Source organism: Aegilops tauschii, chromosome 6, assembly GCF_002575655.3.
Source record: "Aegilops tauschii subsp. strangulata cultivar AL8/78 chromosome 6, Aet v6.0, whole genome shotgun sequence".
In the NCBI taxonomy this organism is placed as follows: Eukaryota; Viridiplantae; Streptophyta; class Magnoliopsida; order Poales; family Poaceae; genus Aegilops; species Aegilops tauschii.
Window position 1 is genome coordinate 435,453,877 of NC_053040.3, and position 144,179 is coordinate 435,598,055.

The following is a 144,179-nucleotide window of genomic DNA, read 5'->3' on the forward strand; positions in this document are numbered from 1 at the left end:
ATGGCCATATCATGTCACATATTTTGATTGCATATGATGTTTATCTTTTATGCATCTTATTTTGCTCAGTACGACGGTAGCTTTATAAGATGATCCCTTACTAAAATTTCAAGGTAGAAGTGTTCTCCCTGAGTATGCACCGTTGCGACAGTTCTTCGTGGTGAGACACCACGTGATGATCGGGTGTGATAAGCTCTATGTTCACATACAACGGGTGCAAGCCAATTTTGCACACGCGGAATACTGATAACCCACAAGTATAGGGGATCGCAACAATTTTCGAGGGTAGAGTATTCAACCCAAATTTATTGATTCGACACAAGGGGAGCCAAAGAATATTCTCAAGTATTAGCAGTTGAGTTGTCAATTCAACCACACCTGGATAACTTAATATCTGCAGCAAAGTATTTAGTAGCAAAGTAATATGGAAGTAACGGTAACGATAGCAAAAGTAATATTTTTGGGTTTTGTAGTGGTTGTAACAGTAGCAACGGAAAAGTAAATAAGCGAAGAACAATATGTGAAAAGCTTGTAGGCATTGGATCGGTGATGGAGATTATGCCGGATGCGGTTCATCATGTAACAGTCATAACATAGGGTGACACAGAACTAGCTCCAATTCATCAATGTAATGTAGGCATGTATTCCGAATATAGTCATACGTGCTTATGGAAAAGAACATGCATGACATCTTTTGTCCTACCCTCCCGTGGCAGCGGGGTCCTAGCGGAAACTAAGGGATATTAAAGCCTCCTTTTAATAGAGTACCAGACCAAAGCATTAACACATAGTGAATACATGAACTCCTCAAACTATGGTCATCACCGGGAGTGGTCCCGATTATTGTCACTTCGGGGTTTCCGGATCATAACACATAGTAGGTGACTATAGACTTGCAAGATAGGATCAAGAACTCACATATATTCATGAAAACATAATAGGTTTAGATCTGAAATCATGGCATTCGGGCCCTAGTGACAAGCATTAAGCATAGCAAAGTCATAGCAACATCAATCTCAGAACATAGTGGATACTAGGGATCAAACCCTAACAAAACTAACTCGATTACATGATAAATCTCATCCAACCCATCACCGTCCAGCAAGCCTACGATGGAATTACTCACGCACGGCGGTGAGCATCATGAAATTGGTGATGGAGGATGGTTGATGATGACGACGGCGACGGATTCCCCTCTTCGGAGCCCCGAACGGACTCCAGATCAGCCCTCCCGAGAGAGTTTAGGGCTTGGCGGCGGCTTTGTATCGTAAAACATGATGAATCTTTCTCTCTGATTTTTTTCTCCCCGAACACGAATATATGGAGTTGGAGTTGAGGTCGGTAGAGCTCCAGGGGGTCCACGAGGCAGGGGGGCGCGCCCCCACCCTCGTGGACAGGTGGTGGGGCCCCCTGGCCTTGATTCTTTCGCCAATATTTTTATTATTTTCCAAAAATAAGTTCCGTGGAGTTTCAGGTCATTCCGAGAACTTTTGTTTCTGCACATAAATAACACCATGGCAATTCTGCTGAAAACAGCGTCAGTCCGGGTTAGTTCCATTCAAATCATGCAAGTTAGAGTCCAAAACAAGGGCAAAAGTGTTTGGAAAAGTAGATACGACGGAGACGTATCAACTCCCCCAAGCTTAAACCTTTGCTTGTCCTCAAGCAATTCAGTTGATAAACTGAAAGTGATAAAGAAAAACTTTTACAAACTCTGTTTGCTCTTGTTGTTGTAAATATGTAAAGCCACAATTCAAGTTTTCAGCAAAGATTATGACTAACCACATTCACAATAACACTTAGGTCTCATGTTCACTCATATCAATGGCATAATCAACTAGCGAGCAATAATAATAAATCTCGGATGACAACACTTTCTCAAAACAATTATAATATGATATAACAAGATGGTATCTCGCTAGCACTTTCTGAGACCGCAAAACATAAATGCAGAGCACCTTTAAAGACCAAGGACTGACTAAACATTGTAATTCATGGTAAAAGAGATCCAGTCATAGTCATACCCAATATAAACTAATAGTAATGAATGCAAATGACAGCGGTGCTCTCCAGCTGGTGCTTTTAATAAGAGGGTGATGACTCAACATAAAAGTAAATAGATAGGCCCTTCGCAGAGGGAAGCAGGGATTTGTAGAGGTGCCAGAGCTCGATTTTGAAATAGAGATAAATAATATTTTGAGCGGCATAGTTTCATTGTCAACATAACAACCAAGAGATGGCGATATCTTCCATGCTACACACATTATAGGCGGTTCCCAAACAGAATGGTAAAGTTTATACTCCCCCTCCACCAACAAGCATCAATCCATGGCTTGCTCGAAACAACGAGTGCCTCCAACTAACAACAGTCCCAGGGGAGTTTTGTTTGCAATTATTTTGATTTGATTTGCATAAAGCATGGGACTGGGCATCCCGGTGACCAGCCATTTTCTCGTGAGTGAGGAGCGGAGTCCACTCCTCTTGAGAATAACCCGCCTAACATGGAAGATAAGGACAACCCTAGTTGATACATGAGCTATTCGAGCATACAAAACAGAATTTCATTTGAAGGTTTAGAGTTTGGCACATACAAATTTACTTGGAACGGCAAGTAGATACCGCATATAGGAAGGTATAGTGGACTCATGTGGAATAACTTTGGGGTTTATGGAAGTGGATGCACAAGTAGTATTCCCGCTTAGTACAAGTGAAGGCTAGAAAAAGACTGGGGAGCGACCAATTAGAGAGCGATAACAGTCATGAACATGCATTAAAATTAATGAACATTGAGTGTAAGCATGAGTAGGATATAATCCACCATGAACATAAATATCGTGAAGGCTATGTTGATTTGTTTCAACTACATGTGTGAACATGTGCCAAGTCAAGTCACTTGAATCATTCAAAGGAGGATACCACTCTATCATACCACATCACAACCATTTTAATAGCATGTTGGCACGCAAGGTAAACCATTATAATTCATAGCTAATTAAGCATGGCACAAGCAACTATAATCTCTAATTGTCATTGCAAACATGTTTATTCATAATAGGCTGAATCAAGAACGAGGAACTAATCATATTTACAAAAACAAGAGATGTCGAGTTCATACCAGCTTCTCCCATCTCAATCAGTCCATCATATATCGTCATGATTGCCTTTCACTTACACGACCAAACGATGTGAATAATAATAATAGTGCACGTGCATTGGACTAAGCTGGAATCTGCGCGCATTCAATAAACAGGAGAAGACAAGGCAATATGGGCTCTTGGTTAAATCAACAATAATGCATATAAGAGCCACTTCAACAATTTCATTATGGTCTTCTCCTATCGACCCCCAAAGAAAAGAAAAGAAATAAAACTATTTACACGGGAAAGCTCCCAACAAGCAAAAGAAGAACGAGAAATATTTTTGGGTTTTCTTTTAATTATTACTACTACAGCGAGAATGTAAACTAGCTAAAAGCTATTACTAATTTTTTGGTTTTTATTAAGGTTTATCAAACACACAAGAAGAAAGCAAGAAAAAGAAAATAAACTAGCATGGATATTACAATGAAAGAGTATGAGCACCGACATCTAGCAATGTGTGTGTGGACATAAATGTAATGTCGGTGAGAAATACGTACTCCCCCAAGCTTAGGCTTTTGGCCTAAGTTGGTTTATTGCCACGGATGGCCTGGCGGATATCCAAAGTTGTAACCGGGGTCGTACTGAGATGCAGCTTCTATTGCTTCCTGAGTTGCAGCGTGGCGGCGAGCTGTCTCCGCCCTCCTCTCGTACTCATCTGCCTCCTCTCTGGTAATAATATATCTTCCTTTTGCCTGATAATCAAAGAAGGCAGGAGCAGGGAGAGTAATATGGACAGCGCGACGTCTGTCAAAGATTAAGCGATACTGGAGGGACTGCTCGTTCCTCTCAAGAAAACGATGATGAACCATGGCATTATAATCTAAATAAACATTAGGCAGCTCAACATCATACTCACGTATAGGTACCTCAAGAAAATTAGCTAGACGGGTTGCATAAATTCCTCCAAAGAAATCTCCATTAAATCTATTATGATGCAACCTACGTGCAACAATGGCTCCCAAATTATAAGTTTTATCTCCTAACACAGCACTCCTAAGAATACTGAGGTCAGGGACACACATGTGACATGCTTCATCCTTACCATTTATGTACCTACCTATGAAGAGAGCAAAATAGTGTATAGCAGGAAAATGAATGCTGCCTATGGTAGTTTGTTCTAAGTCTCTAGATTCCCCCACAATTATACTAGCAAGAAAATCTCTAAATTCAGATTTGCGAGGTTCACTAGTACTACCCCATTGTGGAAGTTTGCAAGCAGTGGTAAAATCCTCTAAGTCCATAGTATAAGAATTTTCATAAAGATCAAACAGGACAGTTTGAGAATTGCGTGAAGATGAAAATTCAAACCTCCTCACAAAGGAACTAGTGAGATAGTGGTACTGACGGAACTTTTCCGCCTCGAAGCTCACAAGATCAGCGTTACGCAAATATGCGTTAAATTCTTCCTTGATTCCTGCTCGATCCATAAAGTCTTCTGAAGGCCATTCACAAGGCCGCACTGGAGCGTCCCTTGGTGGTTCATCGTCAGCATCACGCATTGCAAGCCTGGGTCCTTGCTTCCTTGAAGAACCACCTTGGTACATTTTCCTAAACATATTTCTTCGTCTGAAAAATTTCTGAAATTTTTAGTAACTTCAAACAAAAGTGAACCGAGCTCAACAAAATTGATAGCAACTACTCCTACAAGTGCCTAGAGCCTATATCATGCATTAGAACTACTCGGAACCATATAAATTTGACATGCAAGCTCAAGAACATGGTCACCTAGGCAGCAAAAATTTACAATGAATAAAGCACTAGAACAAAAACTAATTGAACCAATGGAGGAGTCACATACCAAGGAACAATCCCCCAAAGCAATTTTGTGAGAGGTGCTTTGAGCAAGGAGATCGAAAATCGCAGCAAAATGAGCTAGAACTCGTGCTTGAGCTGGATGGTGCTTTTTTTGGGAGGAAGAAGAAGTGTGTGGGTGCATGAATAAGTGGAGGGGAGCCATCGTGGTCCTACGAGGCAGGGGGCGCGCCCTGGCCCCTCGTGGCCAGGTGCTTGCTCCCCCTGTCGTGTTCTCAGTGCCAGATATTCTCAAATATTCCAGAAAAATCATATTGAATTGGCAGGGCATTTGGAGAACTTTTATTTTTGGGGTATTTTTATATTGCACGGATAATTCAGAAAACAGACAGAAAAATACTATTTTTACTTTATTTCAACTAAATAACAGAAAGTAAAAGGAGGGTACAGAAAGTTGTGCTTTCTAATTCCATCCATCTCATGCTCATCAAAAGGAATCCACTAACAAGGTTGATCAGGTCTTGTTAACAAACCCATTCTGAATCGCATGAAACTGGAGAAATTTCAAATAACACTATGTTACCTCAACGGGGATATGCACATCCCCAATAATAAGAATATCATATTTCTTCTTGACAGTAGGAAGAGGAAATTCAAAACCTCCAAAAATAATCGATGGAATTTTTCCAATAGAATTGATACTGTGGACTTGAGGTTGTTTCCTCGGAAAGTGTACCGTATGCTCATTACCATTAACATGAAAAGTGACATTGCCTTTGTTGCAATCAATAACAGCCCCTGCAGTATTCAAAAAAGGTCTTCCAAGAATAATAGACATACTATCGTCCTCGGGAATATCAAGAATAACAAAGTCCGTTAAAATAGTAACGTTTGCAACCACAACAGGCACATCCTCACAAATACCGACAGGTATAGCAGTTGATTTATCAGCCATTTGCAAAGATATTTCAGTAGGTGTCAACTTATTCAGATCAAGTCTACGATATAAAGAGAGAGGCATAACACTAGCACCGGCTCCAAGATCGCATAAAGCAGTTCTAACATAATTTCTTTTAATGGAGCATGGTATAGTGGGTACTCCTGGATCTCCAAGTTTCTTAGGTATTCCACCCTTGAAAGTGTAATTAGCTAGCATGGTGGAAATTTCAGCTTCCGGTATCTTTCTTTTATTAGTAAAAATTTCTTTCATGTACTTAGCATAAGGATTCATTTTGAGCATATCAGTTAATCGCATACGCAAGAAGATAGGTCTAATCATTTCATCAAAGCGCTCAAAATCCTCATCATCCTTTTTCTTGGATGGTTTGGGAGGAAAAGGCATGGGTTTCTGAACCCATGGTTCTCTTTCTTTACCGTGCTTCCTAGCAACAAAGTCTCTCTTATCATAACGTTGATTCTTTGATTGTGGGTTATCAAGATCAACAGCAGGTTCAATTTCTACATCATTATCATTGCTAGGTTGAGCATCAACATGAACATCATCATTAGTATTATCACTAGGTTCATGTTCATTACCAGATTGTGTTTCAGCATCAGAAATAGAAATATCATTTGGATTCTCAGGTGGTTCAGCAATAGGTTCACTAGAAGTATGCAAAGTCCTATCATTTTTCTTTTTCTTCTTTTTAGAAGGACTAGGTGCATCAACATTATTTCTTTGAGAATCCTGCTCAATTCTCTTAGGATGGCCTTCAGGATACAGAGGTTCCTGAGTCATTTTACCAGTTCTAGTAGCCACTCTAACAGCATAATCATTATTCTTACTATTTAATTCATTGAGAAAATCATTCTGAGATTTAAGTACTTGTTCTACTTGAGTGGTAACCATAGAAGCATGTTTACTAATGAGTTTAAGTTCACCTTTAACTCTAGACATGTAATCACCCAAGTGTTCAATCATATAAGCATTTTGTTTTAATTGTCTACCAAAATAAGCATTAAAATCTTCTTGCTTAACCATAAAGTTATCAAACTCATCCAAACATTGGCTAGCAAACTTAGTAGGAGGGATTTCAGCTTTATCATATCTATAGAGAGAATTTACCTTTACTACCTGTGTCGGGTTATCAAGACCATGTGTTTCTTCAATAGGTGATGAATTAAAACCATGTATTTCTTCATCAGGCGGTAAATTAAGACCATGTATTTCTTCAATAGGAGGTAAATTCTTAACATCTTCAGCTTTAATACCCTTTTCTTTCATATATTTCTTTGCCTCTTGCATATCTTTAGGACTGAGAAATAGAACACCCCTCTTCTTCGGAGTTGGTTTAGGAATAGGCTCAGGAGCTGGCTCAGGAAGTGTCCAATTATTTTCATTTGTCAACATATTATTCAATAGAATTTCAGCTTCATCTGGTGTTCTTTCCCTGAAAACAGAACCAGCACAACTATCCAGGTGGTCTCTGGAAGCATCGGTTAGTCCATTATAAAAGATATCAAGTATTTCATTTTTCTTAAGAGGATGATCAGGCAAAGCATTAAGTAATTGGAGAAGCCTCCCCCAAGCTTGTGGGAGACTCTCTTCTTCAAGTTGCACAAAATTATATATTTCCCTTAAAGCAGCTTGTTTCTTATGAGCAGGGAAATATTTAGCAAAGAAGTAATAAATCATATCCTGGGGACTACGCACACAACCAGGATCAAGAGAATTAAACCATATCTTAGCATCACCCTTTAATGCGAACGGAAATATATTAAGGATATAAAAGTAGCGAGTTCTCTCATCATTAGTGAATAGGGTGGCTATGTCATTTAATTTAGAAAGATGTGCCACAACAGTTTCAGATTCATAGCCATAAAAAGGATCAGATTCAACCAAAGTAATTATATCAGGATCAACAGAGAATTCATAATCCTTATCAGTAACAAAGATAGGTGAGGTAGCATAAGCAGGATCATACTTCATTCTAGCATTCAGAGTTTTTTGTTTAAGCTTAGCTAATAATTTCTTAAGATCACTTCTATCATTGCAAGCAAGAAAGTCTCTTTTAGTTTCTTCATCCATAACATAGCCCTCAGGCACAACAGGTAATTCATATTTATTGGGAGAGCCTTCATCATCACTATCATATATATTATCAGTTTCAATAATTTCATTCTCTCTACCCTAGCAAGTTGTTCATCAAGAAATTCACCAAGTGGCACAGTAGTATCAAGCATAGAAGTGGTTTCATCATAAGTATCATGCATAGCAGAAGTGGCATCATCAATAACATGCGACATATCAGAATTAATAGCAGAAGCAGGTTTAGGTGTCGCAAGCTTACTCAAAACAGAAGGTGAATCAAGTGCAGAGCTAGATGGCAGTTCCTTACCTCCCCTCGTAGTTGAGGGATAAATTTTTGTTTTCTCGTCTTTCAAGTTCTTCATAGTGACCAGCAGATATAAATCCCAAGTGACTCAAAGAATAGAGCTATGCTCCCCGACAACGGCGCCAGAAAATAGTCTTGATAACCCACAAGTATAGGGGATAGCAACAGTTTTCGAGGGTAGAGTATTCAACCCAAATTTATTGATTCGACACAAGGGGAGCCAAAGAATATTCTCAAGTATTAGCAGTTGAGTTGTCAATTCAACCACACCTGGATAACTTAATATCTGCAGCAAAATATTTAGTAGCAAAGTAATATGGAAGTAACGGTAACGATAGTAAAAGTAATATTTTTGGGTTTTGTAGTGGTTGTAACAGTAGCAACGGAAAAGTAAATAAGCGAAGAACAATATGTGAAAAGCTCGTAGGCATTGGATCGGTGATGGAGAATTATGCCGGATGCGGTTCATCATGTAACAGTCATAACATAGGGTGACACAGAACTAGCTCCAATTCATCAATGTAATGTAGGCATGTATTCCGAATATAGTCATACATGCTTATGGAAAAGAACTTGCATGACATCTTTTGTCCTACCCTCCCGTGGCAGCGGGGTCCTAGCAGAAACTAAGGGATATTAAGGCCTCCTTTTAATAGAGTACCGGACCAAAGCATTAACACATAGTGAATACATGAACTCCTCAAACTATGGTCATCACCGGGAGTGGTCCCGATTATTGTCACTTCGGGGTTGCCGGATCATAACACATAGTAGGTGACTGTAGACTTGCAAGATAGGATCAAGAACTCACATATATTCATGAAAACATAATAGGTTCAGATCTGAAATCATGGCACTCGGGCCCTAGTGACAAGCATTAAGCATAGCAAAGTCATAGCAACATCAATCTCAGAACATAGTGGATACTAGGGATCAAACCCTAACAAAACTAACTCGATTACATGATAAATCTCATCCAACCCATCACCGTCCAGCAAGCCTACGATGGAATTACTCACGCACGGCGGTGAGCATCATGAAATTGGTAATGGAGGATGGTTGATGATGACGACAGCGACGGATTCCCCTCTCCGGAGCCCCGAACGGACTCCAGATCAGCCCTCCCGAGAGAGTTTAGGGCTTGGCGGTGGCTCCGTATCGTAAAATGCGATGAATCTTTCTCTCTGATTTTTTTCTCCCCGAACACGAATATATGGAGTTGGAGTTGAGGTCGGTAGAGCTCCAGGGAGCCCACGAGGCAGGGGGCGCGCCCAGGGGGGCAGGCGCGCCCCCACCCTCGTGGACAGGTGGTGGGCCCCCTGGCCTTGATTCTTTCGCCAATATTTTTAATATTTTCCAAAAATAAGTTCCGTGGAGTTTCAGGTCATTCCGAGAACTTTTGTTTCTGCACATAAATAACACCATGGCAATTCTGCTGAAAACAACGTCAGTCCGGGTTAGTTCCATTCAAATCATGCAAGTTAGAGTCCAAAACAATGACAAAAGTGTTTGGAAAAGTAGATACGACGGAGACGTATCAAATACTCGGGTTAAACTTGACGAGCCTAGCATATGCAGATATGGCCTCGGAACACTGAGACCGAAAGGTCGAACATGAATCATATAGTAGATATGATCAACATGGTGATGTTCACCATTGAAAGCTACTCCATCTCACGTGATGATCGGACATGGTTTAGTTGATATGGATCACGTGATCATTTAGATGACTAGAGGGATGTCTATCTAAGTGGGAGTTCTTAAGTAATATGATTAATTAAACTTAAATTTATCATGAACTTAGTCCTGATAGTATTTGCATATCTATGTTGTAGATCAATTGCTCGCGTAGCTTCCCCATTTTTATTTATGATATGTTCCTAGAGAAAAATAAGTTGAAAGATGATAGTAGCAATGATGCGGACTTGGTCCGTGATCTGAGGATTATCCTCATTGCTGCAGAGAAGAATTATGTCCTTGATGCACCGCTAGGTGACAAACCGATTGCAGGAGCAGATGCAGATGTTATGAATGTTTGATAAATCTCGGTATGATGACTACTTGATAGTTTAGTGCACCATGTTTTACGGCTTAGAACTAAGACTTCAAAAATGTTTTGAAATGCCACGGAGCATATGAGATGTTCCAAGAGTTGAAATTGGTATTTCAGACTCATGGCCATGTTAAGAGGTATGAGACCTCTGACAAAGTACTTTGCCTACAAGATGGAGAAGAATAGCTCAGCTAGTGAGCATGTGCTCAGAATGTCTGAGTACTACAATCGCTTGAATCAAGTGGGAGTTAATCTTCCAGATAAGATAGTGATTGACAAAGTTGTCTAGTCACTATCACCAAGTTACTAGAACTTTGTGATGAACTATAATATGCAAGGGATAACGAAAACGATTCCCAAGCTCTTCGCGATGCTGAAATCAGCGAAGGTAGAAATCAAGAAATAGCATCAAGTGTTAATGGTTAACAAGACCACTAGTTTCAAGTAAAAGGTCAAGGGAAAGAAAGGGAACTCAAGAAGAATGGCAAGCAAGTTGCCACTCCCGTGAAGAAGCCCAAAGCTAGACCCAAGCCTAAAACTGAGTGCTTCTACTGCAAAGAAAATGGTCACTGGAAGTGGAACTGCCCTAGATACTTAGCGGATAAGAAGGATGGCAAAGTGAACAAAGGTATATTTGATATACATGTTATTGATGTGTACTTTACTAGTGTTTATAGCAACCCCTCGGTATTTGATACTGGTTCAGTTGCTAAGAGTAGTAACTCGAAACGGGAGTTGTAAAATAAACAGGGACTAGTTAAGGGCGAGGTGATGATGTGTGTTGGAAGTGATTCCAAGGTTGATAAGATCACCCTCGCACACTCCCTTTACCTTCGGGATTAGTGTTGAACCTAAAGTAAATGTTATTTGGTGTTTGCGTTGAGCATGAATATGATTAGATCATGTTTATTGCAATACGGTTATTCATTTTTAAGTCAAAGAATAATTGTTGTTCTATTTACATGAATAAAACCTTCTATGGTCATACACTTAATATAAATTGTTTATTGAATCTCGATCGTAGTGATACACATATTCATAATATTGATGCCAAAAGATGCAAAGTTGATAATGATAGTGCAACATACTTGTGGCACTGTCATTTAGGTCATATTGGTGTAAGACGCATGAAGAAACTCCATGCGGATGGACTTTTGGAATCACTTGATTATGAATCATTTGATGCTTGCGAACCATGCCTCATGGGCAAGATGACTAATACTCCGTTCTCCGGAACAATGGAGCGAGCCACTGACTTATTGGAAATAATACATACCGATGTATGCGGTCCGATGAGTATTGAGGCTCGCGGTGGGTATCGTTATTTTCTGACCTTCACAGATGATTTGAGTAGATATGGGTATATCTACTTGATGAAACACAAGTCTGAAACATTTGAAAAGTTCAAAGAATTTCAGAGTGAAGTAGAGAATCATCGTAACAAGAAAATAAAGTTTCTACGATCTGATCGCAGAGACGAATATTTGAGTTACGAGTTTGGTCTTCATTTGAAACAATGTGGAATAGTTTCGCAACTCATGCCACCTGGAACACCACAGCATAATGGTGTGTCCAAACGTTGTAGCCGTACTTTATTAGATATGGTGCGATCTATGATGTCTCTTACCGATTTACCACTATCGTTTTGGGGTTATGCATTAGAGACAGTTGCATTCACGTTAAATAGGGCACCGTCTAAAATCCGTTGAGACGACACCGTATGAACTGTGGTTTAGAAAGAAACCTAAGCTGTCATTTCTTAAAGTTTGGGGTTGCGATGCTTATGTGAAAAAGTTTCAGCCTGATAAGCTCAAACCCAAATCGGAGAAGTGTGTCTTCATAGGATACCCAAAAGAAACTGTTGGGTACACCTTCTATCACAGATCCGAAGGCAAGATCTTTGTTGCTAAGAGTGGATCCTTTCTAGAGAAGGAGTTTCTCTCGAAAGAAGTGAGTGGGAGGAAAGTAGAACTTGATGAGGTAATTGTACCTTCTCCCGAATTGGAAAGTGGTTCATCACAGAAATCAGTTCCAGTGATGCCTACACCAATTAGTGAGGAAGCTAATGATAATGATCATGAAACTTCAGATCAAGTTACTACCAAACCTCGTAGGTCAACCAGAGTACGTTCCGCACCAGAGTGGTACGGTAAGTAGTTCTGGAAGTCATGTTACTAGACCATGATGAACCTACAAACTATGACGAGGCGATGATGAGCCTAGATTCCGCGAAATGGCTTGAGGCTATGAAATCTGAGATGGGATCCATCTATAAGAACAAAGTGTGGACTTTGGTGGACTTGCCCGATGATCGGCGAGCCATAAAGAATAAATGGATCTTCAAGAAGAAGACGGACACTGATAGTAGTGTTACTATCTACAAAGCTGAATTATCGAAAAAGGTTTTCGACCAGTTCAAGGTGTTGAATACGATGAGATTTTCTCACTTGTATCGATGCTTAAGTCTGTCCGAATCATGTTAGCAATTGTCACATTTTATGAAATCTGGCAGATGGATGTCAAAACTGCATTCCTTAATGGATTTCTTAAAGAAGAGTTGTATATGATGCAACAAGAAGGTTTTGTCAATCCTAAAGGTGCTAACAAAATGTGCAAACTCCAGCGATCCATCTATGGACTGGTGCAAGCATCTCGGAGTTGGAATATACGCTTTGATGAGTTGATCAAAGCATATAGTTTTATACAGACTTGCGGTGAACCTATATTTACAAGAAAGTGAGTGGGAGCACTACAACCTTTCTGATAAGTATATGTAAATGACATATTGTCGATCGGAAATGATGTAGAATTTTCTAGAAAGCATAAATGAGTGTTTGAAAGGATTTTTTCAAAGTAAGGCCTCGGTGAAGCTGCTTTCAAATTGAGCATCAAGATCTATAGAGATAGATCAAGACGCTTGATAAGATTTTTTCAATGAGTATATACCTTGACAAGATTTTGAAGTAGTTCAAAATCGAACAGTCAAAGAAGGAGTTCTTGCCTATGTTGCAAGGTGTGAAGTTGAGTAAGACTCAAAACCCGACCACGGGAGAAAATAGAAAGAGAATGAAAGTCATTCCCTATGCCTAAGTCATAGGTTCTATAAAGTATGCTATGCTGTGTACCAGACCTATTGTGTACGTCACCATGAGTTTGGCAAGAGGGTACTATAAAAATGTCGGAACCACTCGAAACCATTCCGATGTCCAAATGCAACCTTCCAATATATGAATATTTATGTCTCGATCATTTCGAGACTCCTCGTCATGTCCGTGATCACATCCGGGACTCCGAACAACCTTTGGTACATCAAAACACATAAACTCATAATACCGATCGTCACAAAACGTTAAGCGTGCAGAGCCTACGGGTTCGAGAACTATGTAGACATGTCCGAGACTCATCTCCGGTCAATAACCAATAGCGGAACCTGGATGCTCATATTGGTTCCTACATATTCTACGAAGATCTTTATCGGTCAAACCGCACAACAACATACGTTGTTCCCTCTGTCATCGGTATGCTACTTGCCCGAGATTCGATCATTGGTATCTCAATACCTAGTTCAATCTCGTTACCGGCAAGTCTCTTTACTCGTTCCGTAATGCATCATCCTGTAACTAACTCATTAGTCACATTGCTTGCAAGGCTTATAGTGATGTGCATTACCGAGAGGGTCCAGGGATACCTCTCCGACAATTGGAGTGACAAATCCTAATCTCGATCTATGCCAACTCAACAAATACCATCGGAGACACCTGTAGAGCATCTTTATAATCACCCAGTTACGTTGTGACGTTTGATAGCACACAAAGTGTTCCTCCGGTATTCGGGAGTTGCATAATCTCATAGTCATAGGAACATGTATAAGTCATGAAGAAAGCAATAGCAATGTACTAAACGATCAAATGCTAAGCTAACGGAATGGGTCAAGTCAATCACATCATTCTCTAATGATGTGATCCCGTTCATCAAATGACAACTCATGTCTATGGCTAGGAAGCTTAACCATCTTTGATTAACGAGCTAGTCAAGTAGATGCATACTACTGACACTCTGTTTGTCTATGTATTCACACATGTACTAAGTTTCCGGTTAATACAATTCTAGCATGAATAATAAACATTTATCATGATATAAGGAAATATAAATAACAACTTTATTATTGCCTCTAGGGCATATTTCCTTCAGTCTCCTACTTGCACTAGAGTCAATAATCTAGATTACATAGTAATGATTCTAACACCCATGGAGCCTTGGTGCTGATCATGTTTTGCTCGTGAGAGAGGCTTAGTCAGCGGGTCTGCAACATTCAGATCCGTATGTATCTTGCAAATCTCTATGTCTCCCTTCTTGACTTGATCGCGGATGGAATTGAAGCGTCTCTTGATGTGCTTGGTTCTCTTGTGAAATCTGGATTCCTTTGCCAAGGCAATTGCACCAGTATTGTCACAAAAGATTTTCATTGGACCCAATGCACTAGGTACGACACCTAGATCGGTTATGAACTCCTTCATCCAGATTCCTTCATTTGCTACTTCCGAAGCAGCTATGTACCCCGCTTCACACGTAGATCCCGCCACGACACTTTGCTTAGAACTGCACCAACTGACAGCTCCACCGTTCAATATAAATACGTATCCAGTTTGTGACCTAGAGTCATCCGGATCAGTGTCAAAGCTTGCATCGACGTAACCATTTACGACGAGCTCTTTGTCACCTCCATAAACGAGAAACATATCCTTAGTCCTTTTCAAGTATTTCAGGATGTTCTTGACCGCTATCCAGTGATCCACTCCTGGATTACTTTGGTACCTCCCTGCTAAACTAATAGCAAGGCACACATCAGGTCTGGTACACAGCATTGCATACATGATAGAGCCTATGGCTGAAGCATAAGGAACAACTTTCATTTTCTCTCTATCTTTTGCAGTGGTCGGGCATTGAGTCTAACTCAACTTCACACCTTGTAACACAGGCAAGAACCCTTTTTTTGCTTGATCCATTTTGAACTTCTTCAAAACTTTATCAAGGTATGTGCTTTGTGAAAGTCCAATTAAGCGTCTTGATCTATCTCTATAGATCTTGATGCCCAATATATAAGCAGCTTCACCGAGGTCTTTCATTGAAAAACTCTTGTTCAAGTATCCTTTTATGCTATCCAGAAATTCTATATCATTTCCAATCAGCAATATGTCATCCACATATAATATTAGAACTGCTACAGAGCTCCCACTCACTTTCTTGTAAATACAGGCTTCTCCAAAAGTCTGTATAAAACCATATACTTTGATCACACTATCAAAGCATTTATTCCAACTCCGAGATGCTTGCACCAGTCAATAAATGGATCGCTGGAGCTTGCACACTTTGTTAGCATCCTTTGGATTGATAAAACCTTCATGTTGCATCATATACAACTCTTCTTCCAAAAATCCATTCAGGAATGCAGTCTTTACATCCATTTGCCAAATTTCATAATCATAAAATGCGGCAATTGCTAACATGATTCAAACGGACTTAAGCATCGCTACGGGTGAGAAGGTCTCATCGTAGTCAACTCCTTGAACTTGTCAAAAACCTTTCGCAACAAGTCGAGCTTTGTAGACAGTAACATTACCATCAGCGTCAGTCTTCCTCTTAAAGATCCATTTATTCTCTATGGCTTGCCGATCATCGGGCAAGTCCACCAAAGTCCACACTTTGTTCTCATACATGGACCCCATCTCAGATTTCATGGCCTCAAGCCATTTTGCGGAATCTGGGCTCATCATCGCTTCCTCATAGTTCGTAGGTTCGTCATGGTCAAGTAATATGACCTCCAGAACAGGATTACCGTACCACCCTGGTGCGGATCTTACTCTGGTTGACCTACGAGGTTCGGTAGTAACTTGATCTGAAGTTACATGATCATCATCATTAGCTTCCTCACTAATTGGTGTAGGAACCACAGGAACTGATTTCTGTGATGAACTACTTTCCAATAAGGGAGCAGGAACAGTTACCTCATCAAGTTCTACTTTCCTCCCACTCACTTCTTTCGAGAGAAACTCCTTCTCTAGAAAGGATCCATTCTTAGCAACAAATTTCTTGCCTTCGGATCTGTGATAGAAGGTGTACCCAACAGTCTCCTTTGGGTATCCTATGAAGACACATTCTTCCGATTTGGGTTCGAGCTTATCAGGTTGAAGCTTTTGCACATAAGCAACGCAGCCCCAAACTTTAAGAAACAACAACTTTGGTTTCTTGCCAAACCACAGTTCATAAGGTGTTGTCTCAACGGATTTAGACGGTGCCCTATTTAACGTGAATGAGGCCGTCTCTAAAGCATAACCCCAAAACGATAGGGGTAAATCAGTAAGAGACATCATACGTCGCACCATATCTAATAAAGTGCGGTTACAACGTACGGATACACCATTACGCTGTGGTGTTCCAGGTGGCGTGAGTTGCGAAACTATTCCGCATTGTTTCAAACGAAGACCAAACTCGCAACTCAAATATTCTCCTCCACGATCAGATCGTAGAAACTTTATTTTCTTGTTACGATGATTTTCTACTTCACTATGAAATTCTTTGAACTTTTCAAATGTTTCAGACTTATGTTCATCAAGTAGATATACCCATATCTGCTTAAATCATCTGTGAAGGTGAGAAAATAATGATACCCGCCGCGAGCCTCAATATTCATCGGACCACATACATCAGTATGTATGATTTCCAACAAATCTGTTGCTCGCTCCATTGTTCTGGAGAACGGAGTTTTAGTCATCTTGCCCATGAGCATGGTTCACAAGTACCAAGTGATTCCAAAAGTCCATCAGAATGGAGCTTCTTCATGAGCTTTACACCAATATGACCCAAACGGCAGTGCCACAAATAAGTTGCACTATCATTATCAACTCTGCATCTCTTGGCTTCAATATTATGAATATGTGTGTCACTACTATCGAGATTCAACAAAAATAGACCACTCTTTAAGGGTGCATGGCCATAAAAGATATTACTCATATAAATAGAACAGCCATTATTCTCTGATTTAAATGAATAACCATCTCGCATCAAACAAGATCCAGATATAATGTCCATGCTTAACGCTGGCACCAAATAACAATTATTCAGGTCTAAAACTAATCCCGAAGGTATATGTAGAGGTAGTGTGCCGACGGCGATCACATCGACTTTGGAACCATTTCCCACGCGCATCGTCACCTCGTCCTTAGCCAATCTTCGCTTAATCCGTAGTCCCTGTTTTGAGTTGCAAATATTAGCAACAGAACCAATATCAAATACCCAGGTACTACTACGAGCATTAGTAAGGTACACATCAATAACATGTATATCACATATACCTTTGTTCACCTTGCCATCCTTCTTATCCGCCAAATACTTGGGGCAGTTCCGCTTCCAGTGACCAGTCCCTTTGAAGTAGAAGCACTCAGTCTCAGGCTTAGGTCCAGACTTGGGCTTCTTCACTTGAGCAACAACTTGCTTGCCGTTCTTCTTGAAGTTCCCCCTCTTCCCTTTATCTTTTTTCTTGAAACGGGTGGTCTTGTTGATCATCAACACTTGATGCTCTTTCTTGATTTCTACCTCCGCAGCCTTTAGCATTGCGAAGAGCTCGGGAATTGTCTTATCCATCCCTTGCATATTATAGTTCATCACAAAGCTCTTGTAGCTTGGTGGCAGTGATTGAAGAATTCTGTTAATGACACTTTCATCAGGAAGATTAACTCCCAGTTGAATCAAGTGATTGTTATACCCAGACATTTTGAGTATATGCTCACTGACAGAACTATTCTCCTCCATTTTGCAGCTGTAGAACTTATTGGAGACTTCATTTCTCTTAATCCGGGCATTTGCTTGAAATATTAACTTCAACTCTTGGAACATCTCATATGCTCCATGACGTTCAAAACGTCGTTGAAGTCCCGGTTCTAAGCCGTAAAGCATGACACACTGAACTATCGAGTAGTCATCAGCTTTGCTCTACCAGACGTTCATAACATCTGGCGTTGCTCCTGCAGTGGGTTTGGCACCTAGCAGTGCTTCCAGGACGTAATTCTTCTGTGCAGCAATGAGGATAATCCTCAAGTTACGGACCCAGTCCGTGTAATTGCTACCATCATCTTTCAACTTAGCTTTCTCTAGGAACGCATTAAAATTCAATGGAACAACAACACGGGCCATTTATCTACAACAACATAGCCATGCAAAATACTATCAGGTACTAAGTTCATGATAAATTAAAGTTCAATTAATCATATTACTTAAGAACTTCCACTTAGATAGACATCCCTCTAATCATCTAAGTGATCACGTGATCCAAATCAACTAAACCATGTCCGATCATCACGTGAGATGGAGTAGTTTTCAATGGTGAACATCACTATGTTGATCATATCTACTATATGATTCACGTTTGACATTTCGGTCTCAGTGTTCCGAGGCCATATCTGCATATGCTAGGCTCGTCAAGTTTAACCCGAGTATTCCGCGTGTGCAAAACTGGCTTGCACCCGTTGTATGTGAACGTAGAGCTTATCACACCCGATCATCACGTGGTGTCTCGGCACGACGAACTTTCGCAACGGTGCATACTCAGGAAGAACACTTGTACCTTGAAATTTAGTGAGAGATCATCTTATAATGCTACTGCCGAACTAAGCAAAATAAGATGCATAAAGGATAAACATCACATGCAATCAATATAAGTGATATGATATGGCCATCATCATCTTGTGCCTTTGATCTCCATCTCCAAAGCACCGTCATGATCACCATCGTCACCGGCTTGACACCTTGATCTCCATCGAAGCATCGTTGTCGTCTTGCCAACTATTGCTTCTACGACTATCGCTACCGCTTAGTGATAAGGTAAAGCAATTGCATGGCGATTGCATTTCATACAATAAAGCGACAACCATATGGCTCCTGCCAGTTGCCGATAACTCTGTTACAAAACATGATCATCTCATACAATAAAATTTAGCATCATGTCTTGACCATATCACATCACAACATGCCCTGCAAAAACAAGTTAGACGTCCTCTACTTTGTTGTTGCAAGTTTTACGTGGCTGCTACGGGCTGAGCAAGAACCGTTCTTACCTACGCATCAAAACCACAACGATTTTTTGTCAAGTGTGCTGTTTTAACCTTCAACAAGGACCGGGCGTAGCCACACTCGATTCAACTAAAGTTGGAGAAACTGACACCTGCCAGCCACCTCTGTGCGAAGCACGTTGTCGGTGTCAAAACCGGCGTATCTCGGGTAGGGGGTCCCGAACTATGCGTCTAAGGTCGATAGTAACAGGAGGCGGGGGACACGATGTTTACCCAGGTTCGGGCCCTCTCTATGGAGGTAATACCCTACCTCCTGCTTGATGAATATGAGTGTTACAAGAGTTGATCTACCACGAGATCGTAATGGCTAAACCCTAGAAGCCTAGCCTGTATGACTATGGTAATGAGTATATCCTTTTCGGACTACATCCTCTGGTTTATATAGACACCGGGGGGATCTAGGGTTACATGGAGTCGGTTACATAAGAAGGAATCTTCATAGTTGGTCGCCAAGCTTGCCTTCCACGCCAAGGAGAGTCCAATCCGGACACGGGTACATTCTTCGGCCTTCATGTCTTCACAACCCATCAGTCCGACCCATGGATAACAGGCCGGACGCCCGAGGACCCCTTAATCCAGGACTCCCTCAGTAGCCCCAAACCTGGCTTCAATGACGAGGAGTCCGGCGCGCAGATTGTCTTCGACATTGCAAGGCGGGTTCTCCCTTTTCCGAACTCCAAGATAGTCTTCGGTCGCAACGATAGTATCCGGACCTATAACGCGTTCCACACACAACCGCGGAGAGAATATAATACTTGCACGAGTCCAATATGCTGACAGCTTTTTATGACATCACGTCTATCCGGTCATAATTTCGAACCATTTTTCGTCTGCCGCTCCATGTTTCGAGACGCGGTTGCCACTGGCACGTCTTGTCGAAGCAGAGATCGTGTCCCCTTATTACGGGATTCTCATCAATGCGGGCGCGGATAACCCAACCGTGCCGCTTGCACAACCCTTGGGAATAGGCGAGTTTAAGGCGAGTGGGGAGGCGCTTGATATTCGCGGCCTTTATAAGGGGATAAGGATTCCCTTTTCTCACCCACGCCCTTTCTCTCCCTCGGCCCTTCCGTCCTTGAGCTCCAGCGCCCAAGCTTTAGCTTTTCCTCGTTCAAGAAAGCACTCCAAACATGTCCGGATCTGGAGCTGGAGGCAAGTGGATGGCCTCCTCTGTCAAGAAGAAGGACATCAAGGAGCTCCGGGAGGCCGGATACCTAGCTAAGGAGATTGCTCACTGCTACCTCTTGAGCACTGCGTTGGTTTTCCCTTGAAGAGGAAAGGGTGATGCAGCAAAGTAGCGTAAGTATTTCCCTCGGTTTTTGAGAACCAAGGTATCAATCCAGTAGGAGGCTACACGCAAGTCCCTCGCACCTACACAAACAAATAAATCCTCGCAACCAACGCGATAAGGGGTTGTCAATCCCTACACGGTCACTTACGAGAGTGAGATCTGATAGATATGATAGGATAATATTTTTGGTATTTTTGTGATAGAGATGCAAAGTAAAATAAACAAAATAAAAACGGCGCCAGAAATAGCTTGTTGTCGGGAGCTTAATATGATGGAAAATAGACCCGGGGGCCATAGGTTTCACTAGTGGCTTCTCTCATGAGCATAAGTATTTTACGGTGGGTAAACAAATTACTGTTGAGCAATTGACAGAATTGAGCATAGTTATGAGAATATCTAGGTATGATCATGTATATAGGCATCACGTCCGAGACAAGTAGACCGACTCCTGCCTGCATCTACTACTATTACTCCACACATCGACCGCTATCCAGCATGCATCTAGAGTATTAAGTTCATAAGAACAGAGTAACGCTTTAAGCAAGATGACATCATGTAGAGGGATAAATTCATGCAATATGATAAAAAAACCATCTTGCTATCCTCGATGGCAACAATACAATACGTGCCTTGCTGCCCCTACTGTCACTGAGAAAGGACACCGCAAGATTGAACCCAAAGCTAAGCACTTCTCCCATTGCAAGAAAGATCAATCTAGTAGGCCAAACCAAACTGATAATTCGAAGAGACTTGCAAAGATAACCAATCATACATAAAAGAATTCAGAAGATTCAAATATTGTTCATAGATAAACTTGATCATAAACCCACAATTCATCGGTCTCAACCAACACACCGCAAAAGAAGATTACATCGAATAGATCTCCACAAGAGAGGGGGAGAACATTGTATTGAGATCCAAAAAGAGAGAAGAAGCCATCTAGCTAATAACTCTGGACCCGAAGGTCTGAGCTAAACTACTCACACTTCATCGGAGAGGCTATGGTGTTGATGTAGAAGCCCTCCGTGATCGATGCCTCCTCCGGCGGAGCTCCGGAACAGGCCCCAAGATGGGATCTCGTGGGTACAGAAGGTTGCGGTGGTGGAATTAGGTTTTTGGCTCCGTATCTGATCGTTTGGGGGTACGTAGGTATATATAGGAGGAAGGAGTACGTCGGTGGAGCAACGTGGGGCCCATGAGGGTGGAGGGCGCGCCTAGGGGGGTAGGCGCGCCCCCTACCTCGTGGCTTCCTGCTTGATTTCTTGACGTAGGGTCCAAGTCCTCTGGATCATGTTCGTTCCAAAAATCACGTTCCCGAAGGTTTCATTCCGTTTGGACTCCGTTTGATATTCTTTTTCTGCGAAACTCTGAAATAGGCAAAAAAACAGCAATTCAGGGCAGGGCCTCCGGTTAATAGGTTAGTCCCAAAAATAATATAAAAGTGAATAATAAAGCCCAATAATGTCCAAAACAGAAGATAATATAGCATGGAGCAATCAAAAATAATAGATACGTTGGAGACGTATCAAGCATCCCCAAGCTTAATTCCTGCTCGTCCTCGAGTAGGTAAATGATAAAAACAGAATTTTTGATGTGGAATGCTACTTGGCATAATTTCAATGTAATTCTTCTTAATTGTGGTATGAATATTCAGATCCGAAAGATTCAAGATAAAAGTTCATATTGACATAAAAATAATAATACTTCAAGCATACTAACTAAGCAATTATGTCCTCTCAAAATAACATGGCCAAAGAAAGTTCATCCCTACAAAATCATATAGTTTAGTCATGCTCCATTTTTGTCACACAGGAATGCTCTCATCATGCACAACCCCGATGACAAGCCAAGCAATTGTTTCATACTTTAGTAATCTCAAACTTTTTCAACCTTCACGCAATACATGAGCGTGAGCCATGGATATAGCACTATGGGTGGAATAGAATATGATGATGGGGGTTATGTGGAGAAGACAAAAAAGGAGAAAGTATCACATTAACGAGGCTAATCAATGAGCTATGGATATGCCCATCGATTGATGTTAATGCAAGGAGTAGGGATTGCCATGCAACGGATGCACTAGAGCTATAAATATATGAAAGCTCAACAAAAGAAACTAAGTGGGTGTGCATCCAACTTGCTTGCTCACGAAGACCTAGGGCACTTGAGGAGGCCCATTGTTGGAATATACAAGCCAAGTTCTATAATGAAAAATTCCCACTAGTATATGATAGTGACAAAACAAGAGACTCTCTATCATGAAGATTATGGTGCTACTTTGAAGCACAAGTGTGGTAAAGGATAGTAACATTGTCCCTTCTCTCTTTTTCTCTCATTTTTTGGGCCTTCGTTTTTATGGCCTTTCTATTTTTTTTATTCCTCACTTGGGACAATGCTCTAGAAAATGACGATCATCACACTTCTATTTATTTACAACTCAATGATTACAACTCGATACTAGAACAAAATATGACTCTATATGAATGCCTCTGGCGGTGTACCGGGATATGCAATGAACCAAGAGTGACATGTATGAAAGAATTATGAATGGTGGCTTTGCCACAAATACTATGTCAACTACATGATCATGCAAAGCAATATGACAATGATGAACGTGTCATGATAAACGGAATGGTGGAAAGTTGCATGGCAATATATCTCGGAATGGCTATGGAAATGCCATAATAGGTAGGTATGGTGGCTGTTTTGAGGAAGATATAAGGAGGTTTATATGTGAAAGAGTGTATCATATCACGGGGTTTGGATGCACCGGCGAAGTTTGCACCAACTCTCAATGTGAGAAAGGGCAATGCACGGCACCGAAGAGGCTAGCAATGATGGAAAGGTGAGAGTGCGTATAATCCATGGACTCAACATTAGTCATAAAGAACTCACATAATTATTGCAAAAATCTACAGGTCATCAAAAACCAAGCACTACGCTCATGCTCCTAGGGGGATAGATTGGTAGGAAAAGACCATCGCTCGTCCCCGACCGCCACTCATAAGGAGGACAATCAAAGAACACCTCATGTTTCAAATTTGTTACATAACGTTTACCATACGTGCATGCTACGGGACTTGCAAACTTCAAGACAAGTATTTCTCAAATTCACAACTACTCAACTAGCAGAACTTTGATATCACTACCTCCATGTCTCAAAACAATCATCAAGCATCAAACTTCTCTTAGTATTCAACACACTCATAAGAAAGTTTTTACTAATCTTGAATACCTAGCATATTAGGATTTTTTAAGCAAATTACCATGCTATTTAAGACTCTCAAAATAATCTAAGTGAAGCATGAGAGATCAATATTTTCTATAAAACAAATCCACCACCGTGCTCTAAAAGATATAAGTGAAGTACTAGAGCAAAAACTATATAACTCAAAAGATATAAGTGAAGCACATAGAGTATTCTAATAATTTCCGAATCATGTCTCTCTCTCTCAAAAGGTGTGTAAAGCAAGGATGATTGTGGTAAACTAAAAAGCAAAGACTCAAATCATACAAGACGCTCCAAGCAAAACACATATCATGTGGTGAATAAAAATATAGCTCCAAGTAAAGTTACCGATGGAAGTAGACGAAAGAGGGGATGCCTTCCGGGGCATCCCCAAGCTTTGGATTTTTAGTGTCCTTAGATTATCTTGTGGGTGCCATGGGCATCCCCAAGCTTAGGCTCTTGCCACTCCTTGTTCCATAATCCATCAAATCTTTCACCCAAAACTTGAAAACTTCACAACACAAAACTCAGCAGAAAATCTCGTGAGCTCTATTAGCGAAAGAAAACAAAAGACCACTTCAAGGTACTGTAATGAACTCATTATTTATTTATATTGGTGTTAAACCTACTGTATTCCAACTTCTCTATGGTTTATAAACTATTTTACTAGCCATAGATTCATCAAAATAAGCAAACAACACACAAAAAACAGAATCTGTCAAAAGCAGAACAGTCTGTAGTAATCTGTAACTAACGCAAACTTCTGGAACTCCAAAAACTCAACCAAAATAGGAAGACCTAGACAATTTGTTTATTTATCAGCAGCAATTGAAATCAATATTTTATCACGTTCTGGTGATTTTAACAATTATTTTCGTGAACAGAAAGTTTCTGGAATTTTCTGCAAGATGAAATAACTATCATCCAAGAAGATCCTATAGGTTTAACTTGGCACGAACACTAATTAAAACATAAAAACACATCTAACCAGAGGCTAGAACAAGTATTTATTCCTAAACAGAAGCAAAAAGCAAAAAACTAAAAATAAAATTGGGTTGCCTCCCAACAAGCGCTATCATTTAACGCCCCTAGCTAGGCATAAAGGCAAGGATAGATCTAGGTATTGCCATCTTTGGCTTTCAACTTTTTAGCGGAATCAAGCTCGAATCCGGGAGGTTCTTTACGTTTCCCTTCATATTCTGAAATTTTTAGATCTAAAGAATCCAACCGCTTATTGCAAAGAGTAATCAACATATTCATGCAGTGAATATTTCCGCTAACGTTCTTAAGAGGTTCAAGAGACTTCTGTAAAATCTTAGTTACTTCGCAAATTTTTCAAAAACTTGAGTCTCTTCCTGGGTATGATGAGGCCCCTTTTGTTGAGGTAGTGTTCCCACTATACCTTCTATAACTTCATGCGCAATATGGGGATCAATTTCAATAAAATTGCCTTTGGCAACGCAATCCAAGAGTTGTCTATGAGACATATTTAATCCAACACAAAAATTGCGAAGCAAAATTCTCAGGTTCACTTCAAAGGTACAATTACGGTAAGAATCCATTATTCTCACCCAAGCATCTTTTAAGTTTTCTCCTTCTCTTTGTTTGAAGTGAAAGACTTCAAACTCAGGGGACAAAGGAGTCGATAATGTTGGAAATATGCCCTAGAGGCAATAATAAATGGTTATTATTATATTTCTTTGTTCATGGTAATTGTCTATTATTCATGCTATAATTGTATTGTCCGGAAATCGTAATACATGTGTGAATACATAGACCACAAAGTGTCCCTAGTAAGCCTCTAGTTGACTAGCTCGTTGATCAACAGATAGTCATGGTTTCCTGGCTATGGACATTGGATGTCATTGATAACGGGATCACATCATTAGGAGAATGGTGTGATGGACAAGACCCAATCCTAAGCATAGCATAAAAGATCGTGTAGTTTCGTTTGCTAGAGCTTTTCCAATGTCAAGTATCTTTTCCTTAGACCATGAGATCGTGCAACTCCCGGATACCGTAGGAGTGCTTTGGGTGTGCCAAATGTCACAACGTAACTGGGTGACTATAAAGGTGCACTACGGGTATCTCCGAAAGTGTCTGTTGGGTTGGCACGGATCGAGACTGGGATTTGTCACTCCGTGTGACGGAGAGGTATCTCTGGGCCCACTCGGTAATGCATCATCATAATGAGCTCAATGTGACTAAGGCGTTAGTCACGGGATCATGCATTGCGGTACGAGTAAAGAGACTTGCCGGTAACGAGATTGAACAAGGTATTGGGATACCGACGATCGAATCTCGGGCAAGTAACATACCGTTTGACAAAGGGAATTGCATACGGATTGATTGAATCCTCGACACCGTGGTTCATCCGATGAGATCATCATGGAACATGTGGGAGCCAACATGGGTATCCAGATCCCGCTGTTGGTTATTGACCGGAGAGGCGTCTCGGTCATGTCTGCATGTCTCCCGAACCCGTAGGGTCTACACACTTAAGGTTCGGTGACGCTAGGGTTGTAGAGATATATGTGTGCGGAAACCCGAAAGTTTTTCGGAGTCCCGGATGAGATCCTGGACGTCACGAGAGGTTCCGGAATGGTCCGGAGGTGAAGAATTATATATAGGAAGTCCAGTTTCGGCCACCGGGAAAGTTTCGGGGGTTACCGGTATTGTACCGGGACCACCGGAAGGGTCGCGGGGGTCCACCGGGTGGGGCCACCTATCCCGGAGGGCCCCGTGGGCTGAAAGTGGAAGGGAACCAGCCCTTAGTGGGCTGGGGCGCCCCCCTTGGGCCTCCCCCCATGCGCCTAGGGTTGGGAACCCTAGGGGGGAGTTCCCCCTTGCCTTGGGGGGCTAGGCACCCCTTCCCCCCCTTGTGGCCGCCGCCCCCCTTGAGATCCCATCTCTTGGGGCCAGCGCCCCCCCAGGGGGCCTATATAAAGGGGGGGAGGGAGGGCAGCAACACACAGCCTTGGGCGCCTCCCTCCTCCCCTGCAACACCTCTCTCTCTCTCTCGCAGAAGCTTGGCAAAGCCCTGCCGAGACCCGCTACATCCACCACCACGCCGTCGTGTTGTTGGATCTCCATCAACCTCTCCTTCCCCCTTGCTGGATCAAGAAGGAGGAGACGTCGCTGCACCGTACGTGTGTTGAACGCGGAGGTGCCGTCCGTTCGGCACTCGGTCATCGGTGATTTGGATCACGGCGAGTACGACTCCGTCATCCACGTTCATTGGAACGCTTCCGCTCGCGATCTACAAGGGTATGTAGATGCACTCCCTTCCCCTCGTTGCTAGTATACTCCATAGATGCATCTTGGTGAGCGTAGGAAAATTTTAAAATTATGCTACGATTCCCAATAGTGGCATCATGAGCCAGGCCTATGCGTAGTTACTATGCACGAGTAGAACACAAAGCAGTTGTGGGCGTTGAGTTTGCCAATTCTTCTTGCCGCTACTAGTCGTTTCTTGTTTCGGGGGCATTGTAGGATGAAGCGGCCCGGACCGACCTTACACGTACGCTTACGTGAGACAGGTTCCACCGATTGACATGCACTAGTTGCATAAGGTGGCTAGCGGGTGTCTGTCTCTCCTACTTTAGTCGGAACGGATTTGATGAAAAGGGTCCTTATGAAGGGTAAATAGAAATTGGCAAATCACGTTGTGGTCATACGTAGGTAAGAAACGTTCTTGCTAGAAACCTACAAACCACGTAAAAACTTGCAACAACAATTAGAGGACGTCTAACTTGTTTTTGCAGCAAGTGCTATGTGATGTGATATGGCCAGAAGATGTGATGAATGATATATGTGATGTATGAGATTGATCATATTCTTGTAATAGGAATCACGACTTGCATGTCGATGAGTATGACAACCGGCAGGAGCCATAGGAGTTGTCTTTATTATTTTGCATGACCTGCGTGTCATTGAATAACGCCATGTAAATTACTTTACTTTGTTGCTAAACGCGTTAGCCATACAAGTAGAAGTAATCGTTGGCGTGACGACTTCATGAAGACACAATGATGGAGATCATGGTGTCATGCCGGTGACGAAGATGATCATGGTGCCCCGAAGATGGAGATCAAAGGAGCATAGTGATATTGGCCATATCATGTCACTATTTGATTGCATGTGATGTTTATCATGTTTTTGCATCTTATTTGCTTAGAACGACGGTAGCAAGTAGGATGATCCCTTATAATAATTTCAAGAAAGTGTTCACCCTAACTGTGCACCGTTGCGAAGGTTCGTTGTTTCGAAGCACCACGTGATGATCGGGTGTGATAGATTCTAACGTTCGAATACAACGGGTGTTGACGAGCCTAGCATGTACAGACATGGCCTCGGAACACACGCAATACACTTAGGTTGACTTGACGAGCCTAGCATGTACAGACATGGCCTCGGAACACGGAGGACCGAAAGGTTGAGCATGAGTCGTATAGAAGATACGATCAACATGGAGATGTTCACCGATCTTGACTAGTCCGTCTCACGTGATGATCGGACACGGCCTAGTTGAATTCGGATCATGTTTCACTTAGATGACTAGAGGGATGTCTATCTGAGTGGGAGTTCATTAAATAATTTAATTATATGAACTTAATTATCATGAACTTAGTCTAAAATCTTTACACTATGTATTGTAGATCAAATGGCCAACGTTGTCCTCAATTTGAACGCGTTCCAAAGAAAACCAAGCTGAAAGATGATGGCAGCAACTATACGGACTGGGTCCGGAACCTGAGGCTCATCCTCATAGTAGCCAAGAAAGATTATGTCTTAGAAGCACCGCTAGGTGAAGCACCAATCCCAGAGAACCAAGACGTTATGAACGCTTGGCAGCAGCGTGCTGATGATTACTCCCTCGTTCAGTGCGGCATGCTTTACAGCTTAGAACCGGGTCTCCAAAAGCGTTTTGAGAAACATGGAGCATATGAGATGTTCGAGGAGCTGAAACTGGTTTTTCAAGCTCATGCCTGGGTCGAGAGATATGAAGTCTCCGACAAGTTCTTCAGCTGTAAAATGGAGGAGAACAGTTCTGTTAGTGAGCACATACTCAAAATGTCTGGGTTGCACAACCGCTTGTCTCAGCTGGGAGTTAATCTCCCGGATGACGCGGTCATTGACAGAATCCTTCAGTCGCTTCCACCAAGCTTCAAGAGCTTTGTGATGAACTACAATATGCAGGGGATGGAAAAGACCATTCCTGAGGTATATTCGATGCTGAAATCAGCGGAGGTGGAAATCAGAAAAGAACATCAAGTGTTGATGGTGAATAAAACCACTAAGTTCAAGAAGGGCAAGGGTAAGAAGAACTTCAAGAAGGACGGCAAGGGAGTTGCCGCGCCCGGTAAACCAGTTACTGGGAAGAAGTCAAAGAATGGACCCAAGCCCGAGACTGAGTGCTTTTATTGCAAGGGAAGTGGTCACTGGAAGCGGAACTGCCCCAAATACTTAGCGGACAAGAAGAAGGCCGGCAACACCCAAGGTATATGTGATATACAAGTAATTGATGTGTACCTTACCAGTACTCGTAGTAGCTCCTGGGTATTTGATACCGGTGCGGTTGCTCATATTTGTAACTCAAAACAGGAACTACGGAATAAACGGAGACTGGCGAAGGACGAGGTGACGATGCGCGTCGGGAATGGTTCCAAGGTCGATGTGATCGCCGTCGGCACGCTACCTCTGCATCTCCCTACGGGATTAGTTTTAAACCTCAATAATTGTTATTTAGTGCCAGCTTTGAGCATGAACACTGTATCTGGATCTTGTTTAATTCGAGATGGCTACTCATTTAAATCCGAGAATAATGGTTGTTCTATTTGTTTGAGAGATATGTTCTATGGTCATGCCCCGCTGGTCAATGATTTATTTTTGATGAATCTCGAACGTGATGTTACACATGTTCATAGTGTGAATACCAAAAGATGCAAAGTTGATAACGATAGTCCCACATACTTGTGGCACTGTCGCCTTGGTCACATTGGTGTCAAGCGCATGAAGAAGCTCCATGCAGATGGACTTTTGGAGTCTCTTGATTATGAATCATTTGACAGGTGCGAACCATGCCTCATGGGTAAGATGACCAAGACTCCGTTCTCCGGAACAATGGAGCGAGCAACCAACTTATTGGAAATCATACATACCGATGTGTGCGGTCCAATGAGTGTTGAGGCTCGCGGAGGATATCGTTATGTTCTCACTCTCACTGATGATTTAAGTAGATATGGGTATGTCTACCTAATGAAACACAAGTCTAAAACCTTTGAAAAGTTCAAGGAATTTCAGAGTGAAGTCGAGAATCAACGTGACAGGAAAATAAAATTCTTACGATCAGATCGTGGTGGAGAATATTTAAGTCACGAATTTGGTACACACTTAAGGAAATGTGGAGTAGTTTCACAACTCACGCCGCCTGGAACACCTCAGAGAAATGGTGTGTCCGAACGTCGTAATCGCACTCTATTGGATATGGTGCGATCTATGATGTCTCTTACCGATTTACCGCTCTCATTTTGGGGTTATGCTTTAGAGACTGCCGCATTCACTTTAAATATGGCTCCGTCGAAATCCGTTGAGACGACACCGTATGAATTATGGTTTGGGAAGAAACCTAAGCTGTCGTTTCTAAAAGTTTGGGGATGCGATGCTTATGTCAAGAAACTTCAACCTGAAAAGCTCGAACCCAAGTCGGAAAAATGCGTCTTCATAGGATACCCTAAGGAAACTATTGGGTATACCTTCTACCTCAGATCCGAGGGCAAGATCTTCGTTGCCAAGAACGGGTCCTTTCTAGAGAAGGAGTTTCTCTCGAAAGAATTGAGTGGGAGGAAAGTGGAACTTGATGAGGTGATAGTCACCCCTTCCGAACCGGAAAGTAGTGCAGCACGGAAAAATGTTCCTGTGGTGCCTACACCGACTAGGGAGGAAGTTAATGATGATGATCATGAAGCTTCAGATCAAGTTACTAAACTTCATAGGTCCACAAGGACACGTTCCGCACCAGAGTGGTACGGCAACCCTGTCCTGGAAATCATGTTGTTAGACAACGGTGAACCTTCGAACTATGAAGAAGCGATGGCGGGCCCGGATTCCGACAAATGGCTAGAAGCCATGAAATCCGAGATAGGATCCATGTATGAAAACGATGTATGGACTTTGACTGACTTGCCCGATGATCGGCGAGCCATAGAAAACAAATGGATCTTTAAGAAGAAGACGGACGTGGATGGTAATGTTACCATCTACAAAGCTCGACTTGTCACTAAGGGTTATCGACAAGTTCAAGGGGTTGACTACGATGAGACTTTCTCACCCGTAGCGAAGCTGAAGTCCGGCCGAATCATGTTAGCAATTGCCGCATACTATGATTATGAGATATGGCAGATGGACGTCAAAACGGCATTCCTTAACGGCTTCCTTAAGGAAGAGTTGTATATGATGCAGCCGGAAGGTTTTGTCGATCCTAAGAATGCTAACAAAGTATGCAAGCTCCAACGCTCAATCTATGGGCTGGTGCAAGCATCTCGGAGTTGGAACATTCGCTTTGATGAGATGATCAAAGCGTTTGGGTTTACACAGACTTATGGAGAAGCCTGTGTTTACAAGAAAGTGAGTGGGAGCTCTGTAGCATTTCTCATATTATATGTGGATGACATACTATTGATGGGAAATGATATAGAATTCTTGGAAAGTATAAAGGCCTATTTGAATAAGTGTTTTTCAATGAAGGACCTTGGAGAAGCTGCTTATATATTAGGCATCAAGATCTATAGAGATAGATCAAGACGCCTCATTGGTCTTTCACAGAGTACATACCTTGACAAGATATTGAAGAAGTTTAATATGGATCAGTCCAAGAAGGGGTTCTTGCCTGTATTGCAAGGTGTGCAGTTGAGCACGGCTCAATGCCCGACCATGGCAGAAGATATAGAAGAGATGAGTGTCATCCCCTATGCCTCGGCCATAGGGTCTATTATGTATGCCATGCTGTGTACCAGACCTGATGTAAACCTTGCCGTAAGTTTGGTAGGAAGGTACCAAAGTAATCCCGGCAAGGAACACTGGACAGCGGTCAAGAATATCCTGAAGTACCTGAAAAGGACTAAGGATATGTTTCTCGTTTATGGAGGTGACGAAGAGCTCGTCGTAAAGGGTTACGTCGACGCTAGCTTCGACACAGATCTGGATGACTCAAAGTCACAGACCGGATACGTGTATATTTTGAATGGAGGAGCAGTAAGCTGGTGCAGTTGCAAGCAAAGCATCGTGGCGGGATCTACATGTGAAGCGGAGTACATGGCAGCCTTGGAGGCAGCACAGGAAGCAGTCTGGATGAAGGAGTTCATTACCGACCTACGGGTGATTCCCAATGCGTCGGGCCCAATGACTCTCTTCTGTGACAACACTAGAGCTATTGCCCTTGCGAAGGAGCCCAGGTTTCACAGGAAGACCAGGCATATCAAGCGTCGCTTCAACTCCATTCGTGAAAGTGTTCAAAATGGAGACATAGATATTTGTAAAGTACACACGGACCTGAATGTAGCAGATCCGTTGACTAAACCTCTCCCTAGGGCAAAACATGATCAACACCAGGACGCAATGGGTGTTCGATTCATCACAATGTAACTAGATTATTGACTCTAGTGCAAGTGGGAGACTGTTGGAAATATGCCCTAGAGGCAATAATAAATGGTTATTATTATATTTCTTTGTTCATGGTAATTGTCTATTATTCATGCTATAATTGTATTGTCCGGAAATCGTAATACATGTGTGAATACATAGACCACAAAGTGTCCCTAGTAAGCCTCTAGTTGACTAGCTCGTTGATCAACAGATAGTCATGGTTTCCTGGCTATGGACATTGGATGTCATTGATAACGGGATCACATCATTAGGAGAATGATGTGATGGACAAGACCCAATCCTAAGCATAGCATAAAAGATCGTGTAGTTTCGTTTGCTAGAGCTTTTCCAATGTCAAGTATCTTTTCCTTAGACCATGAGATCGTGCAACTCCCGGATACCGTAGGAGTGCTTTGGGTGTGCCAAACGTCACAACGTAACTGGGTGACTATAAAGGTGCACTACGGGTATCTCCGAAAGTGTCTGTTGGGTTGGCACGGATCGAGACTGGGATTTGTCACTCCGTGTGACGGAGAGGTATCTCTGGGACCACTCGGTAATGCATCATCATAATGAGCTCAATGTGACTAAGGCGTTAGTCACGGGATCATGCATTGCGGTATGAGTAAAGAGACTTGCCGGTAACGAGATTGAACAAGGTATTGGGATACCGACGATCGAATCTCGGGCAAGTAACATACCGTTTGACAAAGGGAATTGCATACGGATTGATTGAATCCTCGACACTGTGGTTCATCCGATGAGATCATCGTGGAACATGTGGGAGCCAACATGGGTATCCAGATCCCGCTGTTGGTTATTGACCGGAGAGGCGTCTCGGTCATGTCTGCATGTCTCCCGAACCCGTAGGGTCTACACACTTAAGGTTCGGTGACGCTAGGGTTGTAGAGATATATGTGTGCGGAAACCCGAAAGTTGTTTGGAGTCCCGGATGAGATCCCGGACGTCATGAGAGGTTCCGGAATGGTCCGGAGGTGAAGAATTATATATAGGAAGTCCAGTTTCGGCCACCGGGAAAGTTTCGGGGGTTACCGGTATTGTACCGGGACCACCGGAAGGGTCGCGGGGGTCCACCGGGTGGGGCCACCTATCCCGGAGGGCCCCGTGGGCTGAAAGTGGAAGGGAACCAGCCCTTAGTGGGCTGGGGCGCCCCCCCTTGGGCCTCCCCCCATGCGCCTAGGGTTGGGAACCCTAGGGGGGGAGTTCCCCCTTGCCTTGGGGGGCAAGGCACCCCTTCCCCCCCTTGTGGCCGCCGCCCCCCCTTGAGATCCCATCTCTTGGGGCCGGCGCCCCCCCAGGGGGCCTATATAAAGGGGGGAAGGGAGGGCAGCAACACACAGCCTTGGGCGCCTCCCTCCTCCCCTGCAACACCTCTCTCTCTCTCTCGCAGAAGCTTGGCAAAGCCCTGCCGAGACCCGCTACATCCACCACCACGCCGTCGTGCTGTTGGATCTCCATCAACCTCTCCTTCCCCCTTGCTGGATCAAGAAGGAGGAGACGTCGCTGCACCGTACGTGTGTTGAACGCGGAGGTGCCGTCCGTTCGGCACTCGGTCATCGGTGATTTGGATCACGGCGAGTACGACTCCGTCATCCACGTTCATTGGAACGCTTCCGCTCGCGATCTACAAGGGTATGTAGATGCACTCCCTTCCCCTCGTTGCTAGTATACTCCATAGATGCATCTTGGTGAGCGTAGGAAAATTTTAAAATTATGCTACGATTCCCAACAGATAAGGGACTAGCCATAACGACGAGCAAACGGAAAAGAGGCGAACGGAAAAGAGAGGGCGAATAAAACGGCAAGGGTGAAGTGGGGGAGAGGAAAACGAGAGGCAAATGGAAAATAATGTAATGCGGGAGATAAGGGTTTGTGATGGGTACTTGGTATGTTGACTTTTGCATAGACCTCCCCGGCAACGGCGCCAGAAATCCTTCTTGCTACCTCTTGAGCACTGCGTTGGTTTTCCCTTGAAGAGGAAAGGGTGATGCAGCAAAGTAGCGTAAGTATTTCCCTCGGTTTTTGAGAACCAAGGTATCAATCCAGTAGGAGGCTACATGCAAGTCCCTCGCACCTACACAAACAAATAAATTCTCGCAACCAATGCGATAAGGGGTTGTCAATCCCTACACGGTCACTTACGAGAGTGAGATCTGATAGATATGATAGGATAATATTTTTGGTAATTTTGTGATAGAGATGCAAAGTAAAATAAACAAAATAAAAATGGCGCCAGAAATAGCTTGTTGTCGGGAGATTAATATGATGGAAAATAGACCCGGGGCCATAGGTTTCACTAGTGGCTTCTCTCATGAGCATAAGTAGTTTACGGTGGGTGAACAAATTATTGTTGAGCAATTGACAGAATTGAGCATAGTTATGAGAATAACTAGGTATGATCATGTATATAGGCATCACGTCCGAGACTAGTAGACCGACTCCTGCCTGCATCTACTACTATTACTCCACACATCGACCGCTATCCATCATGCATCTAGAGTATTAAGTTCATAAGAACAGAGTAACGCTTTAAGCAAGATGACATGATGTAGAGGGATAAATTCATGCAATATGATAAAAAAAACCATCTTGCTATCCTCGATGGCAACAATACAATACGTGCCTTGCTGCCCCTACTGTCACTGGGAAAGGACACCGCAAGATTGAACCCAAAACTAAGCACTTCTCCCATTGCAAGAAAGATCAATCTAGTAGGCCAAACCAAACTGATAATTCGAAGAGACTTGCAAAGATAACCAATCATACATAAAAGAATTCAGAAGATTCAAATATTGTTCATAGATAAACTTGATCATAAACCCACAATTCATCGGTCTCAACAAACACACCGCAAAAGAAGATTACATCGAATAGATCTCCACAAGAGAGGGGGAGAACATTGTATTGAGATCCAAAAAGAGAGAAGAAGTCATCTAGCTAATAACTATGGACCCGAAGGTCTGAGGTAAACTACTCACACTTCATCGGAGAGGCTATGGTGTTGATGTAGAAGCCCTCCATGATCGATGCCTCCTCCGGCGGAGCTCCGGAACAGGCCCCAAGATGGGATCTCGTGGGTACAGAAGGTTGCGGCGGTGGAATTAGGTTTTTGGCCCCGTGTCTGATCGTTTGGGGGTACGTAGGTATATATAGGAGGAAGGAGTATGTCGGTGGAGCAACATGGGGCCCACGAGGGTGGAGGGCCCGCCCAGGGGGGTAGGCGCGCCCCCTACCTCGTGGCTTCCTGCTTGATTTCTTGACGTAGGGTCCAAGTCCTCTGGATCATGTTCGTTCCGAAAATCACGTTCCCGAATGTTTCATTCCGTTTGGACTCCGTTTGATATTCTTTTTCCGCGAAACTCTGAAATAGGCAAAAAAAAGCAATTCTGGGCTGGGCCTCCGGTTAATAGGTTAGTCCCAAAAATAATATAAAAGTGAATAATAAAGCCCAATAATGTCCAAAACAGAAGATAATATAGCATGGAGCAATCAAAAATTATAGATACGTTGGAGACGTATCACTCACCGACTCCCCGCCAAAGGGCAGATTGTCCCTACTCAAGAGCCTCACGAGAGGGTTGTGTTTCTCACACATTTCGTCGGCGGGCTGGGATTCCCTCTCCACCCATTTGTCCGTGGACTGATGTTTTACTATGGGCTGGATTTCCATGACCTAGCTCCCAACTTTATCCTCAATATTTCGGCATTTATCGTCGTTTGCGAGGCCTTTCTCCGTATCCCACCTCACTTTGGCCTATGGCTGAAGACCTTCAATGTGAAGCCGAAGGTGGTGAGCGGCCAACAAGCAGAGTGCGGAGGTGCCATGGTGGGCAAGATGCCCAATGTCACCTGGCCCGAAGGCTCATTCGCGGAGACGGTGAAGGGTGGCAGTCGGGGTGGTTCTACATCACCGAGCCGCGCGACTCTAACCGGGCGACGGCCCCCGAATTCCGATCCGGAATCCTGATGCGGCTCACCTCCTGGCAAGAGAGGGGCCTAACCTGGGGTCCCTCGGACGAGCTGGCCGGGCTCCAGACGTGCGTCCAGAACATGATAGACAGGAAAATCAAGCATGTCAACGTGATCCAGGTCATGCTCGTTCGTCGGGTCCATCCTTGCCAACGCCGGACTTGCCATTTGTGGGAGTATGATCCGGCCAAGCACCAGACGCTACTAGAGCTCTTCGGCACGACGCATGAAGAAATCTGGAAAGTGCTCTTCAAGGCCGGCGAAACGCCACCGCCCACGACCGAAGATCGCGGGCTTAGCTCAAAACGCCAGGCTAATTCGGTAAGTTCTTTAATGTTTTCAAGGTGTACCCTTTACTAGCATATTTTGAGGAAAAGCCTAAGCTTTCCTATCCATGTTTTCAGGCCTGGATCGAGGTAGCAGAGGGGATTAACTGTCCGGCTTCGCTGCCCGAAGACCAAGAATTCCCACTACTGACAAAAATGCTATTTCCAGCACCTTATGAGGTGACAGAGAAGACGGCCAAGAAAGCGGCCAAAGGGGCCAAGAAGGGCCCTCGCCGAAAAGGTGTTTTGGACGTGACGTCTGAAGACGAAGCTCCTTCTTTGTCCGCTGACGACGACGATGAAGAGGAGGAAGAAAACAACTCCCCACCTGAAGTGGGGAGGAAGAGGAGAGCGGCCCCCACGAATCCGGAGGCGAAAGCGCCCAAGAGGGAAAAAAGCTCCTTCACGGATAACTCTGCGTGGGATGTCGATAGCAGTCCGGAGCGACCTCGCCGGACCAAGCCTCGGGCCGCATCGTAAGTATTCGAGTCCAAAAACATCTGGCCTTCCCGGTTTGTAATATTGATATACTTTAAATCTTGTCATTGCAGTCCGGCACGCGATGGCTCCCCGCGATCCTCGACAGAGGATTCGCTAGACTCGAAGGAGATGGCTAGCATGTCTCCGCCACCTGCTCATTCTGTCTCGCCCAAGGGTGATGACGAGGTGGTGTCCCAAAAGACCTTCCCAGACCGGGGGGAGGTTCCGGAGATCGTCGGGGTGGAGCCCCAGGATGACTCCTCGGCTGCCGGACACATGGGGGAAAAGCCCCCATGGGGACTGGTGACGGGGCCCGAGTTCCCTTCGGCTCTCGGCCGGATACCATTCCGGAGACCTACATGGCTCCGGAGTCCAGCGAACGGCCTTCCCCGAAAGGAGGAGATGTGCCTGTTCTGCCGGTGACCTCTGTCCAACCAGAGGCACCGGATAATCTGCTGGAGGCGCTATGAGGCGCCTCCATTGTGCATGAACACCGTGCCCTCATGGGCACGGTGATCGAGAAGGTTCAGTTCGTCAAGAGCGGACTGGACGAAGCCTACACTAGCCTTCTAACGGGATTTGAGGTAAGTAGTGTGATTATAGGAAGAATATCACAGTGTAGACAGTAGCCCTTGATGCGCTGTTCGGTGTTTGGAAAGAAAAAGCCGAACAGAGGATCAAAAATAATTTTCGTAGGAGTCTAACATACGGTGTCTATGTGAATAAGCAGGTATCGCTGCAGGCTGCTACCACTCATGCTGCGGAGGTCTCCGGACTGAAGCAGAAACTGGAGTGGGCCGAGGAGGAGCTCGGCCTCGTGAGGAAGCGGCTGGAGGATAGCCAAGGTATGCAGTAACCTGCGGGTACATTTAAGAAAAATGAATAGTCCGTCTGGACTAAAGTGTCATCAACTTTATTAGGGGCCACGACCGAGGTGGCAGCCCTCAAGAAGGCGTTAGCCAAGGCCAAGGACAAAGCGGCCAAGGAACGCGCCGCGCGCAAGAAGCACGAGGCCCGGGTTAGCAAGGCGCAGCAGGAGCTCCAGGACGCGGTCAAGAGGTTTGAGTCCTTGGAGCGTGATTGTAAGGCGCAAGAGTCCGAACTTGCGAAGGCCTGCCAGAGCGCACAAGATGCATGAGCCGAAGCCCAGAGCACCCTCCAGGAAATTCAGGCGGCCAAGAAGATTGCGGCGGGTAAGTTTTTCGCCATGCAAAGCGAGTATGTGGAGGAAGCATTCCTTGTACTTACCCAAATTTGGGTTTTCCAGGGGCGTTTACGGATCTGCCGCGCAGCATATCAGATGCTGCCGAGTTTTATCAAGCCGAAGAGGGGATGTCTACGGAGAAGCTATTCTAGTCTCAACATCTTGGACCCGAACATCCGGTGCCCTTTAGCGACCAGCTGAAACGGCTGGTCGAGCTGCATAGGTCCACAGAGCTAGCCATGAGGGACCTAATAGTCCGGCTGTGGCCTGCCGAGCCCATACCTAGCAGCTACTTCGGACTTGTGAAGCGGCTTATGAGTGCCTGTCCGCATCTCGAAGCCGTGAAGCGGTCGGTCTGCATTGAGGGTGCACGGATGGCATTTGCCCGCGTCAAGACGCATTGGGCGAAGCTGGATGCCAAGAAGCTGATGACCGAGGGGCCGCCGGAGGGCAAGGAGCATCGTCGACCTGAGCTTTATTTTGATAGTGTCCTGGAGGGATCCCGCCTTGTGGCGGAGCAATGTTCGAAGAATGTTATATTCCCATGAAAACATTCGTATTATCTTGTGCTGTAATATGGAGCAATGATGTTGTGTAATATAATGCTTGCGATTTAAATTTTACCTCCTGTACGGCCGTTTATGAAATCTGAGGGTTGACCAGTCGTCGGCTTCCGCCCCCACGTAGGTAGTACGGGGGTGTTCAGGATAAATCTAAACACTCTTTACTCCACATTCTGGTCCTTAAAGGAGGTGTTTAGCGCAACGAACAAGGCAATTAGACTATGCGGCCTTTACCGCCCTCACTTAGCCATAGGAGTTTGACAATAAGGAATTCGGCGAAGCCCCTGGTATTCGGAAGGCCGAACTAGGGGCGTAATGTTGGGGAACGTAGTAATTTCAAAAAATTTCCTACGAACACGCAAGATCATGGTGATGCATAGCAACGAGAAGGGAGAGTGTTGTCCACGTACCCTCGTAGACCGATAGCGGAAGCGTTAACACAACGCGGTTGATGTAGTCGTACGTCTTCACGACCCGACCGATCAAGTACCGAACGTACGGCACCTCCGAGTTCAGCACACGTTCAGCTCGATGACGTCCCTCGAACTCCGATCCAGCCGAGTGTTGAGGGAGAGTTTCGTCAGCACGACGGCGTGGTGACGATGATGATGTTCTACCGACGCAGGGCTTCGCCTAAGCACCGCTACGATATTATCGAGGTGTAATATGGTGGAGGGGGGCACCGCACACGGCTAAGAGATCAATAGATCAATTGTTGTGTCTATGGGGTGCCCCCCTGCCCCCGTATATAAAGGAGCAAGGGGGAGGCCGCCGGCCAAGGAGGAGGGCGCGCCAAGGGGGGAGTCCTACTCCCACCGGGAGTAGGACTCCTCCTTTCCTTGTTGGAATAGGAGAAGGGAAGGGAGAAAGAGAAAGAAGGAAGGGGGCGCCCCCCCTCCCTAGTCCAATTCGGACTAGTCCATGGGGAGGGGTGCGGCCACCCTTTGGGGCCTTTCTCTCCTTTCCCGTATGGCCCACTAAGGCCCAATACGAATTCCCGTAACTCTCCGGTACTCCGAAAAATACCCGAATCACTCGGAACCTTTCCGAAGTCCGAATATAGTCGTCCAATATATCGATCTTTACGTCTCGGCCATTTCGAGACTCCTCGTCATGTCCACGATCTCATCCGGGACTCCGAACTCCTTCGGTACATCAAAACACATAAAATCATAATATAACCGTCATCGTAACGCATGCGGACCCTACGGGTTCGAGAACTATGTAGACATGACCGAGACACCTCTCCGGTCAATAACCAATAGCGGAACCTGGATGCTCATATTGGCTCCCACATATTCTACGAAGATCTTTATCGGTCAGTCCGCATAACAACATACGTTGTTCCCTTTGTCATCGGTATGTTACTTGCCCGAGATTTGATCGTCGGTATCTCAATACCTAGTTCAATCTCGTTACCGACAAGTCTCTTTACTCGTTCTGTAATACAACATCCCGCAACTAACTCATTAGTTGCAATGCTTGCAAGGCTTATAGTGATGTGCATTACCGAGTGGGCCCAGAGATACCTCTCCGACAATCGGAGTGACAAATCCTAATCTCGAAATACGCCAACCCAACAAGTACTTTCGGAGACACCTGTAGAGCACCTTTATAATCACCCAGTTATGTTGTGACGTTTGGTAGCACACAAAGTATTCCTCCGGTAAACGGGAGTTGCATAATCTCATAGTCATAGGAACATGTATAAGTCATGAAGAAAGCAATAGCAACATACTAAACGATCGAGTGCTAAGCTAACGGAATGGGTCAAGTCAATCACATCATTCTCCTAATGATGTGATCCCGTTAATCAAATGACAACTCATGTCTATGGCTAGGAAACATAACCATCTTTGATCAACGAGATAGTCAAGTAGAGGCATACTAGTGACACTCTGTTTGTCTATGTATTCACACATGTATCAAGTTTCCGGTTAATACAATTTTAGCATGAATAATAAACATTTATCATGATATAAGGAAATAAATAATAACTTTATTATTGTCTCTAGGGCATATTTCCTTCACGTAACACATGCCTAATCGGGGAAACCGATTCCTCGCATGAAGCGGAGAAAATCTCTAACGATTTGGGACCTCTCGAACAGCTGACCAGCTCTCGCCGCATCATGACAGTCAGTTTTCGGCTTTCTCTACTGAGGTGCTCGTCCGGAAGAACCGGGACACAATCGCAGTAGTTCTCCCTTTACTACCCTAGCCGATATAGCGGAACGTAAGGTAGTAAGCACAGGAGCCGGGCAACCCAACTATTGACCAAAGACATGATTCGGAGCCGATGCATATAATGCTATAAGTTCGGGGTGCCGAACTGTACTGTAAAAGTGTTTGAACTTTTATTGCCGTAATGTGGGGCGTGATGAAGCCCCTGGCGCAATAATACGTACCAGAGTGTACGTGTGCAATGAGTAATTAATACAAAGAAAAAAAGGAGGAAAATTAAGTGATAAGCTGACGCTACCCTTTATTTGTGATGTGATTAACACGTCGAGGCGTACTTGTACAAGTAATGCGATAAGCGAGTAAGGCTATTTAACATGCCATGACCAAGGGCGAGCTGCGTACGGGTATGTAAAACAGGTATGGCAATCGTTAGCAGAGACCACTTGGCGATTTCCTTGTACGCCAGAGCTCCTTGCCTCCTTGGTGTGTTCTGCAAGCGGGTCGTCCGAATAGACCTCGAAAAGAGAAAAGCCTGAAATGAAAAGGGAAAGTAAAGGCGTGCGGATCCCAGGGTCGGTCGAGCCGCACTGCAGATCGCGAGCTAGGTATGCCTCCGTCAGTACCCATGGGGTTTTGAGTGCGTAGTTATGTACGCGCGGTACGAATGCCAGTCCCTCGTCGGGGCTGGGACGGAGGCTGAATTGCTAATTGAGCTCTTGACAAGCCGAGCTGTCCTATTGCAGTGTAGTCCGGACCCTCTTAATTGATGTCCAGGGGCTCGGCAGACGGATTATAGTGCTGCTTGAGAAGGCCGCTCTGTACTTCTGCTGCTAGGGCGGCTGTGTGCTCCTCTGTATGGAGGGAGTGTTCCGTGTTTCCATTTACTGTGATGACGCCGCGTGGACCGGGCATCTTGAGCTTGAGATAAGCGTAATGTGGCACCGCGTTGAATCTAGCAAACGCGGTTCGTCCGAGCAGTGCGTGGTAGCCGCTGTGGAAGGGGACGATATCGAAGATTAGCTCTTCGCTTCAGAAGCTGTCCGGGGAACCGAAGACCACCTCCACAATGATTGAGCCCGTACAACGGGCCTCTACGCCTGGTATGACTCCTTTAAAGGTAGTCTTTGTGGGCTTGATTCGTGAGGGATTAATGCCCATTTTGCGCACTGTATCCTGATAGAGCAGGTTGAGGCTGCTGCCATCGTCCGTGAGGACTCGTGTTAGGTGAAATCCGTCAATGATTGGGTCGAGGACGAGTGCGGCCGAACCGCCATGACGGATACTGGTTGGGTGATCTCGACGATCAAAGGTGATCGGGAATGACGACCACGGATTGAATTTTGGGACGACTGGCTCTACCGCGTAGACGTCCCTGAGTGCGCGCTTGCGCTCCCTTTTGGGGATGTGTGTAGCATATATCATATTCACCGCTTTGACTCGAGGGGGAACTTTTTCTGTCCTCCAGTGTTCAGCTGCCGGGGCTCTTCGTCGTCGTCCTCGCATTGCGATCCCGTTTCCTTGCTCTCGGCATTTGACTTGCTGGCTTGCTGGAAAACACAGCAATCTCTATTGGTATGATTAGCTTGTTTGTCTAGGGTGCCATGTATCTGGCATGGACGATCAAGTATGCGGTCCAGGCTGGATGGTCCCTCGTTGTTCCTTTTATAAGGCTTCTTTCGCTGGCCGGACTTGGAGCCACTGAATCCGGCGTGAACCGTAGTGTCATCGGTGTTATCGCCATTGCTTCGGCGTTTGTGTCTATTGCGTCGGAGCTTGCTGGTGCTGTTTTTGGCCTTGGAGGGGCCTGTCTCGATGGCTGTGTTTTTGCTACGAGCCAGCCAGCTGTCCTCTCTCGCACGCAAAAGCGGGTCATAAGCGCCGTGAGGGCTGCCATGGATTTCGGCTTTTCTTGGCCGAGGCGGCGGGCAAGCCATTCGTCGCGGATGCTGTGTTTGAAGGCCGCTAGGGCTTCGGCATCCGGACAGTCAACGATCTGGTTCTTTTTGGTTAGGAACCGAGTCCAGAATTTTCTGGCTGATTCTCCAGGTTGTTGAACTATATGACTTAAGTCATCCGCGTCTGGTGGCCGGACATAAGTACCTTGGAAGTTTTCAAGAAAAGCTTCTTCCAAGTCCTCCCAACTGCCGATGGAATTATCGGGCAGGCTATTTAACTAGTGTCTAGCTGGCCCTTTTAGTTTTAGTGGGAGGTATTTGATGGCGTGGAGGTCTTCTCCTCGGGCCATATGAATGTGTAGAATAAAATCCTCGATCCATACTGCAGGATCGGTTGTTCCGTCGTATGATTCGATATTGACGGGCTTGAACCCCTCGGGGAATTCATGATCCAGTACTTCATCTGTGAAGCAGAGGGGGTGTGCGGCGCCTCTATATCGGGCCGCATCACGGCGCACCTCCGATGAAGTCCGTCTGCGGTTATAGGCCCGGGCGTGACTAGGTTTGTCACGTCCGAATAGGTAGCCGTCATCCCGAGTCGGGAAGCGCCCTCGCGATCCGTAGATTGATCTGGTGTGTCCTGCTCTACTGTCCAGGTCCTGCCGAAGGTCGTATGTATGGTCCCGAGCTGTTCTATCTCTGTTTTTACGAGGCGGTGGGGTGGGCTGTCGTTCGGCCTGAGTTGCCGTTTTATCCCGACCGCAGGGTGGTCGGTCCGCCGCGCTATCCCGACCACGTGGTGGTCATTCCACATTGCACGAGGGAGGTATAGGATCTGGTGCCTCCTCATCGAACTGAGGTAGCAGTCTGCGCTTCGGGTAACTCTTGGCTGGGCGCTTGAGGCCGTATTCTTCGGCTGCCAGGACATCGGTCCATCTGTCAATGAGTAGGTCTTGATCGGCTTGGAGCTACTGCTGCTTTTTCTTCAGGCTTCTAGCAGTAGCTATTAGCTGGCGCTTGAAGCGCTCCTGCTCGAGGGGTGCCTCAGGCACGATGAAATCCTCGCTGTCGAGGCTCTCCTCATCCTCGGAGACTGGACGATAACTATCGTCATCCGGGTCATTGGGCATAGCCTGTTTATCAGGGTTAACTTGCCCGTTGTCTTGTTCCTCCTGTTCGGATGCTACTCCAACAGGGTCTTCATTGTTTTCGGCGTCGCCCGGAGTACTATTTTCTCCGGTGCCAGTGTTGCCATCTTTCGAGCGACGAGGCTTACAACGGCGTTTAGGGCGCCGGCGCTTGGACTGTGTCTCAGAAGGTTTGTTCGCAACTGGATCTTCTTTGTTATCGCCGCTAGCTTTTTTAGGCGTGTCAACCATGTACATATCGTACGAAGAGGTGGCCGTCCAACGTCCAGTGAATGGCGGGTCTTGGCCTTGCTCCTTGTCGGCATCGTCGTCCATACCGTCGATGTCTTCGGAGCCATAATCAAGCATGTTGGTTAAGTCATCGACAGTGGCTATGGAGTGGGTGGTGGGTGGGAAGCAAAATTCCCCATCGTCAGCCTCTAGCTCGAACCGAACATAGTTCGGCTGTGAGTCCTTCTCCAAGGACAAATTCTTTAAAGAGTTTAGCACGTCACCCAAAGGTGAGTGCTGGAAGATGTCTGCGGCACTGAATTCGAAAATCGATAACCGATCCAGCTCGGTTTCCGCAGGCGTATATGGTCCGGAACTTATAGCCGGAGACAAGTCTGGAGTTCTGTTGACGCAAATATTGCAGGGTGTCGAGTTTGTGTGCGGCTCCAACGCCGTGGACTCTGTGGCCTCGGATGGCACGATCTGCTCCGGTTTCAAGGCCGTTGCAGCAACAGGAACCATCTCCTGGATGTGTTCCGATGACAGATTTAGGTCATGTTCATCGGAGCGACGGGGAGCGATCGTCGCGGTATCGAATCCGTCGAAGATCAGGTCTCCGCGGACGTCCGCGACGTAGTTCAAGCTTCCGAATCTGACCTGATGGCTAGGGGCGTAGCTATCGATCTGCTCCAGATGGCCAAGCGAGTTGGCCCGCGGTACAAAGCCGCCGAATACAAAAATCTGTCCGGGGAGGAAGGTTTCTCCTTGGACAGCGTCACTATAGACGATCGAAGGGGTCATCGAACCTTTTTTCGACGGCACAGTGGAACTCTCAATGAAAGCACCAATGTCGGTGTCAAAACCGGTGGATCTCGGGTAGGGGGTCCCGAACTGTGTGTTTAAGGTCGATAGTAACATGAGGCGGGGGTACACGATGTTTACCCCCTACTTCCTGCTTGATTGATCTTGATGAATATGAGTGTTACAAGAGTTGATCTACCACGAGATCGTAATGGCTAAACCCTAGAAGCCTAGCCTATATGACTATGGTAATGAGTATATCCTTTCCGGACTACATCCTCCGATTTATATAGACACCGGGGGGATCTAGGGTTACATGGAGTCGGTTACATAAGAAGGAATCTTCATAGTTGGTCGCCAAGCTTGCCTTCCACGCCAAGGAGAGTCCAATCCGGACACGGGTACAGTCTTCGGCCTTCATGTCTTCACAGCCCATCAGTCCGGCCCATGGATAACAGGCCGGACGCCCGAGGACCCCTTAATCCAGGACTCCCTCACACGTCGGTAGAACCAGTCTCGCGTAAGCATACGCGTAATGTCGGTCCGGGCCGTTTCATCCAACAATACCGCCGAATCAAAGTATGACTATTATCGCCCACAACTCATTTGTGTTCTACTCGTGCATATAACATCTACACATAAATCTGGCTCTGATACCACTATTGGGGAACGCAGTAATTTCAAAAAAAAATCCTATGATCACGCAAGATCTATGTGATGCATAGCAACGAGCGGGGGAGTGTTGTCCACGTACCGCGTTACTAAACGCTTCCGCTTTCGGTCTACGAGGGTACGTGGACACACTCTCCCCGCTCGTTGCTATGCTTCTCCTAGATAGATCTTGCGTGATCGTAGGAATTTTTTTGAAATACTACGTTCCCCAACAGGTCAACCTTATCCCGAGGGGGTAAGGAGCTATTTATACCCTCAGTAGATTAGAGCCATTTGGAGCGGAAGTTTACCTACCCGGATGATCCAGATTACCATCCGGATGATCTGGACAAGGTCCGGATGATCTGGAAACGATCCCGGATGACAATGGTAAGAAAGAGCTGTGAGGTAGCCGGTTGATCCGAGAGAATGTCCGGATGATCTGGGGAAAGCCCAGATGATCCGGCTCCACCCAATAGGTTGCTGTTGTCAAGGGCCAATTACTCGGATGATCCGGGACAGGGTCCGGACGATCCGGGACTAGCCGGATGATCCAGACCAAGGTCCGGACGATCCGGGACTCAGTACGGATGATCCGGGTTCAGCCACAGGGTTCTGGTGTCAGGTGAGCCCCTAGCCGGATGATCTGGGACTAGGTCCGGATGATCTGGGCTAAGCCCGGACAATCCGAGACCTGGTCCGGATGATCCGGCTAGGAACCCCTACGTGGAGAGCATGAGGTGTAGGTTTTGGCTAAGTGGTTTTCCTAGGGGTATTTGGTCTTTATAAAACAACTCGTGAAATAACATGTGTGACAGGAGAGAGTGACCAAATGATGATACTTGAGCAAAACTTGAACATACCCCTCGGATCCCCTCTTAATATATATAGTGCGGGATCCCTATTACTCAAGAAATGTATAAAAGAAATAAACACTTCTTTTCTTGTTTGTCATCTGCTTGAGCACTACCTCATTTGATATGTCCATGATCCACATAGTTATGCCAAAGGAAACTAGTGACCTGTGTATATACTCAACAAACATGATTAGTCCCCTATATGTATTTTGTCATCAACATCAAAATATACCTTAGGGCAAGATTGCACTTTCAACCATATTCCATCTTCAGGGAGCCGCCGCCGTCTCGCCTTTCTGAGCAGGACACAAACCCTAACAGAACTCGAAAACACGTCTAAAAAATGGAGTCCTCCCACCGGCAAAGGCCGGGATCCACCGCGCCGCCATGGCCCTAAGGCCACCGGAGACGAGGCAGATCGGCAGCGGCGCCGGCGGAAGGCGGAGGAGCCCTATTTTTTTTATGGAGGAGACGACTGCGTGCAAAGCTACACGGTTCAACACAAATATTTCTTGCTATTTTGATCTGAATTGAAGATCTTGTTTATCCCAAGAAAGTGGTTTGTACAGTCCTGTTCATTCCATCTATATGAGTTTTCATCCAAACCAGCCCTATTAACGAGAAGAGTTCCTTTTAGAATGATACATGACTAACTCGATGAACATTACAAACACAATGCTTCGAATCGCAAATACAAGAAACTACAAAGTAACTCATATAACTAAGAATTACAATGAAATCTCTCAGAAAAACATTCTCCATGGCCTCAGTCTTTACAACACAAAATGCTGACGATGTTTCAGTGAAAGAAAGTTGCAATCATACTAGAACACCGATACTGCCACTCGTACACCTACACGAATTTGACTACCTTCCGATGTTTTAGAAACCATCTTGAGTCGCCCATCGAAAAGAATGAAAAGTCATGGGAGTGGAAAGTACTTGGGGCGAAGGTGATTTTCTAGAGGTATAGGTCGTCGAACCACAACATCTTCTCTAGAACGCCAAAGAATAACACCCCAAAGTCACAATAGATCACACCAACAAAGGCAACAAAAAGTACTAACACAACTCATCTGATCCATATGAATGAATCTACAAGGGTATAAACCTAAAATTCACAAGATTGGGGGACACCAAACATGCAAAGACACACCCCGGTGGTCTGAGATGTCGATGAAAACCATATAAATAAAGCTAATTTAGCTTCTGAATATGCCTATGAAAGTCTTAGATATGTGGCATATTATATTCTCCCACTCAAAAGCCTTACAGGGCCGCCTTGGCCTAGTTTGATGCGCAGCACACCCCAGTGGTCTGAGATTTTAAATTCAAATGGTCCGGCATGGTGGTTCAGTCGTTGTATTTGTGCTCGATGTAGCTTCTAGATGGACTGAGTGGGTGATGAGTTTCTTCTTCACTGCTCCTTGTGTCATTTTCGTGTTTTCAAAATTCGATCCTTCGGTCCTAAGGAATGGAAAAAATAGTGTTCTAACATATTTACTATCACGCTTCTTCGGATGTTACGCTATAGCGGACGTGGAGTATTTGAGCTCGAACTCAAATGAGCCCGCATGAACAGTACAATAAAAAACTCAAAAAAATAAAAAATAAAAACTGAATTTTTTGTGGTGAACTTTGACAAATATTCGAAGTGCTTGCAAATTTTCATCATGAGATCACATTCGAGGAAGGCGTGACAAAAGAAATATAAAAAGGATGCTCTGAAAATGCTACTTTCGAAAGCATTTTGGAGCACTAATTTGTTTTTTTGCCACACCTTCCACGAATGTGGTCTCATTATGAAAATTTGCAAACACTTAGAACATTTGTCAAAGTATATCACAGAAAAATTCAGATTTTTTTGAATTTACTGTTCTACCAAACTCAAAAGGGTACTTTCCCACTATAGCGTGTTATATTGAGATATCGTTTTTCGTAAAAAAAAGAATTGTCAAATATATCCCAACTAGTAAGAGACACATGCTTTGCACGTCATGAACTTTGTTCCATCATATTCACTTTGAAAAAATTATTTAATTTTGACATCCTCCGAACTGAAACACACCCTCTGTTTCTAAATATAAGACGTCTTGGCAGTTCAATATAAACTACAAAAATGTCTTATATTTAGAAACAGAAGTAGTTGTATACACGATCCAAGCTGCACTTAATACTACTGCTAGTAAGAGACACCCGCTTTTCACTCATAAACTTCTTCTCTCCTATTCACTTTGAAAAAATAATTTAATTACAATAGCCTCCCAAGTGAAAGAGTATACACCATGCACGCAAATACTTGGAAAATATGTACCTTCTGTCCTCGTAGTGATATGAGTTGTTGTGGTCTGGCTAATATTGGGTTGCGTAATATCACTTATTTCTACCGTGATTTTGTCTCCCTCATCTTTTTTTAGTGAAAGCCCCCCCCCCCAGCCCCATTTTTATAGAATGAAGCAAACAGCACTAAAAACCAGAGCAAGTCAACTACTTAAAAGATGACCAAGGGCTTCACTTTTAAACATTTTACAACCCAAACTGAGAACAGAAACACAAGCCAACATCAGCCAGTCGTTGCGTCGATCTCCTCCTCGCCGGGTCCTCCGATCATCTCCATGCAATCCGAAGCACTTCTCCACGCCGCTTGTCCAGAGAAGGATGCAGCGTTGCAGCAAGGTTGCATGAGCATCGTTACAGAGAACTTTCCATTGGTGCAGAAAATGACTTAGCATTGCAAGAATGCAGTTGACATTTCGCCAGGTACGCCCCTGAAAACAGAATTCCTTTCTCAATTTCCACAAGCTCCACAAGGAGGCGACAATCACCATATTCAACACCGAATTCTTTTTAACTGAATGCCAAAAAGCACAAATATCATCAAATCCAGAAAATAGGCTAATATCAAAGAATTCAGAGACGGAGTTCCAAATATGTCGAGCTACAACGCAATCAAACAACAGATGATGAACATATTCATTCTCATTGCAGAAAAGACAAGAGGGGTCATCCACCTGCCTTCGTTTAGCCAGATTATCCCTAGTAAGCACCTTGTTATGTATGCACAACCAGAGGAAAACATGAATCTTTAATGGGCAAAGTACTTTCCAGAGTTTATCATTGACAACAGAAAGTACACCTCCAAAGTTAATTTTTGCATAAAAAGATTTCGCCGAGTAGACACCATTAGGTTCCAACGACAGATTGGAGTATCTATCTCCTCTCGAAGAGGGAAATTGTGGACTAGAGTCACTAATTGTTCCCAGAGCACCATCCCAGCCCGGTCCACACACCTTCTAAATGATAATTTCAGATTAGTTCCATCCCAGACCTGGGCAACTGTGCAATCGGTCTGGTTGCAAATACTACACAAATCCCAGAACTGCACCTTAAGGGAACAATCCCCAACCCAAATATCATGCCAGAAACTAATGAGCTTTCCATTTCCTAATTTTCACACATAATATGTTTTGGGTGCAGATAAAGCCCATGTAACACTCTTCCAGAAAAACAGAGCCCACACCCCTTGTTTTGCCCAAAGCATATTAGGTGAATCCACCTTGTACTCATATGAGATAATATTTTTCCAGTCCTTATCAACATTATCAAAAAAATCTTTTCCCCACGAAGTCAGCAAGGCCATATTCAACTCTCTAAGGTTGGAAATACCCAACCTCCAAATTATTTCTTTCTGGAGATCAAACCCCAATTAGCTAAATGATACTTGTGCAGTTCACCAAGATTACCCCAAAAGAAATGGGCCATCTGGGAATTAATAGCATTAATAGCCCATTTAGGGAATTTGATCATAGCCATGAGATAGGTGTTAGGAATAAGCAACTTGTATTCCCATGAGGCCATAGGCCGATATATATACATGTACAGGTGTGGTACATATGCAGGAAACCCCTTATACTACGGGATAAATACGAAGGGGTATACATGACTTATACTATAACTCTAACACCCCCCCCTCAAACTCATGGTGGAGGGACAACACTGAGTTTGGAGAGATAAAAGCCATGTTGTGCTCTAGTCTGGGCCTTCGTCAGGAAATCCGCCAACTGTAACTCGGAAGGCACATACTGAAGAGCAACGACCTGATCTTGCACAGCAGCGCGCACATAGAAAGCATCAACACCAATATGCTTGGTGAGCTCATGCTTCACAGGATCACGCGCAATGCTAATAGCACCTGTACTGTCAGATAGGAGCATAGTCGGTGTAGTGACAGAAACACCAAAGTCCTGAAGTAACCACCGTAACCAAGTCACCTCTGCCGTCAAAAGAGCCATAGCTCGCAACTCAGCCTCAGCACTCGAACGGGAAACTGCAATCTGTTTCTTCGTCTTCCAGGCAATGAGAGAACCGCCAAGAAAAACACAGTAGGCAGAAAGCGAACGGCGATCAGAAGGATCACTAGCCCACGTAGCATCCGCATAGGCCTGAAGCTGTAAAGAACTGGAGCTAGGAAAGAAGAGACGGTGAGAGATCGTGCCCCGAAGATATCGGAGAACACGAAGGAGATGACCATAATGAACCGATGTGGGAGCAGAAACAAACTGACTCAGAATATGAACCGGATAAGAGATGTCCGGACGAGTGACAGCTAGATAGACAAGACTGCCAACAAGATGACGATAACGCGTCGGGTCAGGGAGAGGATCACCATGAGTAGCACGAAGGTGAACATTGAGCTCCATAGGAGTCTCAACAGTGCGCTCGTCGGAAAGAGCAGCACGAGCAAGAAGATCCCGGATATACTTTTCCTGGGATATGAAAAAGCCATCAGAGGTAGAAGAGACTTCAATCCCAAGAAAATAGCGAAGAGGCCCAAGATCAGACATAAGAAACTGCTCACTAAGACGGGCCTTTACAAAGGCAATATACTCGGGATCATCCCCAGTGATGACCATATCATCAACATAGAGAAGAAGAAGAGTCCGGCCACGAGGAGAAAGGTGAATGAACAATGCAGGATCGTGAACACTTGCTGAAAAACCAGCAGTAGTGACCACAGAAGCAAAACGCTCAAACCAAGCGCGAGGGGCTTGCTTAAGGCCATAGAGAGAGCGACGAAGACGACACACCATGCCATCAGGAACAGAATACCCAGGTGGTGGCTGCATGTACACCTCCTCACGCAGCTCACCATTAAGAAAGGCATTCTTAACATCAAGCTGAGATATAGACCAGTGGCGTGCAGAGGCAACGGCAAGAAGTGTACGAATAGTGGTCATATGGGCCACAGGAGCAAAAGTCTCATCATAATCACGACCATGCTCCTGCTGAAAACCACGAGCCACGAGACGAGCTTTGTGACGCTCAAGAGAACCATCGGAGCGAGTCTTAACCTTGTAGACCCACTTACAAGTGATGGGACGAACCCCGGGAGGAAGAGAAACAAGATCCCAGGTACCAGTGCGTTCAAGAGCAGCAATCTCCTCTGCCATCGCAAACTGCCATTCAGGATGAACAACAGCCTGACGGTAAGAAGTCGGCTCAAGAACAGCAGCACCAGCGGTGGGAAATCCAAAGCGATCAACAGGCGGACGAGGACGAGAACGCAAGCCATAAGTAGGCTGAGAGGAAGAGGACGACTCATCCAAGGAAGCATCCACAGGTCGTGAACGACGAGTGTAATGCTGAGGAAGAGATGGAACAAGAGAAGGAGGAATCGCCAAGGTAGAATCAGGGGGTGGCGACGAAGAAGTCACCGGAGATGAAGGTGTAGAATCCGGTGACATGCTAGGTGAGGAGACCGGGGAAGATGGTGGCGGTGAATCGACAAGGGGTGAAGAAGCAGAGGGAGTGGGACGAATAGGCACAGGCGCGACGGGAGTGATAGGGGAGTCAGGAAAAGTGAGAAAAGAGATCCTCCACGGAAAAGACCGAGGAAGATGGGCGTGGGTAAAAAGGACGAGACTCATCAAAAGTCACATCTCGAGAGATACGCATCCGACGACCGACAGGATCCCAACAACGATAGCCCTTATGCTCATCACTGTAGCCTAAGAAGACACACTCAACAGACTGAGCGGTCAGTTTGGTGCGTTCGCGAGGGGCAAGAAGAACATAGCAAACACAACCAAACAAGCGAAGCATCGAATAGTCGGGAGAGCGATCAAACAGACGCTCAAAAGGAACACCACCCTGCAAAGCAGCAGATGGCTGAAGGTTGATGAGATAGACAGAAGTGGAGATAGCCTCGGCCCAAAAATGAGGCGGAAGAGAGGCGGCGATCATCATAGCACGAGCCGTCTCAAGAAGGTGACGATGCTTGCGCTCAGACACACCATTCTGAGCATGAGCACCAGGACAAGAGAACTGGGCAAGAGTACCCTGCTCAGCAAGGACACCACGCAACATCTTAGAGATATACTCACCAGCGGAGTCAGCACGAAAAACACGAATAGGTGAAGAGAACTGAGTATGAACCATGGCAGCAAAACGCTTATAAATAGACAACACCTCACTACGTGAAGTCATGAAATAAAGCCATGTGTAACGTGAAAAATCATCGATGAAAATAATATAGTATTTATGACCACCTTTCGAAGTGAAAGGAGCCGGACCCCATACATCAGAATGGACTAAATCGAAAGGACGCTGAGACACTGACTCACTATGAGAATATGGTAGCTGAATCTGCTTGCCAAGACAACAACCCTGACACTCTAAAGAGACATCTCCTGAGACAGACCCCAGAAGGCCTCGACGAACTAAAGACGATAATCGAGAACCACACAGATGACCAAGTCGATGATGCCACTGCTTGAAGGAACCAGTAACAGAAGCGACATCAGCGGAGGAACTAGCGATGGTGGTGGCAGCGGAAGGAACATGAAGCCAGTCCAACTCCCAAAGACCCTGAGAATCACGGCGGCGAGGGCCAGCCCCAACCAGAGTGTGCGTGCGACGATCCTGGACAGAACAAGAGTCAACATCAAGGATGACACGACAACCAGAATCAGTAAGTTGACCGGCAGAAAACAGATTCATGGTAAGTCGAGGAACATGAGCAACATCAGGAACAGAATAAGAAGGAGTAGAAAGATGGCCTCTACTGGCAACAGAAAGTGGAGTACCATCAGCAGTAAAGACATGAACAGGAGAATCCAGCGAGCGAAGAGAAGACAAAGCGGAAGAATGAGAAGACATATGAAAAGAAGCTCCAGAATCCAGAACCCATGGGGATGTACCTGACTGTGTAGAGGGCGAGTGCTCAGTGCGGGAAGCATCAGTCACAGAACCAGCAGTACCCGTCGAGGAAGAACCTGAAGCCGCGAGCAGACGCTTAAGTCTCAGAATATCCTGCTCGGTCAAAGCAATGGCTGAAGCTGGCGAGGGAGATGACGCAGTCCCTGATGATCGCGCCTTGCGCAGGTGTTTCCGCTTGGTGTAGCACTGTGACTCAATATGACCATCATTCTTGCAGTAGTCACAATGTGAACGGGGGCGACCTAAGCCTCCAAAAGGAGTGGGCAAGAGCGGTGGAGCACTCGAGCGAGAATGAAGCGATGCAGCAGGTGGAGTGGAAGAAACCCGAGTAGCGAGCACAGAGGGAACCTCCAGCAAACCAGCACCACGTAGGCGAGTCTCCTCAGCACGAATCTCTGAAAGTGCCTCCATGAGAGAAATACGGCCACGAGCAAGCAACTGAGCACGCCGGGGCTCAAACTCCTTACGGAGCCGAGACAAGAACTCGTAGACGCGATGAAACTCCAAATCAGCCTGGACAGCCTGGCAGCAGGGGCAAGTACGACAACCAGCACTGCGGAGAGAATCAAGCTGGCGCCAGATAGCAGAACTCTGTGCATAAAAGTCATCAACAGTAGAGTCACCCTGCTGAAGAGCATGCTCCTGACGAACCACAGAAAGGTATAAGGCATCACCAGAGGGCTCATAGCGCTGACGAAAACAGGTCCACATCTGGAAGACAGTAGGAAGACCCAGAAACTCAGAAGCAAACTGAGGCAGAACACTAGCAGTGAGAACAGCTGCAGCACGAGCATCATCATCAAGCCACTGGGTGTAAATAGACAAAGCACCATGATACGTCTGAAGAGCCTCCTCATAAGCCAAAGCCCTCTCATCATAGGCATGATCAGCAGCCTCATCAGCAACCTTAGCCGCATCCTTGGCGGCCTGATTAGCATCCGGAGGAAGAACCAGTGGAGTCGGCGGAGTAGGGGCCACCGGAGGAACCGGACGGGGCGGACAGCAGACCTCGCCAGAAAGAACACCCCAGAGACAGATGCCACGCATGTGAATGCGCATGAAGCCAGCGAACTCGGTGTAGTTGGTACCATCGAAGATCACCGGACAGCGAGGGACAGCAACGTAGCCTGATGCAGGAGACATTTTTTTTGCAAAGATCCAAAACTAGCAGAGGCCGGACGAGGACGGCGGCTGGGAACGAAAGCCGGCGCAGCAGACCTCAGCGCCTGGGCAGGAGCAGCGGCCTGGCGGGAGAGGCGCTGGCGGGAGCCGCGTTCTGGCGAGAGCGGCGGGCGGGAGCCGCGTTCTGGCGGGAGCGGCGGGCGGGAGATGGCGGGAGCGGCGGGCGGGAGATGCGGCCGGGAGCAGCAGACGGGAGCTGGCGGACGAGCCCGGGCGGGATCTGGCGGCCGGGCGACGGGAGTTGGCGGGCGGGAGCAGGAGGGAGCCGGCGACTTCGATCGGGAGCAGGGAGGACGGAGCAGCCCAGCGTGGAGGCCGATCGAGAGGAGAGAGAGCCGGCGGCTCCCTCCTGCTCCCGACCTAGCTCTGATACCATGTTAGGAATAAGCAACTTGTATTCCCATGAGGCCATAGGCCGATATATATACATGTACAGGTGTGGTACATATGCAGGAAACCCCTTATACTACGAGATAAATACGAAGGGGTATACATGACTTATACTATAACTCTAACAATAGGCAGGGATACTGATAACACAAGCACATATGAGAATAATCTTGCCCTTATAAGTAAGGAATCTCCCTAACCACCCAGTAATATTTTTAAGAAAAAAGTCCATTTACTACCCTGAATAAAGTCGGTGGTTCACTTTACCCCCTGATCTATTTTTCGGCTTCTTTTACCCCCCAAACAAACCCAAATCGGACAAAACACCTCCCTGGCTGGTTTTTTCTGCACTCTCTGCTGATGTGGCACTAGTCAACGACGGTTTTGACCTGGGTGGGGCCCCCTTGTCAGGTTTCTCTTTCTCTCTCTCTCTCTAGGTCAGAACCGCCGCCGACGAAGGAGCTCGCCCCGAGCCCGAGCCACCCGTGCCCCACCTCCCTCACCACGTCGCCCAGGAGCGGCCGCCCTCTCCTCGCCATCGCGCCGGCGTCCTGCCAGAGGAGCCTCGTCCCGCGCCGCCGCAGATTGCCCCGCCCCCGCGCCGCCGTTGCCTCGCCGACCCCGCCGACCATGCCATCCCGCCGCCGCCCGAGCCCGCCCCGAGTACCCACCGCTGGTGGTTGCCACCACCGCCTCCACCCCGTGCGCCACCATCTCCTGCCAACCCCGCCTGGCCCTGCTCCGCTCGCCGGCGCGCCACCGCCTCCTGTCGACCCCACCGGCCACGCCATCCCGCCGCCGCACGAGCCCGCCCCAAGTACCCACCGCCTATGGTTGCCACCACCGCCTCGGCCCCGTGCGCCACCGCCTCCTGCCGACCCCGCCTGACCCTACTCTGCTCGCCGGCGGGAGAGAGAGAGAGAGAGAAACCTGACAAGAGGGCCCCACCCAGGTCAAAACCGCCGTTGACTAGTGCCACATCAGTAGAGGGTGGAGAAAAACCAGCCAGGGGGTGTTTTGTCCGGTTTGGGTTTGTTTGGGGGGTAAAAGAAGCCAAAAAATAGATCAGGGGGTAAAGTGAACCACCCACTTTATTCAGGGTAGTAAAATGGACTTTTTTCTATTTTTAATGATTCTATCAATAATAGGTTGTATCAATAATAGTGCACAGGCACTCCCAGGTATTTGGTAGGGAAGGAATCAAGCTTACAACAAAACATTTGTGCAATTTCCTTGGCCACATCCTCCTCAACATTGATGGTCATTAGGTCACTCTTATGAAAGTTGATTCTCATCCCTGCAAGATTTTCAAAGCACGACAAAAGCCATTTAAAGTTGTCCCCCTCATCTATACTCACGAGTTATCTGAATATATGTATTTCCCTATTCTGGAGCCACCCTCCAATATCTTACCCGATAACAATAATGTTTTATCTACGATGCATTTGTTGGTACAATGCCTCTATGTTGTCTGGGTTGTTGAGTTCTGATAATAGATGTCTTCCTTGATGAAAGTACTCCAGTCCAGTTGGGTCGGATCAGTGGTTTTTGAGTGGAAGTGCTTGTTTCTAAGCAATTCATGCCAAAACCATCCGCAGTAAGTACTTTGTACAATGATTTATCGAACAAACACCTATGTTTGATATCAATGTCTTTTACCACAAAGGCCAAGGTCACCATGGTCTTTTTGGTTGCAAATCAGACCCCACCTTGTCAAAGAGAAAATCTAGTAAACGCAACGTGCATGCAGCCCAAACTTCAGCTAGTGTACTCCCTCCGGTCCTTTTTAGTTCGCATATACTAAGATTTGTCTGAAGTCAAACCTCGTAAACTTTGACCAAGTTTATAGAAAAAATACCAACATTCAAAAAGTGAAATCAACAACATTAGATACGTCATGACTTTACTTTTCATATTCTATAAATCTAGCATTGTAAATGTTAATATTTTTTCATATAAATATGGCCAAACTTTACGAAGTTTTTTTTTTTGAATTTTCACCAGGGGAGGGGGGGATTTCTCCACCTGAATTGTATTCATTTGCCTATAAGGCTTTTGCAGCCTATCCGCAAGATAGGTTCAAGTGAACCAGAGGTACATGGGGCACAAGGGAGAAGAGATAAACAGAAAACAACGCACGCCAACAACACACATAACAGAGGGAACAACGAGGGAAAACACAACAAAGAGCACCAAAGGAGAAATCTAACGGCATTGGCCAGTCGGACCAAACCACGACACTGCATCGTCGACGCAATCGAAAGGCTCCACGCATCCGAGACTGCACAACGCCGCGACACCACCTGTGTCACGGGGCACCTTCGAAGGGACACGCGAGGCCGAGACGACGCCACGACACCTGTGTGCCACCGGCATAGTTGAAGGGCATCGCCTAGCAAACCAAACCGCGACACTGCACCATCGACGCAATCCAAAGGCACCTCACAACCGAGACTGCACGATGCCATGACACCACCTGTGTCAGGGGTACATTCGAAAGGTTATGCAAGGCTGAGACGACCCCACACCACCTGTGTGCCGACGGCGTAGCCGCAGGGCACCGCCAAGCAGAGACGCACCAAGGAGCACTCGAGCACGACACACACCACCGTCGACCCCAGACTGGCCGCACCACCACTACCGGCCACCCACTTCAAACCAGCCAAACCACCCTCCCCCCAAACTTCAGGCAAGCAGCATGGAGCAGCGTCTCCGAAGACAGGCGCCACCAAGGTGGTAAAACGACGTCAAGGACGCCGCCGCCGTCCGATCCAGTAGCTGGATCTAAGGCTTTCACCCCAGAGAAAGAACATAGTATGCGGGGAGCAGTGCATCACACAACGACACCTCCAAGGAGGGATCCGACCGAAGCCGACACATGGCTTTCACCCGAAGCATCACCCGCGCCATCCGTTTGCTGAGCCACGCCGCTGCTGAGACCGGAGTCACCACCGCCCGGAGGCACCAACCTCCAGCAACGACGGCTACCGAGCACCCGCAGAACCAACACCAGGCTGTCGAAGCAGCCAAAGGGGGTGGAACAGAGCACGGGGGTGCCAGATCGGCAGGAGGACACGAGCAGAGGAGGCACCTCGCGCGCCTGATCTGGATCTGGCCGGAAGAGAAGGAATGGCTGGCCACCGGCCTGGCCCCGCCCCCACGCCGCCCGAGCAGCCGCAGGAGATGGCATCACCACCACGCCGAGGCTAGGGACCGCACCCCGACGCCCAAAGCCAGCCGCTGGCCCGGATCCGGCGCGCCGGCCAGATCCGCCGCCGAGGGGAGCGCCTGTGAGCGCCACGACCAGGCGCCGGCGAGCAGGCTGCGCGCCACCCCTGCTCCCGCGAGCGCTCACCGCGCCCTCGGCACCGAGCTCGAGTGAAGACGCCACCGAGATGACCCTAGCCACCCAGCCACCACGCGTCCGCCGCGGATCTCCCCGAGCCACCTTCGGAGGCAAGGGGCCGCCGCCACTGCGGCGAGGCCTGCGGCAGCGGCGGAGGAGAGGATGCGCAGGGGAGGGGGCCGCCGGCGACGCGCGAAGTTCCCCCGAGTCGCCTGAGCGGAGCGACGCGGGGGTCGGTCTCCACCCCAAGCCTCTACTTTAACCATCCACTTTACGAAGTTTGACTTCAAACAATTCTTATATGCAGAGTAAAAAGTATCGGACGGGATACAATCAAGTGAGCTAGTGTACAAATCTCTATGAAGGGCACCAAGAGAAAGTATAAAATAAGATATAAAAAATATGTTTGCAAAGGTCAGCACTAAGACTTCGAGCACTGCTCAAGAGAAAGTTACTTCATTCGATCACAAAGAGATAGGCCTTTCATTCGATCACAAAGAAAAAGAAAAGACAGATATAGGCCTTCGTCCCCAGTCACTAGAGGGGCTAGAGATTTGTTACGTACGTCGGGATCGATGGACTGACTTGGTCAACCATGACGGACCTTACAAACCTGCTCGATTGCATGAAAACTCACACGGCACATACCTCTTCAGTTATATTCTGCAACTCCTTCGGACCTCACATGAACGGGCTCATGGATTACAGTGCAAATCCACTCATGACAGCAAAAGAAAGTTCAGTAATGCCAAGTTGGCCAACGAAATTGATGCACACACGACATGGTGTGGCCGATCCGCAGCCGACACATCGTGAGACTGATGTGCGTCTAATTTACAAATGGTCTGATGGGCATAGTCGTTCATGCAGATCAGCTCGTCCATGCACAACACTGAAGTGAAGCACACGGCTGGATTTGGCTGTCGTTCCCTTGTCGTGCAGGGACTGTCGTCTGTATAGTAGTTTCGATTTACAAATGGTCTGATGGGCATAGTCGTCTGAGGAGTATCGTGTGAAAAGCGTCGGCTGAATAGCAGTGCTCGGTTGCCAAACCCACTGCCACCACGTTCCAAGCTCCGTCAAACCCACGACGATAAGGAGCGCGCCCCTATTCTCTCGCAAGTTGCAGCGCCCACCCGGCCGCGGCCTTCCACAGCTTTGACCCGCTCCGTCCCCGAGCGAGACTCACCCCAAAGCAAAGCGCAAACAAGACGCTTCTTCTTCCAGCCGGCCCGCTCTACACGGCGAGCACGGAGCGGAGCAAACGAGCGAGCTAGAGGTAGAGCCTAGAGCTAGCGTGGAGGCGGCTCGATCATGGAGAAGCAACCGAGCGGCTGGCGGGGGAGCAGCGGCGGCCACGAGGAGAGGCTGCCCCTGCGCGGCGGCGGCGGCGGCGGCCTGGAGACGGAGGCAAGGGCGCCGCACGTCCACGCCGCGGATCAGCAGGAGGCGGGGCGGGGCAGGCACCGGCGCAGCTGCGCGCGCGCCGCGCTGCTGCTCTGCCTGCTCACGCTCCCGGCCTGCATCCTCGCCGTCTGGAACCTGCGGGCCGAGTCCTCGCCGCGGATGCTCTTCGACGTCGACGACCTCCCAAAGGACGACTACGACGACGACCAAGGTACCACTCGTACTCCTCCACTTAGAATTCATACTCGACCGTAGAAGCTGATCGATGCTGCCCGGATGGATCATCGTAGGACTTGCACGTACTACTACTAGCTGCGATGGCCGTCGTCACAGAGAGAAAGGTTCTCAGCTAGTAGTAGTAGACGCAGGGAATGGTTTTTTGTTTAGAAAAAGGAGGCCCAGGAAATGATGGGGAAGTTCACGGAGGGAATCGTAGGGGGGCGCAAGATACCAGACGATAACATGGTTGCAAAGCAGATTCCCGTTGTCTTAGCGCTGCTTATTTTACTCGGGGCGGCCGGGTCTAAATCCCAATCTCAAGTTGGTCGCGTCGCCCGTCATAGGCCAGTTATAAAATTCTCTCGTCTGTTGCTGGCCTGCTAACGATAAACTTAATTAGACGCGAGGGCATGGCAGAGGTGATCAGCTAGCCAAAGGCCAGTTAACATCGGTTGGGTTAGGCACAGAAGATCCGAGCCGTGCCTGGTAGATTGAGAATTTTGGGTGGACGTCGGACGACGACGGGCTTTTTCGTGGCAAAAAGAGAGAGTCAAAGACCACACCGCGTGACCGCTCAAAGAGTCTCTACGCATCCTGAACGTGGGCCATAAAACCAGTATCCGGTGCACACGGCAGGAGGCCATTCAACGGTGTACCACAAACGTCCCGACACGTTTTAAACGGAATTTAAGCAAACCGTTTTCCTGTAAACAGGATGGCGTCCGTGTTCCAAGTTCTTGTGGTTCCCCGTCTCCAGCATCTTCGCTGTCCGTGAACTCCGGGAAATGAAGCTGCGAGTCATCGACAAGAAGAATGAAACATAGGACACGGACGTCTTCGTCTCTGTTGGAAGGGATAGAGAGATTTGGTGGAATAGTTCATTGTATTGCTTAAGCCTATATATATATATGAGTACATGATCATCTTGGAGTACAAGGCAAGGTGAAATAAATCCTACGCTATCCTATGTTTCCATAATAACAATGATATTCAACATCCCCCGCAGTCATAACAGTAGCGACGCAGACGGTGAGACTGAAGAAGAATCCGAAGGCAAGCCGATGGACACCCCCCACAGTCGTAACAGTCGATGCATCGCGGAGTCGTGGCTGGAGTGAAAACCGATGGTAGCCCTTTGTGCCGTTTGTCGAGGTAGCCGAGAGCGTAGGTGGTGTAGCTGTAGTCGAGGTAGCTGTGCGAAGAACGCTGTGGTCGGTGTTGGGTCGGGGTGGCCGATGTCGAGGAAGGCGCCGTGGACCGGGAAGAAGAGCGGCGGCGGCGGAGGCGAGGTCAGAAGCGCGGCGGCGGTGCTCGAAGTAGGCGAGGAAGAACCCGACAACATGACGAAGAGCGGCACGGACGGTGGCGTTCCCGCGCCAGGAGGCAGCGCAGCGCATACCACTTGAAGTCGACGCGTGTGGACGGCGGTGGACCGCAGGCCGCAGCGCTACGGACCGAAGGGGTGACGCAATGGCGACGGGTAGGTCGGGGCGACGACGGGGAAGGCCTCAGGGCAGTTGCAGGAATCGCGTGCCACACTCGCTACGGCTCGACGGGGCGACGCAACGGCAACACGAGGTCGGTGCAGCCTCAGGGACGGCTTGGAGCGGACGGCCTCGATGCGGCGGTTGACCGCGGGCCGCGGCACTACGGCCCGAAGGGACGACGCAGCGGCATCGCGCGATGTGGTGCAACCACGGGAATAGCCTCAAGGCGGTGGCAGGAACCACGTGCCGCGGCGCTACAACCCGAAGGGCGACGCAGCGGCGGCGCGGATCGTTGCAGCCACGGGGCGGCGGTGCTGCGGCCCGATGGGGCGACGCAGCGGCAGCCCGTTGCTCGATCGATGAAGGGGCGCGCTGAACTCGGGGACAGGGCGGTGACGGCCGGCGTAGGTCGACGAGCGGGCCGATGCGCAGACGACGGCCGTGAGAGGCGCCTGCCGCGCGAGGCCGCCAGGTCGGGACGACAGGCGGGCAGATGCACGAACGACAGCCGTTAGGGGCCGCCTGTTGCGCGAGGCCGCCGGGTCGATGAAGAGGCCGGCCGGCCGCGCGGGTGCCGGAGTAGAGGCGCACTAGGGTCGACGGCGGCGGTGGGCGACACAAACCGATCAAGCATAGATCGGAAAACAAAAAAAAAACGCCGATCAAAACGACCGGCGAGAGAGCGAAAAAACCCGGAGCAAGGGCTCGGAAAAAGACTCTCTAGGGCAGTCGGTCAACACGACCGGCGGACGAACCCTAGGTACGGGCGGCGCGGCCCCCGGCGGCGGTCATGGAGGCCGACCGCCCCAGGGGCGGCGCGCGGGTGCGGAAGCGATGGCGGCTAGGGTTTATGTAGGGTAACGCAGCAGAAAAAAAATTCTGACCTACGCACCAGCCCAGGATCACTATGCAGACTGCATACAAGGTTTGATCTTTTTCGTCACCGACTCGTAGCGCAGCGGGAAGTAGAGTCGATGACGATCGGCGGTGCAGATCCCCGCGGCTAGGATTTACAACCTCCCAACCGCGAGGATGTATACCCTCATCTGCTCCTCAGACAGCCCTCCGGGAGGCGGTCGAACAGCCCCCCGAACGGTGTCGCGGACAGCCCTTCGGGAGGACCTTCGAAACTCGAACGGTCACTCGGACAGCCCTTCGGGAGGACCTTCGAAACTCGGACGGCCACACGGACAGCCCTTCGGGAGGCACTCACGAACTAAGACCGAAACTACGATCTCTCTACAGAGTTGTACACATACGGTGTCATCTATCCGGCAGGGCTTCACCGTCCAGAACTAGTTCCTGCCGGAACCCAGACAGCCTTTCGGCTCTACGAAACTATTTCGCTGGGAGGGAGAGAAGAAGCCAGATCATTGCAATGGCATGTATGTGAGAAAGAGTGAGTGTGGAGGGCTGCCCCTCCACCTCTATTTATAGGAAATCCCAAGGGGTAGGGTAGTTTCACACAAAAACACAAAATGCACATGAATGAAGTCCTTCCACAAGGACCTAGGAGTGAAACCAATGAACAAGAGGGTCCCCAAGGGGGGATACCCCATGTGGCCGGCCACACCCCCCATGAGGGGCCCAAAAAATGGCTCCTATCCATCCATGTCATCCCCAAGATCTTTTGAAGCAAAGCCCCAAAAGGTGGCTTTCCATAAAGTAACCATAAAGCTGATTTTCACTATTCACGACGACATTTTTCAGCGTCCGTTCGAACTGAAAATATTTGTGTGGGCTTAGAACATTTCCAGTACCCACCAAAATTATTTTCAACGCGTTCCGAAACAATTCCGGTTTAGTGATTTTCATCTGCAAAAAGCATCTGAAGTGGTTCCGGCAGCTCCGGAGCATATCCGGTTATTATCCCGGAAAATTCCAGAAAGCTTCCAGAATGATTCTGGCACCCTCCAAGAATTATCAGGCATGTGCCGAAACCAATTTGACTTTATGGTATCCCCTGAAACAACTTTTCAGTTTCACCGGAACTCATCCGGTGACCTCTCTGTCCGAAACTTTTCCGGTGTCCGAAACTTTTTCGGTGATTTTCTCTCAGACTCCCTGTCTAGTATTCAGCAGATAGATGACCCTTAAGCGTGTGACCCCATAGGTTCGGTGAAGTATAGACATGACCTGGAACCCCTTCCGATCAATGATCAACATCGGAGCCGTGGACACCCATATTGACCCCTATACCCACACGAATGAATATTCGAGTGAACCTCCAGTTGCGGTGAGCTATTCCTGTTGCTTCACGATATATCACAAACACCTGAGGTGAGATTTATTGCATCCCCGTGGACGAACAATTTGTCCACCATGCAAGTTACCTCGTTACCGGTTTTGTTCTCTTTTCTTGTTTCCGTGTTCTGGCATCCCCGTGATCAAATCACAAAGGTGTCTGGCTAGACGATGATGGACACCGTAACACCGAGAGGGCCCGAGTATATCTCTCCACCGTCGGAGGAGCAAATCCCAATCTCGAGCTATCAAGTTACTTAACATACTTTCCCATGAACCCGTAAGCCGCCGTAATAGCCATCCAGTTACGGATGACGTTTAACAAACCCTAAAGTTCATGAAGCAAGCATGAAGAAACTCGATACTCTCATAGTTTAAGGAATTATGCAAACATTAACTATCTCTGTGTTATAAACCATTAACTTGTGACGAATGTATCTCATAGCATAACATCAATTCGGGTCGATTCAACACAAATGTCCTTCCTAACATTGTGCCCTCAAAGTTGCTTGGCTTAGACATGCCCATGATTGGGAAAACATAATCATCATGCAACACTTGAGCTAGTCTTAGAGGCACGACTAGGAATACATTTTACCGTTTATTATTCCACACGTGCATATGGGTTTTCCCCAGAGCCTTTATGGATATACGGGCTCGGGAACCACAACAGTTATAGCATGGAACATAAACATAATTATGAACAGGGAGATAATCAATAACATTTATTATTGCCTCTAGGGCATATCTCCTACAGACTCTCACTTGCACTAGAGACAATAATCTAGCTTATGCTAATGCACTTCACACCTGTGGCACACCGGTGTAAATATGCTTTGCTTGTGGTATAGCCTGATGTCCAACGGATCTGACGACTTCAGCTCCTTGTGTATCTTTGCATGTCCTCGCGTTTTCACATTTTCACAAAATTCATATTTTGTGTGGACTTGGCTTTGTATGTATGTGAATCACAGTTCGAACCTGGATTCCTCAGACTGAGTTATGGAGCAACTATCTGCAGTAGTATCCTATTGTCAAAAGCCATCTTGGAACCATACTAAGTTCATGAATGAACTATATGATTCAACATCTTCTTTGTCGCTTCTAAAGCGTCAACATACTTAGCCCTTGTTATAGAATTCGCCACAGTAACTAGTTTGAACAAATTCCAACTAACTGTGCCACCACATTGTGTGTTACACAAAACCCTTAATTTAAATCGAAAATCGCATGGAGAAAAGATGAAGACTGTATCGATGTAACATTTTACAACGAACTCTTCATGATCTCTGCTTGCGAGAAAACCATGTCATCAGTACTTACTCTAGTACTATGTGACATCTTTCACTGTTGTCCCATGATCAGTAATTTGATCACTTTGGTATCCATACTCGCAACACCTTGGTAGTATCGGACATATCTGGTTGTTTTACATACCATGGAATACATGATTAATCCAAACACAAGAGTGTGTGGAATCTCTATCATGTATTTTACTCATCAGTGTTTTGGGACACCGAGTCTTGCAAAAACTCTTTCCATGTGACTTCGGCAAGAATCACTCCTTGGCATTTTAAATGCTAAAAGGTTTTAGCATCTTGTCAATATGTATTCATTGCTTAGCCCCATTAGGTAAATCTATCTCCATAGATCATCATGCCTAATATTGAGGCTATTTAGCCTAAGCACTTCATCGAAAAACTATTTTCAAATGAAGTCCTAATTCGTGTCAAGAAATTTATTTCCAATTAACAATGTGTCAAGCACACAAGGTTTTTAGAAATATTATTACGCTCCCACTTACTTTCTTGAATTACAAGCATCTTCGTTACCCATTGATGAAGTCAAACCCCTTTGACCATTTCATCAAAGCACGAAGATTCCAACTCCATTTTGCTCTCTTCTGTCCATCGCTGGAACTCTGAAGTTTGCACCCTTACTAGCATCCTCTGGATAGACAAAATGCCTTGGACTGTAACACATGCAAGTCCTTGGTTTCATTTCCATCAGATGGAAATCCTATTGTCATCCATGTTTCATATCTCATGATTGAAATATGTATTAATTGCTAGTTCAACCCGAACCGACTTTAAGCATCGCTACGATGAAAACAACCTCATCGTAGTAAACTCTTGAACTTGTTATTTCAACAAGTCGAGCTTTATGGATAAAACATTTTTATCCGTATCAGTTTTAAGTTCCATAAATATTCGTTAGACTCTAAGTCTTCCGAAAGGTGTATCAAGGTTTTAATCTTGAATCACTTATATAAAAACTAACTCGGGTTGTATTGGCATTTAGCCAATTCCGGAGTCAGGGCCCATCAACGCTTCCTTGTGTATCGTAGGTATAATGTTGTCTAACAACAATATCTCGTTTGCGCACCTGAGAGGTTTGCACGAGCCTTGCCTATGTGGTTCAGCTACAAGTTCGACCGAAGTTCATACATTTTATTGTAGAGACTTCCGTATCAGTCGCTGTAGGAAACTCTGGAATTACTTCCAAGGTCTCTTCCTTTGATCTAATGACGAAGATACTGTTTATCTCGTCGAGTTGCACTATTCCCCCACTCACCTTTTTGAAAGAACCATTCCCTTTAAAAGCACACCGTTTCGCGGCAAAACTATTTGCCTCGGTATAGTGAGGGAGGAATACCCAACATTTTGGTATAACCTACAAAGTAGCACTTGTCTGATTTGGAATAGGTTTGTAACCTTTTACACAAGCCCCATATTCCAAATGTTAAGAAAATATATAACATGGTTGGGCGTACCATACCATGGCTTCATTTCAACAGACCCGATGTAGCTCTTTTCAGTGTAAAAGCCGCAATCTCTAAAGCATCACTTTAAAAAGGATAATGGCAAATTTATTTATGTCATCTTTGACCTTACCATGTCATAAATGGTTAGATTATATCTCCACGGACTTTTCACTTGCAGTGGTGTTCCGGGAGGTGCAAGTTATGAAACCCCTTTCACAACTCATCAGACATTCGCTAAACATGTAACTCAAATATTCCTTTGTCCAATCAAATTACAGAAACATAATTTTCTTGTTACAATAACTTCTACTTCATTTTTGAAAATCTTTCGAATGATTTCAAAAGATCCAGACTTACGTCTCATCAAACAAATATCCATATATCTACTTGAGTCATTTCTGAAGATATATAAATCCACTACTTGCAACAACATTTATTGAACTACACACATCAAAATGTATGATCACCAATAAGTTTGTTGCTCGTTCCTTATGGCCTGTGAACGGTATTTAAGTCACTTCACTTTTCGGAGAAAAGTTGCAAGTGTAAGATGATTCAAAATCAAACGACTTCAAAATCCATCACAATGGAATTTTTCCATGCGGGTTTATCCAATGTGACCAAATACAGTGCCACACATGTGTGGTATTCTCATAGTCTTGCGACATTTAGCGTCAGTGTTATGGATGTATTATATTACCATCAATATTCATAACATACATCCATCTTGGATGGAAGCATGGCCCTTCATGTTATTCATAATACTTAACAACAATTGTTGTTTTTATGAAAAACTCTTTTGCAACAAACATTTTGCAATGGGCTAGAGTGTATGAAACTCAAATGAATTATGAAAGTAAACCCAGAGGTATTGTATTATTATCAATATTCATAACATACATCTCATTCATAATGAAAGTATGGCCCTTGTGTTATTCATAACATCGAATATAAAAAGTTCTCTTATGAACAACCTTCTTGCAAGATACCTTATGCAATGGGATAGAGTTTGTAAACTCTAAATGAATTATGAAAATAAATACAGACGGCAATACACCGATGGAAGGTATAGTAACATTTACTATGTTCCCTGTGTATACCTTAACCTCATTTCTGGCTAGCCTTTTAGGCCATAGTAGCTCTTACATTGATTCGTAACAGAATGCAATCGAGTGGGTATCTTTGTGATTAACTCACAATACCCAAGAATTAGTGATTAACATGTTTAACCATAATTCCCAAGAACTATATCTTTGACCAGCCTACTATACATCAAAAACTTGTATGACATTCATACATGAGCTGGATATTCCAGTCATCTGTCTTTCTGCCTTTATACTTCTAACAGTTTAACTTTTAGTATTTCTCCTACTCGCAAAAGAAGCACCCAACTTAAGAGTGGCGTTAGCCCCGGACTTCCTAGGCGTGTAAGTCATACTAACACCCTTTGGAAACTTCCTTTCTCTTTAAGTTGTTGTTTTATTCACCTTTCATTATATAACAGGCGTTCTTCTGGATCCCTCTCTTATCAGTCTAATGCATAGTAAACACTTTACTAATAATTTGCAATCAAACATTGCTTTGGATATTTCATATCTTTCAGCCTTTGTTTGTATCTGAAAATTAATTTCCAGTTCCATGAATATCACATAACTATCCCAAACTTTCGAAGCTCGAGTTTCATGGAAGCAAACATATTTCACTTGACCGTAACAGAATTCTAGCTTTTGGATCGAAGGACGAGAGTCACATGATCCATAGCATTAGCGGGAGGATACGGAAAGCATGCGATAGGACAAAGTCCTTCTCGGCACTTTTGAGGACAATCCTCATATTACGTTACCAATCGTAAAGTTTTAACCAGATATTTAACAGCTATTCAATTTTAATAGGGAAGGTGGAAACGCGAGCCATTAATCTACAACTATTTTGCATATAACACTTAGACAATGTTCATAATTAATTGCACTAAGAATTAAACATGTTAATTCAATAGTGCGCTCCCACTCAAATCAATATCTCTCAAAATTGATTGTGAGTGATACAAGACCCACATTTCAATTGTTCGCCATTGGTGTAACACCACTGATGACGAAAACTCTCAACTGGTAGGCCAACTTGCCAATCACATCTCTATGTGACTCTTGTTCATCTTTCGATGCGTGTGTTCCGAGCTCATGACGGTCATGCCTGAATGTCAAGATAACCAAGTGATCTCGCTGCGAGGTCTCAACTCACCCGCCTCACACTTCTCTAATCGTTCGTACCCGTGTGACACGGCGCACCCCGAAAAGATAGGTGCCGTGACGGTGCTACACTTGGGAGAACACTAACTACTTGGTATTTTAAGTGAGAGATCACCCTAACAAAAGCGACTACCGCGCAATCAAGAGGGGTGCATCATAAGGGATAAACATCTCAGGCAATTCATAATAGCATGATATGGTATAGCCCTTTCTGACGGAGAAGTCTTTCATTTCTTCGTCTTCGGCATTCGCGTCGGTGTTCACCTTCACGAAGATTGCCACCACCTTGTCGATGCACCAGATAATATTGCTATCTCTATAGCTAACAAAATAATGCATTACAACAAGGTTGACATGCAGGTCATTAAAGTGCAATCATATGGCTCCAGCCATCATGCCGAATCATGACACGCAGGTCATGTTAATTAATTTACATTATATAGTCATCTCATACATAATCAAATTATTATGAGCACTGCTATACCACATCACATGCACATGCAAACCCTCCTGCAAAACCAAGTTAGACGTTTCTAATCGGTTCATGCAAAAAACTTGTTTTACGTGGCTTCTAAGGTTTCGAAACAAACCGAAGCTACCAACGTCCATCATCAAGTATGATAATTCAAGTCGCTAGATTAACGTTCCAGGGTGTATGAAACACGAGATAATAAAATCTTGAGCCCCATACTAAACTTCGTCATACGCATGACCTCCGTGCAGATCATATCTGCATTGCCCTTTCGTCTGCGAAATTTCATCTTTCTTTTTAACTACGGTGGAATTCAATGAACTGTTAGCACTTTGTTGCTCAATCAGGATCGCGGATTGCCAGAACATTGAAACTCCACCATACTGTTATCAAGATCAGAAATATGCAAATTCCAGGGAAGCAACAAGAACATCGGGTAACAGATTTCATCTGTCACCCGCATAAATAATTTTCAGCAATAGATCTCATCTACTACCTAATTATATTATGCAATACCCATACATCTCTATGTATTCTAGATCGCAACCTGCATCTACGCATAGCACGGCTCATGATGCCACTGTAGGGTAACGCAGCAGAAAAAAAATTCCGACCTACGCACCAGCCCAGGACCACTATGGAGACTGCATACAAGGTTTGATCTTTTTCGTTACCGACTCGTAGCGCAGCGGGAAGTAGAGTCGATGACGATCGGCGGTGCAAATCCCCGCGGCTAGGATTTACAACCTCCCAACCGCGAGGATGTATACCCTCATCTGCTCCTCAGACAGCCCTCCGGGAGGCGGTCGAACAGCCCCCCGGACGGTGTCGCGGACAGCCCTTCGGGAGGACCTTCGAAACTCAAACGGTCACTCGGACAGCCCTTCGGGAGGACCTTCGAAACTCAGACGGTCACACGGACAGCCCTTCGGGAGGCACTCACGAACTAAGACCGAAACTACGATCTCTCTACAGAGTTGCACACATACGGTGTCATCTATCCGGCAGGGCTTCGCCGTCCAAAACTAGTTCCTGCCGGAACCCAGACAGCCTTTCGGCTCTACGAAACTATTTCGCTGGGAGGGAGAGAAGAAGCCACATCATTGCAATGGCATGTATGTGAGAAAGAGTGAGTGTGGATGGCTGCCCCTCCACCTCTATTTATAGGAAATCCCAAGGGGTAGGGTAGTTTCACACAAAAACACAAAATGCACATGAATGAAGTCCTTCCACAAGGACCTAGGAGTGAAACCAATGAACAAGAGGGTCCCCAAGGGGGGATACCCCATGTGGCCGGCCACACCCCCCACGAGGGGCCCAAAAAATGGCTCCTATCCATCCATGTCATCCCCAAGATCTTTTGGAGCAAAGCCCCAAAAGGTGGCTTTCCATAAAGTAACCATAAAGCTGATTTTCACTATTCATGACGACATTTTTCAGCGTCCGTTCGAACTGAAAATATTTGTGTGGGCTTAGAACATTTCCAGTACCCACCAAAATTATTTTCAACGCGTCCCGAAACAATTCCGGTTTAGTGATTTTCATCTGCAAAAAGCATCTGAGTGGTTCCGGCAGCTCCGGAGCATATCCGGTTATTATCCCGGAAAATTCCAGAAAGCTTCCAGAATGATTCTGGCACCCTTCAAGAATTATCAGGCATGTGCCGATACCAATTTGACTTTATGGTATCCCCTGAAACAACTTTTCAGTTTCACCGGAACTCATCCGGTGACCTCTCTCTGCGGAACTTTTCCGCTGTCCGAAACTTTTCCGGTGTCCAAAACTTTTTCGGTGATTTTCTCTCAGACTCCCTGTCTAGTATTCAGCAGATAGATGACCCTTAAGCGTGTGACCCCATAGGTTCGGTGAAGTATAGACATGACCTGGAACCCCTTCCGATCAATGATCAACATCAGAGCCGTGGACACCCATATTGACCCCTATACCCACACGAATGAATATTCGAGTGAACCTCGAGTTGCGGTGAGCTATTCCTGTTGCTTCAGGATATATCACAAACACCTGAGGTGAGATTTATTGCATCCCCGTGGACGAACAATTTGTCCACTATGCAAGTTACCTCGTTACCGGTTTTGTTCTCTTTTCTCGTTTCCGTGTTCCGGCATCCCCGTGATCAAATCACAAAGGTGTCTGGCCAGACGATGATGGACACCGTAACACCGAGAGGGTCCGAGTATATCTCTCCATCGTCGGAGGAGCAAATCCCAATCTCGAGCTATCTAGTTACTTAACATACTTTCCCATGAACCCGTAAGCCGCCGTAATAGCCATCCAGTTACGGATGACATTTAACAAACCCCAAAGTTTATGAAGCAAGCATGAAGAAACTCGATACTCTCATGGTCTAAGGAATTATGCAAACATTAACTATCTCTGTGTTATAAACCATTAACTTGAGACGAATGTATCTCATAGCATAACATCAATTCGGGTCGATTCAACACAAATGTCCTTCCTGACATTGTGCCCTCAAAGTTGCTTGGCATAGACATGCCCATGATTGGGAAAACATAATCATCATGCAACACTTGAGCTAGTCTTAGAGGCACGACTAGGAATACATTTTACCGTTTATTATTCCACACGTGCATATGGGTTCTCCCCAGAGCCTTTATGGATATACGGGCTCGGGAACCACATCAGTTATAGCATGGAACATAAACATAATTATGAACAGGGAGATAATCAATAACATTTATTATTGCCTCTAGGGCATATCTCCTACAGATTAGAATCCGAAAACTGATACCATGTTAGAAGGGATAGAGAGATTTGGTGAAATAGTTCATTGTATTGCTTGAGCCTCGTGGGCATATATATAGGAGTACATGATCATCTTGGAGTACAAGGCAAGGTGAAATAAATCCTACGCTATCCTATGTTTCCATAATAACAATGATACTCAACAGTCTCCCATGTCCTACTCTTTCTCGCCGGAGTCCGCGGCCTAGACGTCGCTGGTTGAGATGAGGTACACGATAGATGTGGACATGTCGGCCTTGTGGTTGTTGCGGCCTGGCGCGAACCGCGCGGGCGATGTTAACGACCCAGAGCTGTCGACGTTCTTGTCGGTGATCGCCTGCACTGCCCAGCTACGTGGGCCAGCCCGGGCAGGAGCGTCGGCTCGTCGCTGGACACCTCCTCCATCACCGGCTCATCGTCACTCACCTCCGGCAAGCTCGTTGGCAAGCCGGCTTCTATCCGTCGTGCACGACGGGCCAGCCAGCCAGCCAACTCATGTTTATGCTCTTTTGAGAGGCTCTCTCACATCACTCTTGAGCTCGTGGTCATGGCGGTGGTGATGCATGGAGGAATGGAAGCGGGCGCAGTGTGGTGCGGATCGTGTCGGGCGTAGCCACATACAAATAACAAGCACCAGTTAGGTCACACGGTGGGTTGTTTCAATGCGGGCGCCAGAGTGGTTTCTCGGTCGCTGTGCATGTTTAATGCCGATAGGCGGACGAGCAAGAATCTGGTTGGAATGTGGTAGATAATCGTCATGCCCCGTCCCGTCCCGCCGGGTCACATCCATCCGGCATTGTACATGCATGGAGACCGGCACGCAGTGTAGGTGGCGCTCTCATTTGGCGCGCCACTTCAATGCAGGTTCCCGTGACCGGTCGCGTACACTCTCGGCCGGCATGAATGCGGTGCGAGGAGTGAAGGTGCGGTAACGTGGTAGAGGGTGCGGCTGCAGGAGATGTTTTGGGTGGGACCGGGATGTCGGGCGTGTGGTTTGCATCAAGTTTACGGGATTTCAATCAAGCGGACGCGTCCACGGACTGATGAGGTACTGCGTTGGATGGAAGAGTGTGTTCGGCTAGCTTGATCCACATATTTGCTGACATTTTAAGGGTCCGTGTTGGAGATGCCCTAAAATCTCAAAACTCCGATTGGCCAAACATCAAAGTTCATCTAGGGAATCATAGGAGCAAAAGAGACTAGACAAACATAGTTAGGGCAACTCCAACTCTGATTAATAAATGGACATCATCAAATGTCTGCTGAGACGTTCCGCGAACAGGGTGTCGACAATCCAACCATAGTCATCAAGACCAGAAGGATCAAGAGGAAAGAAGGTGAGTGGACACATGAGTTGTGGGGAGATGTGCAACAAACAGTGGGCCAGACGGACATGTGGATCCCCCTTCTTTCAGTTTGGTGCTGGTTTGAGAAAATAGAATGTCGAAACCACTTAACCCACTATCCGCGAATATTTGAGGACTAGTGTTGGATGGCTAACAATGCTCGAATCGTTGGTCCGAACATTTCTGACAGATTTGATGATCGGGTTGGAGTTACCCTTACAAAGTATATTCTCCTTGCCTCTTGCTCACTATTTTACTCGGAGCGGCCATGTCTAAGGGGTTGTTTGGTTCCTAGCCACACCTTGCCACACTTTGCCACACCTAACCTTAGGCAAGTTTGACCAAGTTAGGTAGGTGTTTGGTTCTAGCCACACTTAAGGCAAGAATATTTTTAGGAGAAGTGAACCCCACATGTCATAGACACAAAAAGTATGGCAAGATCCCCTTAGGCAAGCCAAAGTGTGGCTAACAATTTGAGCAACTCAAGTAAGGCAAGTGTGGCAAGTGTGTGGCAAAAATCATGTGACAACATATGGCAAAGATAGTCACAATCCAAACACCCCCTAAATCCCATTATGAACTTTGTCACACGGCTGCATCTCCTCCAGCCTCTATGGCTTGCCCGTGTCCTGAGGGCATCGGCCCCAGCGGTCGGAATCACCGTCTCCTCCAGATCCTGGCTTGTCAGCGTCGTCGTGTCCCCTGTATCAACCCCCTTCGCCCCGCCGCCTCCCCAACCCCAGCCACCTCGCTGCCCTGTCCCTCGTCATGTCCAAGGTTCATGTCCGACGTAGCTCCCTTTCTAGTGGTGGTGGTTTTTAACCAATGTTTAACTTCCAACTCCCAGTTTCTGGTCTGGTGGCTTTAGATGCTCACGCACATGCCATAGAGAAATCCCTGCTCGGCTTGCCGGTTCTGGCAGCAGCGTCATTGGTGAGTGTTGTCCCCTCCTTGACGGCATTTTCATGGCCTCTCTCTGCACCCCTCTTCGAGAATGAGGGGAAGCCCTACCCGGGGTTTGATTCTTCGGATCAGAAAACGCTAGCGTCGCGACGTCTTTTTTCTTTCTGAAGGCATCGTCTTGCGTGCTCGTGACGCCCCCGGTGTTGGACTTGTGGGATTCGACTTAACGTTAGCTTGGACTACCTCTCTAGTTAGGGGTTTAGCTGTGGTCTTTTGCTTGATTGGGCGAAGCACCCCTTGTCTCTCTGCTTTGGGCACCGGTTTCACGACAACTTGCGTTTGTGCATGTGTTTTACCCTCGCTTGTACTCATATGCAAAACTTTGTGTATTAGATTTTTTTATATGTTCCTTTGGAGGTAATTAACGATAAACCTCGCGTGCACATGCGACCAACTAGCCAAAGGCCAATCAAACCCGGTTGAGTTGCGCACAGAAGATCCGATCATTAACTGCCGGCCATGCGGCAATTTCTTTCTTTTTCGAGCATTCGTCAGCAGCCCCAGCCCATGCCACTGCCGCATACCCGCATTGGGTGGGCTAGAATGAAGCTTCTGGCGGGAAGCCGGACCAAACAGAAAACGACGGGCGTCCGGGCAACGCCGCTGTGACGACCGCTCAGGATGGCAAATTTTCGTGTTTTGACCCTTTTGCGATACAAATTCAGGATCTGACCCCAGTTCGAATTTTTTTCGTGATCTGACCCTTTCGCTACCGCCACGGGATGTGGCGGTAGGGTTAGATAGGCTACTGCCAGGGTCCATGGCGGTAGGGTGCGACGGCCGCCGTTTGCCCGCGCTGACGTGGATAAGTAGCCTACCGCCAGGGACCCTGGCGGTAGCCTGTCTAAACCTACCGCCAGAACACCTGGCGGTAAGGTGTGGCTGGGGTTTTGCCTCGTAAAGTTTCTGTAACGAAATATTTAGGTGCCCTGGCGGTAGGTTAGTCCTACCGCCAGGGTCCTTGGCGGTACGGTCCTGTGTTTTATGGTTTCCAAGTTTAATTTTTGCTTCTTTTCAAAAACAATATCACAGCAATGATATAGACCCTAAAATATGAGCTCACATATTGTTTTAGTGATTGTTTATTTTGTAAAGTTTTATCACATAGTTTCACAAAGAAAGCAAAATATGAGCTCATAAAGAAAGGCAACAAACGGTACAACAAGTTCTTAAGACAAGTTTATAGGGTGGGTCCTGTGGGTTTAGGTTACAAATTTTATTGATTGTTTGTTTTGTCACAAGTTTCACATAGTTTCAGAAATAGCAAAATATGAACTCACATATTAATAAAGGTTCCACATAGCAAATATCAAACAGTTTACACATAGATTCATAAGTAGGAAATAGCAAATAGCAAACTTGTCCACATAGTTTGACAACCCCTACTAAGACATAGATGCATATGCAATAGACATGTTTATAGGGCGGGTAAACCTTCCCCCCTCGTATGTTAGGCCTGGCCGTGGAGACAGATACGGCAGCGGATCCACCGGTTCAGGCGGAGGCGGAACGCTGGTCGGCATCCGACCGTTCAAGCACTCCCACCTTGCCTTGCCAGCTTAAGTTTTCGCCCCCGCCCTTCCCTAGTAGATGATATCGAACGTCGATGCACTTGGGGCGGCATCCTGGCTCTCTCCTCCGCATTGCTCTCGAAGTAGATCCTCCGGCCCAAATTGCGCAGCTCCCAGTTGGAGTGCTGCTTGGCAGCTTTAATGGTCCCTTCCCGACGTTTACGGGAGATAGTTGGATCTCCCTCCATCTCAGCAGTCACTCTCTTCCACTCCTTCACACTCTGCGACCAACACTTCACATCGTCGGCGATCCGTTCTGCCCTCTCGTGCCATCGCACTGCCCTCGTTTCCTGTAGGAACTCGTCTGAAAAAGCTCCCACCGGCTGTAGAAGCTCGGGGAAGGACTCGTACACGTACGGAAGTGGCAAGGCAGAAGATTCGTGTTGGAGATGAATGGGCGATGGTTGCGCCACTGTTGCAGACCTAAACATATGGATCAAATAAATAAAATACATATATCAAGATCATACCATATCATATTTACTCCATCCAAATCCACTACTTGCATCATATATATTTTGTTTACTCCAATATGCATCATATCATAAAAAAAAACCTCCAACATTCATCTTGAATGTATTATCTCCAAACAACATCTTCATATCATCATATCAACATGCATCATAAAACTACTATCAAGTCCTCCCACATGCATTACATCATAATTTTTTTAACAATTTTTTTTATGAACTAGGGTTCATCTTCACACTAACATATGAACTGTTGATTAGAGTTCATATTCAATACCACTACTTACTAAAGAACTAAGAACTACAACTACAATCAAGCTAAAACAATCTTAGGTACAAAAAAAATCCAATCTAAGTTAAAAAATATGAGGGATTTGAAGCAAATAATGCGTCGAATCGGAAGCAAGTTTGCAAAAACTAATTGGAGGGATTGGAGGAGCTTACGTTTCTCTCTTCGGGGCCATCTCGATCCGCAAAAACGGTGAAGAAACGGTGAAGATCCGAGGGGGGAGCGGAGGAGATGAGAGAGGGAGAGAGGGGCGAGTTGGGGAAGAAAAGATGAAACTGCCGACGGAGGGAGGGGGAGGGGTGGAGAGATGGGCAGGGGCGCAGGGCCCAGGGCGAAATAACTGCCCGGACCCTACCGCCAGGGGCTCTGGCGGTAGGGTTAGACAGGCTACCGCCAGGTGACCTAGCGGTAGGGTGCGATGGAGAGGGACGGCGGACGTCTCCACGTGCTGACGTGGATTACTACCCTACCGACAGGTCCCCTGGCGGTAGCCTGTCTAAACCTACCGCCAGGGTCAAATCCCGAAAAATTTCCAAACTGGGGTCAGATCCTGAATTTGTATCGCAAAAGGGTCAAAACACGAAAATTTGCCACCCTGAGCGGTCAAAACTTGACAAAGCCGGGCGTCCGGACACCGGAGTTACGCTTCACAGAGCAGTTCGCTGCTTTGCTTTACTGTTACTGTCCCGGGTGGTGGTCTGTGCTGTTCTTTCTTGATTTAGATAAGAAGATTTGAGATCCCATTTCCGGCCTGCGGTGAGGGGCAGCAGGGTACTTTTTCCCCACTCCTCGCGCTGCCCGACGGATCTCATCTCGCGGACAACCGCAGCGCGCTGCCGGTGCCAGCTACGGAAAAATAAACGTGGGCGGTGCGGTGCAGGCAAAACCGGGCAAGGGACAGAAACAGAAAAGGAACGAGATATTCAGACACTCTCCAAAGCGCTGGCTAGCCTCACCCTCACTCACTGGTCACTGCCCAGTAGCCAGCTGCTCCTGCAACCTGCTCCCACGCGGACGAAGCGACGGCCGGACACGGACTGGCTCGGCCTCCCTGTCCCCAAAAGATTAAAGCGGAGCACGGCCATGGGAGCACCGGCTCGCCGCTAGCCCATGCGGGCGGTTGGGGCTGGCCGCGGACAGCCGCTGGCTCTGCTAGCTAGCTCGTGGCCATGGGGAGGAGCGGCGAGGGGGCGGCGCCGCCGCGGCGGCAGCGGGCTGGGGCGGGGGCGAAGGGGAAGCTGCCGCGCGGTGGCGCCGCGCAGCGCTTCGCGATGTCGGTGTGCTTCCTGCTGATCCCGGCCGTGCTGCTCCTGCAGCGGTGGCAGGCCGGGCCGGCGCCGGAGTGGCTCTTCCGGGGGGATCTCTTCCTGCCGGAGGTGAGCCGAGGTACGTGTTCGGTCCCGCATCTACCCCCTTGCGCGCGCGCGTGTTCGTGTCGTGGCCTTTCGTTTCGGGTCGAGATTAGTCTACTCTCTACTGTCTCTGTCTGTAGGCTGTAGAAATGGAGTAGACGATAGAACCACCCTCCTACATGTCGGCACCAGTTGCGCGCAATCAAGCAAGCAAAAGTCCAGCCCCAACTTCACTGCGAGGATAGCGGCCCCACCTGTCAGTAACTTTCGTCTACCCGTGTGAACTTTTTTTTTGCGTAGTAAAACGTGTCTCATTTAGTCTACCCGTGTGAACTCCCAAGGCTCCAAGGGACGAGAGCTGTTTAAGTATGAGTGTATTATGTGTGTGGGTAAAACTTGTATTGCTCAACCCATCACAGTATTACAATCAGCTAAACTGAGTTGTTGAATTATCGCCGAAAATAGGGCTATCTATTTAGAGTATCAATGATACATGATACAACATTCTCAGGGTTAGTTGGAGTTGTTCTAGTATGTCTTTATAACAGCCGTTTGGTTGGATGTTTATCTGTCTGGCTACCTTTGGTTATGCCTGGGAGCTTTGAACTCTGTTGCTTGGTTTCATTAATGAAAATGGAGCCGGGGGAAACTCCTTTATTTCAAAAAAATTAATATATGATAGAATAAAGCATGGGCGAATTATCCGCATCGAAGCTGCAATTGTGGGTTCACAAAAAAAAATTACAATTGTGGTAGGTAATTCTTTTGTGGGTAAATTGTGGTAGATGTTGGGCATGAATGATATGCTTTCTCGCGAAAAGAAGGAAAGGTGATACGTGTACCGATTGTTCTTGCTGGACCTCTCTATAGTTAGCTTGTGTGTTAATGGTGCTAAGCTGCTAGCTACTTTTGTTTGCATCAATGATGAATGCCACTAGAGAGTATCTTTTCATGCGACGCCGCTTTCTCAAGGAGATGACGAAGAATAAAGTAAGATGAGGAATATGGTTCGGTTCAAGTTCTCGATACATATCTAATCAAACATTCACAAAAATATCCGTGGTCCTCATCTTGAGAGATAATTCGAGTTAGTTTTCGTCATAACAATCGGTGGGTAAGATAGAATCATGTACATGAATGTTGGAAGGGACATATGGAACCAATAAAGTATAGTAGTTTGCCTTAGTATAGTGTTATTTCCGTTGAAAACTTAATGGAAAGGGTGATAACCCCCTTTTTTGTAAAAAAAAAGAGTTTAGTTAGTATAAATAATGATACTTTTTTAAGACTACTAAAATGCTTTGATCTGTTTATTGTTTTGATCCAAATGTTAGAAGGGATACTTTTTTAAGAATAATATCTTGTGTGTTTAAATATTTGTCATAAAAGGAATCAATATGTTGGGTATACCACTTTATATTTGTAGCGTATGTTATGACAACACGTATAGGAAAGTTGAAGAAAATTGTACACATGACAACACATGTTGATTCAAATGTTCAACTACACATTTGAAACAATATGTTGTACGTGAATGTGACAACGTAATATGTATATACGCTACGCTGAAGAAAACCGGGGGCAACTAGAGGTCCTTGTCCAGTTAATTATTCTAGATTGTATCCTTCCCCACTGCATGAGGAGACAGCAAAGAACTGCTTTCTTTTGCGCAAAGAACTGCTTCTTCTCATCATGTCCATTGAATTGCATAAAGGGCAGCCCATTTGTACTCCAAATGAGGTGCATGATCTCTTGCAACTTGCAAGCAACTGCAACGAGGAAAAGAACAAGCAACCAGCCAACTTCCGTAATACTGATTCTTAAAAAAGTTTAAAAAATCTTGCGTCAAGTTGCTATGAATTGCATTCTTTTGTATTGTTCATTGAAAAGACAATCTTTCGGTCAGTCTTCTCTTGTATTTTGTTTGGGTACAACCCACTTTGTTATAATATTCTGTTACTGGCTTACTCAAGCAATACAACTATAGGTGCTCCCTAATGTCAGTTTCCATGTCCCAATCCTTTGTAGGGATTTTAATTAATTCAAGTGATTGTTTCCGCTATGAGAATAATGATAACAATGTAATTCAACTTAGATTTACCAAAATTTTTTTTGAACTACAATATGCAGCAGCAAACCAATACTATTATTTTGGTCCTCCTTGTATTGTTTTCTTGCGCTGACTTAAAACATCTTATCTTTTTCAGATATACGAGATGATATGCCTGATGATTTATCTCCATCGGCACAAATTGATTATGACAGACTTCTGGGTGGCCTTCTGATCGAGGGATTTGATGAAAGATCGTGTCGCAGCAGGTACCAGTTTGCACGTTATCACAGGAATGCAGCAAGAGTACCTTCTCCATACCTCATAGAAAGATTAAGGAGACAAGAAGCACTGCAGAAGAAGTGTGGTCCAGGCACCAAATCATACAACAATGCTGCAAAACAGCTCATGTCCACTCAGAGCATCGACGGCATATCGGATTGCAACTATCTCTTCCTGACAATCCATGCCGGGATGGGGAACCGGATGCTTGAGATCACTTCAGCGTTCCTTTACGCACTTTTGACAGGCAGGGTTTTGCTCGTGGACCGTTATAAGCAGATTGCCAACACTTTCTGTGAGCCTTTTCCTGGAACTTCATGGTTGATTCCTTCAGATTTCCCTCTGAGCTATAATGAGTTCACCAAGCATAGTCCAGAGAGCTATGGTAACATGTTGCAGGAAAATGTTATCCGTGGCAACACATATCGGTCTCTAGCCAGTGCTAGGCCTCCCTATGCGTACCTCCATCTTGACGGTGACTACGCTTTCCACGACAAGCTTTTCTACTGCGAAGACGATCAACAGTTCCTGCAAGGTGTGCCGTGGCTGATCATGCGGACCGACATGTACTTCGTGCCGTCACTGTTTCTTATCCCAAGTTTCCAGGATGAACTGAGCAAGCTGTTTCCTGAAAAGGACACCGTTTTCCATCACTTGGGCCGGTATCTTCTTCATCCCACAAATGATATCTGGTATTCGGCGACAACGTACTACAGGGCCTACCTTGCTAAAGCTGATAAAGTAGTGGGAATACAGATCAGGATATTTGAGAAGAAGGGCATCCTGCAAAGAAACGGGCCGTTTCCACACGTTTTAGAGCAGATCCTTTCCTGTGCCCAGGGTGAAAAGCTGCTGCCACAAATCGGCGTGACCGATGGAGCGGCCGCTGGGAATAACCGGACAATCGCCGTTCTTGGGACCTCTTTGAGCTCTTGGTACAGTGATCAGATCAGGGAAAGGTACAGCGAGCACCGGACCGTCGACGGCACCATGGTGAAAGTTTACCAGCCGAGCCACGAGGAGTACCAGAAGAAGAAGAACAGGAAGCACAACATGAAGGCGCTGGCGGAGATCTACCTGCTGAGCATGAGCGATGTGCTCATCACCAGCGGCTTCTCCACCTTCGGGTACGTCGCGCAGGGCCTCGCCGGCCTCACGCCGTGGATCATGTACAGGCCCGAGAACCACGTCGTGCCGGAGCCGCCGTGCGGCCGTGCCATGTCCATCGAGCCGTGCTTCCACCAGGCCCCCTACTTCGACTGCAGGGCGAAGAGGGACGCCGACCTGGGCAAGGTGGTGCCGTACGTGAGGCACTGCGAAGACGTCAGCTGGGGGCTCAAGATTGTAAATGAAACTCGGTTGTAGCTGTAAGTTTTCTTTTCTTTTCTTCACACGGTAACACAATTGTTTGCTAAGATAAGGTAGGCTTCTTTCTAATTTACAGGAAAAATATGTTCCATGAATGTATTTTATTTTCCTCTCATGCATTTGATCAGAACTGTAGATAGTTGATAAACAGATTCATCAATAGGAAAATACTATGATTACCAAGTTTTCTGTCATTCTTACTTTTCAATGAACGCATTTGTTCTTACATTTCGGTCAGTCTTCTCTTGTATTGCAATGGGGGCATTGTTTTGCACATGTTGGTGTTAGTTGAGTTTCCGAGCAATGATCAAATTTCGCCACCGCTGGATTAAATTGCAGAAAACCACCACTTTGAAAGTTAGGTTAGCAGAAACACTTTAGCTATATGTCAGTCAGCTGAAAATTCATTTTGGGTCAGTCGATTTTGTGCCCGTCCGATTCTCCTTTGAGATGTGTGCTGTTTTTTTTCTGTGTCATTTTGGTGTTGAGTTGGGCTGTGTGGAATCGATTGACCCCTATTTTGGGTCAGTCGAATTGCTTCTTGGGTTCGTTTTTGCTCTTCTGTGTTGTGTCTTTCTTTTTCCTCTTTTCTTTCCTTTATTGGTTATTTTTTTGTTTTTGTGTGTTTTGGCTGAGTGTAATTATATACATACAAATACAATATAATATATGCCAAAAATTCATGATTATTTGATTATTTTTGCATATTACGATAAAGTGCAATTTCGGTGCAAAGTTGTGCGCAAGTTTTTTTTAAATTTTCTTTCTTGTAAAAGGAAATACCATAGCTACTAATTCATTCTTAAAAAAATCATTATTTTGATATTGTTTTAGTCTTTACTTCATTTTCATTCTACTTTAAGGTTAATACCAATGCCACTATTCATTTGTTTTAGATTTTTTTTTCAGAAGTTCCACTTTTATATGCTTATTCTTGCATATTTTTAAAAAGCGCAATTTTTATATATATTTCGTGCAAATTTTGTCAGTGTTTGTTTTATTTTTCCCATTTTCTTTGTTCTTAAATGGTAATACTAATGCCACTAATTCATTCTTTCTTACAAACTTAATTATTTCTTTTGTGGGTATTTTTGTTTATTTTATTATTTTTGTTTTATGTTTCTATGTGTTTTTCTTTCCTTTATTGGCGTGCCCCTGCTCCCGGTCTTCGAACTAGTCATTAATGGTCGGCAACGTAGGTACCCTTTTTCGGTATGCGTTGCGAACACTTTCATTTTTAGCGTCTCATCTTTTCTGGAGAAGCTCAAATCGAAAGGATAGAGCAGATGGTCCAACTACAGAACTTCTTCTTTTTCATTAATTCCATGGTCGTGCCCTGTGGCACGGCAGCACCCGTACTATTGAAATGGTTCGTCAGTAGAGATGTTCCCATTGGTGCCTCTTCTTTCAATGGTACTATAATTCATATTCCTATCCCTTTATTCCCTTTTTTGGTCTATCTACATTTAAAGAAATTCATACGCTCCATGGACAGAGCAAAAAGTGGAGTGTTGGTCAAAGCTTTTTTTATTTTTTGTGGGTTTTTGGCTGAGTGTAATTATATACATACAAATACTATATAATATGTGCCAAAATTTCATGATTATATGATTATTTTTGCATAGTACGATAAAGTATAATTTCGGTGTAAAGTTGTGCACAACTTTTTTAAAGATTTTTTTCTTCCACTTTTATATACTTATTCTTCTTACTTATTATTAAAAACGTAAATTTTATGTATATTTCGTACAAATTTTGTCAGTGTTTGTTTTAGATTATTTTTCCTTTTTTCTTTGTTCTTAAATGATAATACCGATGCCACTAATGCGTTCTTCCATAGGAAATTTAATTCTTTCTGTTGTGGGTATTTTTGCTTCATTTTTCTATTTCTGTTTCTATGTGTTTTCCTTTTTCCTTTTTTTCCTTCACTGGTTATCTTTTGTTTTTTGTGGGTTTTTTGCTGAGTGTAATTATATACATACAAATATTATATAATATGAGGCAAATTTCATGATTATATGATTATTTTTGCATGCTATGATAAAGTGCAATTTTGGTGCGAAGTTGTGCGCTTTTTTTTAATTTTTTTCTTTCTTCTTAAAGGAAATACAATATTTCAGTTACATTATGTGTGAATTATAGTAGAATGTGAAAAATGCACTATTGTATGCTTATTCTTTGCATATTTCAAAAAGTGCATTTTCAGTGCAAGTTTTGAAAGTTTTTTCTTTTTTCTTTTCTTTCTTCTTAAAGTGTTCCACTCTTTTCTAGAAAATTTCATTTATGTTTTTTTGAAAGGGTAATACCAATGCCATGAATTCATTCTTCCATAGAAAACTTCATTTTTCTAGTTTTTATTTCATTTTTAATTTTCTTTTCTTTACTTTTGTAAGGTAATACCGATGTCACTAATCCATTACTTTTTAGAACACTTTTTTTGCGAAAATCTCACTATATTATGCTCAGTTATGCGGGTTTTTTTTTATCATGGCTGCTTACATGTGGGACCAGGCATCATTTTTTCTGTGATGATGTGTCGTCTGACCGGTCAACGGTTTTGAGATGTGGTCCCATTGTTGTGCTGACGTGGATGCTGGCAGGCGGGTCCATACGTGGGTGACGTGGTTTCTTACATGTGGGACCATACGCCGGTGAATTGTACGCGGGGTCAATATGTTTTACATTGCAGAAATTGGCAGGCATATTTGGCAATTTTGATATGAATTTGTGCAAAATTTGAATTGGAATGCAAATTGAGATGTCGCTGCTTTTATTAAAACGTAAACTTGACAATTGTCAAACAGACTCTCTCAGACATTACAATAACCAGTCGTGGTAAAATACCGCAATATAAATTAGACACATGACTCAGTTTCACGACATCCTCGCACTGCAACCCTGACGATGTACCTAACCAAGGCATCAAGTTCATCAAGTCTCTTTTTGATAGCCATAGTTTTTTCTTCGTTCGCATTCTTGACGACTGCAAGTTTTTCTTGCTGCTCTTGGAGGCCATTGTTGATAGATCGAATACGTATGTTTGATGGTGCATTGTTGTTATGTGGTTGCAACAATTAAAGGTAAATTCCACTGTAATTCAAGAAGCATGTTTTTTTAAAGAATCGTTTTTGAATTTTTGTGTTTACTATTCTTCGGGCAGTTGAAAAATTCCAGGTGTCAATTGATTTGAGATGACAAATCCCACGAAATGAAGTCTTGGCTACAAATTTCGGGGAAAGGATCAATTATTGCTCAACTTGTCACATGCAATAAATTCTTATTTTCATTCATTTTTGTATAGATTAGTTAATACTTGAGAAATAATTGACAAAAAAAAGTTACTTGAGAAATAACTGACAAGTGACAACTATATTCAGGAAAAGAACTTTTGCTAAAGAAAAAAACTAATAAAAGAAGTGCATCCATCCCTTACATGCGGCACACGATACAATATCAAAACCTGTGGGAGCCAGTTGATGCCACCCGACACACACATCATCGGAGGAAATGGGCATGGAATGTCAACCGTGCGAGCTGTGACTATGTTCGCCATGCATGTTCCCTCTTGACTTAAACACCACAGCCTAGCATGCATGTTCAAAAGATCACGCACAATCCCATGCATGCAGGCATAATGTTCATCCCATGAGCTTGTTCTCCTCAGCTAGCTTGCATCAATCAAGCTAGCTATAAATAGACCCGCACAACACCAAGTTTGCTTCACCCATCCGTCCTCATCCTCTCTCTAGATATAAGCCAGCCTCTAGCTAGCTGCACAGCTCATAGCAACCATGGCTGCTGATAAGCTTGCTGCCTTGGTTCTGGTAGCATTGCTGGGTTGTGTGGCGCACACATGCCAAGCGAGCTACAGGTATCCTAACCCATTGCCGCCCACCCCAAGCCCACCACCTCCTGCGGCACCCGCACCAGCAGTACTCACCGTGGGCTACTACCACAAGACGTGCCATAACGCGGAGAAGATCGTGAGGGAGGTCGTCGAGGATGCTGTAAAAGCCAACCCAGGCATCGGCGCCGGGCTCATCCGCCTCTTCTTTCACGACTGTTTCGTCAGGGTACGTCTTACGTGTGGATATTTATGCATGCATGGGTATGTTTGTGAATTGTGAGGTGGTACTAACGTGCTCGAGCCTTTTTGCCCAGGGTTGTGATGCCTCGGTTCTCCTTGACAACACCACGGCCAACCCGCAACCGGAGAAATTCGGCATCCCCAACTTCCCCAGCCTCCGCGGTTTCGAGGTGATCGACGCGGCCAAGGAGAAGCTTGAGAAGGAGTGCGAGGGCGTCGTCTCCTGCGCTGACATCGTGGCCTTTGCGGGGCGCGACGCCACCGTCTTGCTAAGCGGAAAAAAGAAGTTCAGCTTCCTCGACTTCCTATGGGGTGGCTGGAAGTCCGGCTTCGACATGCCGGCCGGTCGCTACGACGGGAACGTGTCCCTCGCCAGTGAGACCCTCCCCAACCTCCCCCCTCCCTTCGCCAACGTCAGTGTCCTCGAGGATATGTTCAGGGTCAAGGGGCTCAGCCTCGAGGACATGGTCACCCTCTCGGGCGCCCACACGGTCGGGATCTCCCACTGCTCGTCCTTCCGTGACCGCCTCCCCCCAAACCCCTCATCGATGGATCCTACTTTAGCCGCATCCCTGCAGGGGCAGTGCAGCCGCGGCGGCGACCCCACTGTGGTTCAGGATCCCGAGACTCCCGATGACCTGGACAACCAATACTATGACAACGTGCAGAAACGCAAGGTGCTGTTCAAGTCAGACGCCACGCTCCTGTCATCTCAGACCACATTGAGATTGGTGGACAACCACGCCAAGGACCCGCAGGAGTGGTTGAAACAATTTAAGGCGGCTATGGTGAAAATGGGCAGCATCGAGGTGAAGACCGAGGCCAACGGGCAGATCAGAAAGCACTGCCGGTTTGTCAATTAACCAGCTCACGAACGGCTGATCAGAATATGGCGTGCCTCGTCTTGAGTTCTGGACTCCTCACAACGGAGAGTAATCAGAATAAGCTCGTGCTTTTGTGTGTGCTAGCTAAGTCACCGGTGCTGTTTTTTCCCTACGAAAGTGTGTTTCATTGGTTCATTCTTTGCACTACATCTGTATTGAATTTTTTGGTGTACTTTATTACGAAGAGATGAGATTGTCAAAGTATCCTCAGTTTGCTTAAATGGGAATTTTAGCACTATGGTGCAGGGAACTGAATTTGTTGGAATTTACTAGTAGGCCTTTGGCCCAAAGATCAACTAAAAATTCTGAAATTCTCTTGGCCAATTCATGCATAGCTTGTGAGTGGTGTGACTGGGACTAAAATTTAGTCTCACCCCGGAAGTTGAGCGAGACTTGCACCTCTTTATAAGGTGAGCTCTTCTACCATTTGTATGAGCATGAGAAGAGAAGACCTACATGCGCTCCTTCTCCTCGTGGGGCTGTTACTTGGACGTGGAGTTTTCTCCACGACCTACCCCAGCCCGCATTATATAGTCAGGCAGACGCCTACGCTAGCCGCCGCCACAACATATGGTTTCACACCATTCCAGATTATGGCGCCGCCACGCACGTCTTCTCCATCCCTCCTTCCGGCGTGCACCGCGAGAAGGGACAACAAGCCTTCGGAACCCGCCTCTCGTGATCCTGTACGGGAGAGGGGCGATCAGGTTTTTGGGGAGCGAACTCGCGCGACTGCTAGCAGCGACGACTTCGCCAACGACAACTTCTTCCCCGACCTCAGCAACATCCTCATCAATGACATTGGCGACAACATCAACGTCGGCGGTCCTGCTCCCGCTGCATCGTATGTGATCTTATCCTCCTTGTTCGAGATCGTGCTAGAATTCTTAGCTCTAGTCTGTTCCCTAGATTTGATCCGTTCATCTACTATGCTAGTTCGCTAATCTCTGTTTTCATCGTCATGATTTATTTACTGTTTATTCGAACTAAATCTCGTAATAATTTGCTCAAATATGCAAAAGTCCAAAAAGCTGATTATAGGCAATTTACTTCTAGTGGTTTTGCTGCGCATCTGAAGCCGCCTACCTTTAAGGGGGGGGGGGGGGTGCAATATAAGAGGTGGCGCACGAGAGCAGTTTACTAGTTCCAGACTATGTACTGCTATGATGCCACCAAGGGCAAGCCTGAGGGCGATCTTAATCCTGCACAGCAGAAAGCTTTTGAGAAGATCGATACCCTCTTTAAAGGCACCCTTGTGAGTGTTCTTGACGATTCCATTGTGGATTCGTATATGTCATTTGATAACGGCAAGGACATGTGGGCGGTGCTCGAGGCCAAATTTGGGCCTAGGGTGCCGGCAACGAGTTGTACGTCATGGAGCAATTCTATGACTACAAGATGACTGATGATCGCTCTGTTGTCCAACAAGCTCATGACATACAGTCGCTCGCAAAGGAACTTGAGTACTTCAAGTGTGTGTTGCTGGACAAATTTGTTGTCGGAGGCATCATTGCCAAGCTTCCACCTTCGTGGAACATTTTTTCTACTTCGCTGAAACACAAGAGACATGAGTTTTCCATTTTGAATCTCGTTGGTACTCTTGATGTTGAAGAGAAGGCGAGAGCAAAAAGACACATGTGCTCGAGTTGCTGAGGGAGCTTCTAGTGCCCACATGGTACAAAAGAAGAACTTCCAGCCCAACAAGTTCAAAAATAACAAGAACAAAACTCAGGGCAAAAGGCAAGTTTGATGCAAAGAACAATCCGTCACATCCTACCAACTTCAAGAAGAATTCTCATAAGAAGGGGAAGGGACTTTGCCATGTCTGCGGTGAACCTAATCACTGGGCTCCGAGATGTCCCAACCGCTTTGAGGAGCGCAGCTATGAGAAGAGCGGCAAGTCCGCTAATGTTGTCATCGGTGATACTGATATGAAGGAATCTGGGTACAATATTTTTCCTACCATCCTTTCAGTATTTCAATCTCCTGATTGGTTAATTGACACCGGTGCCAATGTACATGTTTGCGCTGTCGCCTCAATGTTTTCTTCTTACCAGGTCACAGGGACTTCTCCTGTGCTGATTAGGAACGGGTCACATGCCATTGTTCGAGGTCTCGGTACGGTTGATCTGAAGTTCACTTCTGGAAGATCGTGCATTTGAAGAATGTTCATCATGTTCCGTCCATCAATAAGAATCTCGTTAGTGGTTCCCGTTTATGTCGAGATGGTTTTAAGTTGGTTTTTGAGTCCAATAAAGTTGTAATTTCTAAGTGTGCAAAATTTGTTGGAAAAGGCTATGAGTGCGGAGGCTTGTTCCGCCTGTGTTTGTTAGATATTTGCACTAAAGTTATTAATCATGTTTGCCACGATAATGAGTCTAATATTTGGCATTCACGGCCTAGTCATATTAACTTTGGTTGCATGACGTGGCTAGCTAATACGAGTTTAATTCCGAAATTCACCACTGCAGAGGCAATCTGATCTTTGTGAGATGAATGGCGTGTTGACAAAAGGTGGAAAGAAATACTTCATGACGTTGTTTGATAACTCCACTAGATATTGTTATGTGTATCTTCTGAAATCAAAACACGAGGCTTTAAATTTCTTCAAAAACTATAAAGCTGAAGCAGAGAACCAACTTGATCAAAAATTAAACGGCTTATGTCTGATCGTGGTGGAGAGTATTTTTTCAATGAATTTGATTTGTTTTGTGCAGAACATGGTATAATCCATGAGAGGATGCCTCCCTACTCACCTCAGTCAAATGGGGTAGCCGAAAGAAAGAACCGAACTCTAACAGATTTGGTTAATGCCATGTTAGACACATCGGGTCTCTCCAAGGCATGGTGGGGCGCGCTAATGACTTCATGTCATATCCTAAACCGAGTTCCCACAAAGCATAAGACCATGACTCCATTTGAGGAATGGGAAAGAAAAGATTAAAACTCTCCTACCTACGTACTTGGGGTTGTTTGGCGAAAGTCAACACACCAATTCCCAAGAAGCGCAAGCTTGGACCAAAAACCGTGGATTGTATTCTTCTTGGCTATGCTTTTCATAGCATTGGCTATAGATTTTTTATAATAAAATCTGAGGTATCCGACATGCATGTGAAGGAAATATGCCCTAGAGGCAATAATAAAGTTGTTATTTTATATTTCCTTATATCATGATAAATGTTTATTATTCATGCTAGAATTGTATTAACCGGAAACTTGATACATGTGTGAATACATAGACAAAACAAAGTGTCCCTAGTATGCCTCTACTTGACTAGCTCATTAATCAAAGATGGTTAAGTTTCCTAACCATAGACATGTGTTGTCATTTGATGAACGGGATCACATCATTAGGAGAATGATGTGATGGACAAGACCCATCCGTTAGCTTAGCACTATGATCGTTTAGTTTATTGCTATTGCTTTCTTCATGACTTATACATGTTCTTATGACTATGAGATTATGCAACTCCCGAATACTGGAGGAACACTTAGTGTGCTATCAAACGTCACAACGTAACTGGGTGATTATAAATATGCTCTACAGGTGTCTCCGATGGTGTTTGTTGAGTTGGCATAGATCAAGATTATGATTTATCACTCCGATTGTTGGAGAGGTATCTCTAGGCCCTCTCGGTAATGCACATCACTATAAGCCTTGCAAGCAATGTGACTAATGAGTTAGTTGCGGGATGATGCATTATAGAACGAGTAAAGAGACTTGCCAGTAACGAGATTGAACTAGGTATGGTGATATCGACGATCGTATCTCAGGCAAGTACCATACCGATGACAAAGGGAACAACGTATGTTGTTATGCCGTTTGACCGGTAAAGATCTTCATAGAATATGTAGGAGCCAATATTAGCATCCAGGTTCCGCTATTGGTTATTGACCGGAGATGTGTCTCGGTCATGTCAACATAGTTCTCGAACCCGTAGGGTCCGCACGCTTAACGTTCGATGACGATTTGTATTATGAGTTTATGTGTTTTGATGTACCGAAGGTTGTTCAGAGTCCCGGATATGATCACGGACATGACGAGGTGTCTCGAAATGGTCGAGACATAAAGATCGATATATTGGATGCCTATGTTTGGACATCGGAATGGTTTCGGGTGAGTTCGGGCATTTACCGGAGTACCGGGAGGTTACCGGAACCCCCCGAGAAGTATATGGGCCTTATTGGGCCATAGTGGGATTAAGGAGAAGGGAGTCTAGAAGGGCCCCCCCGAGCACAATCCGAATTGGGTGGGGGGCCGGCCCCCCCTTTCCTCTCCCCTCTCTCCCCCTTCCTTCCTCTCCTAATCCAACTAGGGAAGGGGGGGGATCCTACTCCCGGTGGGAGTAGGACTCCCCTTGGGAGCGCCATAGAGGGCCGGCCCTCCTCCTCCTCCACTCCTTTATATACGGGGAAGGGGGGCACCCCATAGACACACAAGTTGACAGTTGTCTTAGCCGTGTGCGGTGCCCCCCTCCACAGATTCCACCTCGGGCATATCGTTGTAGTGCTTAGGCGAAGCCCTGCGTCGGTAACTTCATCATCACTGTCATCACGCCGTCGTGCTGACGAAGCTCTCCCTCGACACTCAGCTGGATCGAGAGTTCGCGGGACGTCTCCGAGCCGAACGTGTGCAGATCGCGGAGGTGCCGTACTTTCGGTACTAGGATCAGTCGGATCGTGAAGACGTACGACTACATCAACCGCGTTGTCATAATGCTTCCGCTTACGGTCTACGAGGGTACGTGGACTACACTCTCCCTGCTCGTTGCTATGCTTCTCCTAGATAGATCTTGCGTGATCGTAGGATTTTTTTTGAAATACTACATTCCCCAACAGTGGCATCCGAGCCAGGTCTATGCGTAGATGTTATATGCACGAGTAGAACACAAAGAGTTGTGGGCGATAATAGTCATACTACTTACCAGCATGTCATACTTTCATTCGGTGGTATTGTTGGATGAAGCGGCCCAGACCGACATTACATGACCGCGTTCATGAGACTGGTTCTACCGCCGTACTTCGCACACAGGTGTCTAGTGGGTGTCTGTTTCTCCAACTTTAGTTGAATCAAGTGTGACTACGCCCGGTCCTTGTTGAAGGTTAAAACAACACACTTGACGAAAAATTGTTGTGGTTTTGATGCGTAGGTAAGAACGGTTCTTGCTAAGCCCGTAGCAGCCACGTAAAACTTGCAACAACAAAGTAGAGGACGTCTAACTTGTTTTTGCAGGGCATGTTGTGATGTGATATGGTTAAGACGTGATGAGATATAAATTGTTATATGAGACAATCATGTTTTGTAAAGTTATCGGCAACTCGTAGGAGCCTTATGGTTGTCTCTTTATTGCATAAGATGCAAGCGCCATGTAATTGCTTTATTTTACCGCTATGCGACAGCAATTGTTGCAAAAAGCAATAGTTGGCGAGACGACCATGTGACGACACATTGATAGAGATCAAGATGATTGAGATCATGGTGTCATGCCGGTGACGATGGAGATCATGACGGTACTTTGGAGATGGAGATCAAAGGCACAAGATGATGATGGCCATATCATGTCACATATTTTGATTGAATGTGATGTTTATCTTTTATACATCTTATTTTGCTTAGTACGGCAGTAGCATTATAAGATGACCCCTCACTAAATTTCAAGGTATAAGTGTTCTCCTTGAGTATGCACCGTTGCGACAGTTCTTCGTGCTGAGACACCACGTGATGATCGGGTGTGATAAGCTCTACGTTCACATACAACGGGTGCAAGCCAGTTTTGCACACGTAGAATACTCGGGTTAAACTTGATGAGCCTAGCATATGCAGATATGGCCTCGGAACACTGAGACCGAAAGGTCGAGCGTGAATCATATAGTAGATATGATCAACATAGTGGTGTTCACCATTGAAAACTACTCCATCTCACGTGATGATCGTACATGGTTTAGTTGATTTGGATCACGTGATCACTTAGATGATTAGAGGGATGTCTATCTAAGTGGGAGTTCTTAAGTAATATGATTAATTGAACTTAGTCCTGATAGTTTTTGCATATCTATATTGTAGATCAATAAATTGCGATGTAGCTCCCTGTTTATTTTTTTGATATGTTCCTAGAGAAAAACTATGTTGAAAGATGATAGCAGCAATGATGCGGACTAGGTCCGTGATCTGATGATTATCCTCATTGCTGCACAGAATAATTATGTCCTTGATGCACCGCTAGGTGATGGACCTATTGCAGGAGCAGATAACAGACATTATGAACGTTTGGCAAGCTCGGTATGATAACTACTTGATAGTTTAGTGCGCCATGCTTTACGGCTTAGAACCGGGACTTCAGAAACGTTTTGCACGCCACAGAGCATATAAGATGTTCTAAGAGCTGAAATTAGTATTTTAGACTCATGCCCGAGTCGAGAGGTATGAGACCTCTGACAAGTACTTTGCCTACAAGATGGAGGAGAATTGCTCAACTAGTGAGCATGTGCTCAAATTGTCTGAGTACTACAATCGCTTGAATCAAGTGGGAGTTAATCTTCCAGATAAAATAGTGATTGACAGAGTTCTCTAGTCACTATCACCAAGTTATTGGAACTTCGTGATGAACTATAATATGCAAGGGATGACGAAAACGATTCCCGAGCTCTTCGTGATGCTGAAATTGACGAAGGTAGAAATCAAGAAATGCATCAAATGTTGATGGTTGACAAGACCACTACTTTCAAGTAAAAGGGCAAGGGAAAGAAAGGGAACTTCAAGAAGAATGGCAAGCAAGTTGCCACTCCCATGAAGAAGCCCAAAGCTAGACCCAAGCCTGAAATTGAGTGTTTCTACCGCAAAGGAAATGGTCACTGGAAGTGGAACTGCCATAGATACTTGGCGGATAAGAAGGATGGCAAAGTGAACAAAGGTATATTTGATATACATGTTATTGATGTGTACTTTACTAGTGTTTATAGCAACCCCTCAGTATTTAATACTGGTTCAGTTGCTAAGAGTAGTAACTCGAAACGGGAGTTGCAAAATAAACAGAGGCTAGTTAAGGGCGAGGTGATGATGTGAGTTGGAAGTGATTCCAAGGTTGATAAGATCACCATCGCACACTCCCTTTACCTTCAGGATTAGTGTTGAACCTAAAATAAAAGTTATTTAGTGTTTGCGTTGAGCATAAATATGATTGGATCATGTTTATTGCAATGCGGTTATTCATTTAAGTCAAAGAATAATTGTTGTTCTATTTACATGAATAAAACCTTCTATGGTCATACACTCAATATAAATGGTTTACTGAATCTCGATCGTAGTGATACACATATTCATAATATTGAAGCCAAAAGATGCAAAGTTAATAATGATAGGGCAACTTATTTGCGGCACTGCCGTTTAGGTCATATTGGTGTAAAGCAGATGAAGAAACTCCATGCTGATGGACTTTTGGAATCACTTGATTATGAATCACTTGATGCTTGCGAACCATGCCTCATGGGCAAGATGACTAAAACTCCGTTCTCCAGAAAAATGGAGCGAACAACTGACTTATTGGAAATAATACATACTACACCAACCGCGTTGTCATAACGCTTCTGCTTACGGTATACGAGGGTACGTGGACTACACTCTCCCTACTTGTTGCTATGCTTCTCCTAGATAGATCTTGCGTGATCGTAGGATTTTTTTTGAAATACTACGTTCCCCAACAGCATGCTGGTACAATTATGGAGTCGAATGATGTGACTTTCTTTGAGGACATGTTTTCTATGAAGGATATGTTGTGTTCATCAAATCTGGAGATACCTACTCCATCTTGTGAGGAATTCGCTGTAATTCCTGAACTCACCATTGCAATGGAACACATTGAGAATCCTGTTGAGGATGACAATGAAACTCCTATAAGGAGTAAGAGACAGAGGACCGCAAAGTCCTCTGGTGATGATTTCATTGTGTACCTCGTGGATGACAAACTCAGGACTATTTCAGAAGCCTATGCATCTCCTGATGCTGACTACTGGAAGGAAGTTGTCCGCAGCGAGATGGATTCCATCTTAGCAAACAAAACCTGGCAAATCACTAATCATCCTTATGGGTGCAAACCTGTAGGATGTAAGTGGGTGTTCAAGAAAAATCTTTGACCTAATGGTACGATTGAAAAGTACAAAGCACGGCTTGTGGCCAAGGGTTATACCCAGAAACAAGGTGAATACTACTTTGATACTTACTCACCTGTGGCTAGACTGACCACTATTCGGGTGCTACTATCACCGGCTGCCTCACACGGTCTTCTCGTTCATCAAATGGACGTTAGGACGACTTTCCTCAATGGAGAGTTGAAGGAGGAAATTTACATGGATCAGCCAGATGGCTTTGTAGTACCTGGCCAGGAAGGAAAGGTGTGCAAGTTATTAAAGTCTTTATATGGCCTTAAACAAGCTCATAAGGAGTGGCATGAGAAGTTCGAAAGAACATTAACTGCTGCAGGCTTTGTAGTAAACGATGGTGACAAGTGTGTGTACTATTGCCATGGTGGGGACGAAGGAGTTATTCTTTCTCTGTATGTCGATGACATACTGATTTTTGGAACCAAACTTGATTTAACCAAGGAGGTTAAGGATTTTTTATCTCGTTGTTTTGAGATGAAGGATCTAGGAGTAGCTGGGAGATAAGAATGGTGAGATTGCACTGCTTCAGTACTCATCGTGGGCTACTACCACAAGAAGTGCCATAACACAGAGAAGATCGTGAGGGAGGTCGTCGAGGATGCTGTAAAAGCCAACCCTGGCATCGGCGCCGGGCTCATCCGCCTCTTCTTCCACGACTGTTTCATCAGGGTTCATCTTACGTGTGGCTATTTACGCATGCATGGGTATGTTTATGAATTGTGAGGTGGTACTAACGTGCTCGAGCCTTTTTGCCCAGGTTTGTGATGCCTCGGTTCTCCTTGACAACACCAGGCCAACCCACAGCCGGAGAAGTTCAGCATCCCCAACTTCCCCAGCCTCCGCGGTTTCAAGGTGATCGATGCGGCCAAGAAGAAGCTTGATAAGGAGTGCCAGGGCGTCGTCTCATGCGCTGACATCGTGGCCTTCGCCGGGCGCGACGCCACCATCTTGCTAAGTGGAAAAAAGAAGTTCAGCTTCCTCGACTTCCTATGGGGTGGCAGGAAGTCCAGCTTCGACATGCCGGCCGGCCGGTACGACGGGAACGTGTCCCTCGCCAGCGAGACCCTCCCCAACCTCCCCCTCCCTTCGCCAACATCAGTGTTCTCGAGGATATGTTCAGGATCAAGGGGCTCGGCCTCGAGGACATGGTCACCCTCTCCGGCGCGCACACGGTCGGGATCTCCCACTGCTCGTCCTTCCGTGACCGCCTCCCCCCAAGCGCCTCAGACCCCTCATCCATGGATCCTACTCTAGACGCATCCCTGCAGGGGCAGTGTGCCCGCGGCGGTGACCCCACTATGGTTCAGGATCCCGAGACTCCCGATGACCTGGACAACCAATACTATGACAACGTGCAAAAACGCAAGGTGCTGTTCAAGTCAGATGCCACGCTCATGTCATCTGAGACAACATCAACGCTGGTGGACAGACACGCCAAGGACCCGCGGGAGTGGTTGAAAAAATTCAAGGCGGCTATGGTGAAAATGGGCAGCATCGAGGTGAAGACTGAGGCCAACGGGCAGATCAGAAAGAACTGCCGGTTAGTCAACCAACGCACAAATGGCTGATCAGAATATGGCGTGCCTCATCTTAAGTTCTTGACTCCTAGCAACCGAGAGTAATCAGCATAAGCTCGTGATTTGGTGTGTGCTAGCTAAATTACCGGTGCTGTTTTTTTTCCTATGAAAATGTATTTTACTGGTTCATTCTTTGTTTTAAATCTGTATTGAATCTTTTCTGTGTACTTATTATGGAGAGAGGATATTGTCAAGGTATCTTCAGTTTGCTAAAATGGGAATTTCAACACTACCTTGCATGGAGCTGAATCTAAAGAAACACACTAACCCTGCTTATAAAAAATGTATTCCCTCCGTCCCAAAGTAAGAGTTGTTGATTTAGTACTACAAAGTTATACTTAATTAATCCCTCAAAAAAATTTATACTTAATTAAACCAAAAAATATTATACTTAATCAACGACATTTATTTTGAGACAAAGGGAGTACTAACCAGCTCGTTATTTCAAAAAAAAAAACTAGCATGATGATCGATGCATTTGCACTGCTTGATTTGTTTTTTCACGCAAAACTAGCAAGATGATTGATACATTTTCACCTATGTGCACCAAAAGCTTATGCTAAGCAAGATAAACAACTAAGTGATAGCAAGATATATGACATGTAACACTATGGCTATCACAAAGTAAAGTGCAGAAGTAAAGGGCTCGGGCAAGAGATAACCGAGGCACGCGGAGACGATGATGTATCCCAAAGTTCACACTTTCGCGAATGCTAATCACCGTTTGGAGTGGTGTGCAGGCACAATGGTCCCCAAAAAAGCCACTACGGCCACCGTAATCTCCTTACGCCCTCGCACAATGCAAGATGTCGTGATTTTACTAAGGGACCCTTGAGGGCGGTCACCGAACCCGTACAAATCACAACCCTTGGGGGCGGTGACCGAACCCGTACACTTTGGCAGCCCTTTGGGGTGGTCACCGGAACCCGTACAAATCGCTCGGGGTAATCTCCACAACTTAATTGGAGACCCCGAAGCTTTTCCCGAAGCTTTCCACCACAAGAATTGAGCTCCGCGACACCAACTGCCTAGGGCACCAAAGCACCCAAGAGGAACAAGTTCAAGGGTGCTCAAACACCCAAGAGTAATAAGCTTCTTACCTTCACTTGCACGTATCACCGTGGAGAACTCAAACCATTTCGCCAAATGCAATGGCAAGGGCACACGGAGTGCCCAAGTCCTTCACTCTCAAATCTCACCACAATAACAAAAGCTATGGAGGAATACGAGAGGAAGAACAAGGAGAACACAAAGAACTCCAAGATTTAGATCCAAGGTGTTCCCCTCACTTAGAGGAGAAAGTGATTGGTGGAAATGTAGATCTAGATCTCCTCTCTCTTTTCCCTCAAGAACTTGCAAAAATCATTGGAGGGATTGAGAGAAAGCAAGCTCGAAGAAGGTCAACAACAAGGGGGCAAAATACGAGCTAAAAGGATAAGAACCATTGGGGAAGAAGACCCCCTTAAATAGGCCCTCTCAAATCAACCAGTTGCGCCCACGGCTCGCACATTAGCGGTACGACCGCTCTGGAGAGCGGTACTACTGCTCGGACGGTAGTACCCACAGAGCAGTGCAATGATGAGGAGCCACGAGGCGGTAGTGCTGTCGGAGCGGTACTACCACTCGCCCTAGCGGTACTACCACTGGGGTTGCAGCTTAGGGGCTTATGGAGATAGGGCAGTCTAGTGGAGTGTGACAGTCTCGTAACAGCGATACTACCGCCCAGTGTGAGCGGTACTACCACTTTTAAGTTGTAGTACCACGCACAAATTGCCTCCCTACTACCACTGAGAGCGCGACAGAACCAGAAGAAACTGGATAAGCAGAAGTGGAGCGGTAGTGGGCATGTGGTACTACCGCTTGCACTACCGTTCTACGGCCGCGCAACCCGACACGGAAAGTCGAGTCCCGAGAAGCAGCGGTAGTAGCCACAGTACTTGATACGTCTCCAACGTATCTATAATTTTTTATTGTTTCATGCTATTATATTATCAACCTTGGATGTTTTATATGCATTATTATGCTATTTTATATCATTGTTTGGGACTAATCTATTAACCTAGTGCCCAGTGTCAGTTGTTGTTTTTTCTTGTTTTTGTCTTTACAGAAATCAATACCAAACAGAGTCCAAATGGAATGAAACTTTTTGATGATTTTTCTTGGACCACAAGACACCGTGGAAGCTTCGGGAGGAGGCTAGAAGGGCCACGAGGGGGCAACAAGCTTAGGAGGCGCCCCCAAGCTTGTGCCCCCCTGGCACCTCTAACCCTAATTCTTCTTCTATAAATAGCCAAATATTTCCAGAAGACCAGATGGCACACCAAAAATACTTTTTCGCCGCTGCAAGTTTCTGTCTTCATGAGATCCCATCTGGGACCCTTTTTGGTACTCTGCCGGAGGGGTATTCGATCACGGAGGGCTTCTACATTAACCTTGCTGCCTTTTCGATGATGCGTGAGTAGTTTACCATAGACCTACGGGTCCATAGCTAGTGGCTAGATGGCTTCTTCTCTCTCTTTGACCTTCAATACAATGTTCTCCTCGATGTTCTTGGAGATCTATTCTATGTAATCTTCTTTTGTGGTGTGTTTGTTGAGATCCGATGAATTGTGGGTTTATGATCAGATTATCTATGAATATTATTTGAGTCTTCTCTTAACTCTTTTATGCATGATTTATATAGCTTTGTATTTCTCTTCGATCTATTGATTTGGTTTGGCCAACTAGATTGATTTTTCTTGTAATGGGGGAGGTGCTTTGTAATGGGTTCAATCTTGCGGTGCTCAATCCCAGTGACAGAAAGAAAGGGACATGACACGTATTTGTATTGCTGCCATTAAGGATAAAAAGATGGGGTTTGTTCATATTGATTGGATCTATCCCTCTACATCATGTCATCTTGCTTAAGACGTTACTCCGTTCTTGTTAACTTAATACACTAGATGCATGCTAGACTACGGTCGATATGTGGAGTAATAGTAGTAGATGCAGACATGAGTCAGTCTACTTGTCTCGGACGTGATGCCTATATACATGATCATTGCCTTAGATATCGTCATAACTATGTGCTTTTCTACCAATTGTTCAACAGTAATTTGTTTACCTACCATATGCTTTCTTTCAAGAGAGAAGCCTCTAGTGAAAACTATGGCCCCCGGGTCTATCTTTTATCATATTATTTTTTAGATCTACAAAATCAAAAACACAAAAATACCTTGCTGCAATTTATTTACTTTTATATTTCACACTTTTACTTATCTTTTATATCTATCACTATCAGATCTCATCCTTGCAAGTAACCGTGAAGGGATTGACAACTCCTTTATCGCGTTGGGTGCAAGTATTTGTTTGTTTGTGCAAGTGTAATTATTAGAGACTTGTGTGTTCCTCCTACTGGATTGATACCTTGGTTCTTAACTGAGTGAAATACTTATCTCTACTTTGTTGCATCACCCTTTTCTCTTCAAGGGAAAAACCAACGCAAGCTCAAAAAGAAGCAGTACTGGATGCGCCGACAATGGAATGGTCGTGATCACACCCGCATCAAATGGTCACGCCGGGACACGGGGCATGACCCTGAAAACAAACCTAGAAAGTTAGCAAGGAAGCCAGCAGACGTCCAAACAAAGGCTCAAGGACAACAAGAGTGATTTACGGGGCGACCGCCGAGATATGCCTTCTCGTCGGTGCGATTAGAGGGATCTGTAGCCTAGGGGACTTCACAACGCCTCCGCGAGGCTCGCAGTCGGACGGGGTTTCTTCCCGGACACCGCGGCGAAGCCATTTTAAGGGCTAACGCCACACGTCGACGATCGCCTCTTTGCCATTGTCCCCACCTTTACCTTCCACGATGTCCTCAACCCCCTCGTCGCCCTCGACATCCTCGGCAATGTCGACATCATCGTCTCCATCGTCTTCATTATCACCACCCTCGCCGCTCCCGTCGTCGCTAGACGGGGAGGTACCGTCCTCGTCATCACCCCAGTCCTCGGAGGTCTCCGTCTGTACCTCCTTTGGAGCCCGATTCTTCCCTCGGCTGGGGCTGATCTCCTCGCGAGAGGGCTCGGAGGGGGTAACGACCATGCGGGCGGCTAGGCCAGGGCTAACTTGCTGCCACGGCCTCGAAGGCTCAGAACGAAAGGTCTATATGGAGGCGAAGTCCTATAAAAAAGCAAGGAAAGGGACGCAGATCAACATGTAAATCCCGGAAGCGAGCGAGAAAACTGCGAACGAGATGCTTACGCTGCCGGGAAGGAGGCCGGCCAAAAAAGGCCGCACAGTCTCTTTGTTAGACCTTGTAATGGCGTCAGGCCCAACCAAGCCGCTGAGGGGCATGTCGATCGGCTCGGCACGCAGCTCCTTCTGGGAGACCTTCCCGGGGTTTGCAGGCCTCGTGCATCAGGACATCAGGGAGCTCCGAGCTTGTAGAGGCAGAACATGATGAGCCACCCATGTTTGCACGATGTGGCCTCCAATGAACCCACCTCTCTTTAAGCAGGCGGTGGCCTCCGCGAGAACTTTAACCTCTGGGGTCAGCTTGGAGAGCAGAGCCCACGAGAATACCTTCTGGGGAGGCTCATTCACGAAGGCCGGCAGGTCTTCGCTTTTGGTTTCTAAGAACCTACATATGAGTTGTGAGCAACAACTCTTTGAGAGTTCGGCCAGGGACTGAACATGTCCAGCAATCCTAAGTCGTGGATGAAATGTAGAGGATGAGCTACCGATGAAAATTGAGAACTTCCCAGGTTCGGGCCACCTTGGTGTAGTACCCTACTCCTACTTTGTTTTGTATTGCAATGGTAGAGAGCTACAATGTGTCTATTACAAGGTGAAAGAATCGACCTTTTTGCGGTCCCGACCCTCCCCTATTTATACAATGCGGGCGAGGGAGAAAGAATGTTCGAGGTGAAGGGAGAGAATCTCTCCCTTCACCTCCGTCCACTAAGGGTACCCCCTAGCGTCTGTAGCTGCTACAGTGCCACCCTATGGCGTGCTCGTGTGGGTCGTCCAGCAACACTGTTGATGACCTACTAAAGACAAGACGTCATCGGTAGGCCACCCAAAGTAAAACCTCATTGCTTCAGCTCCATGCTTTGTCCGTAGGCATAGTCCGCCTTTGTACCTCCAGGCAGAACTCTTTCTCCCATCCCGTGTGGGATACCCGGAATGGCTTCCTGGGAGGTTCGTTCAGGAGGGAAAAATCCCCAAACTATCTTGTTGAATCCCTTCCATCATCGTATTTACTCCTTGCTCACCATGGCGCCGTCTTGGATCCTCTCGGTCGTCCGGTCCTCGATACCCCGTAATCCATGGGTTCGACAGTCGCTGAGGCCCTCCACGTAGAACCACGACTTGTGCCACTCCCGAACGGATTTGGGGAGGTCAAAGAAGAAAAAGGTGGAGTTGGGACGGAGCTGCAGGATGGCTCCCCCAAACTTGCAGACGGCGTCCTCATTCGATTTGACGCAGACCCAGAAGCAATAGTGAAACATGTCAAAATGCGGTGCTATCCCAAGGTAGCACTCGCAGAAGGTGATAATTTTTTTGATGTGCAGAACCTCGCTGGGTGGGATATGGTGAAGTTGGCACCCAAGAAAATAGAGGAGGCCACGCACGAAAGGATGAAGAGGGAAGCCGAGCCCTCGCCCGAAGTAGCCTGAGCACAAGACGTGCTCGTTGGCATGGGGCTCCGAGGGGACCTTCCCGCTTGGGATGTGCACCTTCAGATCCGTTGGCATGGACGTGTCGTCCTTATAGCCCTTGATCTTGCCCTCCATTGCCACAGATGAGAACCATTTCCTTGTGGATTTGCGCATGGCGTGCCTGGGCTTCGCTCCCCTTTTAGGAGCGGCCCTCTTCCACTTTCCGCCAGTAGACTTGGAAGGCGGCTCCTAGCCAGAAGTCAGCACCTCTTCTCGCTCCTCGTCTTGGCCATCAGCGGCGAGGGAACACGAGCAGCCGAAATAAAGTGACGGCGCGACAGAGGGTTCGAGACAATCAAGGGGGCGAGAGCTGGAATGAGGTAGGGTTTTGAAACCTCAGTTTCCCTCACCTTATAAAGTGTCCGGATCCAAGGCGCCGTCCACGCACGATGGAACGGGCCAATTTTTCCATTGCCTTGGGAGAGTTTCTCTCTTTCCCCTCCTTTTTTGCAGAAGATAGAGGCAACAATTACGGTTGGTCCCCTTTTAAAGACTCATGATGTGATTATCAACGATGTCGACTTGGCGTCCAAACTAAGGGGCGCCCGATCCTTCGAGCGAGCCAAACTCAGGGGCTGCCTGGGCTCTCAAGGGACAAGAACAATGAAGGAGCCCATCAGAGGTCTCGCGACCCTCACTGCGACCTCTGCCACGCTCGAAGGCTACTGACAGGGTCCTATACCCGGGGTGGCTAACACCAACGAGCCCAGCCTCATCAACTACATGGGGGGCAATAGGCCCACGACGTGGTGCTAACCCTAGGAGGCCAGTAGACCTTTGTGACGCCCAAGACTAGAGGACGATGACACCCCAGATCCCATCCGGCATGTAAACCCTAGACCTCTCATGTCTATATAATGGGAGGTCTAGGGTTCCCCTTGATCCATCTATCCTCGGATTGGAGAACTCTCGGTAGCAACATCATACACCATTGTAACTCCTCGCATGAGGTATCCCTCCATTATGAATAACCAAAACCATCAGGACGTAGGGTATTACTCTCCAGAGGCCCGAACCTGGATAAACCCCTCGTGTGACCTCCGATCCATGACTTCCAGCTGCGCTTGGACCCCTACCGAGGGATCCGATAGGAATTTGCTCCGTCAACAGGAGAAAAGCGCGGAGCTTGCGCCAACCAACGCTTCCTCAAAAACAATTGATCACCTGCTATTGTCGCTACCTACACACCTCCAGGGTAGCTCTGACTTCATGAAAACATGGCGAGACAGAGGAAATTCTATCGAGGACGCTAGAAACAGACGACTACCAGCACACTAAGGCATAGCCTAGTGGTGGGGAGGGGTTGATGGCTTCCCACCCGCCCAGGTTCAAGGCATGGTACTTGCAATTTGGGTTTGTTGCACCAATTATACTGTAGGGGGTTCCCTTATAGTCTTTCTATAAAAAAACAGACGACTACCAAAGCCATGTTGAGACCATGCCATATGGCCATCATCATCGTTGCCAAACTCGATGCCACTGTTGGGAAACGCAGTAATTTCAAAAAATTCCTACGATCACGCAAGATCTATCTAGGAGATGCATAGCAATGAGAGGGGAGCGTGTGTCCATGAAGGAAATATGCCCTAGAGGCAATAATAAAGTTGTTATTTATATTTCCTTATATCATGATAAATGTTTATTATTCATGCTAGAATTGTATTAACCAGAAACTTAGTACATGTGTGAATACATAGACAAACAGAGTGCCCCTAGTATGCCTCTACTAGACTAGCTCGTTAATCAAAGATGGTTAAGTTTCCTAGCCATAGACATGTGTTGTCATTTGATGAACGGGATCACATCATTAGAGAATGATGTACTATGATTGTTTAGTTTATTGCTATTGCTTTCTTCATGACTTATACATGTTCCTATGACTATGAGATTATGCAACTCCCGAACACCGGAGGAACACTTAGTGTGCTATCAAACGTCACAACATAACTGGGTGATTATAAAGATGCTCTACAAGTGTCTCCGATGGTGTTTGTTGAGTTGGCATAGATCGAGATTAGGATTTGTCACTCCGATTGTCGAAGAGGTATCTCTGGGCCCTCTCGGTAATGCACATCACTATAAGCCTTGCAAGCAATGTGACTAAAGAGTTAGTTGCGGTATGATGCATTACGGAATGAGTAAAGAGACTTGCCGGTAACGAGATTGAACTAGGTATGATGATACCGACGATCGAATCTCGGGCAAGTAACATACCGATGACAAAGGGAATAACGTATGTTGTTGTGCGGTTTGACCGATAAAGATCTTCATAGAATATGTAGGAGCCAATATGAGCATCCACGTTCCGCTATTGGTTATTGACCGCAGATGTGTCTCGGTCATGTCTACATAGTTCTCGAACCCGTAGGGTCCGCACGCTTAACGTTCGATGACGATTCGTATTATGAGTTTATGTGATTAGATGTACCGAAGGTTGTTCGGAGTCCCGGATGAGATCACATACATGACGAGGAGTCTCGAAATGGTCGAGACATAAAGATTCATATATTGGAAGGCTACATTCGGACACTGAAATGGTTCGGGTCGTTTCGGATAAGTTTCGGAGTACCGGGGGTTACCGGAACCCCCCGGGAAGTTAATGGGCCTCTTGGTACTAGTGGTGTAAGAGAGAAGGCAGGCCAAGGCGTGGCGTGCGCCCCCCTAGCCCAAAACGAATTGGACTAGGGCTAGGGGGGCCGGCCCCCCTTTTCCTTCTCTTCTTCCTCTCCTTCCTTCTTCTCCTGCTTGGACTAGGAAAGGGGGAAACCTACTCCTACTAGGAGTAGGAATCCCCCCCTTGGGCGCGCCCCTTGTGGACGGTCCTCCTCCTCCCCTCCTTTATATACGGGGGAAGGGGGCACCCCATAGACACAAGTTGATCTTTAGACGTGTGCGGTGCCCCCCTCCACAGTTTTCCACCTCGGTCATATTGTCGTAGTGCTTAGGCGAAGCCCTGCGTCGGTAACTTCATCATCACCGTCACCACGCCGTCGTGCTGATGAAACTCTCCCTCGACCTCAGCTGGATCTAGAGTTCGAGGGATGTCACCGAGCTGAACGTGTGCATATCGTGGAGGTGCCGTGCGTTCGGTACTTGATAGGTTGGATCGCGAAGACGTTCGACTGCATCAACCGCGTTACTAAACGCTTCCACTTTCGGTCTACGAGGGTACGTGGACACACTCTCCCCGCTCGTTGCTATGCTTCTCCTAGATAGATCTTGCATGATCATAAGATTTTTTTTTGAAATACTACGTTCCCCAACAGTGGCATCTGAGCCAGGTCTATGCGTAGATGTTATATGCACGAGTAGAACACAAAGAGTTGTGGGCGATAATAGTCATACTGCTTACCAGCATGTCATACTTTGATTCGACGGTATTGTTGGATGAAGTGGCCCCGACCGACATTACATGACCGCGTTCATGAGACTGGTTCTACCGCCGTGCTTTGCACACAGGTGGCTAGTGGGTGTCAGTTTCTCCAACTTTAGTTGAATCGAGTGTGACTACGCCCGGTCCTTGTTGAAGGTTAAAACAGCACACTTGACGAAAAATCGTTGTGGTTTTGATGCGTAGGTAAGAACGATTCTTGCTAGAAGCCCGTAGCAGCCACGTAAAACTTGCAACAACAAAGTAGAGGACGTCTAACTTGTTTTTGCAGGGCTTGCTGTGATGTGATATGATCAAGACGTGATGATATATAAATTGTTGTATGAGATGATCATGGTTTGTAACAATTACCGGCAACTGGCAGGAGCCATATGGTTGTCGCTTTATTATATGAAATGCAATCGCCATGTAATTGCTTTACTTTATCACTAAGCGGTAGCGATAGTCGTAGTAGCTATAGTTGGCGAGATGACAACGATGCTTCGATGGAGATCAAGGTGTCAAGCCGGTGACAATGGTGATCATGACGGTGCTCTGGAGATGGAGATCAAAGGCACAAGATGATGATGGCCATATCATATCACTTATATTGATTGCATGTGATGTTTATCTTTTTTATGCATCTTATTTTGCTTAGTACGGTGGTAGCATTATAAGATGATCTCTCACTAAATTTCAATGTACAAGTGTTCTCCCTGAGTATGCACCGTTGCGACAGTTCGTCGTGCCGAGACACCACGTGATGATCGGGTGTGATAAGCTCTACGTTCACATACAACGGGTGCAAGCCAGTTGTGCACACGCAGAATACTCGGGTTAAACTTGACGAGCCTAGCATATGCAGATATGGCCTCGGAACACTGAGATCGAAAGTCGAGCGTGAATCATATAGTAGATATGATCAACATAGTGATGTTCACCATTGAAAACTACTCCATCTCACGTGATGATCGGACATGGTTTAGTTGATATGGATCACGTGATCACTTAGATGATTAGAGCGATGTCTATCTAAGTGGGAGTTCTTAAGTAATATGGTTAATTGAACTTTAATTTATCATGAACTTAGTACCTGATAGTATTTTGCATGTCTATGTTGTTGTAGATAAATGGCCCGTGCTATTGTTCCGTTGAATTTTAATGCATTCCTAGAGAAAGCTAAGTTGAAAGATGATGGTAGCAACTACACGGACTGGGTCCGTAACTTGAGGATTATCCTCATTGCTGCACAGAAGAATTACGTCCTGGAAGCACCGCTAGGTGCAAGACCCGCTGCAGGAGCAACGCCGGACGTTGTGAACGCCTGACAGAGCAAAGCTGATGACTACTTGATAGTTCAGTGTGCCATGCTTTACGACTTAGAACCGGGACTTCAACGACATTTTGAATGTCATGGAGCATATGAGATGTTCCAGGAGTTGAAGTTAATATTTCAAGCAAATGCTCGGATTGAGAGATATGAAGTCTCCAATAAGTTCTACAGCTGCAACATAGAGGAGAATAGTTCTGTCGGTGAACATATACTCAGAATGTCTGCGTACCACAATCACTTAACTCAGCTGGGAGTTAATCTTCCGATTGATAGTGTCATTGACAGAGTTCTTCAATCACTGCCACCAAGCTACAAAAGCTTCGTGATGAAATATAATATGCAAGGGACGGATAAGACAATTCCCGAGCTCTTCGTAATGCTAAAGGCTGCGGAGGTAGAAATCAAGAAGGAGCATCAAGTGTTGATGTTCAACAAGACCACTAGTTTCAAGAAAAAGGGCAAAGGGTAGAAGGGGAACTTCAAGAAGGACGGCAAGCGAGTTGCTGCTCAAGTGAAGAAGCCCAAGTCTGGACCTAAGTCTGAGACTGAGTGCTTCTACTACAAAGGGACTGGTCACTGGAAGCGGAACTGCCCCAAGTATTTGGCGGATAAGAAGGATGGCAAAGTGAAAGGTATATTTGATATACATGTTACTGATGTGTACCTTACTAATGCTCGTAGTAGCGCCTGGGTATTTGATACTGGTTCTGTTGCTCATATTTGCATCTCGAAGCAGGGGCTACGGATTAAATGAAGATTGGCTAAGGACGAGGTGATGATGCGCGTGGGAAATGGTTCCAAAGTCTATCTGATCGCCGTCGGCACGCTACCTCTACATCTACCTTTGGGATTAGTTTTAGACCTGAATAATTGTTATTTGGTGCCAGCGTTAAGCATGAACATTATATCTGGATCTTGTTTGATGCGAGACGGTTATTCATTTAAATCAGAGAATAATGGTTGTTCTATTTATATGAGTAATATCTTTTATGGTTATGCACCCTTGATGAGTGGTCTATTTTTACTGAATCTCGATAGTAGTGATACACATATTCATAGTATTGAAGCCAAAAGATATAAGTTTAATAATGATAGTGCAACTTATTTGTGGCACTGCCATTTAGGTCATATTGGTGTAAAGCGCATGAAGAAACTCCATGCTGATGGAATTTTGGAATCACTTGATGCTTGCGAACCATGCCTCATGGGCAAGATGACTAAGACTCCGTTCTTCGAAACAATGGAGCGAGCAACAGACTTGTTGGAAATAATACATACTGATGTATGCGGTCCGATGAATGTTGATGCTCGCAGCGGGTATCGTTATTTTCTGACCTTCATAGATGATTTGAGAAGATATGGGTATATCTACTTGATGAAACATAAGTCTGAAACATTTGAAAAGTTCAATGAATTTCAGAGTGAAGTGCAAAATCATCGTAACAAGATAATAAAGTTTCTATGATCTAATCATGGAGGTGAATATTTGAGTTACGTGTTTGGTCTTCACTTGAAACAATGCGGAATAGTTTCGCAACTCACGCCACCCGGAACACCACAGCGTAATGGTGTGCCGAATGTCGTAACCGCACTTTATTAGATATGGTGTGATCTATGATGTCTCTTACTGACTTACCGCTATCGTTTTGGGGTTATGCTTTAGAGACGGCTGCATTCACGTTAAATAGGGGACCATCTAAATCCGTTAAGACGACACCATATGAACTATGGTTTGGCAAGAAACCCAAGTTGCCATTTCTTAAAGTTATGGGCTGCGATGCTTATGTGAAAAAGCTTCAACCTGATAAGCTGAAACCCAAATCAGAGAAATGTGTCTTCATAGGATACCCAAAGGAGACTGTTGGGTACACCTTCTATCACAGATCCGAAGGCAAGATATTCGTTGCTAAGAATGGATCCTTTCTAGAGAAGGAGTTTCTCTCGAAAGAAGTGAGTGGGAGGAAAGTAGAACTTGATGAGGTAACTGTACCTGCTCCCTTATTGGAAAGTAGTTCATCACAGAAATCAGTTCCAGTGATTCCTACACCAATTAGTGAGGAAGCTAATGATGATGATCATGAAACTTCTAATCAAGTTACTACCGAACCTCGTAGGTCAACCAGAGTAAGATCCGCACCAGAGTGGTACGGTAACCCTGTTCTGGAGGTCATGTTACTTGACCATGACGAACCTACGGACTATGAGGAAGCGATGATGAGCCCAGATTCCGCGAAATGTCTTGAGGCCATGAAATATGAGATGGGATCCATGTATGAGAACAAAGTATGGACTTTGGTTGACTTGCCCGATGATCGGCAAGCCATAGAGAATAAATGGATCTTCAAGAAGAAGACTGGCGTTGACGGTAATGTTACTGTCTACAAAGGTTGACTTGTTGCAAAAGGTTTTCGACAAGTTCAAGGAGTTGAGTACGATGTGACCTTCTCACCCGTAGCGATGCTTAAGTCCGTCTGAATCATGTTAGCAATTGCCGCATTTTATGATTATGAAATTTGGCAAATGGATGTCAAAATTGCATCCCTGAATGGATTTCTGGAAGAAGAGTTGTATATGATGCAACTAGAAGGTTTTGTCGATCCAAAGGATGCTAACAAAGTGTGCAAGCTCCAGCGATCCATTTATGGAATGGTGCAAGCATCTCGGAGTTGGAATAAACGTTTTGATAGTGTGATCAAAGCATATGGTTTTATACAGATTTTGGAGAAGCCTGTATTTACAAGAAAGTGAGTGGGAGCTCTGTAGCATTTCTAATATTATATGTGGATGACATATTGTTGATTGGAAATGATATAGAATTTCTGGATAGCATAAAAGGATACTTGAATAAGAGTTTTTCTATGAAACACCTCGGTGAAGCTGCTTATATATTGGGCATCAAGATCTATAGAGATAGATCAAGAAGCTTAATTGGACTTTCACAAAGCACATACCTTGATAAAGTTTTGAAGAAGTTCAAAATGGATCAAGCAAAGAAAGGGTTCTTGCCTGTGTTACAAGGTGTGAAGTTGAGTCAGACTCAATGCCCGACCACTGCAGAAGATAGAGAGAAAATGAAAGTCATTCCCTATGCTTTAGCCATAGGTTCTATCATGTATGCAATGCTGTGTACCAGACCTGATGTGTGCCTTGCTATTAGTTTAGCCGGGTGGTACCAAAGTAATCCATGAGTGGATCACTGGACAGCGGTCAAGAACATCCTGAAATACCTGAAAAGGACTAAGGATATGTTTCTCGTTTATGGAGGTGATAAAGAGCTCGTCATAAATGGTTACATCGATGCAAGCTTTGACACTGATCCGGATGACTCTAAGTGACAAACCGGATATGTATTTATATTAAATGGTGGAGCTGTAAGTTGGTGCAGTTCCAAGCAGAGCGTCGTGGCGGGATCTACGTGTGAAGCGGAATACATAGCTGCTTCGGAAGCAGCAAATGAAGGAGTCTGGATGAAGGAGCTCATATCCGATCTAGGTGTCATACCTAGTGCATCGGGTCCAATGAAAATCTTTTGTGTCAATACTGGTGCAATTGCCTTGGCAAAGGAATCCAGATTTCACAAGAGAACCAAGCACATCAGAGACGCTTCAATTGCATCCGCGATCAAGTCAAGGAGGGAGACATAGAGATTTGCAAGATACATATGGATCTCAGTGTTGCAAACCCGTTGGCTAAGCCTCTCTCACGAGCAAAACATGATCAACACCAAGACTCCATGGGTGTTAGAATCATTACTATGAAATCTAGATTATTGACTCTAGTGCAAGTGGGAGACTGAAGGAAATGTGCCCTATAGGCAATAATAAAGTTGTTATTTTATATTTCCTTATATCATGATAGATGTTTATTATTCATGCTAGAATTGTATTAACCGCAAACTTAGTACATGTGTGAATACATAGACAAACAGAGTGTCCCTAGTATGCCTCTACTAGACTAGCTCGTTAATCAAAGATGGTTAAGTTTCCTAGCCATAGACATGTGTTATCATTTGATGAATGGGATCACATCATTAGAGGATGATGTGATGGACATGACCATCCGTTAGCTTAGCACTATGATCGTTTAGTTTATTGATATTGCTTTCTTCATGACTTATACATGTTCCTATGACTATGAGATTATGCAACTCCCGAACACCGAAGGAACACTTAGTGTGCTATCAAATGTCACAACGTAATTGGGTGATTATAAAGATGCTCTACAGGTGTCTCCGATGGTGTTTGTTGAGTTGGCATAGATCGAGATTAGGATTTGTCACTCCGATTGTTGGAGAGGTATCTCTGGGCCCTCTCGGTAATGCACATCACTATAAGCCTTGCAAGCAATGTGACTAAAGAGTTAGTTGCGGGATGATGCATTATGGAACGAGTAAAGAGACTTTCCGGTAACGAGATTGAACTAGGTATGATGATTCCGATGATCGAATCTCCAGCAAGTAACATACCGATGACAAAGGGAACAACATATGTTGTTGTGCGGTTTGACCGATAAAGATCTTCGTAGAATATGTAGGAGCCAACATGAGCATCCAGGTTCCGCTATTGTTTATGGACCGGAGATGTGTCTCGGTCATGTCTATATAGTTCTCGAACCCGTAGGGTCCACACGCTTAATGTTCGATGACGATTCATATTATGAGTTTATGTGATTAGATGTACCGAAGGTTGTTCGGAGTCCTGGATGAGATCACGGACATGAAGAGGAGTCTCGAAATGGTCGAGACATAAAGATTCATATATTTGAAGGCTACATTCGGATACCGGACTGGTTCGGGTCATTTCCGATAAGTTTCGGAGTACCGGGGGTTACAAGAACCCCCCCGGGAAGTTAGTGGGCCTCATGGGCCTAGTGGTGGAAGAGAGGAGGAAGGTGAAGGTGTGGCGCGTGCCCCCTAGCCCAAACCGAATTGGACTAGGGCTAGGGGGGTCGGCCCCCCTTTTCCTTCTCTTCTTCCTCTCCTTCCTTCTTCTCCTACTTGGACTAGGAAAGGGGGAACCTACTCCTACTAGGAGTAGGAATCCCCCCTTGGGGGCACCCCTTGTGGCCGGTCCTCCTCCTCCCCTCCTTTATATATGGGGGAAGGGGGCACCCCATAGACATAAGTTGATCTTTAGCCATGTGCGGTGCCCCCCTCCATAGTTTTCCACCTCGGTCATATTGTCGTAGTGCTTAGGCGAAGCCCTGCGTCGGTAACTTCATCATCACCGTCACCACGCCGCCTTGCCAACGAAACTCTCCCTTGGCCTCAGCTGGATCTAGAGTTCGAGGGACGTCACCGAGCTGAACGTGTGCAGATTGCGGAGGTGCCATGCGTTTTGTACTTGATCGGTTGGATCGCGAAGACGTTCGACTACATCAACCGCGTTACTAAATGCTTCCGCTTTCGGTCTACGAGGGTACGTGGACACACTCTCCCCGCTCGTTGCTATGCTTCTCCTAGATAGATCTTGCGTGATCGTAGGATTTTTTTCAAATACTACGTTCCCCAACAGTCCACATACCCTCGTAGATCGAAAGCGGAAGCGTTTAGTAACGCGGTTGATGTACTCGAACGTCTTCGCGATCCAACCGATCCAAATACCGAATGTACGACACCTCCGCATTCAGGACACGTTCAGCTCGATGACGTCCCTCGTTCTCTTGATCCAATTGAGGACGAGGGTGAGTTCTGTCAGCACGACGGCGTGGCGACGGTGATGATGATGTTACCGGCGCAGGGCTTCGCCTAAGCACTACGGCGATATGATCGAGGTGTGTAACTGCGGAGGGGGGCACCGCACACGGTTAAGAGAAACTTGTGTGTTCTAGGGTGCCCCCTTGCCCCCGTATATAATGGAGGGATGGGGAGGCCGTCCGGCCCTAGGGGCGCGCCCAAGGAGAGGGAGTCCTACTAGGACTACTAGTCCTAGTAGGATTCCTCCACAAGGACGAGAGGGGGAAGGAAGGAGAGGGAGAGGGAGTAGGAAAGGGGGCGCCGCCCCCTTCCCTTGTCCAATTCGGACTGCTAAGGGGGGGAGCGGCCTGCCTTGGCGGCCCTCCTCTCTCTCCAATAAGGCCCATGGTGGCCCATTAGTTCCCCCGGAGGGTTCCGGTAACCCCTCCAGCACTCCGTTTTTACCCGAAACTATCCGTAAACACTTCCGCTGTCCGAATAACATGGTCCAATATATCAATCTTTATGTCTCGACCATTTCGAGACTCCTCGTCACGTCCGTGATCTCATCCGGGATTCCGAAGAAACTTCGGTCATCAAAACACATAACTCATAATATAAATCGTCATCGAACGTTAAGCGTGCGGACCCTACGGGTTCGAGAACTATGTAGACATGACCGAGACACATCTCCGGTCAATAACCAATAGCGGAACCTGGATGCTCATATTGGCTCCTACATATTCTACAAAGATCTTTATCGGTCAAACCGCATAACAACATACGTTGTTCCCTTTGTCATCGGTATGTTACTTGCCCGAGATTCGACCATCGGTATCATCATACCTAGTTCAATCTCATTATTGGCAAGTCTCTTTACTCGTACCATAATACTTCATCCCGCAACTAACTCATTACTCACATTGCTTGCAAGGCTTATAGTGATGAGCTTACCGAGAGGGCCCAGAGATACCTCTCCGAAACACGGAGTGACAAATCCAAATCTCGATCTATGCCAACCCAACAAATACCTTCGGAGACACCTGTAGAGCATCTTTATAATAACCCATTTACGTTGTGACATTTGATAGCACACAAAGTGTTCCGCCGGTATTCGGGAGTTGCATAATCTCATAGTCTGAGGAACATGTATAAGTCATGAAGAAAGCAGTAGCAATGAAACTGTAACGATCATAATGCTAAGCTATCGAATGGGTCTTGTCCATCACATCATTCTCCTAATGATGTGATCCCGTTCATCAAATGACAAAACATGTCTATGGTTAGGAAACATAACCATCTTTGATAAACGAGCTAGTCAAGTAGAGGCATACTAGACACTTATGTTTTGTCTATGTATTCACACATGTACTAAGTTTCCGGTTAATACAATTCTAGCATGAATAATAAACATTTATCATGAATTAAGGAAATAAATAATAACTTTATTATTGCCTCTAGGGCATATTTACTTCAGTCTCCCACTTGCACTAGAGTCAATAATCTTGATTACAAAGTAATTATTCTAACACCCTTGGAGTTTTGGTGCTGATCATGTTTTGCTCGTGGAAGAGCTTTAGTCAACGGGTCTGCAACATTCAGATCCGTATGTATCTTGCAAATCACTATGTCCCCTTCCGACACTTGATGACGGATGGAATTGAAGCGTCTCTTGATGTGCTTGGTTCTCTTGTGAAATCTGAATTCCTTTGCCAAGGCAATTGCACCAGCATTGTCACAAAAGATTTTCATTGGACCTAATGCACTAGGTATGACACCTAGATCGGATATGAACTCCTTCATCCAAACTCCTTCATTTGCTGCTTCTGAAGAAGCTATGTACTTTGCTTCACATGTAGATCCCGCCACGACGCTTTGCTTGGAACTGCACCAATTGACAGCTCCACCATTCAATAAAAATACGTATCCGGATTGTGACTTAGAGTCATCCGGATCAGTGTCAAAGCTTGCATTGACGTAACCATTTACGACGAGCTCTTTGTCACCTCCATAAACGAGAAACATACCTTAGTCCTTTTCAGGTATTTCAGGATGTTCTTGACCGCTGTCTAGTGCTCCACTCCGGGATTACTTGGGTACCTCCCTGCTATACTTATAGCAAGGCACACATCAGGTCTGGTACACAGCATTGCATACATGATAGAACCTATGGCTGAAGCATAGGTAATGACTTTCATTTTCTCTCTATCTTCTACAGTGGTCGGGCATTGAGTCTGACTCAATTTCACACCTTGTAACACAGGCATGAACCCTTTCTTTGACTGATCCATTTTGAACTTCTTCAAAACTTTATCAAGGTATGTGCTTTGTGAAAGCCCAATTAAGCATCTTGATCTATCCCTATAGATCTTGATGCCCAATATGTAAGCAGCTTCACCGAGGTCTTTCATAGAAAAACTCTTATTCAAGTATCCTTTTATGCTATCCAAAAATTCTATATCATTTCCAATCAACAATATGTCATCCACATATAATATTAGAAATGCTACAGACCTCCCACTCACTTTCTTGTAAATACAGGCTTCTCCAAAAGTCTGTATAAAGCCATATGCTTTGATCACACTTTCAAAACATTTATTCCAACTCTGAGAGGCTTGCACTAGTCCATAAATAGATCGCTGGAGCTTGCACACTTTGTTAGCACCCTTTGGATCGACAAAACCTTCTGGTTGCATCATATACAACTCTTCTTCCAGAAATCGATTCAGGAATGCAGTTTTGACATCCATTTGCCAAATTTCATAATCATAAAATGCGGCAATTGCTAACATGATTTGGACAGACTTAACTATCGCTACGGGTGAGAAAGTCTCATCGTAGTCAACTCCTTGAACTTGTCGAAAATCTTTTGCAACAAGTCGAGCTTTGTAGACAGTAACATTACCGTCAGCGTCAGTCTTCTTCTTGAAGATCCATTTATTTTCTATGGCTTGCCGATCATCGGGCAAATCCGCCAAAGTCCACACTTTGTTCTCATACCTGGATCCCATCTCAGATTTCATGGACTCAAGCCATTTCACGGAATCTGGGCTCATCATCCTTCCTCATAGTTCAAAGGTTCACCATGGTCTAGCAACAAGACTTACAGAACAGGATTACCATACCACTCTGGTGCGGATCGTACTCTGGAAGACCTATGAGGTTCTGTAGTAACTTGATGTGAAATTTCATGATCATCATCATTTGCTTCCTCACTAATTGGTGTAGGAATCACTGGAATTGATTTATGTGATAAAATACTTTCCAATTCGGGAGAAGGTACAATTACCTCATCAAGTTCTACTTTCTTCCCACTCACTTCTTTCAAGAGAAACTCCTTCTCTAGAAAGGATCCATTCTTAGAAACGAATATTTTGCCTTCGGATCTATGATAGAAGGTGTACCCAAAATTTTCCTTTGGGTATCCTATGAAGACGCACTTCTCTGGTCTGGGTTCGAGCTTATCAGGTTGAAGCTTTTTCACATAAGCATCGTGTTGGAAATATGCCCTAGAGGCAATAATAAAATGGTTATTATTGTATTTCCTTGTTCATGATAATTGTCTATTGTTCATGTTATAATTGTATTAACTGGAAACCGTAATACATGTGTGAATACATAGACCACAACATGTCCCTAGTAAGCCTCTAGTTGACTAGCTCGATCAATAGATGGTTATGGTTTCCTGACCATGGACATTGGATGTCATTGATAACGGGATCACATCATTAGGAGAATGATGTGATGGACAAGACCCAATCCTAAGCATATCACAAGATCGTGTAGTTCGTTTGCTAAGAGCTTTTCTAATGTCAAGTATCATTTCCTTAGACCATGAGATTTTGCAACTCCTGAATACCGTAGGAATGCTTTGGGTGTACCAAACGTCACAACGTAACTGGGTGGCTATAAAGGTGCATTACAGGTATGTCCGAAAGTGTCTGTTGGGTTGGCACGAATCGAGACTGGGATTTGTCACTCCGTATGACGGAGAGGTATCTCCGGGCCCACTCGGTAATGCATCATCATAATGAGCTCAATGTGACTAAGGAGTTAGTCACGAGATCACACATTACGGAACGAGTAAAGAGACTTGCCGGTAACGAGATTGAACGAGGTATTGGGATACCGACGATCGAATCTCGGGCAAGTAACATACCGATGGACAAAGGGAATTGTATACGGGATTGATTGAATCCCCGACATCGTGGTTCATCCGATGAGATCATAGTGGAACATGTGGGAGCCAATATGGGTATCCAGATCCCGCTATTGGTTATTGAACGGAGAGGTGTCTCGATCATGTCTGCATGGTTCCCGAACCCGTAGGGTCTACACACTTAAGGTTCGGTGACGCTAGAGTTGTTATGGGAAATAGTATGTGGTTACCGGAGGTTGTTCGGAGTCCCGGATGAGATCCCGGACGTCACGAGGAGTTCCGGAATGGTCCGGAGATGAAGATTTATATATGGGAAGTCCTTATTCGGTCGCCGGAAGTCTTCGGGGGTATATCGGTATTGTACCGGGACCACCGAAAGGGTTTTGGAGGTCCACCGGGAGGGTCCACCTACCCCGGAGGGCCCTATGGGCTGAATATAGAGGGGAACCAGCCCCTAGGTGGGCTGGGCGCCAAACTCCCCTAGGGCCCATGCGCCTAGGGTTTGGGGGAAACCCTAAAGGGGGCGCCCCCCTTGGCTTGGGGGGACAAGCCTCCCCCCTTGGCCGCCGTCCCCCTCTAGATCCATCTGGAGGGGGCCGGCCCCCCTCTCCCTTGCCCCTATAAATAGAGGGGGTGGGAGGGCAGCCGCACCCCTGGCAAGGCGCAACCCTCTCTTCCTCCAACTCCTCCTCCTCCTCCTCCGTAGTGCTTAGCGAAGCTCTGCCGGAGAACCACGAGCTCGATTGCCACCATGCCGTCATGCTGCTGGAGTTCTCCCTCAACTTCTCCTATCCCCTTGCTGGATCAAGAAGGAGGAGACGTCCCCGGGCTGTACGGGTGTTGAACGCAGAGGCGCCGTCCGTTCGGCGAGATCGGATCTTCCGCGATTTGAATCGCCGCGAGTACGACTCCATCAACCGCGTTCTTGTAACGCTTCCGCTTAGCGATCTTCAAGGGTATGAAGATGCACTCCCTCTCTCTCGTTGCTAGCATCTCCTAGATTGATCTTGGTGACACGTAGGAAAATTTTGAATTATTGCTACGTTCCCCAACAGTGGCATCATGAGCTAGGTCTATGCGTGGATTCTATGCACGAGTAGAACACAAAGTAGTTGTGGGCGATGATTTGTCCAATTTGCTTGCCGTTACTAGTCTTATCTTGATTTGGTGGCATTGTGGGATGAAGCGGCCTGGACCGACTTTACACGTACACTTACGTGAGACAGGTTCCACCGACTGACATGCACTTGATGCATAAGGTGGCTAGCGGGTGTCTGTCTCTCCCACTTTAGTCGGATCGGATTCGATGAAGAGGGTCCTTATGAAGGGTAAATAGCAATTGGCATATCACCGTTGTGGCTTTTGCGTAGGTAAGAAACGTTCTTTCTAGAAACCCATAGCAGCCACGTAAAACATGCAACAACAATTAGAGGACGTCTAACTTGTTTTTGCAGGGTATGCTATGTGATGTGATACGGCCAAAAGGATGTGATGAATTATATATATGTGATGTATGAGACTGATCATGTTCTTGTAATAGGAATCACGACTTGCATGTCGATGAGTATGACAACCGGCAGGATCCATAGGAGTTGTCTTAATTTATTGTATGACCTGCGTGTTAATGAAAAACGCCATGTAATTACTTTACTTTATTGCTAACCGTTAGCCATAGTAGTAGAAGTAATAGTTGGCGAGACAACTTCATGAAGACACGATGATGGAGATCATGGTGTCATGCCGGTGACGAAGGTGATCATGCCGCGCCTCGAAGATGGAGATCAAAGGCGCAAGATGATATTGGCCATATCATGTCACTTTATGATTTGCATGTGATGTTTGTCATGTTTACATCTTATATGCTTAGAACGACAGTAGCATAAATAAGATGATCCCTCACTAAAATTTCAAGAGATGTGTTCTCCCTAACTGTGCACCGTTGTGAAGGTTCGTCGTTTCGAAGCACCACGTGATGATCGGGTGTGATAGATTCTAACATTCGCATACAACGGGTGTAAGCTAGATTTACACATGCGAAACACTTAGGTCGACTTGACGAGCCTAGCATGTACAGACATGGCCTCAGAACACAAGAGACCGAAAGGTCGAACATGAGTCGTATAGTAGATACGATCAACATGAAGATGTTCACCGATGATGACTAGTCCGTCTCACGTGATGATCGGACACAACCTAGTTGACTCGGATCATGTATCACTTAGATGACTAGAGGGATGTCTATCTAAGTGGGAGTTCATTAAATAATCAGATGAACTTAATTATCATGAACATAGTCAAAAGGTCTTTGCAAATTATGTCATAGCTTACGTTTTGGTTCTACTGTTTAAGATATGTTCCTAGAGAAAATTTAGTTGAAAGTTGATAGTAGAAATTATGCGGACTGGGTCCGTAAACTGAGGATTATCCTCATTGCTGCCCAGAAGGCTTATGTCCTTAATGCACCGCTCGGTGTGCTGAACCTCGAGCGTCGTCTGTGGATGTTGCGAACATCTGACATACACGTTTTGATGACTACGTGATAGTTCAGTGCGTAATGCTAACGGTTTACAATTGAGGCGCCAAAGACGTTTTTGAAATGTCGCAGAACATATGACATGTTCCAAAGACTGAAATTGGGATTTCAGACTAGTGCCCACGTCAAGAGGTATGAGACCTCTGACAAGTTTCTTAAGCCTGCAAACTGAGGGAGAAAAGCTCAATCATTGAGCATGTGCTCAGGTTGTCTGAGTACTACAATCGCTTGAATCGAGTGGGAGTTAATCTTCCAGATGAGATAGTGATGGTTCTCCATAGTCACTGCCACCAAGCTATTAGAGCTTCGTGATGAACTATAACATATCAGGGATAGACATGATGATCCTTGAGCAACTCGCGATGTTTGACACCGCGAAAGTAGAAATCAAGTAGGAGCATCAATTGTTGATGGTTAGTAAAACCACTAGTTTCAAGAAGGGCAAGGGAAAGAAGGGATACTTCATGAAACGGCAAATCAGTTGCTGATCTAGTGAAGAAACCCAAGGTTGAACCCAAACCCAAGACTAAGTGCTTCCGTAATGAGGGGAACGGTCACTGAAGCAGAACTACCCTAGATGCTTGGTAAATGAGAAGGCAGGCAAGGTCGACAGAAGTATATTGGATATACATTATATTAATGTGTACTTTACTAGTACTCCTAGTAGCACCAGGGTATTAGATACCGGTTCGGTTGCTAAGTGTTGGTAACTCGAAATAAAAAGCTACGGAATAAACGGAGACCAGCTAAAGGTGAGATGACGATATGTGTTGGAAGTGTTTCCAAGGTTGATGTGATCAAGCATCGCATGCTCCCTCTACCATCGAGATTGGTGTTAAACCTAAATAATTGTTATTTGGTGTTTGCGTTGAGCATAGACATGATTGGATTATGTTTATCGCAATACGGTTATTCATTTAAGGAGAATAATGGTTACTCTGTCTATTTCAATAATACCTTCAATGGTCTTGCACCTAAAAATGAATGGTTTATTGAATCTCGATCGTAGTGATACACATGTTCATGCCAAAAGATATAAAATAGTAATGATAGTACCACATACTTGTGGCACTGCCATTTGAGTCATATTGGTATAAAACGCATGAAGAAGCTCCATGTTGATGGATCTTTGGACTCACTCGTTTTTGAAAAGATTGAGACATGCGAACCATGTCTATTGGTAGATATGCATGAAGAAACTCCATACAGATGGATCGTTTGGACTCACTTGATTTTGAATCACTTGAGACATGCAAATCATAACACATGGGAAAGATGACTGAAAGGCCTCGTTTTCAGTAAGATGGAACAAGAAAGCAACTTGTTGGAAGTAATACATTTTGATGTGCGCAGTCCAATGAGTGCTGAGGCATGCAATGGATATCGTTATGTTCTTACTTCACAGATGATTTGAGTAGATGCTGAGTGTATTTACTTGATGAAACACAAGTCTGAATTATTGAAAGGTTCAAGCAATTTCAGAGTGAAGTTGAAGATCGTCGTGACAAGGGATAAAATGTCTGTGATATGATCATAGAGATGAATATCTGAGTTACGAGTTTGGCACACAATTAAGACATCGTGGAAATTGTTTCACAACTAATACCGCCTGGAACACCATAGTGTGATGGTGTGTCCGAACATCATAACTGCACCCCATTGGATATGGTGCATACCATGATGTCTCTTATCAAATTACCACTATCGTTTATGGGCTAGGCATTAGAGACAACCGCATTCACTATAAATAGGGCACCACGCAATTCCGTTGAGACGACACCATATGAACTATGGTTTAGAGAAACCTAAGCTGTCGTTTCTTAAAAGTTTGGGGTTGCGACGCTTATGTGAAAAAGTTTCACGCTGATAAGCTCGAACCCAAAGCGGATAAATGCATCTTCATAGAATACCCAAAACAGTTGGGTATACCTCCTATTTCAGATCTGGAAGCAAAAGTGATTGTTTCTAGAAACGGGTCCTTTCTCGAGGAAAAGTTTCTCTCGAAAGAATTGAGTGGAAGGATGGTGGAGACTTGATGAGGTTATTGAACCGTCACTTCAACTAGTGTGTAGCAGGGCACAGGAAGTTGTTCATGTGGCACCTACACCAATTAAAGTGGAAGCTTATGATAGTGATCATGAAACTTCGGATCAAGTCACTACCAAACCTCGTAGGACGACAAGGATGTGTACTACTTCAGAGTGGTACGTAATCCTGTCTTGGAAGTCATGTTGCTAGAAAACAATGAACCTACGAGCTATGGAGAAGCGATGGTGGGCCCAGATTTCGACAAATGGCTCGAGGCCATAAAATCCGAGAGAGGATCCATGTATGAAAACAAAGTATAGACTTTGGAAGAACTACTTGATGGTCGTAAGGCTGTTGGGTGCAGATGGATTTTAAAAGGAAGACGGACAATGATGGTAAGTGTCACCATTAAGAAAGCTCGACTTGTCGTTAAGATGTTTTCCGACAAGTTCAAGGAGTTGACTACGATGAGATTTTCTCACTCGTAGTGATGCTAAGAGTCTGTTGGAATTATATTAGCGGTTACTGCATTATTTATGAAATCTTGCAGATAGGATGTCAAAAACATTGTTTCCTCGACGATTTTCTTGAGGAAAGGTTGTATGTGATACAACCAGAAGGTTTTGTCAATCCTGAAAGATGCTAACAAGTATGCAAAGCTCCAGCAATCCTTCTAAGGACTGGAGTAAGCATGTCGGAGTTGGAATGTACGCTTTGATGAGATGATCAAAGATTTTGGGTTTTTACAAAGTTTATGAGAAACTTGTATTTCCAAAGAAGTGAGTGGGAGCACTATAGAATTTTTGATGAGTATATGTTGTTAACATATTGTTGATCATAAATGATGTAGAATTTCTGGAAAGCATACAGGGTTATTTGAAAAGTGTTTTTCAATGGAAAACCTGGATTAAGCTACTTGAACATTGAGCATCAAGATCTATAAGGATAGATCAAAAACGCTTAATAGTACTTTCAAATGAATACATACCGTGACAAGATTTTGAAGGAGTTCAAAATAGATCAGCAAAGAAGGAGTTCTTGGCTGTGTTACAAGGTGTGAGTATTAAGTAAGACTCAAGACCTGACCACGGCAGAAGAGAGAGAAAGGATGAAGGTCGTCCCCTATGCTTTAGACGTAGGCTCGACAGTATGCTATGCTGTGTACCGCACCTGAAGTGTGCCTTGCCATGAGTTAGTCAAGGGGTACAATAGTGATCCAGGAATGGATCACATGACAGCGGTCGAACTTATCCTTGGTAACTAGTGGACTAAGGAATTTTCTCGACTATGGAGGTGGTAAAATAGTTCGTCGTAAGGGGTTACGTCGATGCAAGCTTTGACACTAATCCGGATGACTCTGAGTAGTAAACTGGATTCGTATAGAAGAGCAGTTATTTGGAATAGCTCCAAGTAGCGCGTGGTAGCTGCATCTACAAGATGACATAGAGATTTGTAAAGCACACACGGATCTGAAAGGTTCAGACCCGTTGACTAATAACCTCTCTCACAAGCGAGATATGAACAAACCCCATGGGTGTTGGATTCATTACAATCACATAGTGATGTGAACTAGATTATTGACTCTAGTGCAAGTGGGAGACTGTTGGAAATATGCCCTAGAGGCAATAATAAAATGGTTTTTATTGTATTTCCTTGTTCATGATAATTGTCTATTGTTCATGCTTTAATTGTATTAACTGGAAACCGTAATACATGTGTGAATACATAGACCACAACATGTCCCTAGTAAGCCTCTAGTTGACTAGCTCGTTGATCAATAGATGGTTATGGTTTCCTGACCATGGACATTGGATGTCATTGATAACGGGATAACATCATTAGGAGAATGATGTGATGGACAAGACCCAATCCTAAGCATAGCACAAGATCGTGTAGTTCGTTTGCTAAGAGCTTTTCTAATGTCAAGTATCATTTCCTTAGACCATGAGATTGTGCAACTCCCAGATACCGTAGGAATGCTTTGGGTGTACCAAACGTCACAACGTAACTGGGTGGCTATAAAGGTGCATTACAGGTATCTCTGAAAGTGTCTGTTGGGTTGGCACGAATCGAGACTGGGATTTGTCACTCCGTATGACGGAGAGGTATCTCCGGGCCCACTCGGTAATGCATCATCATAATGAGCTCAATGTGACTAAGGAGTTAGTCACGGCATCATGCGTTACGGAACGAGTAAAGAGACTTGCCGGTAACGTGATTGAACGAGGTATTGGGATACCGACGATCGAATCTCGGGCAAGTAACATACCGATGGACAAAGGGAATTGTATAAGGGATTGATTGAATCCCCGACATCATGGTTCATCCGATGAGATCATCGTGGAACATGTGGGAGCCAATATGGGTATCCAGATCCCGCTATTGGTTATTGACCGGAGAGGTGTCTCGATCATGTCTGCATGGTTCCCGAACCCGTAGGTTATACACACTTAAGGTTCGGTGACGCTAGAGTTGTTATGGGAAATAGTATGTGGTTACCGAAGGTTGTTCGGAGTCCCGGATGAGATCCCAGACGTCACGAGGAGTTCCAGAATGGTCCGGAGATGAAGATTTATATGTGGGAAGTCCTTATTCGGTCGCCGGAGGTGTTCGGGGGTATATCGGTATTGTACCGGGACCACCGAAAGGGTTCCGGAGGTCCACCGGGAGGGTCCACCTGCCCTGGAGGGCCCTATGGGCTGAATATAGAGGGGAACCAGCCACTAGGTGGGCTGGGCGCCAAACCCCCTAGGGCCCATGCGCCTAGGGTTTGGGGGAAACCCTAAAGGGGGCGCCCCCCTTGGCTTGGGGAGCAAGCCTCCCCCCTTGGCCGCCGCCCCCCTCTAGATCCATCTGGAGGGGGCCGACCCACCTCTCCCTTGCCCCTATGAATAGAGGGGGGTGGGAGGGCAGCCGCACCCCTGGCAAGGCGCAGCCCTCTCCTCCTCCAGCTCCTCCTCCTCCGTAGTGCTTAGCGAAGCTCTGCCGGAGAACCACGAGCTCTGTTGCCACCACGCCGTCGTGCTGCTGGAGTTCTGCCTCAACTTCTCCTATCCCCTTGCTGGATGTCACGACCGGTTTTTCAATAAAATAATTATTGAGAGACCAATCCCTTTTACGGACCAGCGAGGAAGAATTCCTTCTCACTGGTAGACAATATCTTGGTCACAGAAGAAAAATACCAGGAGTACTAAATATAATACAAGGTTGAGCAGAGACTGCCCAACAATTTATTACATGCGCGCCGTTAAAACAAAACGGCGGATAGGGTGGCAACTACTAACTCACGATAATAACGGTGGTGGGAATATCACCGCGAAGCGAGTGATATGATTCCAGAAGACTACAGCTTTTCGAGCGTCGGAGTGAGGCTCGAGAAGGCTTATTGCGGGTGGCGGAAGCGTATACAATACAAGTGACCAATAACCGGGATCGCGCAGGACTGACTGGGACTCCTCTAGGCATCGGACGCGCTATCAAACTCTTCATCCAAGAGATCGCCTTCGTCAACATCTGGCCAAATCAACAAGCCAGGTGAGTACTATGAAAGTACTCGCAAGACAGTTCGGACATAAGATATAACAAATGTAAACATGAAGCATATGAACAAGTTAACTGGTGCGATTAGACATAACGGTAATAAATACTGGGTGCCAAGCGAGGGTCTGAATGACGCCTCGAGCGGAAACTGCAGAATAGTAATACTGGTGCCAAACGAGTGTCTGAAAGACTCCTCGAGCGGAAAATGCGGAATATTAATGCGGGTGCCAAACGAGTGTCTGAAAGACTCCTCGAGCGGAAAATGCGGAACAATAATGCCACAGTCGGGCGTCGGGGCGACACCACATAAAGGGCTTATAACAGAAAATAATAGACAGTGCATGCCGCAGTCGGACGTCTGAGCGACATCACATAAAGGGCTTATATTTAAAGTAAGAAAACAAGTACACGCCACAGTCGGACGTCTGCGCGACGTCACATAAAGGGCTTATATCACAACTCATTAATACAATAGTTTGGGAACATAAATTTTCACAGACATGAGACAAATATAAAGTTAGTCCATCCACAGGAATAACAATAAATCTGGATTTACCACTTGAGCTTGTTCACCGGGGCAAGTTTTGTCACACAGATAGATATGGATATAAATCTTACACTGCTTGATCATGGGTACGATGATTTGGAAAGAATTGACTCTGCAGAGTTTGTACTTAACCACAGCCAACGGATTTCAGTAGTCACGGGGACTGGTTCCGTCTACGGTGTTTTGGAAGAAACACGTCTAACCAGTACACACCCAATTCAACCATCCGAAGCCAGGGATCACCCTCGGCAACTTTCAAGAAAAACCTTGAGACGGGGAGGCTACAACCTCGCGTAGCATGGGATCAAATATGCGGGGGCGTTCGTTAGTCCAGAAGGCATCACTGTAAACTCGTATAACCCATACCTGGAAGTGAAAGCTATCTTGGGAATATCTTCCGTCCGTACCTTCAATTGGTGATATCCCGATCTCAAATCAATTTTTGAGAATACCTTGGCCTGTGCGAGCTGGTCAAACAAATCATTTATTCGTGGTATCGGATATTTGTTTTTGATGGTGACCATATTGAGGGCTCGATAGTCTATGCACAGCCTCAGTGTCCCATCCTTCTTTTTGGCGAACAACACAGGCGAACCCCAAGGTGAGGAGCTGGCTCGAATAAATCCTTTGTCCAACAATTCCTTTATCTGCTCCTTCAACTCCACCAATTCTGAGGGTGCCATTCTATATGGCTTTTTATAGATGGGGGCGGTGCCAGGTGCTAGTTCAATGCTGAATTCTATCTCTCGGTCTGGTGGCATGCCTGGTAGTTCTTCCGGGAACACATCAGGGAACTCGCATACCACTGGAAGTTTTCTCAGTTCTGCAATGTCCATTTTGTTCAGTTTTGGTTTCTGCGATCGTGGCCTTTCTTGAGCGGAAACTCTTATAGTCTTGCCGTGATGGTGAGTGAGAATCACTGTCCGATTGAAACAGTCGATGAATCCTTTGTTGGTGGTCAACCAGTCCATCCCTAAAATGACATCCAGTCCTTTACTTTCCAACACGATGAGGTTCGCGTGGAATTGTAGTCCTTCGAACTCAATGACCACTCCTTGGCAGTAACCTTGAGCGATTTGCTTATTTCCGGGGGACTTGATGATCATAGATTTTTCCAAGGGAAGTATCGGAAAACCGTGTTGCAAAACAAAACTCTTCGAAACGAACGAATGGGAAGCTCCAGAATCAAACAAAACCGTGGCAGGTACTGTGTTGACAGGGAACGTACCGAGCACGATGTCTGGGGCACTCTGCGCTTCTTCCCTGGTCATATGGTTCAGGTGACCCTTCCTGTGGTTGTTGCTGGGGTTGAAGTTGTTGCGCTTGGGGGCTGGATTGTTCCCACCATTGTTCGGCTTGGGTGCCGAGTCTCTCGGCTTCGGACACTGTTTAGCATAATGCCCTTGTTGACCACAAGCATAGCAGGTGACCCCTGGACGGTATGTGAACTGCTTGTCCCTGGCATGAAACTGCCCGACGGGCCTTGGCTCAGTAGTCGTGGATCTCCTTGCGTCTGTCCTTGGGACCTCAGTCTTGCCTCGGTTGCTGCGGGCAAGAGTCGTCTTGGCCCTCTTCTGCTTACGGATATCTTCTAGACTACGGCGCTCATTCTCCAAGGTGATGGCCTTGTCTACCAGCGTCTTAAAATCCGGAAAGGTGTGCACGATCAGTTGGCATCTTAACGCTGGTGCCAGGCCGTCCAGGAATTTTTCCATCTTCTTGTTTTCTGTCATGTGCTCGTCGTAGGCATAACGAGACAGCTGGGTGAATTGACCATTGTACTCTGTTACTGACATGCCTCTCTGCTTCAGGTCATCAAACTCTCTCTTCTTGATCTTTAGGATGCTCCTGGGGATGTGTGCCCCACGGAAGCCTTCCTTGAACTCTTCCCAGGTGACGTTGTGTTCCCTGGGATGCATCTGTAGGAAGTCTTCCCGGGTCGTTGCCTTACAAGCAACGAGGTATTTACCGACACTCATATGCCACGCACAAACTCTCACGTGAACATGTAAAACATCTGTCATATCAAATGTTCAAAGCATGCTTGCCTGGTTCGGAGAAGTCGGAGTCTAGCTCGGCGAAGTTCGCGGCTCCGTCACCTCCCCCGGAACATACGGCAATCACGAAACGGGTACTAACGTGAAAACCAACACATGCACAGAAACCTTTCCAAATAATTTTCAATTAAATCCCATAAAAAACTAGGCAAAATTTGAAGATTGTCAGAAAAAGAATCACTCAAAAATACCTTTTTATTAAAAAGTTATAAAGGTTTCTGTCCAGGGACTTATCTGTAATGAAACAGAAAAGTTCCAGGGTTTTAACTGAGAAAACAGAAAACGCTTCGGCTGGGAATGCGCAAGCGCAAAGGAGAAAACGTATTCTGCCCAAAGGCGCCAACAGAAAACGGTTCGCGAATAAAAGAACAGAGGCTGACATGCGGGGTCCACATGTCAGGTTTGAAAAGCTCGCCGGCGCCCGAAGACTGCGGTGGACGCCGGCGTCGAACCACGGCGAGTTAGGAGGAACGGAGGGTACCAAGAGCTTCAGCGTCCTCTTCCGCGTCGGTGGGTGGTGAGCTCGTCCAACGGGGAGCACTACGTCGGCGGCGACACTTTCTCCGGCGGACAGCGGCTCGGGTGAGGATGGGGAACTCCGGTGGAGGGCTGCAAGCTTCAAAATGGAGTGCGGGTCAGAAAGAGGGATGCATGGTGAAGCTACTGGCAGGAGAATGGAGGCGGAGGGGCACACACGGGGGCGAATCGGGCTGGATCCCGTGGCGGGTCGTGGCGGCCGGAGTCGAGGAAGGAGACCTCCTCGGGGCTCTTCCAGTGGCTCGGCGTGCTCTAGGGGGAGTGCAGTGTTGGTGGGTGCTCGAGTTGAAGCTCGGGGCCTCTATTTATAGGCAGATCGACGGGGTGGCCGCGAACGAAGAATCTCCGGCGAGCGATTACGGCGGAGCAGTGGATTGGTAGGGGGTTTGAGCGGCCGGGCAGCATCAGTGGAGGTTACTGGACTCGTTTTGCAGCTAAACGGGGTCGGTCTTGGCGTAATGGCGTCGGTCCACGGTGAGGTGACCGCACGGGCTCAACGGCGGCAGAGAGCGCGCTCCGCGCCCTGCAGTTCATGACGAGAGCGGCAGCGCGTTCGGGGGAGTGGAAGGCCATGCGGCGAGCTCCAGTGGTTTGGCCGGCGCTGGGTGGCGTCGTCGACGCCGTGTCTCCTGCTGGCGTCCGCAAAGCCGCCGCCGGCGTCGGTCACGGGGCGGCGCACCTTCTGCTGCTCGTCGCCGACGCCCGCAAGGCGCCAGGCGTTCGTGCGGTGCAGGAACAAGGGGGCGGGGACGAGGAGCAAGGCAACGCGGTGGCACTGGCGAGATCGACGTCCTCCTCTTAAGAAAACGACAGCAGCCACTGACTGAATCTCTGAACTTTCTGAACTTTGACAAAGACAGTGCACTGCAGGTGTTCGACAGAAGGTTTTGGCTATGAGATAAATTTTTCTGGGGCTGTAACTTGGTGAGATGACCACTCAATGCACCCAGAGGCTGCCTGATTTTACTTGGAATTTTTGGAGAAGGTTTGGAATGAATTTCACCAAATTTGGCAAATATGGTCCAAACTTGCAGCAAGTGTAGTTTGAAAATTTTGAACTGAAGACCAGTGGATCTTCATGGTTCTAGGTTGAGGGTACAAAGGACCAGGGAGGAGAGTTGGTTTGGGGGCAAAAATCAAAACAGAAAATGGAGTTCCTTTGAAAATCTCCAAGAGCTAGAAGAGAAGACAGAAATTTATTTGAATAGAATTTAAATGGAAAAAAACCACATGGGGAGGTTCAACTTGCTGGATTTGATGTAGATCATGATCCAAAGGTGAGGGAAGGGTTAGGAGAGAGGATTTGCACTAAGGTCATGGCAAGAAGGAATTGTTGGAAGTGGCAAAGGACTTTCCAAAAGCCATAGTGCAAAATTTCAAGGAGGTTTTCAAAAGTTAATTTCCCAAGTGAAAAGTATTTTGTCTTGAGTCCAAATGAAAAGCAAGAACCTCCAAAATCAAAGACAGATCTTGGGTGAATCCACATAAAACTTTTTCCATAAAGAAAAAAAAATAGTTGAGAGGGAGAGTTCTCTTGAAGAAAAATTTAAATCACCTCCCTCAAGTCAAATAAAATCTTTTGAAAAATCCAAATAAAAACTTGGGTGTCACAACACCTACCCCCTTAGGAAAAATCTCGTCCTCGAGATTTCTGCTGATCCTCAAATAGATGTAGATACTCTGCTCGAAGGAAATCTTCCCTTTCCCATGTAGCTTCATCCTCAGTGTGGTTGCTCCACTGAACCTTGAAAAATCTTGTCGTTTTCTGACGGGTCCTCCGTTCAGACTCTTCTAAAATCTTTACTGGCCTTTCTCTGTAGTGAGATCTGGTTGCATATCAATGTCCTCATGAGGTACATGTTTTTCTGGGTTGCTCACACATTTTCTTAACTGTGAGACGTGGAACACGTCATGGACGTCTGACAGCTCCTTGGGGAGGTCTAGTTGGTAGGCCACCGTGCCTCTTCGTGCCTTTACACAAAATGGTCCAATAAACCTTGGGGCTAGCTTCCCCTTAATTTTGAACCATTGCAGACCCCTCATAGGAGATACGCGGAGGTATACGGAATCACCAGGTTCAAAGCTGACCTCACGGTGCTTCTGATCATAGTAGCTCTTTTGTCGGCTCTGTGCTGTCTTGAGTCTGTCCCTGATTTGTTTAACTTTCTCCTCGGCCTCTTTAAGCATGTCTGGGCCGAAGATACGGCTGTCACCTGTTTCTGACCAATTCAGAGGGGTACGACATCTTCGTCCGTACAACGCTTCAAAGGATGCCATTTGCAAGCTAGCTTGGTAACTGTTGTTGTAAGCAAATTCGGCATACGACAAACTCTCTTCCCAACTGGATCCATAGGTGAGCACACAGGCTCTTAGCATATCCTCTAGGATTTGGTTTACACGTTCTGTTTGTCCATCGGTCTGAGGGTGGTATGCTGTACTGAAAGCCAGTTGTGTGCCCAGAGCTTGTTGTAGGTGATCCCAAAACTTTGGAGACGAATTGGGTGCCTCGGTCTGATATTATAGTCTTTGGGACTCCGTGCAAGCAAACTATACGGGAGAGATAAAGTTTTGCCAGTCTTTGTGTGGAGTAGGTAGTCTTCACGGGAATGAAATGAGCAACCTAAACGGCAGTGCCACAAATAAGTGCCACAAAAGCCCATCAGCATGGAGTTTCTTCATGCGCTTTATACCGATATGACCTAAACGGCAGTGCCACAAATAAGTTGCACTATCATTATCAACTTTGCATCTTTTGGCTTCAATATTATGAACATGTGTATCATCACGATCGAGATTCAACAAAAATAGACCACTAAGCAAGGGTGCATGACCATAAAAGATATTACTCATATAAGTAGAACAACCATTATTCTCTGATTTAAATGAATAACCGTCTCGCATCAAACAAGATCCAGATATAATGTTCATGCTAAACACTGGCACCAAACAACAATTATTTAGGTCTAAAACTAATCCCGAAGGTAGATGTAGAGGTAGCGTGCCGACGGCGATCACATTGACCTTAGCCAATCTTTGTTTAATCCGTAGCCCCTGTTTCGAGTTGCAAATATGAGCAACAGAACCAGTATCAAATACCCAGGCGCTACTACGAGCATTAGTAAGGTACACATCAATAACATGTATATCAAATATACCTTTCACTTTGCCGTCCTTCTTATCCTCCAAATACTTGGGGCAGTTCCGCTTCCAGTGACCAGTCCCTTTGTAGTTGAAGCACTCAGTTTCAGGCTTAGGTCCAGACTTGGGTTTCTTCTCCTGAGCAGCAACTTTCTTGCCGTTCTTCTTGAAGTTCCCCTTCTTCCCTTTGCCCTTTTTCTTGAAACTAGTGGTCTTGTTGACCATCAACACTTGATGCTTCTTTTTGATTTCTACCTCCGCAGCCTTTAGCATTGCGAAGAGCTCGGTAATTGTCTTGTTCATCCCTTGCATATTATAATTCATCACGAAGCCTTTATAGCTTGGTGGCAGTGATTGAAGAACTCCGTCAATGACAGTATCATCATGAAGATTAACTCCCAGCTGAGTCAAGTGGTTATGGTACCCAGACATTCTGAGTATGTGTTCACTGACAAAACTGTTCTCCTCCATTTTGCAGCTATAGAACTTGTTTTAGACTTCATATCTCTCAACTCGGGCATTTGCTTGAAATATTAACTTCAACTCTTGGAACATCTCATATGCTCCATGACGTTCAAAACGTCTTTGAAGTCTCGATTCTAAGCCGTAAAGCATGTCACACTGAACTATCGAGTAGTCATCAGCTTTGCTCTGCCAGACGTTCTTAATGTCATCAGTAGTGTCTGCAGCAGGCCCAGAACCTAGCGGTGCTTCCAGGACGTAATTCTTCTGTGCAGCAATGAGGATAATCCTCAAGTTACGGACCCAGTCCGTGTAGTTGCTGCCAGCATCTTTCAACTTAGCTTCTCTAGGAACGCATTAAAATTCAAAGGAACGGTAGCACGGGCCATTGATCTACAATAACATAGACATGCAAAATAACTATCAGGACTAATTTCATGATAAATTAAAGTTCAATTAATCATATTACTTAAGAACTTCCACTTAGACAGACATCCCTCTAGTCATCTAAATGATCACGTGATCTAAATCAACTAAACCATGTCCGATCATCACGTGAGATGGAGTAGTTTTCAATGGTGAACATCACTATGTTGATGATATCTACTATATGATTCACGTTCGACCTTTCGGTCTCCGTGTTCCGAGTCCATATCTGCATATGCTAGGCTCGTCAAGTTTAACCCGAGTATTCTGCATGTGCAAAGCTGGCTTGCACCCGTTGTATGTGAATGTAGAGCTTATCACACCCGAGCATCACGTGGTGTCTCGGCACGACGAACTGTAGCAATGGTGCATACTCAGGGAGAACACTTATACCTTGAAATTTAGTAAGGGATCATCTTATAATGCTACCATCGTACTAAGCAAAATAAGATGCATAAAAGATAAACATCACATGCAATCAAAATATGTGACATGATATGGCCATCATCATCTTGTGCTCATGATCTCCATCACCGAAGCATTGTCATGATCTCCGTCGTCATGGGCGCGACACCTTGATCTCCATCGTAGCATCGCTGTCTTCTCGCCAACTATTGCTTCTATGACTATCGCTACAGCTTAGTGATAAAGTAAAACAATTACATGGCGATAGCATTGCATACAATAAAGCGACAACCACATGGCTCCTGCCAGTTGCCAATAACTCTGTTACAAAACACGATCATCTCATACAACAATTTATATCTCATCACGTCTTGACCATATCACATCACAACATGCCCTGCAAAGACAAGTTAGACGTCCTCTAATTTGTTGTTGCAAGTTTTACATGGCTGCTACGGGCTTCTAGCAATAACCATTCTTACCTACGCATCTAAACCACAACGATTTTTCGTCAAATGTGTTGTTTTAACCTTCAACAAGGACCGGACGTAGTCAAACTCGATTCAACTAAAGTTGGAGAAACAGACACCCGCTAGCCACCTGTGTGCGAAGCATGTCGGTATAACCAGTCTCATCAACGTGGTCATGTAATGTCGGTCCGGGCCGCTTCATCCATCAATACCGCCGAATCAAAGTAAGACGTTGCTGATAAGCAGTATGACTATTATCGCCCACAACTCTTTGTGTTCTACTCGTGCATATAACGTCTATGCATAGACCTGGCTCGAATGCCTCTGTTGGGAAATGCAGTAATTTCAAAAAAATTCCTACGATCATGCAAGATATACCTAGGAGATGCATAGCAACGAGAGGGGAGAGTGTGTCCACGTACCCTCGTAGACCGAAAGCGGAAGCGATTAGTAACGCGGTTGATGTAGTCGAACGTCTTCGCGATTCAACCGATCCAAGTACCGAATGTACGGCACCTCCGTGAAGGTAATATGCCCTAGAGGCAATAATAAAGTTGTTATTTATATTTCCTTACATCATGATGAATGTTTATAATTCATGCTAGAATTGTATTAACCGGAAACTGAGTACATGTGTGAATACATAGACAAACAGACTGTCACTAGTATGCCTCTACTTGACTAGCTAGTTAATCAAAGATGGTTAAGTTTCCTAGCCATGGACAAGAGTTGTCATTTGATGAACGGGATCACATCATTAGAGAATGATGTGATTGATTTGACCCATCCGTTAGCTTAGCACTATGATTGTTTAGTTTATTGCTAATGCTTTCTTCATAACTTATACATGATCCTATAACTATGAGATTATGCAACTCCCGAATACCAGAGGAACACCTTGTGTGCTATCAAACGTCACAACGTAACTGGGTGATTATAAAGATGCTCTATAGGTGTCTCCGATGGTGTTTGTTGAGTTGGCATAGATCGAGATTAGGATTTGTCACTCCGATTGTCGGAGAGGTATCACTATAAGCCATGCAAGCAATGTGACTAATGAGTTAGCCACGGGATGATGCATTACGGAACGAGTAAAGAGACTTACCGGTAACGAGATTGAACTAGGTATGATGATACCGACGATCGAATCTCGGGCAAGTAACATATCGATGACAAAGGGAACAACATATGTTGTTATGCGGTTTGACCGATAAAGATCTTCGTAGAATATGTAGGAACCAATATGAGCATCCAGGTTCTGTTATTGGTTATTGACCGGAAGTGAGTCTCGGTCATGTCTACATAGTTCTCGAACCCTTAGGGTCCGCACACTTAACGTTCGATGACGATCGGTATTACGAGTTTATGTGTTTTGATGTACTGAAGGTTGTTCGGATTCCCGGATGTGATCACGGACATGACGAGGAGTCTCGAAATGGTCGAGACGTAAAGATTGATATATTGTACGATGTTATACGGACACCAGATGAGTTTCGGGGGTCACCGGAAAAATATCGGAGTGTTGGGGGTTATCGGAACCCCCGGGGGAACTAATGGGCCTCTATGGGCCTTAGTGGGAAGAGAGGAAGGGCCGGGAGGGGCTGGCAGCGCCCCCCTTGGGTCCGAGTTGGACTAGGGGAAGGGGGCGGCGCCCACTGACAGTGTCCTGGACTAGGGGGTACTCACCACATCGTCTCCCGACCAGGTGGATCGGGCCGAGGACCCCCATGGCGGTTCACTCATGGGCCACTTCGGGCAGCCCATGCCGCATACAAGGAGTATTCCACAAGACTTGGTGATCAAGACAAGGACTCCTCTCCACCAACGTATTCGGCTAGGGCTCTTGTTATCCTAGGCCTCCGGTACATTATATAAACCGAGGCCAGGCTAGTCGATAGATACTCTTAGGTCTTAGACCACAACATATGATCTCGAGGTAGATCAACTCTTGTAATACTCATATTCATCAAGATCAATCAAGCAGGAAGTAGGGTATTACCTCCATAGAGAGGGCCCGAACCTGGGTAAACATCGTGTCCCCTGTCTCCTGTTACCATCGACCTTAGACGCACAGTTCGGGAGCCCCTACCCGAGATCCGCCGGTTTTGACACCGACAATGGTGCTTTCATTGAGAGTTCCGATGTGTGATTGGCAAAGGGTCAAGGGCTCGTCTGCAGATTGACCGCGACGTCGGCATCTTCGTCGCCGGCTCGACTGGTCACCTTGGCTTAACCGAGGACTGTACCCTGCCTCCGATCATCATATTCCGACGCGGGCCTCCATCAACATCAACTCCAATCCCTATCATGATCATGGAGAAATCATCCTTGGAGCTCAAGGGCTCAACGTCAACATTGCCCTCGGGCGACCGTGCTGTTTTTCCGAACAGCGAACTTGTATCCGCTGCCACCACCTCCTTGAGCATCGCTTTGATGATTCCTTTGGTGGAATTGTGCGGAATTAAGTCTACAACAACCATGCAAAATTTCTTCGAGTTCCGATGGAGGAATCTCTGGCAATCTACGATATACCGGAGCCCTGTCAGATCTGAACGGGAATCTGGACGAGTTTAGGGCGTGGTCTCTAGTACCTAGCTCAGACGTCCTTTGGAAGATCCAACCGTTGATCGGCTGCGGAATTCCTATATCTACTACCCCTCAAAATTTCAGCTCGATCCGACCGTCCAAACTCCGGGAACCTTCCGATTAGTGCATCACTTTTCGGATCTGTTTTCTGCGCGAATACGAATCCAACTAGAATTCATGTTTCTTTATGTACGTGATATTGGACAACATTTTTAAAGGAATTTTCTTCTAGGGTATTGTGCGTTGTTCTTAACACGTGCCCATAAAATTTTAAGCCTTCTCTGATGCACTCTTCACCATCGCGCTAGTGTCAAACCAGTCCGGTAACATTGCTCCACGTCTGCCGACCTGCGCTAGACAGATCGTTGCTTCATCGAGCCGAGCCTAACCTTATCGTATCATCAGCTCGGCAAGCCGAACAAGAGTTTGGCATCGCGAAGGATAAATCATCACCAACACCATCGCCCCACGGATTGCACGGTTCAGGCGCGCCAACATCGCCGCTCGGTCACTTCATCAATCCGGCATTGACCGCGTCACAAGTTATGACCAGCGTCGGCATGGCCGCACTGTTGCTTCTTCAAGCCGATGTCCATCACGCCGAACTGCTTCAACACCTCAGCTGACATGGCAGCTGCAACATCTCCTTACCGACCCTCTCCGACACCTCGGCTGGACCGGGGACTTTGCTATTTCTTCATCAACATACTTCGGTGACTTCGGCTTCACCAGCCGACTAGCTTCGTCACGTTAGCTGGACCCGGGGCTTTGCCTCGGCGAGCCCACCTTTGCCAGCATCGCCATTCCGTCACTTTATCGCCCATCAGGCACTGGGTGTGCGGATCGAGTCCCAATTTTGGGAGTAACCTTTCTTTAGATTGCTACAGCAGATAAACCAGGTGCTATTAATCCTAGTATTTTTTTCTTGCTTGGGTTTTATTTTTCCCAAGGAACTATTACTCTGGTTTGTTTCATCATCTGTACACAGGTCTATCAAATGGTGGCCGCATTAACGACGGTCGCGTGGTGGTTCAGTCAGTTTCTGTATACAGTTCGGTGAATGCTGCATCCGGAACTCGAACCGGCCTATGAATTCAGGCTTTGCAACGCCTTCACCGCGTCACGCCGACGCCCTGCATCGACATTGATTTCGGCGCCAGGCCACATCTCTTTAAATAAATTATTTTTGCAAAAAAGCAATTATCCTTTTTGGACCGCACTATTTTATGTGTGTAGGTGATCGACTTCGACCACGTCACGCGGTCACTTCAGCAAGCCGACGTTGTTGTCCCAATCGGCATAAATTGGCTCGCGTGATCACCTTGTTGGTCGAATCGCCATACCGACATGTTCGGTTGCCTCGGGGACTTGGACATCACTGAGAGAGCTCTACCTCATTGAGTGTTCGGCACACGGGCCATATTTCTTTTATTACTCACTTTGCATAAATTATTAATTATGCATCCTTTTTTTAATTTATTATTATTCCTATTATCATCGGTTTGCACTATTTTCTGTGCACAGATAAAGGATCCGGGTCGGGCAGCACTATCACCTCGGCGTACCGACATACCACGTCACCTCGGCTGGAGCGAGGGCTTTGTCATCACTCCATTAACCCATGCCGGAGACTTTGGCGTCACACTGCCGGCCTGCATTGGTCGTGCAATGTCGCCACTTCGGAGTGCCGAGCTTTTCGCTCCGCCACCTCGGGACCGACCTGGGGGCTGGGACCTTGTCCCGCCGTAAGCTCGGGCCGTGAATCGACACCGAGCACATTAACCAGCTAAGTCGCTTTTATGCTCAGAATTTTCAATTTTAAATTTTGTTTGGTTCGACCAAAGCATTATACTTTTTTGGTAAAAAATTGTATGTGAAAAACTTCCTTGTCATAACTTTGTTTGTGACACACAAATTCAAATACCCCGTTTACTTGGGGGCTTCCTTTATGAAGCCTCTCCTCTTGCGTATGATTATACTTGTATGGCTTCGTTCTTTGTTCGTGTATTACGCCACAATATGCACCATGTTGACTTAAGTGTTCCGCAAGCTGGGTTGCCTTGCTCCTATGTTTACCCCTACGTTCCCGATTGTTCGGCTAGGGAGTAAAGGGAGCACCTCTGCGATTGTCACGATCGGGTCATCCGAGCTCGGACCTTAGACTGGGTGAAGCCGAAAGCTAGCGCTCTTATTGTTTTCAATCATGGTCGGCACACAACGGAACTCATGAATACAAAAAAATTGTTGCACAAGTCTCATAGTAACAATGAGCAACCCAAGAAAGGTATCGGTGGGGGTACTATTTTCTTTGAAGATGCTTCTTACACTTCGTCAGTAATATAGCATAAGTTCCCTGAGCGCGCTTTGTCTGTTATAGCCTTATGGCCTGATTGCCTGGTTATTGGAAACACCGTCGATATTCTCGACAGGTGGAGTACATAACACTTTTCGGCCCTTGACCGGAGAGGGAGAAGCCGACGGTCGGTTAAGACGCGTTTAAAGTTCGGGTGAACACATATATGATATAAGTACTTCGGTACATACAATCATTATTCATAAAATTCTTTTACCCAAGTCACTTGGGGGCTCTTAAATTAGCATGAGTTGTTTTATAATAAGTGTTCTTCTTAGTCGTTGCAAAGTCTTTTTCTATCACTCCTTTTTTCGACGCGAGTGTGTGGTCAATAGCCGGGGAGCCTAATTTCTCTCTCAAAGCCGCTAGAGTTTAGTTTGCTAAGCTGGCCTAACGAGAAGTACTCCGCCTTCGGGATAGGAGGTTGAAGCCGTAGACTGACCCACTTTAAGTCTTGAGATAGGATGTGTCATGTTAAAGCACGACAGAAGCACAATTTTTTTTAAGACCAATTTTTGGATTGGCACTGAACACTTGGTCTAGTTCGGACGTCAAGTTTTTATTGAAGTTTTTTGGTTTTCCAAGCCTATGGAAATTTTAAACTATTTGTGTGTTTCTAGCATAAGTCTTGCAGTGCAGCGCCGGACTCCTTTAGAGATTCGGCAAAAACATTCTCGGATATTGCTATATATGCATCGGTTTCATATTGTGTCTTCGGTCAATAGTTGGGTTGCCCGGCTCCTGTGCTTGCTTCCTACGTTCCGCTTTGTTCGGCTAGGTGTGCAAAGGGAGAACCACTGTGATTGTGCTTCCAGCTAGCATGGTTAAAGCACCTCAGTGGAGAAAGCCGAAAACTGACTATCACAATAAGCGCAAACCGGTCAGCGATCTGATGACTGTGTTAAACTATAAGATCCATAGAGGTCACCCCATGTTAAATGACGGGTCGTTCATAACATTGGCCAAAGTGTTTACGGCTTGACCTCGGCTGTCGCCGAACACTAACCGGGGGCTCATAGCTAGCTTCCCTAGTTTAAAGCTCCTATGACTAAGTGAAAGTTATAAAGCCCGCATATCTGATTGCCTCGTTTCCGCTAACACAACCGCCTTCGGGCACCGAGACGTCGGCTAAGGGTTGTTTTGTTATTGCGGAAACACCCTGCGTAGCATCTACAAAAAGGTGGAAGCCAACGATGGGCCACTTTCAAATGATAAACGGTCGCAACGGAGTCAAAATAAACATATATCAGTGTTTGTATTCATTATACATGCACTGCCTTCCGTAATCATCGCTATAAAGCCATAAATATGCATCAATTTGACTTAATATTTTGGCCAAGCTGGGTTGCCTGGCTCCTGTGCTTACCCCTACGTTCCCGATTGTTTGGCTAGGCGGTAAAGGGAGCACCTCTGTGATTGTTACTACTGGATCATCCGGGTTAGTACCTCGGACTGGGTGAAGCCGAAAGCTAGCCATCTTAAAGGATATAATTGATCGGCAACGACGGAAGTAAAATTTTTGGTTCATTAATACCATAGAGTTCAGGAACTTTCCCTGAACTAAATCCTCAATATTTCACTCCCACATTGATCAGAGGTGAGGTTTCATGATCATGATCAGCATGACAACCCAAAGAAAGGAACCGATAGCGGGACTACTTTCTTTGGAAGACGTTTTTTACATAGTATATCTCTCCGCATACCTTTGTTTATAAAACCATATGGCCGGATTGCCTTGTTTGTCGTAAAATTTTGCCCTTGTAAAGGCTTTATAAAGTAGGACAAACACTCCCCAGCTACTAGCCGAGGAGGTTGAAGCCGATGGTCGGTCAACATAGTGTTATACAATGCGGATCCGAGCATTAATGATGTAAAATACTTGGATACATAGGATCATAAAATGCGAGTAAAGTCGATTTATTGCAGCCCATCTTTTAAAGACTAAGGGGCACAATCTCGCTGAGACAACCAAGCAACCTACATAAAGCTCTCCTAAATCCCAAGTGGCATCGATCTCCTATATATTAAGCCCCTTGGGGCCAACCTTGGCCAGCCCAGCTTTCGCTGGTTCTAGCTCCTTTAAGAGATCTTTATTCTCTTTTTAAGAAGTTTGTGTTAAACACAACAATTTTTTTCCGTCAAACGGATATCGACCCTTAATTTGGCCACCCGTGCCCACATTAAGGCTCGGGGGCTACTGGGCTTTGCGCTCATTATTTACTAATATTAAAGGGGCACATCGATCCCCTCATCTGGTGTTGCCACCCGACCAGTGTCTCCGGGGCTACTGCATTGGTAATCCACTGTAGAAAATTTAAGTGCAATATAGTTTTCGAGGAGATTATGATCCTCAGGTTGGTCGGCCGCACCCAACCTGAGTCTCAAGGACTTTGCACACTGCTTTTTGTGTCCCGAAGTATTCTGCAGAGCTAGGACTTGATCCTCAGGCCGATTTTGCGGATCAACCTGAATCTCAGGGGCTACTGGGATCAGCGGTATTATGTCATCCTACAGGTGCATCTCGGGTTTTAGACCGATACACACCTTGAGGGCTACTGGCTATATATCTCAGCAGAGAATTGCACCAATCAAAAATATTGACAAAAAATCGGCCCGCAGTTGGGGTGGTGCACCACCTCAGAAGCAGTCCGGCATAAAGCTAGGGCGCCAGTGGCTGGCTCCATAGAGGGCATTTCCGGCATTAAGCTCGGCTAAACTCCTTTAACTTTTTTGAACCAAGGTGATCTATGACACCTCGGATATAGTCCGGCGTTGGAGTTTGGACATAGTCCGGCGTGGAAGCTCGGATACGGTCCGGCGCTGGAGCTCGGATGCAGTTCGGCGTTGGAGCTCGGCTGTAACAATACTCTTCGGATACATTCCGGCATTGGAGCTCGGATACGTTCCGGCGTTGGAGCTCGAAAGCGGTCCGGCGTTGGTGCTCGGCTGCAAAAGATACCTCAAATACAGTCCGGCGTTGGAGCTCGGACGCAGGAGGACACTGCCGCCCGGGAACAACTTCAAACCCGAGGTGTGGCATAAAAATAACAAGGCATTGATAAAGGCCAGAAACTTAAAGGGGCTCCTCGGATACCCGACGTGTAAACTCTTCGGATTTACTTCGGCGATCCTCAAGATCGAAGATGAGAAGATTTGTTGAACCAGTTTTCAAGACCGACGACCGAAGATGAAGAACAGTTCGGAAGGATCGAGGAGCGTCCCCAACTTGAAGAACGGTTCAGGGGGCTACTGACGGTGTCCTGGACTAGGGGGTACTCACCACATCGTCTCCCGACCAGGTGGATCGGGCCGAGGACCCCCATGGTGGTTCACCCATGGGCCACTTCGGGCAGCCCATGCCGCATACAAGGAGTATTCCACAAGACTTGGTGATCAAGACAAGGACTCCTCTCCACCAACGTATTCGGCTAGGGCTCTTGTTATCCTAGGCCTCCGGTACATTATAAAAACCGAGGCCAGGCTAGTCGATAGATCATTATGACATTACTCATCATACTCTTAGGTCTTAGACCACAACATATGATCTCGAGGTAGATCAACTCTTGTAATACTCATATTCATCAAGATCAATCAAGCAGGAAGTAGGGTATTACCTCCATAGAGAGGGCCCGAACCTAGGTAAACATCGTGTCCCCTGTCTCCTGTTACCATCAACCTTAGACGCACAGTTCGGGAGCCCCTACCCGAGATCCGCCAGTTTTGACACCGACACCCCCCTTTCCTTCCGTTCCCCCTCTTCCTTCCTTCCCCCTCTCTCCCTTTTGGTGGATTCCTACTAGGACTTGGAGTCCTAGTAGGATTCCCCTCTTGAGGGCGCGCCCTAGGGGCCGGCCGGCCTCCCCCTTGCTCCGTTATATATATACGGGGGCAGGGGGCACCCTAGAACACACAAGTTGACAGTTTTCTTAGCCGTGTGCGGTGCCCCCCTCCACAGATTTCCACCTCGGTCATATCGTTGTAGTGCTTAGGCGAAGCCCTGCGTCGGTAACTTCATCAACACCGTCACCACGCCGTCGTGCTGACGGAACTCTCCCTCGGCCTCAGTTGGATCAAGAGTACGAGGGGCGTCACCGAGCTGAACGTGTGCAGATCGCGGAGGTACCATGCGTTCGATACTTGAATCGGTTGGATCGCGAAGACGTTCGACTACATCAACCGCGTTACTAAACGCTTCCGCTTTCGGTCTATGAGGGTACGTGGACACACTCTCCCCGCTCGTTGCTATGCATCACCTAGATGGATCTTGCGTGTGCGTAGGCAATTTTTTTGAAGTACTACGTTCCCAAGAGTGGCATCCGAGCCAGGTCTATGCGTAGATGTTATATGCACGAGTAGAAGACAAAGAGTTGTGGGCGATAATAGTCAAAATGCTTACCAGCATGTCATACTTTGATTCGGCGGTATTGTTGGATGAAGCGGCTTAGACCTACATTATGCGTACGCTTACGCGAGACTGGTTCTACCGACGTGCTTCACACACAGGTGGCTAGTGGGTGTCTGTTTCTCCAACTTTAGTTGAATCGAGTGTGACTACGCCCGGTCCTTGTTGAAGGTTAAAACAGCAAACTTGACAAAAAATCGTTGTGGTTTTGATGCGTAGGTAAGAACGGTTCTTGCTAAGCCCGTAGCAGCCACGTAAAACTTGCAACAACAAAGTAGATGTGACGTAGTAGTAGGCACCTCCGGTGTAGTAGGAGTCGTCGTCGACGGTGGCGTCTCGCTCCTGAGCTCCGGCATCTGGTTGCGACAACCAGGTAGAAGGGAAAGGGGGGGGGGGAAGAGGGAGAAAGCAACCGTGAGTACTCATCCAAAGTACTCGCAAGCAAAGAGCTACACTACATATGCATGGGTATATGTGTAAAGGGCCATATCGGTGGACTGAACTGCAGAATGCCAGAATAAGAGGGGGGATAGCTAACCCTGCCGAAGACTATGCTTCAGGCCACCTCCATCTTGCAGCATGTAGAAGAGAGTAGATGGTAAGTTCACCAAGTAGCATCGCATAGCATAATCCTACCCGGCGATCCCCTCCTCGTCGCCCTGTTAGAGAGCGATCACCGGGTTATATCTGGCACTTGGAAGGGTGTATTTTATTAAGTATCCAGTTCTAGTTGTCATAAGGTCAAGGTACAACTCCGGGTCGTCCTTTTACCGAGGGACACGGCTATTCGAATAGATAAACTTCCTTGCAGGGGTGCACCACATAACCCAACACGCTCGATCCCATTTGGCCGGACACAATTTTCTGGGTCATGCCCGGCCGCGGAAGATCAACACGTCGCATCCCCACCTAGGCTCAATAGAGAGGTCAACACGCCGGTCTAAATCCTATGCGCGTAGGGGTCTGGGCCCATCGCCCATTACACACCTGCACGTTGCGTACGCGGCCGGAAGCAGACCTAGCCTAGCAGGCGTTCCAGTCCAATCCGGCGCGCGCCGCTCCGTCGCTGACGTCAAGAAGAGCTTCGGCTGATACCACGACGTCGAGTGCCCATAACTGTTCCCGCGTAGTTGGTTAGTGCGTATAGGCCAAATGGCCAGACTCAGATCAAATACCAAGATCTCGTTAAGCGTGTTAAGTATCCGCGAACGCCGACCAGGGCCAGGCCCACCTCTCTCCTAGGTGGTCTCAACCTGCCCTGTCGCTCCGCCATAAAGTAACAGTCGAGGGCCGTCAGGAACCCAGGCCCACCTCTACCAGGATGGAGCCACCTGTCCTTTCAGCCCCCTCACCAGAATCACTTGCGGGTACTCAACGAGCCGACCCGACTTTAGTCACCACATGTGTCATGTATATAAAGTATATAGTATAAACCCGTGATCACCT

The 144,179-nt window shown here is 46.0% G+C and overlaps 2 protein-coding genes and 1 pseudogene across 5 annotated transcripts; all 3 read left to right on the forward strand.

Moving 5' to 3' along the window:
• The first annotated feature begins 60,039 nt into the window (after positions 1 to 60,039).
• Positions 60,040 to 82,532, forward strand: LOC109780874 (galactoside 2-alpha-L-fucosyltransferase). 4 transcript variants are annotated; one of them, XM_073502378.1, is made up of 3 exons: positions 60,511 to 60,631; positions 68,495 to 68,561; positions 80,814 to 82,532. In XM_073502378.1, exon 3 carries the CDS (start codon positions 80,828 to 80,830, stop codon positions 82,301 to 82,303), a length of 1,476 nt encoding a protein of 491 aa, XP_073358479.1. In that variant the 5' UTR covers positions 60,511 to 60,631; positions 68,495 to 68,561; positions 80,814 to 80,827; the 3' UTR covers positions 82,304 to 82,532. The 4 variants fall into 4 exon arrangements, with proteins under 4 accessions (XP_020195049.1, XP_073358479.1, XP_020195050.1 ...); XM_073502377.1 differs by lacking the exons at positions 60,511 to 60,631; positions 68,495 to 68,561 and adding exons at positions 78,143 to 78,640; positions 78,747 to 78,862; XM_020339460.4 differs by lacking the exon at positions 68,495 to 68,561 and having other exon boundaries at positions 60,040 to 60,631.
• A 2,763-nt stretch (positions 82,533 to 85,295) lies between these two features.
• Positions 85,296 to 87,533, forward strand: LOC109780873 (peroxidase 2). Its single transcript, XM_020339459.4, has 2 exons — positions 85,296 to 86,379; positions 86,468 to 87,533. Exons 1-2 carry the CDS (start codon positions 86,098 to 86,100, stop codon positions 87,254 to 87,256), a joined length of 1,071 nt encoding a protein of 356 aa, XP_020195048.1. The 5' UTR covers positions 85,296 to 86,097; the 3' UTR covers positions 87,257 to 87,533.
• An 897-nt stretch (positions 87,534 to 88,430) lies between these two features.
• LOC109780872 (peroxidase 2-like) lies at positions 88,431 to 97,378 on the forward strand (annotated as a pseudogene).
• Positions 97,379 to 144,179: the final 46,801 nt, after the last annotated feature.

What these genes read in the sequence shown, in the direction of transcription:
- LOC109780873 (XM_020339459.4), top strand. Translation starts at nt 86,098, where the DNA reads ATGGCTGCTGATAAGCTTGCTGCCTTGGTTCTGGTAGCATTGCTGGGT. An exon ending in TTCACGACTGTTTCGTCAGG is followed by an intron (nt 86,380 to 86,467) that starts GTACGTCTTACG and finishes CTTTTTGCCCAG; the next exon opens with GGTTGTGATGCCTCGGTTCT.
- LOC109780874 (XM_020339460.4), top strand. Translation starts at nt 60,328, where the DNA reads ATGGAGAAGCAACCGAGCGGCTGGCGGGGGAGCAGCGGCGGCCACGAG. An exon ending in CGACTACGACGACGACCAAG is followed by an intron (nt 60,632 to 80,813) that starts GTACCACTCGTA and finishes TATCTTTTTCAG; the next exon opens with ATATACGAGATGATATGCCT.